This window comes from Rousettus aegyptiacus, unplaced genomic scaffold (assembly GCF_014176215.1).
Source record: "Rousettus aegyptiacus isolate mRouAeg1 unplaced genomic scaffold, mRouAeg1.p scaffold_m13_p_1, whole genome shotgun sequence".
Classification (NCBI taxonomy): Eukaryota; Metazoa; Chordata; class Mammalia; order Chiroptera; family Pteropodidae; genus Rousettus; species Rousettus aegyptiacus.
Window position 1 is genome coordinate 80,861,647 of NW_023416284.1, and position 144,179 is coordinate 81,005,825.

The 144,179-nt window shown below is 40.2% G+C and overlaps 1 protein-coding gene and 1 pseudogene across 1 annotated transcript; both read right to left on the bottom strand.

The window, feature by feature from the left end:
- Positions 1–30,419: 30,419 nt before the first annotated feature.
- Positions 30,420–104,238, bottom strand: LY86 (lymphocyte antigen 86). The gene is made up of 5 exons (XM_016160999.2): positions 104,061–104,238; positions 65,795–65,881; positions 64,395–64,523; positions 37,933–37,985; positions 30,420–34,060 (listed from the first exon to the last, which is right to left on the bottom strand). Exons 1-5 carry the CDS (start codon positions 104,185–104,187, stop codon positions 33,977–33,979), a joined length of 480 nt encoding a protein of 159 aa, XP_016016485.1. The 5' UTR covers positions 104,188–104,238; the 3' UTR covers positions 30,420–33,976.
- Positions 40,134–46,933, bottom strand: LOC107518902 (annotated as a pseudogene).
- Positions 104,239–144,179: the final 39,941 nt, after the last annotated feature.

Sequence of the window (144,179 nt, forward strand, 5' to 3'; positions counted from 1 at the left end):
GGATTTCTATATTTTATTTATGCTTCTTTTTCCTCTTGCTCCTTGCATGCATCTTGCAATTCTTGATTTTTGCTAATTATTTCAGATAAAGAAGCTTCTGTATTTAAATAAGATAATTATTTTTCACTTAAACACACATGTATATGTGCATGTGTGTTGGAAAAAAAAGAGAAGGAAGAAATGAGGAATATGCAAGCAAATATTGGGATGGAAATATGGCCCGGTATTTGCTGGGCCAATAACATCGACCTGCATCACTGATGAAGAGACCGGGAAAGATTTTCTAAAGCAGTGCTCTAATGGAATAGGCAGGTAAGGCTGTCTGACTATGTGGAAAATAGAGTTGCTCAATTCTAGAGGACACTGAATCTCAGGACGAGATATTTTCATTTACTGGAGAGTGAAGAACAATCGAAGCTGTGCATGCCAGGGCTAGAATAGAGGTGGGGTTGGGGGCTGGAGGGTAGGGAGACCCTTGGTGTGAGAGGTGCATGGATGGCTGTTGGAATTCCCCAGGCAAAAATAAAAGGGCCTGAACTGTGGTGGAGCAGTAGGAATGCAACAAAGCAGTTAGACAGGAAGGACACTGTCCTCAGCCACTGATTGGATCAGGGGTCAAGGAGGAGGGAGGAGGAGACAGACAGAGACAACTCTTCCAGAGTCAGGAGGGTACTGTCTGGAAGGTGGCAGGGCCTTTGGGGAAGCAGGAAGATCAGAAGGAAGAAGAGATTTCCTGTGAATGGATGAGTTTTTGTTTAAAATGCGTAGAGCTGAAAGTGCCAGGCGAATGCCTGGGAAGAGAGGTCCAGTCTGATACAACAAATGTGGGTCAGACTTTCGGGAAAGGGATTTGGATTAAAGATGTGGATATAAGCACCATCTGCTTAGAGGTGACAGTCGAGACTATAAGAGGAAATGAGACCCCCGAGGGATCACGATTAATTAGAAAATTTAGGTCTCTAAAATCCATAATGACATTTTTATTTGTAGAATATACATACATAGCTATGTATGTTAGGGGCTGAATTGTTTTCCCCCAAATTCATACTTTAAAGTTCTAACCCCTACAGCCTCAGAATGTGGCTGTGTTGGGAAATAGGGTCTTAAAGAGGTGATATGAGAAATTTAGACACATAAAGAGACACTAGGACACATAAAAAGACACAGAGACACACGTGTGCAGAGGAAAGGCCATGTGAGGATTTAGGGAGGTGGTGGCAACTTACAATCCAAGAAGGGAGGCCTCAGAAAGAGCCAACCCTGCTGACATGTTGATATTTGACTTCTATACATATATAGAAAACTTTTTTGCCTACAACAAAACAAAAAATACCTAATAGTATAGTTGGAAAGGAGGCTAAATACCACAGGCTCAGAGAAACTACCTGGAGGCAAGTGATCTAACAAAGATACAACATATTAGTGCTGATGATTTTTTTTAATATGAAGGCAATTTAGATGACCCTTTTATGTTTTTCACACCCAAGGAGTTTTATAAGGCCTAATGAACAGATTAGGAAGCCTGGTAGGTATATTCTCCTATGCAACAACTCACTCTCTGATATGTGCTATTATAAAATTAGATGTTTTTTTTTTTTTTTTTTTAAAGAACACTTGCCTAATATTCACATTAGAAAATTCTTTTGGACATTTGCATCTTACGTGACCATAAAAAAGCAGTGGTAGGTGCAAAAATCTGCCATCTTCCTGCCTCGTCCCAATGACTGGATATTGCTGTGTCATGGGCCCACCTAAGCAGTACCTGTCTCATGGCTCACATCCTCCTCGGTCCCTGCCTTGGGGTCTGTACATGTGTAAAGGAAAGATGGGCACTCTGTTACTGGCCGGGCCTATGTTGACCCACAAGCACAGGGCACTGGACATGTGCAGATGCTGAGTTCCAAAGGGTGATGTCTCCATAGTCCCCAAAGGCCTTGCTGATCCTCTCCTCCTCTAAGCCATCAGAGCTCTTCTGTGGCCCGTGGAAAGTTCCACCTGTGCTAAGGCAATTGGGAGGCACCGCACTGTAAGAAAGCACATGGAAAGCAGTCAATCAAATGTTAGCATTAATCACTATTATTATATACTCGCCATCCCTCTTACTCAGCTGCAAGCTATGTGAGGGAAAGATTTGTGTAAACTTGGTATGTAGGTCCCTTCCACAACTTAATTATGGGACATTCAATAATGTTTGTCAAATGATTAAGAGCGGGATAAAAATTTTCTTTTTAACATCATAGTGTTACAAGTAGTCTTAGCTTTGCACAGTAGGGTGGGACTGGACAAGCTGAAATTGTGTGAAACAATCTCAATAATCAATGATCAATAGTCAATAAGATTATTTCATGACCTTCAAAATTTTTTATCAACTATTAAGAACTCTTTTACTGTTAGTTATAAATGTATAGGAAAAATTTAAAACTAGCAAAACTAATGTTTATTTGGCATACTATAATTTAAAACGTTAGAAATATTGAGAAATAATGTTTTATTTCTTTGTAAAAACATTTCAAAAGTTTTAAACAGTACTCACGTACTTCTTATTATAAAATTGATATTATGGACCTAGTATCTTTTCTATGCCTGGATGAATTGTCATACTTCTTTCTAAATTTGGGTCAGCTTCCAACATTTTACTTTTTGCACTTTCAGTGCCATGGAATATCTCCAAGAGTTCCTTTAATACGACTTATTTATTTGTTTTTGCAGCATCTTCATCCTTGCAACAAGCAAGTTCCTCTGGCTACGTGTCTAGGATCTCTTGAACAGCAGCAGCGTCGATATTCCCTGGCCAGGTACTACTCTATAATAATATCTGATTAAACTACAATTGCCAGCCTTATCACATTTTTTTTTTATATTTGTTGACGAATTATCTCTTTCGATTATTCATTTCTGTAAAATGTCATGTGGGTTTATCTCTGGGAGACGGGGGGTGGGGGGTGTCACACAACTACATGCTTGTTCTCTCATTGTATGATAACAGATGCACAGTGACCAGCCACTGAGAGACTCTGAAGGAGTCATTGATATGATTAGTTCCTGATCATGACACACATCTGTAATTTACGTAGGGATCTGTGGCCTGAGGAGCTAGCATTAGAGTTGTACTTATTGTAATTACTCATAGTTGTTAATATACTGTGGTAACTGATAGTGGAAATCTGTTGTTGGGGGACTGGTGTTATTTAACTTTAGTTACCACGGAGTAACTGAAATTTGTACATATGGGAAATGTACCAGGAGAGGACTGCCTGTCGATTCCGCTGTGTGATGTGTGCCTGATAAAACAGGGCATGGGTTATCAGTGAGTTTTTTTGTTATTCTTGACCTTTGATTTATCCATGGTCTTGTTGATGGCATCAGGTTGCTGATATGTGAATGAGTTTTACTGCTCAAGAAATGGCATTCTCAATCTTTCTCTTTGAATCCATGGCTCAAAAGGCACCTGAGGGAGAATTGCTTGCCTGATACATTCTACAGAGGCTTCCATACTGTGCTGCTCAGAGTGTGTTTCTGGAAGGTGATTAAGCATGGCGAACGAGTGCTAAATGGGTTGCAGGCTTTCTCACATTGTGAATCTCCCTGAAATATATCATGTTTCCTGGATTCTGAACTGTCATCATTTTAAAAGTGCCATTGAGTTAATAACAGCTTTGTAGGAAGTGTCTTAGTTTGCTCAGGCTGCCATAACAAAGTACCACAGACTGGGAGGCTTAAATAACAGAAATTTATTTTCTCACACTTTTGGAGGCTAGAATGCCAAGGTCAAGGTGCAAGCAGATTGGTTTCTCCTGAGGCCTTTGTCCTTGACTTAAAGATGGCCACTTTCCTGCTGTGTCCATGCATGGTCTTCCCTTTGTGCACATACACCTTTTTGTGTGTTTAAATGTCCTCTTTTAAAGACACAAGTCAGATTGTAGCAGGGCCCACATTAACAGCTCCATTTTAACATAATCACCTCTTTAAAGGCCCTGCCTCCAGATGCAGTCTCACTCTGAAGTACTGGGTGTTATGGCTCCAACATACGAACTTTTGGAGGGACACAATTCAGCCCATAAGAGGAAGTAAAGAAACATAGCATATTAATCGTTAGATAAATTCTGATTTTAGAAGTGTTAAAGAATTAGAAAAAATGAGTGGAAAGAATCAAGGAAATATGGTAGTGCACAGTATTTGTCAAATTTATTTGACCCTGGCATACTTTTTTCATAAATCACCTCATTGAAATGGTATTCTATGGATCATACATAATACAAAATGTTGAAATGCTGCTAAATAGAGTGTAGGAAATAACTCCCTTGTTTTTGTAAAATATACATAAATATATATTCTAAAATAAAATTTCGTTTGGGATTTTCTGGTTGTCTGAATAGGTTCATAGAAAATTTACCACAATCATCAGAAGCTTAAACTCTTGGTCTCCATGTACAAGTTTAAAGTGCTTCTTAATTGTTGTCACTTGCAAAATGGTGCTCTCCAGTGTGGGGCGGGGGTTGGAGGGGCGGGATCCCTTCCTTGCATGATGTTTCTTACTCGGTCAGGACTCTTTTGCTTGCACGTATGCTTCATCTCAACTTGGGATGCCTCTAGCTTCCCAAGCATACGTGGTGAGGGACATCTGCAAGACCTCCCCCAACATTCAAATATGCTCAACCTGAAAATGAGGGCCAATGGGGCTGGGGCAGGGGCCAATGGATAGATGTTTCTATCTGTTATCCTTTGGGCAGATGATTCTGAGGTGCACTCCAAATGCCCTAGCAACATCTTTCTCCAGGCATCTGCCTTGGTGGCCAATTTGATAACACATCCTTGCATTGACTTTTCCTCCTTCCCTCACTCCTGCTCCCTGGACCCTCTCTTCAGATAACTACTGCATGTAGCACTGCTTCAGAGGAAACCCAAGTTATGGCAGATGGGGCCTTATAACTAGCCAGGCCCGAGTCCTGGGTCTTTGCCTGGGGCCACCACACGGAAGCGAGATAGAATGGAGTGCTGTGGTTAGGATGGGGAAGGTGCAGATGCCCAAAGGAAAAGAGTGTTGTTTCCAGAAGCAGAGAGAGAGAATGAGAGGATTATCCACTATATACATAATGGCCTCGATCAGTGATAGAAACTAGACTCCTAGGAATATGTTTTGCTAAATGGTCAGGCTGGAAGTTCACCCACGATTATATCATAGTGAGTGGTATTTAGCATTCCCTCTATGTTCCATCCATTAGAGAAAACAAAACAGCCACATCTCCCAAATTCTTAGCCCTCAGAACACATGTGTAGGGGAAGTAAGACTTATATAGATGGGAAACCAAAGCAAAGTGATTAATTGATCTCCCAAAGCCACAACAGAAAGTCATTACTGCATTTGGGATTGCTTTTGGGGCTTCCTGCCCGCTGCAGTTGAGCCCCACCTTTTACTGGAACCAACCCCAGGGAAGAAGGTTTGCTGGATTTCCTGGAAGGCAGAGGTTTGCATTTGCATGCCCTGTGCTGGGGACTTAATGTGGTGCAGGCAGGAGACTGTTGCAGTTGGTGTGCCTAAGGAAAGGGAGGGGCGAGAAACCTTCTGAGCAAGCCAGGCCTGTGATCTGGCTGTGCCGTTGCTCACTGTTTCCCATGATGGGACTTGCCCTTCTAGAGAAGAGCCTCTGACTTCCATCCACGAACACCAAAGGACAGACGGAACTCACTTCATTACAGCTTAGAGTCATGTTAACATACTATTCTTTAAAAAATTACCAGTTGTAGTAGAACACATTTTTTTTTTTTACTTAATGTTTAGCTGTTATTTTTTTACGTGTTGGTAAAAAAAAAAAAGCACATGATTTTTTAGGAAAAATTGTCTCAACTCAGGAATCTCAATGAAATACAGACAAAACCATGCTTCATGGATTTTTTTTTTTTTTTGATTCTTTGTTTTTTTCTTATGGTGGATCTGATTTATTTTCAGCCTTCGGGGGTGATGCCTGGAGCTGTATATTTAAGGAGGAATAGACAGGTGGACTAAAATGTATTGGCATTTATTAATGACATTTACCTAGGTTGCTTTCTTTACTCCTTCCAGCAACCCTGTGAGACATGCACTGTAATTATCCTTTTTGCAAATGAGCACCCTGGAGCTTAGAGAGGATAGGTAACATGAGCAGCACTGGGTAAATTGAATGAGAAGACCAGTGTTGGAGCGTGGCTGTGCCTGACCCCCCAAGCCAGTGCTGCTCTGCCTCGATGAGCCTCCCAGCCTTCCTAACTGCATGTGGTCTAGCTTCCCGCTTCCCGCACTGCTGAGGCACACTGTGAACAAGCTGCAGACATTCTGGAGGGTTGTCTGCCACAAGGATCCCAAATCATGGGTTTGCCATGTATTTTTCAGATGTATTTTTTTTCCTACTTTATATTATGGATGCTAGATTTCCCTCCTTCCTCAAAAGTCATTATCACCACGCGTGCGCGCGCGCGCGCGCGCACACACACATACACACACACACACACACACACACACCCTATATCTGGGTTGGAGGAAGTGGAGATAGGAGACAGCGAAAGTACGTGTCCAATCCAAGTGACCGTTTGTCTTAGCTCAGGCTATGATAAGCAAGTACCATAGACTGGGTAGCTTATAAGCAACAGAAATGTATTTCTCACAGGTCTGGAGGCTGGAAGTCTGATATCAGGTGCCAGCAGGGCCAGGTGAGGGTCCTCTTTCGGGTCTCAGACTTCTTGTTACGTCCTCCCATGGCAGAGGAGGGTAAGGGAGCCTTCTGGGGCCCCCTTTTATAAAGGTGCAAAACCCATTCATGAGTCATTCATCTCCCAAAGACCCCACCTCTTAATACTATCACACTGAGGGGTTAGATTTTAACAAATGAATTTTGTGGGAAACACATACAGTCCATTGCACCTGATTTCACTGATTCTAGGAGAAACACTTTCTCATGCTTTTACCATTCTGAAATCTCCATGTCTTATGCTCGCTGTCAACTAAGCAGTTGTGTGCCATAGCTGTCATTGGTTCTGTATGAGAGTCAAAGCCTAGGGAATGGGTGTCAGAGACGCGGAGGAGAACCCCGAAGATAATTGCGGAGCACTTTTAAAGGAAATACGGCCTACCAGAACTCTCTTGAAAGCTCTCATTGGGCAATGGTGTCTGGGAAAATGTGGATTTCAAAGGTCCTGCATCAAAGAGTAATTCCAAAGAGGTAGGATGTGAAATAGTTTTAGGCATACCTTAACCAATTTATTTAGCCTATATTCCCTTTTTGTGTATGAAGAAGAGTGATAGACAATTAAAAAGTTCTATGTCCAAATATGTCTAAAGGAGCTCTTTTAATACTTTTAAAATAAAAATTCTACAGGCTAAGAAAGCGCTGTGACACATGTAGTTAGATATCTATGATTTTCCATTCTTAGTGCTTCATTAAATAGCACCACGGAGTTTTAGATTCCATAGAATATAGTAGTATTTATGTTTTATGTTTTAATAGTCATCAATCTGTTTCTAATGTATTTATGGAAAAATATGCAAGTCATCTTGCCATTAGGCTATTTTCAAAATCTTATGGAAACCTGCCAATATTTCTTAAATTTAGCTAAGAAACTCTCTTGCTCTTTGGAGGGGATGTTCCAATTTTGTAAGGCTATATTTCTGAGTATATTTTTGGTTATATTTTTGTTAATCCTGGCATTTGCCTAAAGCAAAAAAAAAAAAAAGGCGAGCAAAATTAAAATGCTTGCATTATAAAATGTGCAATCTGGAGAACAAAAACTCAGCTGTGCAAAGTTGGTGTGGCTTTGATAAAAACATTTCAGTTCAAAAGCCTTGCCTCTGCTCCTGTATTGACTGACTCCTGATTAGGGATATGTGTGTCCTTGAGTTCCCTTGTTTGTGCCCCATGGATTTATTTATTAATGTTTTTAAATAGAAAAAAAATTAACCTTACCATTAGTACTGCAGGTGTATTTATTTATACTATCTCTGCTTTTAGCAAAACACTATTATAAAAATATTTCAATCTTAAATTACTTCCCACATGCCTCAAGATTCATGCAGTTCATATCTGAACATGAAGAGAAATCAATATAGTCTGCCCTGAGGGGCGATGAAACTTGGTTTTGTCACACTTTTAGAGATAACAAATGCCTCACATAAAATGGATCTATTCTTTCCATTTTGCACTATTCTTTCAGTACTGGCATTGCCATGAAGTCATTTCATCTGGGCCAATAGCAGCTTCTAGGCTTGGAAGAAATGCCTTTCCAAGAAAGCAGAATGCAGACCTCCCTCAATTTGTGTGTGCACCTGCATTAAACATAGCTTCCACCTAACTGAGCTCCCTGATCTGGGATCTGGTGCCGTGCCGGCCTTTTGAACAAGCAACTCCTCTCTCTCCCCAACACTGAAGTGGGGTGCTCAGGGCCTCCCTCCCCTGCCCACCATGACCAGGAGCCCAGGTCCTTGCTTCCATGGGCACCCTTCTCCCTGCTGGCCGGAAGCCTCTGGGGCTCCAGGTCTGGGGCCAGAGGCTGCTCCCACTGTCCTGATATCTTGAGGGAAAGAAAGGTTTCAACCTTTCTGACAGGTGGCTCTCCTGCTTAAAACTTTTCGATGGCGCCCCTTTCATTGCCCTCAGGGTAAGGTCCAAACTCTTAAAGTGGCTTCCAAAATCCTTCCTCACCCCCTCTGGCTTCTGCGCATCTTCCACTGTGTCTCTGTTTCCTGGCCCTCTGTGTCAATTCTCCTGCCACTCTGAACTTGGTTCAGTACCCTCGAATTTGTTAGGTTTCCCTGGCTTCCTGGTCTCTTAATGAGGCCTAGTGTGGGTTTGATCAGCTTTTAGGGACTCCTACAAATGCGCATTGTTTCGATGGGAAATCACACTCCAAACCACCTTTCAAACCAACCTTGGAAACACAGTCAGTTGGGGCCTGTATAGGTTTTGTTAAACAAATCCAGTTACATTAGAGGAGTTTGGTCCTGGCAGCTCACTTCCTTCTCCTGTAGGAGTCCTTTTTAGAGCTTTAGAAGCTTCCACACAGAAGTGTGACCCATTATGTGCCTGCCTTGTCTGGCATGGGAAGGCATTTGGAATAGATCCCGACAAATGCTGAACTCCAAGGTGGGTCTGGTAAATAGTGCAATTCCCATAGGTCTGCCAGAAAGAACAAGCAGCACACCTAGGCCCCACAACAACAGTAAGTGGAGAATTCAAGCTCGGGGTTAATAAGTGTGAAATTGCTATTTGTGGGCAGTGGCTTTTCATTGTGTGGCTTCTGTGAGTTCCCACCTCCTTTCTAACCTTGGCCGGACACTTTCTCTTACATGTAGTTTAAATATGAGCCAGAACCTTGGCTTAACCTCAAGGTTTTTGATGTCATAAAAGCAAACATTTCTAGTTACTCTTATCAAAGGAGCAGGTGACTTTTCTCTAGCCACAGTGAAAGCAGAAGCCTGATCAAGTAAGCCCTGGATGGTGGGCCAGAGCCAGGTGCAGAATGTGAGGGGGCTGAACCACAGGCTGGACCATCAGGAAGCATTTTTATAGGGGTGGAAAAGGAAAATCTCCAAGGCATCTTGGCTGAAGCAAAGAGGTGACTAAGCAAACCCAGTGGTGTGTGTAAGATGGAAGAAGAACTCTATGCCTCTGTGTGTGTGCGCACGCGCGTGCATGCATGTGTACACACACTCACAGGGTCTTTATAGATTGGTGGGTATGATGTGCCTCAGGTCTGGCTTAGCATCTGCTTGTGGGATCACTATTTTGTGATCATCTCCAGGTTGAGTCTCTGTCTATGATAACTACTGCTTATCAAGTGTTTATAGCTCAAGCTCTGTCCTAAAGACTTATATATGTTATCTCATTTAATCCTCACACCAATCCCTGCTCCAAGTACTATTTCCCTGTTCAACACATGAGGAAACAGAGGTCCGCTACTTTTCCAAATCTCAAAGTTGGGTCCCTCTGATACCATAGCCCGCGAGCTATTCTGCCATCATGTCTCCCTGAGGACTATAGGAAAATGGGTGTGGCTTCCCCTCCAAAGACGCAGTAGAGAAAGGAAACTAAGAGCACATTGCCAGAGTTTTCCTCGGCATTCTTCAAATATGTTACCAGAAATATAATACAAATGGCTGGTTGCTGAGATTCAGGGATAGAAAGCCCATTTAACTTGAGACCTTCCTACTGTCTTCATTGCCACTTCTAACTTCGGTTAGCTACCTTACTCCTCTGCTTTAAGCCTTTTAATAGTAGTGATCATTATCCATAGGGACAGGTCTCAACTCCCTAAGTGGTTTCCGAAATCCTCCAAAAACCCTTCAGTGTCTGAGCAGGCACTCTGCTCTGTAGCTTAAAAGGTGGCAATAACATCATTTCAGTTAAAGGACTCTCAGGAAAGACAGTAAGACCTGAGTTCGCATGAGAAGGCACTTGGGTGTTGCTGGTGGGAAAGCACTTCTTGGTTGGAGTGACTCAGGTCTTAGGAACGGTATTCTTACCTCAACAGAACTGTTACTCAGCTTCTAGTTATTTCCTGAAGGATCCTTCGGCATATTCAGCCTTCCTGAAGTTGTCTAGCAGCTTCTCTGTGTCCTTCTCTTTTATATACCTTTCCACCACCCTGAGGACCAATCTCCTATAGTGTGGGGCTTCCCTGCGGGGTAGCGTGCCAGTTTCGCAGGAAGAATATTTATTGAAGGTCTGGCTAGAGCTGGCATAGTTTGACAACTTGTAAGGCACAAACATTCTTTATCTGCAGGATGAGGTTAGTTTCTGTTTGGGCCTGGTGTTTTTGTAAGAAGGAAATCACTTTCATAAGCATCAGATTAGATCCAGGAAGCATCCGTAGGACAGCGAAAAGCGGATAGAGGCAGAGCCTCAGGATTTTTTCATTGGTGACTACTGCCACCTCTTGGCTGACCTTGTGAACTGCATAGTGTGGACTTGTAGGGAAACTGTTCAGAAAGGTTACATACTCCACTTTCCCCATTTTTACAAGCTCGGTGTGGTGCAAAACAAATTATTATTTTGATAGAGTACTTATTGGTATTTTAATATTAGAACAATGGTAAATCAGACACAGGAATGACGAATAAAAACATAGTAAATTTTTCTTATTTGAGACAAAAAGGAAAAGAATTCATCAGAGCAATTTATTATACCTTCTGACTCAGCTTTGTTCAATGTAAGTTTTCAGTCCTTCCTTGAGCTTCTAAAAGCTCCTGTCTACTCTCTCAAGCTGTAATCTTAACAATTTTAGGGAAATTTACTAATCATTTTTGAAAAGCAGTGCGAAATGAAGGACTTAAGTGATATTACAACACAAAAATTATTGGCTTTAAGGCATGCCTTTAAATTATGCAATAAAGATATTAGGTTTGGTATTAGTTCTCATCACTGTTTCATATTGGTTTTATTCTTAAGGCCTTACTCTCTAGGAATTTAAATTCTAAGTTAGGAAAAGGATTATCGTAACACACGTAGATTACACATATATTGACAGAGGCAGAACTGAGTTTTCCCAGATATTTAAATTATATATTTTACCTCTTTTCTTTTTTGTATTTTACCTTTTATATCAGTTGTGCTGAAATCCACAAGTGGGCGATTGCCACCATTCTTAGCTGTCCAACAGCCACTTTGTTAGTCTGGGTATTATGAGAAACGGATGCTAAGAAGGGATTAAACATGCCAGGAGCTTATTAGGGGGACCATCTGGTAGAGAAGATGGAGAGAAAGATAAGGAAGACTTGCAGGGCCACCAGACCATGATGCAGGTCTGATCCCAAGTGCAGGAGAAAGAGAGGAAATGTAAGGAAGTTAGGAAGGAAGGAATGAAAGAAGGAAGGCTGGAAGCATCTTAGACTCCACTGTAGTTCTGAGGAAAGTCTGCAAAGCTGTCAGGGATTCTTGGAACAGGCAGATTTCAGAGATGACCACTAATGATCCCTGCCTCCTGCTACTCGTGCGCTTCCATAACCCCTTCCCTTTGAGGAGAAACCAGACCTAATAACTAGCTTCTAATGAATAGAACATGGCAAAAGTGACAGGCTGTCACTTCTATGTTGTTGTTGCAAAGACTGTGACTTCCACCTTACTGATTCTCTCACTTGCTAATTTTGATGAAGTAAGCTGCCATGTTAGAAAGTCCTATGTAATAAGGAACTAAGGGCAGCCAGCCTCCACCGAACAGCCAGGAAAGAACTGAGGCCCTCAGTCCAACAACCCGTGAGATGCTGAATCCTGACAATAACCACTAGGTGCGCTTGGAAGCAGATCCTTCCCCTGTCAGGCCTCAGATGAAACAACAGCCCTAGATGACACTTTGATTTCAGCCTTATGAGAACTCTTGAAGCAAAGGACCCAGATAAACTGCACCTGAATTCTCGACCCACAGAAACTGTGAGATAATAAGTGTGTGTTGTTCTAAGTCACTAAATTTTGGTGTAATTTGTTATACAGCAACAGATCATTAATATGGTGTTCTGGCCAATGTTACCCAGCAGAGGAGTCTTACAACTCCTAGAAACAAGCCTGAGTTAGTATTCCTGATGTGCTCTGTCATGGCTGGGAGCAGCTTGTGGGAAGCATGATCTCACTGCTAATGTGGTGATAGAGTGATTCAGAGTGTGGTAGCTGGGACTGTAGGACAATTATACTCCCTGTAGTCAGAGATCGGAATAACACATCTGAAGACACTCAAAACAAAGATTGTGTTTCCCATTCACCCTTGAAGTTTGCAGGGTGTTGTGATTACGTTCTGGTCAATATGGTTATGTGTAAGCTGAATATACATCTTTCAAGAAGTGTTCTTTTAAAAGAGGGTTATTCCTTCTCTGCTTTTTCTCCTCTCTTGTTGACTGGAATGTGATGAGATGACTGGACCTGAACAGCCATTTTGGACTATGAGACAGAAGCCACCTCTGGAGTATGTTGAAGCCACAAAATAAAGCAAACCCAAGTTCTAGTGATCATAGTCTGCCTAGGTTCATCGAAGAGAGAAATGAACCCTCAACTTGTATAAATCACTGCTTGATTTTCTAATGCTTATAACAGAACTTAATTCTACTTGAAAAACATCAACATTTTCTATGTAAAGTCTAAAGGTTAAAAGAGTTAATATTCTCTGAGGATGAATCATGGCACAAAGAAAAATTTTATTATCTAGGATTATTACTGGAAGATGATATTCATTCCATGTGGTGAGTGTGGTAGCGGATCTCATTTTCCTGTTACTAGGAGAGTGTCCCTCTTAGCAAGGACAAGAGAAATAAACCACTCTTGTTTATCATGGAAAAGGCTTTGAAAATAACACATAAGAAAGCACCTAACCCCTCCCCCCACACTGTGTGCCCAGCTAAGAAAATTGGCCTCGGAAGCTAACAGAGTTTGTTAAATGAAAGGACCAAGAAGGAAACCAGCTTGATTTTTAATTGTCTGTTAAATCTGTTGAAAACTAGCTTTCTATAATTAAAAAAAATATATATATATATATATATATATATGTATATATATATATATATATATATTTCAAAGATTGAGAACATAAAAAATGTTACCCTTCATCAGGTTTGTCATTGATTCAACCCAGAATCATTTTTTGGCCATAGCAGACAGGGCAGGGGTGGGGGGATGCGGACAGAGACTATTTTCTGGAAAGATATGGTGGTTCTCTCTGATGACTTTCAAAATATGAATTTACTCATGAAAACTTTTTGACTATTTTAATCTACAGCATTTTTAGCACTCACACATATTTTCAGTGTGTGACATCTTAGGGTTAGTTTCATGTTTACTAAGTGTTCCATAAGTTAGGAAGCAGCATGGAGGAGTAGTAAACACATCCACCTAGAGATACACCAGCCTGGTTCTTGTTTGGACTCTGCCACTGAACTGCTTGTGTCACCTTGGACAAGTGCTTAATCTGTGAGACTGTTTGTTCATTGGCAGCATGGAGTTAAAACAGTCCCTAGCTTATGGGATTGCTATGAGGATTAAGTTTGATAATGCAAGAAGAAAAGTCTTAGAGGTTCACTAGAGTGCTGCACATGTTGTTAAAACACAGCGTTAGCTATTACTATTACTATTCATATTCAATCCCTAGTCATGTGTTGTCCAATATCTACTGGCCATATGTAGTCATTTTTTTAATCACTTAAAATGAGGCACGTCCAAATTGGGATGTGCTGTAAGTATAAAATGCAGACTATATTTTGAAGTCATAATATGAAAACAAGAATGTAAAATTTTCCCTAATAATTTTTAAAATATTGATTACTTGGTGAAATGCTAATATTTGGATATATTGCGTTAAATAAAATATATTATTGAAATTAATTTCACCTGTTTTTTTCCCCCCTTTTTAAAAATGTGGCTACTAGAAAATTAAAAATTCATATATAATTTGCAGATCAGATTTCATTTGGATAGTGTGGGCCTAGGCAGATAGATGGGGGTGGGGAACAGTAAAATGATCCAGGAAATCATGGTCCACTTGGTCAGTCTCCAGTGGTTTTCAGGGGCTTGGACAAAGAAAGCAGAGGTTCAGGAGAGGAAACCTGCTTCCTGAGGTGCTGTGGATCCTGATAGAGTTCAATTTCACGGATATTGACTGAGGTCAAGATCAAGGGGTAGTCATCTGAGGAAGCACCACTCAGCCATGTAAGTCTAAAGATAGGCTGAAATGTGAAGGACAATAGAGGTCCGGAGAGGGCAAACCAGGAATCAGGGTGGAGTCTCAGATTCAGGATGCAGCATATTCTTGACAGAAAACCAAATGGGAGGGAGTTATTTGGGGGCATCCACCAAGGAGACAGCAGTCGAAGGGTAGGAAATCCACAGCTCAGGGGCATTGTTGGTACCAACACAATTCAATTCTGCAGAAATTGATTAAAACTTAGTAAGTGATGATCTTCTATTAGAAACTGAAGAAAACACAGTCCTGTCTGTAAGGTGCTCACAGTCTGGTGGGCGGATGGTGGAAGACAGATAGATAAGCAGGTAACTGCAGTACAGAGTGATGCAGTGGTGTGACAGAATGCAGTGGGAGAAAGCACATCCATTCTGTGGATAAGGAACAGTTTCCCAGATAAAGTGACATCTCAACTGTTGAAAGACATTTGAGAAAGTACCTGGTGAAGAAGGGAGAAACGCATTGTAGGAAAGGGAGCAGCATGTGCAAAAGCTGAGAGATCAGGAGAATACTATGGCTTCAGGAGCTGCAAGTGGCTCAGTGTTACTTTGGAATAAAGTGAAAGGTGGGGATGGCTAGAAGATGGAAAGAGGAGAGACAAGATTATGAGGGGACTGTATCACAGATGGAGGGGTTTGAGAGCACGAGGTTGGGGGCTTTAAAGTTATTTAAGCAGAGTGACATAGTCAGCTTTGTGCTTTAGAAAGATCTCTCTGATTACATTGTGGGGTCTGGTTCTGGATAACATGAATTAAACATTCTCCACCCTGTCTCTCCCACTAAAGTCAGCTATAAAACCTGGACGGAACACATGGAACAGCTATTTGAGGACTCTGAAGGGTAAGTAGTAGCAGGTGGATGGAGGAAGAGGGCTAGCACCTGAAGGGCCACTAAACCAGTGGTGAGTCTACGTTTTTGTCTCCAGGATTTCTCAGACTCAACGTAGCCTGAAACCTGAAAGGTGGCATCAGCACAGAGAAAGATCCAGGAGAAGCAGCCTGGTTCAAGTTTGAAAAGTGGAAAAGGGATCTCCTAGTGCTAAGAGGGAGTGGGACATCCCTACATTATTCTTACTTTTTTCCATTTGTCTGCATCCCAGCCCCTAAGAAATCCTGAAGTGACAGCAAGAACAGTGGCAGCAGTGGGGACCCCAAAACTCCGAGGGAGGAGCTGTGGTCCCAAGGGTGTGGACTACACAAACGCTTGCTGCTTTCCCTCTAGTGCTTAGTCCCAGATGTGGACTCAGTTGCAGCAGGTGTATGACAGAGTGAGTAAATAAAGACCTAGATTTCTGGCCAGAGACTGAAAAGAAAAGCCCCAGGGGACCTGAAAATACTGGGGAGACATGGAGAGGAGCTCAGAAAAGCAACTTCATAAAATTGTTTATGAACCCACGGGCTCACCCCTGAGCTGCACAAACATGAATCTGAACCTAGACAGAATGTCACGGACTTTGAGAACTGAACCACACCAGAGACCACAGTCTAGCCACTGGTTGGTACACATGTGGGATATATCTGAATAGCATTGAAAAAACTTTTAAAATGGTACTGACATTTAAACCACATGGACAGAAGGCCAGTCAGTACTTGCAGCCTGAACCTAACAGAGTCTACTAAACAGTAGTTTGCCTGCCTAAACAAAAACATCAATATTCTCCATAGTTTTGAAATAAAACCCAGTGCTTTATAACATAGTATCGAAAATATCCAGGAAACAATCCAAAATTATGTAGTATACAAAGAACCAGGAACACTTTAACTTTCATGGAAAAAGAACCACATGTACCAAAGCCAAGATGTCACAGATGTTGGAATTATCTGACAAAGACTTTAAGATGGCAATTATAAAAAGTAAGAAAGGGAAAAATCTTCTCCATATTAGTGGAAAGACAGAAAGTCTCAATAAAGAAACAGAAAACATTAAATAGAAAAAAGAAACCAAATGGGAATTTTTGAGGTGAAAAATATGATAACCGAAATTTAAAAAACTGAATGGACTCAATGGAGATGACAGAGGAAAGAGTCAGTGAACTTGAAGACAGATCAAAGAAATGATCTGATATGAATAACAGAATGTTCAGCTTCTGACATTCAAAATTGATTTTTACAGTCTGACAATAAGCTCTGGTCAAGGTAAACATTTTCTAATATCTTCAGCTCCTGTTTAGCATCTCCAGAACCAAGGCTTGGGAGGCTCAGATCTTAGAGATCCTTCCATAATGTAGAGAAGATGCTTGTCTCACTTATGTAGATTACTGTTCTGGGTAGAGGAAAGAGGGAAAATTCATCCCTTTTCATCCTGGGAGATGACGAGTGAAAAAATAGTGAGAGAGGCAGGAGAGGTAGCTAGTTGGAAGTTTGTTGCAATTTTCTATCTTTATGATGGAAGGTTTTGAGAGAGTCAGAGTGTCCAGGTGTGTTGACAACAGTTTGTACCAGCTCTTGAGAGCTGGTTGTTAAAATTTCAGCAGTTTTATAGGCCGATTGTTACATAGTTGGCAGCATGAAATTGGACATGGTGGGAATATTTGTGAACACTTCAAATCTCTACCAATATTGCTGGTGACAGATAAATCAAAGAGAAGATAGGAGGGGGCGGGCACGTTTCCCCTCTGAATCATTTGGAAGATGCCATGCAGGGACTAATGCTCATGTGGAGTGATTCAGCATGGTGGTAGGACACAGCCGATCAAAGAATGAGTCTGGTTAACTCTCTCAGCCCTACCGAGTTTCTCACATGGCACAATGTTGAGTTGAAAGCCAGTGAATTAGCCATGGAGCCCACTGTGGTGAGGTGAGCAGTCCCACCACAGAGTCTGGGCAGGGAACTCAGACCAGCAGTCTGTTGACCAGTGAGAGCTAAGGAAGGCTGAATTGGTGGGGGGACCCAGCGGGAAAGAATGGGCCACAGTTTATGAGGTACAACCTCATCAGTAGACTGGCAGATCCAACAGACAATGTCAGGCCAACTCTACCTTAGCACCAGATGGGCCGAGACAAGCCTGGGACTGAGAGATAGTTCCTGGATCCTCGAACTCCTCATTCTACCACCATGAGGTCGCAGGAGGCTTCCTCCCTCATACACTAGATACCATCTTGGAAGAGGTGGGCATGGAAATAAGTAACTGAGATATAATTCCCCCAAAGAATGAATACCAATGGGACTGTTTAAGTTACTGCATCTAACTAAGATGGAAAATCAGTCTGTACATTAGTGATCTTTCCTCTGCTACCTGATCAGCAGGAGTTTAGGCCAAACTAAAGAGGCTACATTTTCTCTTCTTCTCTGACTGGTAGTATAAATTTGCCACCCAGTGACATTTATTAAGATATATAATTCATGAATTTTTTAAAAGCTCAATCATTCTTTGCAAACTGAAGTTTGACTTCATCTTTATTTTACAGTTGAAAAGATGCTGGAACTTATGCACTTGAGAGATTTGAAGACAGAATGACTAAATCTGTGTGCCTCTCCATGAGTTGGGGCTTTGCTCCCAAGCTATAAATCCAGAAACTAAATTTTTATCATTTCTCTCTGGAATAACAAGAATCAGGGGAAATAGCTCATCTCAAACCCAGGAGAGAACTGATAAAGAATACTGAGTTCCTTTAGTTTCTGTGAAAAATGTAACTGTCGTTGACTGGAATGCTCAATGAAGCAGGATGTTAGAGCTAAAGAGATATTTGAGATAATTTTGTACAGGAAACTGAGACCCAGAGAAGTAAAAACACATACTCAACATTACAGAGCTTGTCCATGGTAAGGCTGGAACTCAAACCTTGACCCCATCCCCGGTTTTGCAAGGACTCTAGGATTTGACTCAACCTTTGAGTCTACGTGAGAAACCAAGTCACATTTAGAAACCTGGACAGAGATGGGGGTGGGGGGAGGATTCCTCAAGCAGAGGGCATTGGTCCTATGAGCCCATCTTTCAGAGACACAAATTCTTAATTTCATGAATAAAGACCATTGGGTCTTTACTCAGGTCATAAAAATACTGAGTTAGGGTATGTTATTTTGGAGTGAAGTGCTAAACCCAACACCCATTCTTGATTGTATTTCAATATTACCCAAGTCATTTAGTAACAATAACAGATGACAATAGCTTCAATTATCGAGCATTTGCTATCCGTGTTAAGTGTTGTGTTGAGTGTTTCACATGCTTTATCTCTTTCTTGATAGACTTACAAATAATCTATAAGAGTCTACTAGTTCTCCCTCAGAATGTGGCCTTTTTCCCACACCTGTGGCCTTCGGTGTCCTGTGGAGCTGTGTGGCTGACCAGCCACATCAGCAGCTGAGCCTCAAGCTTTGTATTACTGCCTCAATGTCCCACCTCTTCTCTCTCAGGCCCCAGGGCCCCCACATATCTGTGTCTTGAAGGGTTTGAGGGCCCTGGGAATTCTTGGGGCCCACCTAAGCTCTGTCAAGCTCACATTTTCTCTTTCGCATGGATTTAAATCTCTGTGTTGGCTTGTGTGGGAGGCTGGTGAGCTTTTTAAGAGACACTTGTGTTTTGTTTTCAACGAGGAGAATGAAAGAGTAAATAAAGGCACTGACTCAAAATTGGAAATGTTTAAGAAAAATTTAATCTTCTAGGGATACAAACATAATACAGGAAAGTATGTGTGAGTAATCTGGATTTGTAGTCTCCACCTTAGGGTCTGGAGCTCTGAGGGTCCCTACATAAGGGTGAATGGCAGGCGAATCACCTGGCACTGTCCAGGAATTGTGAGGGGGCACCTGAGAATGTGGAAAAGCTACAGATGCTTGTGGGGCATCCTGGCTGTCAAAGAGCTCCTCAGAAGGTGACTGAGACTGTAGATGGGGCTGGAGGTGATGGGAAAAATGTGACAAAGAAAAAAGACAGAAAACCTGGCTTGGATTCCAAGGCAGAGGGTGGCATGTAGGGGACTTTCTGTTTTTTTTGTGTGTCTACCAGGTCTGGTGATTTAGATCAATATAAACTTCAGGTGTAGAAGAGGTGATAACAACAAACTAAGAACTGACTGAAAGACTGTGCTCTTCATCAAAGCTTCTCTGGCATTTCTGCTTCATTTCTTAATCAATTATTTAAATTGAAAGAAATCCACAAAGACATTTTTTTTGTTGTGGTAAAATACACATAATGTAAAATTTATCAACTCAATGCTTTGTTCAGTGGCATGAAGTACATTCACATTGTTGTGCAACCATCACCATCACCTATCAACAGAACTTTTTCATCTTCTCAAACTGAAACTCTGTCTCTATTAAACACTAACTTCCCATTTTCTTGCCCCCAGTCCCTGAAAAAGACCATTCTGCTTTCTGTCTCTATGAATTTGATTACTCTAGGTACCTCATGTAAGTGAAGTCTACAGTATTTGCCTTTTATGTCAGACATATTTCACTGAGCATATGTCCTCAAGGTTCATCCATTTCTAACATGTATCAGAATTTCTTTTCTTTTTTAGGCTGAATAATATTCCATTTTGTTTATTCATTCATCCATCGATGGACACTTGGGTTGTTTCTACCTTTGGCTATCATGAAGAAAACTGCTTTGAAATTGAGCGTACAAATATTTGTTTGAGTCCCCATTCTCACTTCTTTTGGGCATATGCCTAGAAATGAAATTGCTGGATAATGTGGTAATTCTGTGTTTTTTGAGGCAACTCCATATTGTGCACAAATACTTTCATACGGACTCTGCCACCTCTACTTCTCTGTAACTATAAATGATTCAAAATTATCAGAGATTTTCTGTTACTGGATGGCACTGAGTTGGAATATTTTAATTTAACAAGGGATCCATTTTATTTATTTTTTTAATAAATAAATATAGAAAGGATCTTGCTGAAGTCAGTTCCTCCTTTTGGAGCCTAGCATGTGTCCCCAATCTGGTTTGGTGAAGAGGACAGAATAAGATATCCCCAATTTAATCCCCAGAATCTGTTGCATTATATGGTAAAAGGGACTTTAGCAGGTTTGATTAAGGACATTGAGATGCAGAAATGATCCTGGATTATTCAGGTGAGTCCAATGTAATCACGTTTCCTTAAAGGTGGACAAGGGAAGCAGGAGAGACTCCAAGGAAGATGTGACTATGGAAGAAAGACACAGAGAGATGAAACATTTTGAAGATGGAAGAAGAGGCTATGAACCAAGGAATGCAGGTGGCTCAAGGGCATGAAATGGGTTCTTCCCTAGATCCTGTAGGAAAACACAATCCTACCTTCACCTTGAGTTTAGTCTAGTGAGATCCATTTCAGATTTCTGACCTCCTCAGATTTCTGAACTGAAAGATAGTAAATTTGTGTTGTGCAAACCACTAAATTTGTGGTGATTTAGTATAGCCATGACAGGAAACTAAAACAGATGGGTCTCATAGGGTCCTGTGTTCACATTTTATACTTTTCCTGTTGTTACTGTCTTGAGAGCAGATGCCATGCCTACCTGTTCACACTGTAATTCCCCACCTCTATAACACCCCTACCACCACAAGGCCATGTGGGAGAGGCATGAAGAACACTCACTGAAGAAACATGAATTACTGAGTCATACTGTGTGTTGGCACAAAGGGGAGGAAGGACAAGCAGGCCCAGGTGGGTCACCGTGCATGATGACAGTGAGGCTGGGCCTTCACCTAGCTTTAAGAGCTTGGACCACAGTCCCAGTTGGGGGCCTGCCATGCTGCCCACACATACTTCTGGTCTCCATACATTATCAAAAATGTGGTTCTGCTAAGAATGACTCTACTTGAATTACTGATCAGATACTAGTTTCAATCATGGTAAATGGGTGATTTGTTTAACCTTTTTAAACCTTATTTTAAAAAAATTATTTTAAACAGGTATAGTATTACTTCACGGGTAGTAGTGACTTTTAAATTGCCTAATTTATGAGAAAGTACCTAGTGTGGTGTCCTTAAAAGCAAGCCACTAATAAGACCTTAAGGATTGAAGAAATCATTTTAGGTTAAATCCTGGGTCAAGGTGTTCAAGGTCACTGATTTTCAGTCAAGTGTTATCTTCTCCCGTTTTCACACTTTCTGTGCTACTTGAACAAATTCGTTTGTTTGCCTTGCATCTGAGCCTTGTTTCCTTCCTTTCATCAGAAAAAGGGAAAGAGAGACAGGTAGATGGAGGGAATCTTCTCAGTATTATGAATCTTAAGAGGGTCAAGAGCTTCACTCTATGTATTTCTCTGATAAGAGATATTTTCCTATTCCATTAAGAACATTTTAATCTCTTTGCAGCCTCTGTTAAAGGTACTGCTACCCTTACAAAGAACAAAGCTTTTTGAGAAACATTTGAGCAATTCTTTTGAAAATGTTTTTATAATAATGTCAATGTCTGCCAAAATTTTAAGATCATAGAATTCTGAATAGATTTATACAGTAGTGGATGCTTTGCAAAAAACCTTAGATTTTTGAAAGGGTGTGTTAAGTAGTAAAGATTCAGGGTTCCATTTTCTTTTCCATAGTCTCAGAATGACCTCCTTTTTTTTTTTTTTTAACTATTTTTTTCTTTTAAATTTTGGTAAACTATACATAACAAAATTTACCTTTTTAATCATTTTTAAGTTTTCAGTGGCATTAAGCACATTCACTTTGTATGTAACCATCACTGCTGTTCATCTCCAGAACTATTTCATCATCCTAAACTGACCTTTATATTTTTCAAGATATAAGTTGCATTGGGGAATTTAGAATCCATACTTCCTTATTGGCTATCTTTAAAATTGTTCTAATGTTCTATATAAATGTTATATGCTTATTTGAATGTAAGCAATTAAAAATGACTCAGCAGAGGAAGGGAAGGAGAAATATTCATCAAGTGCCTACTAAGCCCAATATGTTACATATTCCATACAACAATCTGTGAGGCAAAAAACTGTTTTCCCATGTTACAGACAAGGAAGCTGAGGCATAGAAGAATTAAGTAGCTTGCTCAAGATCACACAACCAGGAAGTGATGGAGCTGAGACTCAACCACCATCTGTTTTTCAATGGCACCACACTCTCAAATTTAAACTACTTTCAGCACAAAGGAAAGGAGGAAGGAACTGAGTGAGATGTGAACTTTAGGATTGTTTGGTTGCTTGTTACTGAAAGATACTTCCAGCAAAGTATGAGTTTTACTCTGTTGGAAATTTTTAGCATCAGTAATCAGCTCTTTTCCTGCCTTGCGTATTCTTGGACTGCAAGAAACTCAAAGATTCTGTGATTTGTGGTTACATTAAATTAGCTTCATTGTTACCTGTTTTTGTGAAATAGTGAAAATAGGAACAAAGATGAGGGAGGGACAGATATAGAGAGCTACTGGCAATGGAATACCAGAGGAAGATGTCTGGGTGTGGCTGTTGCTCCTGGACACCCCTGTTTTGCTCAGAATATCATATATGAACTGGAGGAGGCAAGTGCTGAAAAGGAAGCAGATGGCTTCTTCATGGATACAAGAATGGACAGACTTTGCAAGAGAAGTCTCATCCTCCACAGAGATAAACCAAAACTTTGGCCTCTTTTCTAACTGAGCTCTGGTGCTGTTCCTGGGTCTGCTTCTTGGGAAGATGGAGTTAGAGTCATATTATAATATGATATTAGCTAATTTTTGTCAACCTCTGTGATAGACATTATATGGTAATTGCTTTACTTACACTATATCTTCAAACGACATAATGATTTAGGTTCTGTTATTGTCCCTATTTAATAGATGGAGGATGGTGGTTTCATGGCCCAGTGGTGACAAGGACAGGACTTTGACTGTGGTTGACCTGTACCCTAAGTCCATGCTTGTCTCCACCATGACACTCTGATGTCTAGTGTTGAAAGCGCATGCATGTAGGTACTAGACTTGGCTCTACTACTTACTGCCTTGTGCTCTCTTCTCCCATAGAGTCTCAAATTTTTAGTATTATGAATAATGGAAATTGTACTTCCTTCTTCACTGGATTGCTATGAGGATTAAGTAAAATTATCTGTATGAAAATGTTATGTTACGGGTAGAATTATATCCCCTTAAAAGATGTGCTGAAGTTCTACCTCCCAGTAATTTAGAATATGACCTTATTTGGAAATAAGTTTACAGAGGTAATTAAATTAAAATGAGGTCACTAGTATGGGTCCAAATCCAGTGTGATGAGTGTCCTTATAAAAGGGGAAATTTGGGCACAGAGACAGACTTATACCAAGGGAAGCCGAAGTGAAGACATACAAGAAGAAGGCCATGTGAAGACGGAGGATTGGCATGACACATCTCTAAGCCAAGACACACCTAGATATACTAGAAGCTGTGAGAGGCAAAGGCACAGACTCATTCTTCCCTGGTACCTTCAGAGGGAACATAGCCTTGCTGATACCTTGATTTCAGACCTCTGGCCTCCAGAACTGTGAGATAATATATTTCTGTTGTCCTGAGCCCCTCGATTTGTGGTAATTTGTTACAGTGGACTTAGCAAACTAATATAGTACACAATCAATGTTATTTTATTCCTTAGACCTCTGGGCTGCGAACAGGTACCAGTCCGTGGCCTGTTAGGAACTGGCTCTCACAGCAGGAGGTCAGCAGTGGGCAAGCAAGTGAAGTTTCATCTGTATTTGCAGCTGCTCCCCAGCGCTAGCATCACCACCTCAGCTATCCCTCAGACTATCAGGTATTAGATTCTCATAGGAGCACTGGTCCCTGGTGCCAGAAGGGTGGAGACCTCTGCCTTAGACTATTTATTCAAAAAGTATTTTAAACCAAGCACTGGAGTTGTATTCAAAGATGAACAAGACCTTGTTTCTTCTCTCAGGATGCTTATGTTGTAGTAGGGCAGACGAAAAGTAAACAAGCAATTAAAGTAGAATGTGATGAGTGTCACGCTAAAGGCAAGAAGGGAGTGGTAGGGGAACTCCTAAGGGGGCCTTTAACCCAGCCTAAGCCTCGGAAGATGGACAGCTTCTTAGAGGGAGTTAAATTCCAAAAGTGATGTAGTAATATTTTGGATAAGAGCAAGGCTGTCATGGAGCAAGTTTGTTAATGACTTTTAGTTGTTATAATGGAACAAGCTCAGTTCCCAGTTGATGTGAAAAATGGCAAGAGATAAGTAAAATTAGAGAGAAATTGAAGTGTTTGTTTCGCAGTTTCACCTCCAGAACAACTTTTAGCTAGGATGCCTCTTTATTAAGTTTGTTTGGTTGGGAATGGTGAGCAGAGACTGGAGTGGGGTGGGGTGATAGTGAGATCAGGGACCATCAAGCAACAGGCAGAGACCAATACCTTCCTAAAGAAGAATATTCCCTTTAGTTAGCTCTCTTTCCTCAACATGTACTGTGTGGAGGAAGAAGATGCCAAAGCTTGGCCTAGGCCACTGGGTTAGGTTTGTAGGTCATGAACAGAGCAAGGGGAAATAGGAGACCGAAGTCAGCATGTACTCGCTTACCAAGCTGTGTATCTGGGCACGGAGCTGTGTCTGCCCAGAGGACCAGCACCCTTTGATTTGCATAAAGGTGTCATCTTCTTGCCAAGTCATGTACCACTGATTCTGGTTCCACCAAGAATTCTGGTTTCTAATTCACACAAATGTGTCATCGGTCCTAGTCGTCCCTAGCATGGTACTTGTTCTGGTTATACGACAAGGCATTTGTTTCTTTGAAAACAAGCCTATTCTACATGTTGGAAAGCTGTCTGAGGAGTCCTTGTTATACAGTTAGAGATTGAATCCATGGCAAATCAAATTATATTCCCATCTCATTAGCTAAATTACTAACTTCCAGTTAACTTGCTAATCTGAACCATATATGGCTTTTAGCTCATTTTCCTGAAGTTGAGATCATATCTGGTTTTTGTGGAGCCTTGGAGAGCAAGGGACACAAGAAAGCTTAAGCAGTTTGTTAATAAATATTAATTATAAATATTGTCTGTGTAGCCAGGACAAATTTCTCTGTAAATTTTATTCTCGTCATATACATAAATGTTTAATATTTTGTAAGTTACTCTGAGTTTGGAGTTTCTTCTCCTCTGGAACACACCACATATTTGCTTTGGGAGTAAGGTAAATGGATAATGCTGTTGTGGGGGTTGAAGGGTGAACTTCAGTCCAGAATATAAACAGACAATGGATCCTAATGCTTGTCAGAAGGGTGGTGAGGAAGGGACTCTGTCCACAGTAGGAGCAATACTTCCTGCCTGTCTTCGAGCAGAAGGAAAAACAATATCATGGGGAGAGTGTGGACTTCCAGATGTCAGTGGGGAAACAGAAGGAGCTGTGGTGGGAGCACTTGTAAGGAAATGGGATTCCTATTCTGGCGTGGCTCTGGGGGAGGGAAATCCTGCTTCCCAGTAAACTGGAATTTCTTACGTGTCAGTCTGTGGGTTCATAGGAAAACACTCTAACAACACTAACTTAATTAAATATCACTGACTTGTCACTTCTCTTGCATATTACAGAATCTATCCAGACTCCTCTCATTCTCCACTGGTTATTTTTGGGTGCCTCATATCAGCTCAAGAGCAATTCTCTCCTATTTCATTCTTCAGCACCCTTCTCCCAGGACTGTTCCCCGAGCTCTTAAAGCTATGTGGAGGCAGAGCATTGCTGCGTTGTGTGTGTGCGTGTGTGTGTGGGAGGGGCAGCATGCCACTCGTGCCCACGCCTGGTTATCCTTTCCCTCTTTGTGCTGGGTCCCCCTGGGTTTATGGAATAAACCATGCTGTTTTCCTGCACCTCCTTCTCATCCACCCTCAAAACAGCTGCCTGCTCCCTGCTTCCTGCCCCCTCTTGGCCCCTCTTGCCCCTATACCACATTGCCATGGAGACCCTACAAAATACCACTGGCACCCTGGAGTTTTTCTGAATCCCTTGTAAAAGTCAACTCCTGGTTCAGTCTCTGGCTGTAGCTTCTTCTCGAGGCTCTGTCATACATGCGTGGGGAGTTGGGACACCAAGTCCTTCCTTCCATTCCACGTCTTCTCCCAGGCACTCATCCACAAGGCACTGCCAGCGTCATCACTTACACCCCAAAAATATCCAGGAGAGATGACATGGTGAAGATTGATTTTTTCCCAAAGTTGTGTTGATTTTTAATTCCTAACTCTGACGGTTGCTTTTCCAGCCTTGAAGAGCCTCTGGGAATGAGCTCCCTGAGAGCGAGAACTGGTGTCACCTGGCTCTCAGCGATGACTTTAGTTGCTTGTTCCTGATACCAAGGTTCTGAAAGCCTAAAAGTAACTGTGAAATATTGAAATCAAAACGCATCAAATACTGAACAATGAAATTCAATGTAAAAAATGAACAAAAACAAACAAGCGTCAACTAGACAGACCTCAGGTTGTAAAAATGAAGGTGAGAAAAATGACATGTAAAAACAAATAGTTAGGAGGCAACAGTGAGCAAATCTAATATGATTATGAATAACTGTGGCCAGAGAGCAAGGCAAGAGTGATAAGTATCTTCCTCTCTTAAATGACTCTAGATATGTTTGCTACCCAGGCTGGCAGAGGGAGTCATTACTAAGAGTTATAGATTTGGGCTTGACACCAGGTGACCAAGAAATGAGTTTTTGCATTAAGATGTCTTACAAGATGGTCTGAATGTTTGAGTCTCCTCAAAATTCATATATTGAAACCTAACCCCATTGCGATGGTAGGTATTAGGAGGTGGGGACCTTTGGGAGGTGATTAGGTCATGAGGGTAGAGCCCTCATAACTGGGATTAGTGTCCTTATAAAAGGACCCCAGAGAGCTCCCTGCCCCCTTCTGCCATGTGAAGACACAGAGAGAAGGTGGCTGTGAAGATTCAGGAGACAAGCTCTCACCAGATACCAAATCTGCCTACACCTTGGACTTGGAGCCTCTAGAACTGTGAGAAATAAATGTCTGTTGTTTATTAGCTTCTTAGTCTCTGGTATTTTTGTTACAACTGCCCAAATGAACTAAAACAGGAGGAAAAGTTATAAAGTGCGTGATCTCGGCTCTGGTAAAATTTATGGCTCTGAAAAGCAGTGGTGGGAAGAAAGTCAGACACACTGTCAGTGGCTCCGCCTGTCCAGGCCTTCGTACTGGGCTCATGTAGAGGCTACTGCATGGAAGGTACCACGTCTGCCGAGCCTCCTTCTCATCACTCTCAAAACAGCTGCTTCCCGCTCCCTGCCCCCAACTCTCCAATCTCTACTCTCCTCACAGAGCATTTGTTTGTGCTTTGGTGCTGCCTCTATGTTCAGATGCCCTTCCCAGGCTGGTGTCCTCTCTCTCCTTCCTCCATTATCTCCTCCCCATGGGACCCTGCACAGATCCTCACCCACTGGGTCAGTCCCACACCTTGCACCACCAAAGGGAACACAGACAACATGAGTCATACATGAAAAGGGGTGAAGATGCACTGGATAAAGAGAATAAACTCTCTCCAGGGAGAGGTGCAAAGGAATTGGTTGGGAGGGTGACAAGCAGACCCTTTGGCAGGGGGATGAGCTTAAGTGAGATCTGGGTCAACAGTGGGCCTCAGTAAACACTTTTTGACTTGTTGAGTTTCAGGGATCACAACTAAGTATTAACAGAAAAGCATGTACTTGAGCGAAAGTCTCTTTTATTATATATTTAGTCAAAAATGGAGGTCATTACCCAATGGTAGCAGAAATGCAGTGTCTCCTGGTCCTCGGGAATGAAGCATCAGGGTTTATGGCAAGAACCACAGCTGGCACTGCTCCTGTCATGGACACCAGGACCTCTAAAGCCCCATCCTTCCTTCGAGGTCCAGCTACGCGCACTCCACCATGAAGCCAGTGCGTACGCCATCCTCACGAAACCATGGTGTTTCACTCTTCTTTTTCGTTGCTCACCACAGTCTGCCTACCATAAAAGACTTTCAACTTTTCTTCTTCCCTTTTCTTAAAATATAAGCTGATGTTGGAAAGGGATTATATAATACATCATTCATTTTTATATTCTATGTTTTATATATTATATTGTTTTTAGTATAGTGGCCAGCAAGTACTTTGTACTGAATAAATATTTATAGAGCGAAGGAAGAGAAAGAGGGAGGGAGGGAGGAAATAAGAAAGGGAGGAAAGAAGGAAGAACAGAGAAAGCGAGAGAGCCAGACTATCCCAGTGCATTTGTCCAGGTGGGTTTGGTAAATGACCAAAGATTTTTTTGTCAAAGAGCGTGGTGCAGTTCCTCCAAATCACAGAACTCAAATCAGTACACTCCTTAAACATCCATGGTTTTTTCCCCCCACTGCTGTGTGCTATTTTTTTTTAATTATTCCAAAATATTTATTTTCATCGATGACATACAACTTTATATTCGCATAAATACAATTTTTACATTTGTGCTCTAGTTTATGAACAATTTGCTTAATCACATAATGGATAATTTCTCTTTAAAAAGGCATAACAATATATTATGCACTTTATAGAAGTTTATAGGCCAACTCCAGTTATGAGAATATAAATTCTTAGGTCCAGAAGGTTTAGAAATCTGAGACAAAATGGATCATGTAACTCACTCAAGCTCCTGTAGCTAGTTAGTGGCAGAGCTGGAGAAAATCCTAGAGCTTCTAATCCCTTGTTCAAAACTCCTGCTATGCCCAATGCTGTGTTCATAGCGGTGAATTAATCTAATCTCTTTTAGCCTATCTTTGTTTTTAGCCTGTTTGCGGCTTGATTTAACAAATCCTGCAACCCCATAACTAAAACTATAAAGTGTTCTTTATTCTATAGTCTCTAACCAAACAGCCAGGGCTGCGTCAGCTAGTAAAAGCCTGGGATGGAGTCAGACAGATTTAAATCTCAGTTTGCTGAGTTCAGGAGCCTGTGTAAGCAGGGGCCAGTTACCCGACTTTGGTAACCTCAACTTCCTCTGCTGTACTGGGGATCATCATATCACCCACCCATGGGCTGTTACTGAGATTAAGTATGGATGGGCAGGTAAAATACCTTCCACAATGCCCAACAGGTAGAAAATGCTCAAATAGTTGTTAGCCTTTAAAACGCCATTGTTATTACTGTTGTTGCTCTGCTTTCTCAATTGTGGTCTGTCTACTTTCACACATTTTAATCTTTTTAGTCTATCTTTATGAGGAAACCTTGTTGCATCCCTTGGATCATTTTCATAATATTCTCTGGCCCCTTCCCAAACTCTCTTCTACCATTTCTGAGTAGAAGAAAGGGAAGAATAGCCACAATAAAAGAATGCAGGCTTATGCGGCATGGATGTTTTCTCTCTTCCGTCGTTATCTGGGTTTTAGGAAATCCATAAAAATATCAGCTAGGAGAAGAAATTGTTTTCAGTCAAAATAACATCAATGCATACATTATTTTCCTCAAGAACGAGGACACCGAGATACTGAAGGGAAAAATTTTATTTTGTCACACATTTTAAAGGGAAGCTGGGTTAGAGGAGAGAAAAAAATTTAAGCCTAGTACATTTGAAGGAACTAAATAAAGGCTTCAGTTCCAAAAAAAAAAAAACTCACTTAACATTATTTACAAACTACATGTAAAGTAGCTCTTCCCCAATCCTGCTTGCCAGATAAAATGATCAGGAAATTAGACAGAGGAACTTGTTTTGCTGACTGAGAAAAATGTAGCCGATTCAAATCTGAAACCGAACTGCTGAGATGATAAGCTCTCCCTCTCTAACAAGTCCCGTTAAAATCAGGATGTGGCCTTTTCCGTTCTCTCTCTAGCTATTTTGGGTTATTTTTTCTGAAGGCAGACGTAATTGTTAAATTTGCAGATGTTACACTTAGTTCTTCACGTCTTGCATGTGTATTTTTTTTTTTTTTTTTTTACTGAAAACAACTTCACTTAAAAATTACACATATTTTCTTTCCTAGGTCCTTTTGGACTATTTATAATGTTTCTGTTCGGGGGGAAAACTAGTACCTAAATGTTTTCCTTAAATTCTTTTCAGAGTTCATGGTCAGAGTGTGTAGATCAGTGAACATGCCCTCATTCCAGATGTAATAAAACTAGCCACTCTTAGAAGAAATCAAGGTGACAGGGAACAATTTCTGGACTTAAAAAAGGAATGAGGGCTATGGATGAGGGTGAGACTCAACGGCTGTTTGCCCCAGTGATACAGGAGGGATGGGAGGGGTAGATTAGGAAGTAGGGCTTCAGCTCCATGAGTGAATACCCACATCTATGGACTGAATGTTCGTGTCCCCTCAAATACATTTGTTGAAATCCTAACTCTCAATGTGATAGTATTAGGAAGTGGGCCTTTATCAGGTGATTAGGTGATTAGTGCCCTTATAAAAAAAATCTGCAGAGAGCTCCCTCACCCTTTTTGCCATGTAAGGACACAATGAGAAAACAGCTATCTATGAACCACAGAGCAGGCCCTTACTAGACATCAAGTCTGCCAGAGCCTTGGTATTGGACTTCTCAGCCTGTGAGAAATAAATTTTTGTTGTCTATAAGCCACTCAGTTTATAATACTTTTGTTATAGCAGTCCAAAGAGACTAGGCACCACCTTAACATAATAATAACTCACTTTTTTTGAGTTATGTCTCAGGTACTGTTCTGAGCACTTTATATGCATTCTCTTATTTAATTCTCAAAGTATTTCTATAAGGTAGATATTATTATCGTCGACACTTACATGTGAGGAAACTGAGGCTCCGAGAATTTAACTCACTTGTCCAGTTAACAGCTAACAGACAGAAAACAATTTTTTTTTCCATTTTCTAGCTAGAGTTAGAACTAGGAGAGTTAGAACTGAAAGCTGCCCTGTCTAATTCTAGATGTATTGCAGACTCCAAGTATCTCTCTCCTTTTTCTCCCTTTACCCTTTTCTTATTCCCTCAGTTTCCACTTAGGGAATGGTGTAGTTCCAGAGAGACCAACTCCAATCTAGCTATGGGGGTGGGTCATATGACTTAGGCTAAGTCAGTCAGTGCAGGGCCAAAGTGATTGGTCAGAAGTGGCCATGAGACCTAAGACCTTGCACTCAGAATGAATGGCAGGGTTTTGAGATAAAAGTGTCATTTTTTTGTACTTTGTATGAGTGTGAAACTGTTTGCTATTATAAGAAATACTGCCTGAAGGTGAAGCCAATATTCAGGGAGGCCAGAGGTGAAAGAACTACAGAGAAACAGAGGTAAAGTGTCAATGACAGTGCAGAAAGGAAGGGCCTCTGGCACCAAAATGGCTGGAGCTGGCTGATTTCCATGAGTTCTTTGGTTCAGGGGGCATGGCATAATCTTGAACCAAACTGATGTATTTTTCAGGGAAGTTTATTGAGGTGATTTTGAAACAGTAATAAACTCTGTTTATGAGAAACTGAGAGTAAATTAAGTTCTCTGTCTGTGCATACTCACCGCCCAATCCCGGATGCACACAGAGATATTTGCCCACGTCCCCTTAATGCTTCCTTCTTCCTGGGTGACAATTCCAAACCTCATCATCTTAGTCACTATGTTCTACCCGAGTGTTAAAGAGTGATAATGATTCTGGCCATTTCTTTTACTTGGATGGTTTGTATTTTAATAGGAGACTTGTAAACAATAAAAAATTTTCTCAACTTGCTGAAGTGAAACTCACAGTAAGATTTAAGGCCTCTGACAGGAGACTAAGGACTGACATATTTTGGGGCAGAAAAACACTTTCTTTTTCTCTTAGATCACTCCCTTAGTGTAACTGCTGTGTCCTCAGTCATGGCTAGGGTCAGCCCTGTATTTGAAAATCCCTGTTTAACCCAAACTGTCGCATCTTAAACTCTCTCTCATTCATACACACATACACATATTGTTGAATTTTAAGAAGAGGGTGAAGAATAGGAAAGGGAATAGCTGGGTTGTGGAAATATAAAAAGTGAGCTTGTTTCCTATTCCTCGTTCTGTCTTTGGGAGGCTGTGATGCTGTCCTGAGCTGTTGGAACATATGTGTGCTCACAATTTACCCAGGACCTTTACTAGAATAAGGATGTTTACTGAAGGGGAAGCAGTGAAATGTCTCCTTAGAAGGAATGGCAAAGGATCAGAAACTCAGTTTGCTGTTTGTGTACATAACAATATCACTCTGTGGGTGGTCAGAGGTTTGCTTTTGAACCTGGCATGCACACTGGTCTTTTCTCCCAGGCATTTAGGGACAGAGACAAGGTCACTGGTGTAACTTTTGTCTCTCTCTAACCCAGAAAATCTCAGGTGTTGGCTTTAAAGTTTTGATCCACTGGGTATATACAGCTTGCTATTCTAGGTAGTTTAGTTATGTACAGAAACTAATTAATAGCAACAAACACTTTTAAACTATGGATTTTTTTCCTCTTTTAATCTCTAGCGGAGTGGCACTTTTATGGATATAAAATACCTGCAAATGATAAAGTCAACCAAGTCACCTGACTTCAGCCCCTTAGTAAAAGTGACAAGGCCAGATGTTGGGCCTAGGGACACAGGAAGGAGAGAAGTGGGGAGGTGGGAACGGGATGGTGAAGGGCCCAACATGCGATTCTGCACATCCAGGGACAGGAGAGGATGGGGCTGCCAAAATGGCTCTCACAGCAGACAGGCGACCTGCTCATTATGGAGGGCTCTGAGGTGTATCTGTACATGAATGATCGTATCCACTGGTTGACATGTGGCTTTCTAGTATTTAAGGGACCACAAGCTCCATGGAGGCAGGGACAGTGTCTGTTTTGCTGAGCACAGGGCCTGGTACACAGTGTTCAGCAGTTGTTCTTTGAGTGAATTAATAAATGCATTAATGAGAGCCATTATGTGCTGAGGCCAAGAATAGCCACGCTTTTGGAGATGAAGCTGTAACGAGGTTTGGTCAAGTAAGATTTGGATGTCACTCCTTATAAGATTTCACCAGTTTCTCGGCTCTTGCAGTCCAAGGATGCAGGGCTTGCCCAGCATAAGGAGAGGCACATTTCCCCAGTACTAATTCTGGCAGGGCTGCCATCCTCCTGAACATCTTAGAACTACTTATGCTGTATCAGCCCGGGGCGCTGTGTCAGGAGGAAATGACATTATAACTTCAGTACTCAAATTCTTTGAGGAACAATCATGGGACAGCTTTCTTTATTCTGGGTAACTGAGGAAGTGCTCCTCAGGAACATCTGCTATGAGGTGACCACTTAGAGAAGAAGGATGGATCCTCGAGGCTGCTTGGTGGCTGCAAGGAGGCTGCTTAGAAGTGGGTAATTTCTGGTGCTTCATTACATCTGTGGTGTCTGGGGCTAGGGCTAAAGTCAGTGGCTGCTCCTTTGGTGAGCCTTCTTGTTGACATTCTCTCTGTGGTCGACTGGTTCTTCTTACACAGTAGGTGCAGTTTGAGAAGCTTGGAGTTTTCATGAGGCAGATTGCTGTGTTTTGAGTTGCTCAGGAACAAATGACAGTAGCATTGGCACAGGCCACCGTGGAATGGTTTTCGTTATACAGTTTCAGCAAAACCTGGTATTCTCCCTGAAAGGGACACAGGGAAAGCATGAGGTATGGGACCAACAGAACAACCAGCCATTCAACAGAAATAGTTATCGAGCACTTTCTATATGCAGGCACTGTTCTAGACACTGGAGATGAAGTAGAACCAGGCAAATTAAACCTCGCCTTGTGGACTAAGGCTTCACTGAGATAGACAATGCAAGTGTTGTCACATGATGATGTTACAAAGAAAACTCAAATAAGGAAAGGGTGGATGAGAGTGCCAGGCAGAGCAGGGTAGGGTAGGATGAGGCTAGTTGCTGGTTTGCTATGTAAGTAGGGTGGTCAAGGCAAGTTCTTCTGAGAAGGTGAGCTCTGGGCGAACACCTGAAGTTAGTGTAGGAGCACACCACTCTGCTCTGGGGGCTGGCACTGATGTGTTTGAATAACACTAAAAAGGAGAATGGGTCTTCAGAGAGCGGGAATCACAGGAGGAAGAGGAGATGAGGTCAGGGCTGGCCTCACTGGTCATGGTGGGGACGCTGGCTTCTACTCTGAAAAGGACACAGGTGATGAGTCTGTTTTCGTTAGAGGAGCTGTCTGATCTATGTGTTAGAACCCCTCTGGCTCTCACGTTGTAAGAGTCCAAAGTGGGAAAGGGTGGAAGCAGGAAGAGCAGATAGAAGGCACCTCAATAAACCAGGTGAGAGATGGTGAAGATTTGGAGCAATTAGTAGAGACCAGAGCAGGGGCTGGATTCTAAATAGGTTTTGGAAGAAGAGGCAATATAATTTTCTGAGGAAACCCATGTGGGTGGGAGAGACAGAAATGGGTTAAGAATAACTCTGGCCTGAGCAACTGCAAGCATGAAGTATCATTTGCTGAGAGGGAAAAGACCTCTGGGGGAGTGAAATTCAACTGTGTGAAACACAAATCCTCTATCAGACAAAGAATTGCTGCCTTTTAGGGTTCCTTTCTGGCAACAACACACCACAGAAGAATTTGTCTGTGTTTAGCGGCTGCTACCCAGGCCTGTGTGAAACTGCAGAAAGAACCCAGGGGTTGAACCACATCTGTTTGGCTCCTAGCTGAAGCCTTGCCCAGCCCCCACAGGCTCACGTGGTAATGTGTCTGTAGACTAAGCAGTCTGGAGAAGAAAGCTCAGGGTGAGGGGTGGCAGGTAAGCAGGGCAAAGGGTCCAGGAGGGAAGGGTGCACAAGACATTCCTGGCACATCTTTGAATCGCCTGTCACCCGAGGAAGGAAAAAGGTTTAATCTGTGTGAGCCAGAGGGAAGGAATAAATCAGGCCACTGGGTAGAAGTTGCTCGAGAGGCAGTTTTTGTTAGAAGAGAAAAACTTTCTAGCAATTAGCAGTGGTCTAGGAGCAAGAAGGTCCCCACCGCTGAAAATCATATTCAAGACATTCAGGCTCCACTCTGGTTGGTGTCTGGGCATGCGGATTGATTAGAGCACCTCGGGCACCATTCAACTTGACATAAAGGCTCCCATCATTCTGATTGCTCAAATATTATGATTTCAGAAGCAGTGTTAGAAATTTAACCAAAGCAGTGTAAAAGTAAAGAAATTAATTATGAGTAAAGACCAGCTCAGATTTGCATCTGATTGTGTTTAATTCTCATCGTCATCTACTTTTCTTTTAACTCTTGGTGTACATTTAAGTACACACCCTACAGAATTATTAAAAACCATATAAAATTTTTATTATTGGTTTATAAGCCAGAAAAAAGATGTAGCATTTGAAGGAAGGGTTTCCGATAATGAATTATAAGATATACATACTCTGGTTTAAGGGGCAAGAGTATTTAGGCAATTGTGCACACCTGTAAGCAGGCGGGAGGACATGGCAGAAGACAGGAGAGGCAGAGCAGGAACCAGGGACAGAGACTAGTGGCTTCTCTGCTGTTGAAATGATCTCTGAGTTTGTGAGTTAGGACTTTGTAGTTGTATCCTTGGCACTTACACAGTTCAGGCTGTACCTACAAGTTGTCTGCGTGCTTTGGAAGCCCAAAGATCCCTACATTCTGATTCAGAAAACGGCATTCATGGACAGATGCAGGGCTCCAGCAGGACTGCAATCTGGGCCAAGGGACTGGCTGTGTTAAAAAGTAAAGAGTACCAGGACACTGAAGATTGACTGCTGAGTGGAAAAGTTTTCAGCTAAGCAGGCAGAGGATTAGCACGGAGTCCATCTGTGGGAGATTGGTGGGGGGAGGGGATCTTTTAAAATGAAAGGGCTTCTCACTGTCTCTGTCCCATATTAGGAAACGAAGTCTCTGAACCTTGCTGGCTGGACGTTGGCCAGGGAAGCCCGAGCTGCCTGTAGCTGGTCCCTGGCCAACATGGGAGCACATGTGGGGATTAAGGCTTCAAGTTGCTGCTTATGTGACAGACTGCATGCTATGTCCCCTGTCAGCTTTGGCCAGGTGTCAGCAGGCTGGGATGGGGTCAGCACTGGCCAGGTTTCAGTTTTCTGTGGATGCTTACATGCCCAAACCCAGGGCCAGGAGACCTGACCACGTCTTTGCCCTCACGTAGGGCAGCAATCTTATAGAGCGCTGTTATTGCTTAAAGAATGTAGGCACTGCACTCACCCAAGCGTCCTAGGTGATGGCAATAAAGCTTTTTTATATCTCTGGTAAATTTTCTTTCAAAGGGATCCTCTGACTGTAAGAAATTCTTTTCTCTATTTTATAGCAATTGCTAAAGGGAACTGGTTTATATATATAAAGCCAGTAATGCAGGATGAAAATCAGTTGTTTGCAAATTTTAAGTCAAAATCTCCAGTGTGTTGGTGGGGTGGGTGGTGATAAGAAGAAAAATGGTGAAAAAAAAAATTTCAAATGGCAAAGATATAAAGAAAAAACTCTCTGGAGAATTTAGGTCCCATATCCTAGAAGTGAAGAGAGTTTGCAAAACTCTATTATACTGAAAAGCTGCAGAGAAAATTGGAGAAGAAGCCCAGACAGGGAAGGAAAGATGGGAAACTTGCCAGTTGCCAGAGCACCCTGGTGAACATCCCAGATGGTCTAGAGCCGTGTGACTTTGACCTTAGGAACCCAGAGGCTCCTATAGAGAGGAAATATACAAGAGAAATGAAACTAAACATTCTTTATGGAGAAAGAGACCCCGTTCCCGAGTCACATACATCTAGGTTTTAGAAGACGGAAAGGATAATGTTGAAAACAAAACAATTAAAATGATTACATTTTTGAGATTTTTTTACGTTGTTCCATAATATTCTCTTAGGAGTAGCACACTGAAAATTTATCACTTATGTCAGAGCGGCTTGAATTTAGCCATCTAATGAAGTCACATGATTTTAAGAAAAAAGGAATTAGTAGAAAATTCTACTCTTAGCTGTGAGGCTCACCAGCAAATGCTCAGGGTGTGGTGGACATTTTACTTACTTGGTGGCAGCCCATGAATAATACTGCAAGGGCGGTAACTGGGGGACATTCGAGCCCTCGTGGTTGTGTTCCTCTTCTGTTCTCTGAACAGCCTTATCAAGCACTACTAACGGCAAGTCTATGGCTGCCTTCCACACCTCCAGCAGCTCTAGCCTTATGGAGTCTCCCCAGACGCAGCAATCTTGCAGGGGCAGGAGACCTGCATCCCTTTAGGGGGAAGGTGTCTGCCCAGGGGATCCCTTAGTGTCTGACAGAATATGAAAAATTAAACACTAAATTGATAAAACCAGTGCGTTAAGCATTTGTAAGTACCCACTATGAGGTACCAGCTTTACTGAGAAAGGGAAAAGGTTTTAAATTGTTTAATTCCATGCTTCTCCTTCTTCTCCCTCTCCTTCTACCCTCCCCCTTCTGTTCTCCTTCTTCAAGAAGCTGCTCAATACAATAATTAAGTAATAAAACAAAATAGAAAACCAACACCTTACCTGGGGAATTTCAAATCCAGGATTATTGACAGGGCCAGCAAAATAAATCTGCTCTGAAATATATACAAAACATACATAGTATTATTCAACCATTTAAAACAAAATGATTTATTATATTATCTGTGCCCTGGGGATCCTCATCCTTATATACTGATGAGGAGACTGATAGTACACGAATAACTAAATAAGGAAGCAACTCTATCGTAAAAAGTGCTAGAAAGAGACATACAGGTAATGTGAGAGAGGCAGGTGGTATGATGGTTAAGTAGCCAGGCTGGAGCTGGGCTGCGCAGGGTTAAGTCGTGAGACTATCTCTGATAAATGTTTGATCATGGACAGTTATTATCTCTTTGGGCTCAATTTCTTCACTTTTAAGATTGGTAAAATAACAATAACAGTGCCCACTTAATCAAGCTGTGAGGAATAAGAGTTAATGAATGTAAAGCATTAATAACAATGTCTGGGAAGCACTCGAAATGTTTTCTAAAAGTACAAACCAGGAGATGCCATATTTGATATGGCTGGTCAGGGAAGGCATCTCTAAGGAGATGACATTTGAGCTAAGCCCCAAGGGAGGAGAATGAGCCAACCATTTCAAGAGCTTGGATAAGAGAATTTCAGGGCACTGGATGTGGAAAAGAGTTTGGGAAGCTGGAAGGACAGAAGAGAGAAGGGTGTGCTAAGGCATAGTGAACTGAAGGGCTTGTGTCAAAAAGAGATAGAAAGATTGGGGGGAGACAGGTATTTTAGGACCTTGAGAGCATGATAAGGAGAAAGGCAGTAAAAAGTCAAAGGAAAATACCTAATTTATGTTTTGAAGAAATCATTCTGCTGTGTTGAGAGGCCGGTCAATGGCTGAGGCAAGTCATGGCCTGGTGAAGCGTAGTGGCAGAGACGGAGAAAAACAAATGAAACCACGACTACGCTGGGTGACGGGATTACTGATGAGTCGTGAGGAGAGCGAGGGCAAGGGAGAGTTTTGGCTTGCGCATCTGGGTAGATGGGGGTGCTATTTACTGAGACTGGGGAACCTAGGGAGGAAGGAGTTTGTATGTGTGTGTGGTGATTAAAGGGCTCTATTTCTGGGGGGGAGGGCATGATTATTAAGGGTCTTTGAGAGCCATTGGATACATGAATCTGGAATTTTGGGGAAGAGGTCAGGGATGGAGCTATGAATATTGGAATCATTATCATGTATATGCTGATAAAACCATAGGATAGGATGAGAACACTCCGCCCCCCCACCCAAGAAAATAGAATTAACAGGTGAAGAAGGGGAAAGGGCTGGAACCATTCCTGAGGCCCTCTAACATTCAGGCATGGGGTAGAGGAGGAGACTCCAGCCAGAGACTAAGAAGGAATGGCTGTGGAGTGAAGGGCAACCAAAAGGGGGATCAAAGAAGCCAGGAAATGAGTGTTCTTCTAAAAGGAGATTATGATCAACTGTGTTGAATGATGCTAACAGTTTAAGAAATATGCAGTAGATCTGGCAACATGGATGTCATTTAGTGATCATGACAAAAACAGAGAAGTGAGAACAAATTCCCAAATGGGGTCAGTTGAAGAGTGATATGGAGGTGAGGAAATAAAAAAGTTTTGTTATAGAGAGAAGCAGAAAAAATAAATACAAGTAGAGGAAGGTGTGGGGTTAAGAGTGGTTTGTTTCTTTATTTAAAATGAGAGATATTGCACTGCTTTTGTCATTTGAAGAGAATGATCTTGTAGAGAGAGATCAAAGATGGGGAAGATAGAGAATAACTTAAGGAATGAAGTGTTTAAGAAGATGGGAGGGGAAGATTGCATTTCAGAGAAGCATAAAGATTTCTCGCACAGATATGGGAGAGAAAACAGAGCAGAACAGTAGGAAGATTTATAGACTGGCCAGTAGACGAATGGCAGATCTGCAGTCTGATTACTTTTCTCAGTGACAGTCATGGGCAAACATACAATAGTTATCATGGACAGTAGGGAAGAAATTTACTTGAAAAATATAATAGGATTGCTATGCAGTATTGAGTGCCTTTTTTGTTTGTGGCCATGAATTTAAAGATATTCTGTTCAGCACAGATGCATATTTTCTCAGCCACATTCAGTAGCTCTAATGCAAGAATCTAGAGAGTAGATGGTTAGATCGGAGTTTTGCTGGACAAAAATGATAAGGAGAGAAAGGCAAGGCTGCCAGGAATAGATACAGGGGAAAGTTTATAATAGGAGACCATGGAATCGAAGGAGAATAAGGAAGAAAATGAAGGCAGGAGTGGTTGATTGATAGTAATGCAGTAGTGGAGTCAGGTGAAAGGAGTTTCCAGTATTTCAATCAAGGTCCTAGAATAAATGAGCTGGAAGGATATGGTGAAGCCAGAGGGCAGAAGTTTTGACACTAAGGTTTTTCAGAAGTGGTGAATTTATTGCTGATGACAAGATGCAAGGTTGACATGAAAGACTGTGGTTGAAGTGGAATGATGCAAATGGTTGTTGAAAGTAAGGAGGTCAAGGAGCTGAGACATCATGGTGCTGGGTGGGCCATCCATGTTCATACTGAAGTCAGCAAGAAGCCTGGAGGCTTGCCCAGCTCCCAGATGGTGATTGCTTTCTCTGTGATTCTCCAGCACTATGCTGGGGAATTATAAGCAAAGTGGCTAAGAGCATAGACTCTGTGGCCAGACTATCTGGGCTGGGCTTAAATCCTGACTTTTCTTCAGACTAACTGGGCAATCACCTAACCTTTCTGTGCCTCATTTTCCTTATCAAGAAACGAGAGTGATGATGATATCTACCTCACAGGGTTGTTGTGAGCATCGAGTGAGTTAAATACATTATAATAGCACTCATAATAGCACTTGCACATGGTAAGCACTCAGTAAGTGTTTGCTGTTAATATATTCATTCACTGATCCATACTACTAGGCATCTATATAATACAGGCCAGGCACTATTCTATGTGCTGGATACAATAGTAGACAATATTATGTGAACGATTTGAAGCATTGGCCACCTGGAATAGTGATTATTTGTTTACAGGGCTGTTTCCTTCACTGGCCTGAGGACCTTCTTGTTTGCATGGTTCCCAATACATTGCACAGAGTCTAACACATGACAGGGTGCAGTATATGGTTATTGAATGAGGTCTTTGAATGAGCAGATCCAGTCAGGATATGGGTTTGCCAACCAACTTGGTTTTCGCTTCTGCTGTGATAACCCTCGACCTGATGGAAGGGTCTAGGTCTGGGATGTGCTGACATAAGAGAGTGGATTAGAGAATGAGCCATTCAGAGCAGCCAATCAGGTGATGAGTGTGAAGGGATGGTAAAGAAAAAGGAGGATGACTGCATGCTTATTAGTTTATTAATGGTGTTAAGTATTGAGCTCTTTTAATGGCACAGTGATTTTTTGCTTCACACATCACCTGGCACTTAACAGCAGCTCAGTAAAGTTTTGGAGACAGACCAAGCTCTCCATTAAAAGGGCCTCTGGGTCAGGGGCAGCATGGCAAGTGCAGGAGCAGCTGCCCATTTGGCACAATATCAGGAGCATGAAGATAATCCTCTTAAAAAGGCCTTTCCAGAGAAATCTGAGGCTGAACTTCTACCTGTAGGATAGAACTTGGCTTATGTTAAATGTCCACATCCTCAACATATCTATCCTTTCTTTCCATGGTCAATCCTGGTTCTTTGCAAGGATAAGATGCACACATGGTGTGTGCTAGATGGACGGCATTCCTATTTCATTGTACCGTAGGTACTGGTCCATTCATTTTTATTTTTTACAGGGACCTGAAACTATCTTTTATTACAAATTTTAACCATCAAGAGACCAGGGAGTGATGTGGTGGGAAGTGACCCAGGTGTAGTATGGTAGGTTGGCTTTCTTTTTGTCCTGCACCTTCAGGATGCTCTCCATGTAGTCCTTGTGGGTAAGCTCCGTGGCACCCCTGCATAGTATGACCATGCCCACCTCCACACAAGTCTTGCACTGGGCCAGCTCCTCATGGCTCACATCAGGACTGAAGTTCATCTTTTGGGCATGGATCTGCATGACTCTGGCCCGGCGTCCTCGTTGGGCTTTGGGAACTCAATCTTTCAGTATAGGAGGCCTGAGTGGGAGGGGTCCAGGATGTTAGTCACCATTAGTAGCTGCAGTTATCTTATTTGGGTGTTGGACTGGAACCCATCCAGCTGGTTCAGAAGCTGTAACATCATCCTATGCACCTCCCAGTTTCTGGCCTTCTGACTGTCAAAGTGCTTGGTGTCGATGCATCCAGCTCATCAATGAAGATGGTAGACGGAGCTTTCTCCTTGGTCCCAGACCAGTTTGGTACCATCCTTAATGAACATCTACACAAGCTGGGAGCCAACCAGCTGCAAGAAAGTGGCCTTCACTGGTGCAGCACAGGCCTGGCCAGCAGGGTGTTCCCTGTACCCAGGTGTCCATACATCAGCATCCTGAAATTCTCAAACTTCTCCTTGGGGTTAATTAGCAGGACAATGGCCTCCACCAGCTCCTGAATTTGCTTGTTCGGGCCCTTGATGTCACTATATTGTTCCATGGGCCTCTTGTCCACCTCCATGGCCTTCACCCATGAGTAGTACTCTGTGGGTAGGGTCATATGAGTCTAGGATCAAAAATGAGTTTTTATTTATACCCTTCAAGTCTCCTGGCTTCAGTTTTTCAGCATCCATCAACCCGATTACAGGCAAGAAGTATGTCTGTCATATAGAGATTTTCATCACTACATATTTGCTTTTCCTCTGGGAGTTTAGGTCAATATTAAGATGTGATACAGACACACAATGTAATATTACTCAGCCATAAAAAAGTGAAACCTTACCATTTGCAAAATCGTCGAGATCATTATCCAAAAGCTCAATGATATTGGAGACAAGGCATGGCAGAGTTTACTCACTTTTATTCTCTCACTGTTCTCTTTGATTTTGTCCTTCATGGCTTAGAGTTCATGGGTAACTTGTAATCTTGACTTCACTGTCCAGCAGCTGTGTGCACTGGATAATCTGAGCACATCTTGAGTACCTCTTCCTGAATTCCATCTTGCTCAGCTTCATCCCACAGCTCTTCATCTTCTGCCAAGGTCCATTGGAAACTACTGAACTGAATGATGTAGTATTAGAAATTGAGATATTAACGTTCTGGATCCTGTCCTTGAGAATCTTCCAATGCAAAATCGGTGCTGCCACTATGGAAACAGTGTGGAGTTTCCTCAAAAAATTAAAAATTGAACTACCTTATGACCCACTTCTCGGTATTTATCCAAAGAAACCCAAAACACTATTTCAAAAAGACATGTGCACCCCTATGTTCATTGCAGCATTATTTACAATAGCCAAAATATGGAAGCAGCCTAGGTCCATCAATAGATGATTAAATAAAAATGTGATACAGACACACAATGTAATATTACTCAGCCATAAAAAAGTGAAACCTTACCATTTGCAATAACATGTACCTAGAAGGTATTATGCTAAGTGAAATAAGTCAGACAGAGAATGACAAATATCATATGACTTTACTTATATGTGGAATCTAAAAACAAAATAAACAAACAAAACAGAAACAGACTCATGGATACAGAGAACAGACTGATGGTTGCCATATGAGAGGGGTATTGGGGGACCGAGTGAAAATGTGAAGGGATTAAGAAGTACAAATTGGAAGTTACAAAATAGTCACAGGGATATGAAGTACAGTGTAGGAAATATAGTTAATAGCATCATAATAACTATGTATGGCATCAGATGGGTAGTAGATTTATTGCAGGAATCGTTTTTTAAGTTATATAAATGTCTATCCACTATGCTATACATCTGAAACTAATATAGTATTAAATGTCAACTATAATTGGAAAAAAAATCTTAAAAAATAAATAAATAGTAACTGTGGTGATAAACAAACAAACAAACAAACAAACAAAAACCTCTCAGTGCACCTGGAGAAGATACAGAAAACTGAGCTATAAAGAAAGTTAATTGTATGAAGAGTGAGTGGTATGGGTGGGCAGTGTATATAACAAGTGCAAAAGGTTCAGAGGGGCTCCTGGGATTCATTTGTACTGCTGGTATGTTGTGCAACCTGAGGGCATACCATTCATATTATAATCTATGTGAATGGTGTCCCCTGGAGTTGTGTGACACAGTGGCCTAGCTGCCAGTAAATTATTTCATTTAGGAAATTATTTCTTCCCCAGTGGATGCTCTCTGACACAAGCCAGGACAATATGGGCAGAGGGAAAGAGACCCAGGACCAATCTATTCCAGCATAAGATGGTTTGCTTCATTTTAATTCATCAGTCTCTAGGACTGCCCACTTTCTGCCTGGTATAGCAGGCTTCTCATTGATTCTGTGGCTCCTTCCTAGAAAATACCTTTGCTCAGCTTCATCTCAAGGTCACCATCTTCTGACTGAAATAGGTTTCTACCACCTGCAACTCAGGGGACTTTGACTGCTAGGGGCATGAACCAGTCAAAATCACTCATGCTGGCCATCAGCGTATGGGACACAGTGTAGTTTAGGAGCAGAGTCAAAGGATGGGGACTTAGTGTTCCCATCCATGTCTGGTCTAGTGGATTCCTTTGGACATATTTTATACCCACTTTATGTTTTTACTTATAGTCTTAAGGTGAGGTAGTATAAACACCTTGACCTAGGAAGCAGACAGACTTGAGTACAGGCCCCAGCTCTCCTACTCACTAACTAAGTGTTGGTAGGCAATTTGCTTCACCATCCTGAGACTCGGCTTCCACACGTTGCAAAACAGAAATGGTAATGCCTCTCCTACAGGGCTTAAGACCTTGTATGCAATCTCACTGAACTGAGCGGGGTCTCCAGTAAGGGTAGAGAATGTGGTTATTTGTTGTATTATTGTTCACTGGATGTGAAGAAGAGTAATGTGATGAAAGCTTACTTGGCGGATGCTAAGGAACACACCGAGATTAGTGTGGGAACATTTTGGCTGAGGCAATGTGCACAACAGCTAAGATCTGTTGGTGCCTTTTTAAAAAAACTTATATTTTAAAAAATGGATGAATATGGTTCTTTAAGAATCCCATTGAAATAATATTAAACATTCTGTTATGCTCATTTAATGTTCCAAGATTTGCTAATTTGTGCTCTTCATTATTAGCAGGTTCTTTACTGGGGTGAGAGAAAGTGTGATTAAATAGGTCTCAATCATTTTACAGTTTCAACAAGAGCTTTTCTGGGGGGTCATGAAGTTCCTGAGAATTGCTGCAAGTCATGGACAAAACTATCTTTTTTTTTTTTTGTAACCTGATGAAACAATACCTAAAATTAAATTCTTGTTCCTTCTTTTCTCAGATCCTCTCTGATTCTGAGATTCCTTTAATTAACATTCTCACACTCCATTACTATAAAAAGAGCCCTGGAATATCTCTACCCACTTCTTCCTTTCCTTCGTTTGAAATCTTTATCAGTTTTTAATGTGCAGTGGATTAAAAAAATTCACCTCCCTAGTTCTGAACACATGAAGTCATTTCTGTGAATTGGCCTTTTTTTTGGATTTGACCCAGATCTTCATATGGTTGGCACATAGTGTCTTTATAAAGAGAAAATTGATGAGAAAATTGTGGAAATAAAAGTTCCCAAAAGATTTTGGATTAGACTGACATTAGACTCGGGCTAAGGCAACAGCCTTTTTTTTTTCTCAGTAACCAGTAAGATGCTAGTCTGCAAGTGCTGGTCAAATGCCTGGGTTCTGCGAGGTGACCTCGTTATTTCCTAGGCCTTTGCTAGGGCCTCACTGGAATTCCTTCCAGTCTTCCAAATTCATGACAAAAATGGCATCAATATTTAAGCATCATTAGGGTGCTTGACAATATAACATATATAGAGTTACAACTTGTCATAAATAAGCCATTTAGTATATTCGGAACAAAGACTTTTTAAAGGAAATGATCATTTACTATTCAGGATCTGAGCCCTTTTTGTACCAGCCAGGCCCAGTGGTGGTGGGGGGGAGTAGAGAGGGTTAGGGGCCAGTGATGGACTAGAAGGACATAGCCCTCACTCTGCCCTCACTCTGCCCTCCAGTGAGTGGCAGGACCTCATGGTCTGGGAAGGTCCCATTACAATGGCTCCTGTGGGCAGTGGTCTCACAGTGAGGAGGGAGGAGGGGAGAACGTCCTAGGCAGACCAAGAGCCTCATCTCCTGAGTGAGAGGGAGTGAGTGTATGACTTGATTTTTGTGAGCTCTAAACATAGTTTTCTTTCCTCTCTCTGCCTTGAGTACTTCTTTAAAGAGACCCAAATCTAGTGGGTGGCAAGGCCCAGGTACCCTTCTCCTCATCTCCTGCTCTCTGACTTGAGCTCTGCTTTCTTCACTCTCTGAACCTAGAGGGTATGGTGTTTCCCATCCCACAGGACACTGAGCAAGTTGCTGGTTAGAGCATCATTTAAATTGATAATGAACCTGCCTAGGGCTATGAACTCAGAAGAATGTCCACTGCCTCTGGGGATAATGTGCTTATAGACAGAAGTCCTGTTGGATTCTGGGCAATATGGGTAGGTAGCTCCTGGCTAAGCCCAGGCTCATTTTTTACTTTTTATTATATTTTTTCAGTGTGTCCTAATTTGTCAGCTTCTTCATCTCTTGGGCCATTTTACTTCCTGCACCTCTACTGGTTTCTTTTTCTTTTTCTTTTTTCTTTTCTTTTCTTTTCTTTTTTTTTTTTTTTTTTTTTTTTTTTTGTCCTAAAGGGAGGTCACCAGAGGACTTTAGTATCATAGGCATGTTTGTACCATCTCTCAGGAGTGATTCTGCAGCCATACCACATACAGTCACACAGACTGGGCCCACCCAAGAAGGTGAGTGGGAGCAGAAATCCAGCTCCTGCCCCACTGAGCTGGGCCATGCAACCTTGGGCTGGGCTGGGTCCCACCTGCAGATACCTCTGGTGTCCTTTGCACACCCCCTTACCCACTGTGACATCACAGCAGCCATGCGGGGCATTAGCTGCACCTCCAATGTCATCCCAGGTCAAGTGCCTGCCCCTCTCCATATTTGACTGCTGCACAGCAGCCCATGAAGGGCAACCAGGAAGTACAGGGACATTATCCCTTGGGGAAGGCCTCAACAGTGGAGGACTGGAATCAGGGTTAATGCTATAGCCTCCTGAGCTTCAGAGGGACAACTCTAAGATACGAACTACAGTTCCCCAAGAATCTTAGGGGGGCCGAGCCCAAGTTCCCTACTCTGGTAATCAGGTCCTCAATACAACACTTCCTCACTTTTCCTCTGGCCTGGAGCCCCTCTGGCTCCTCTCTCACTCCTGCTTTCTATCATCACATCTAAATAAACTGCTCGGCCCCAAGTACTTGTCTCCGGTTTTGCTGGTTGGGGTCGGGGGGGACCCAAGACTAAGCACACTTCCTCGTAGAAGGTACACATTTTTCTAATTTGTATGAAGGCCACATATGAACTAGTGGCCGTCCTAGAATCTGGCTGCTGATATATTTGGCCCTGTTTCTGATGATGGAGCCACCCAGCCTAGAAGCTAAATATGGAACCTATTCTTTTACTTTTGTGCCAAAGAGCAGGAGGAAGAATGAATGCTATGGACTGTCCCACTTTGAAAAGATAGGGACTAAGAGAGGGATAAGGAGGTGAAGACCATAGCTGTGCCCATAATGGGATGAACAGCTGGGTGGAGGGGTGGAGGGTGATCCCGAGGGAGTCAGCAAGTCTGAGAACAGAGAAGGTAGGAAAAGAAGGGGAGAGGTACACAGCTAGCCTTGCCTTCTGTTTCCTTCATTCCATTGGAAGAAATTTTACTATCACTGAATAGTGGATTAATGCAGTGTAACCTGCAATAAATAACATGCACTCTAATAAACTGGATTTGCAAACTTTGAGATTCCTTGGCATGTCGGGTGCCCATTTTATTGGTAGACTTATTTCTGCAGCTACTGGGAGCTTAGTAGTTAGAATATGCTCAATTTTAATAATTTTAATAATTTCAATATTTCCAATATTATTTCCATGTTGTTTGGCCTTTTGGCTTTACATAGGGTCAATGTGTTCTGGGAACTACAGTTTTGGTCCTTTTTAGAATCACAACTGTACCTGGTAGCTCATGAGTATCTAATTAGAGTTTGGATTGCTATGTGAATTAGCTTTGCCTGTGCTAACTTGTCCATTCAGGCAAGCTGGTGAGGTCTTCTTTATGGCCTTTCACTACTAGAGAAACTTAATGTTATTTAACACATTTACTGTGTGCTTGTGATGGATCATTTATAAAACTATTGAATGGTAATCCTTCCAGGGCTTGTTCACTCATGTCCTGCTACTTCTACCTCTCCTCTCCAGTGATTCAGAGATGTGCTCATTATCCCTGCTCTTCTTTCTTAACAACACACCGATTCCTCTCAGTGATAAACTATCAGAGACTCGTTGCCATCTTATCCTCTTTCTCTGCCAGGTATCATTGAATTCTAGCCAAATACTTTCTCCTCTAGTAGGGGCCATGGCAGATAGGAGCTTTATGAGGTCTTAGAAAGGGTGATAGTAATGGCCCAATAAGGTAAACCTTTTCTGAGCAATGCTAGGATCTCCTAGTAGAAAAATTCATATCTCATCTCAAGTAAATTAGTGACTGTCATTTGTGACATTATCAGAATTATTTGATTTCTCTGGGAGAATTTTCATTAAAAACATGCAGTTTGAGTTTTCCTTGGGTTATGCACAATTATTTGGTCTCTTCACATGGTATACAGGGGTCAGACAAGTTGTATTGGTTGTCCGGTTAGGGATTATTCAGGCTAGCATGGTCTAAAGATGTCGATGCTCTAATTTCCAGAACCTGTGAGTATGATACCTTACATGCCAAAAGGGACTTTGCAGATTAGATGAGGTGAAGGATTTTGAGACAGGATTATTCTGGATCATCTGAGTGAGTCCAATGTTTATGAGGATAGCGGGAGATCTGAAGGAAGAAAGAGCAATGTGAGGATAGAAGCAGAGTGGAGTGATGTGGCTACAAGCCAAGGAATGTCAGCAGCTTCCAAAACTGAAAAAGTCAAGGAAATAGAGATGGGTCAAGATGATAGACTAGTTGAAGGCGGGGTTCTCCTTCTCTCAGGTTCACATTAGAATTACAACCAAATTATAAAATAATCAATGTGGAAAATCATCTGAAATCCAGCAGATCATAACAAGTACATCTGATAATATAAAGAAGGAGCCACATGGAAGCAGGTAGGAGGAGCAAAGTCAGGAATGGGCTGGGCCCGCACCCGCGGGTGGCAGTGGAGCACTGGGAGGGAGAACAAGGCTACAGAGTCCCCCCTGAAGGAGAGAGGGGCCCTGACCCCATTCAGGGGCTCCTCAGTCCAGGGAAGAGAAGTTCTCAAAAACTCTGACTGCAAAAATCAGAGGGGATTCTGGCCATCCTGGTGAGACGGAAGGAGACTGAAATCCCAGGCGCCCCTTTAAAGGGCCCACGCAAGGGCTCTCCCCAGTGGACACTCACTTGGAGCACCTGCGATGGGACAGAGCCTCTGGCAAGATTCACACCTGGCACTGGAATGAGGGTTGGACAGACAGCCACCTTTGTACCTTAATTGCCGCTACCTTCCTCACCCCCTTGGGGCAATCTACAGATAGGCACCAGCTTGCCTGTGCAGACTCCACCCTGAACGGACTATGCTGAAGCTGTGCTGGTGTGAGGATATCAACCCACCCTACCTAATTCACAGGTTGCCCAGGGTGGCTTGTCACTGGGTGGCTGCCCCACCCGGCCCCATTTCCAGGTCAGAACATTTGCACAGGCAACAAACAGGCTGTATTGGCCTGACAGCCATTGTCTCCCTAAGACCCCGCCCTATCTAACCCATAAATTGTCCATGCCAGCTTGTTGACAGGCAACTGCCCCCACCTTACCCTTTTCCAGGGCCATGCATTCCTCTCAGGCAACAGACCTTGGCTAGTGTAATGCATGCATTTTTTGGGAAATCAGCTACTACCTACATGAGCTGCAATATCGCTTGGGGGGATCGCACGGATCTGTGGGACTTCCTCAGATTGCAGCTGGTCTCTCTGTGAGCTGTGACTACAGCGGGAACCCACAAACACCGAAGTTGAATCAAAACTAAAGCTATATTCACCTGATACCCCTTGACTCCCTGAGATCCTGCTTTACCCAAAGCACAAAGTGTTCACAGCCTGTTGACAGGGAGCCGCCCCTGCCCTGCCCTTTCCAGGATTGCATATTCGGCATAGGCAACAGACCTCAGCTAGTGCAGTAAGCAAATTTCAGGGAAAACAGTGACCGGCAGACAACTGCTGCCAGCATGAGATACAACATCGTTTGGACAGATCACAGGAGTTTGTGGGTTCATCCCAGACAGCAGTAGGTCTCAGAGTGATATGTGACTTTTGTGGGATCCCATGGTCCCAGAGCTGGCAGCAATCTGGTGCTGTATAGGCCTGACAGCTCCATGCTTCACTGAGATGCCACCCTACCTAATTCACAAATTACCTATGGCAAGCTTGCTCCCAGGCAACTGGTGCTATCCTGTGCTTTCCTTGAGGCACAAATTCAACAGCAAACAACAATACTCAGTGTGTGTGACCTACACGAAGCCTGTCCATCCAGGAGAAGCTTTCGGTGATGGGCCATAAACCTATGCCCACGAGCTTCAATAATTCTTGAACAGAGCTCTGGTGTTTGCAGGCCCGAGGTGGGCAGCGACTGGCCTTGCTGCGATCTGAGACTTATGCAGGGAGCTGCAGAGACAGCATTGACATGTAAAATGACACTGCAGAGGCAGGAGGGAAATCTGCTCAATATATCCAGGTGACTCCCTGGGTCCCTGCACCACCCGATGCACCTATCACCCAGAGGCAAAGTCTTACAGGCACCTGACGGGCAGCCTCAGGGCTTGAGGAGCACTCACTGTTCCTTCTGCTGAACTGCCCCAGGTCTAATATGGGGGAACCAGACCATGGCCTCAGTGCTGTCTCTTTCACTTACCTATAAATCCAGCATAGGCAGCAACTATCTGCAGATCATTTTATAGCTCTCCCCAGGTAGCCCCGAGCAATCAAAAGCAGATGGCGACCTTGGCCTACTGTTGAGCCCCTCTCAAGGGGCCATGAAACCAGTACATCCAGAGGCTGGCACCTCAACAGAGCAACTCCTGACTGTTGGTGAGATTGCAAATTGGTACAGCCATGATGGAAAACAGTCTGGAGAGTCCTCAGAACATTAAAAGTGGATCTACTTTTTGACCCAACAATTGCAATTCTGGGTATTTATCCAAAGAAAACCAAAAAATAATTCGTAAAGATCTATTCATCCCTATGTCCATGGCAACACTATTTACAACAGCCAAGATATAGAAGCAACCTAAATACCCATCAATGGATGATTAGATAGAGAAGTATGGTTTATATATGCAATGGAATATTACTCAGCCACAAAAAATTAAATCCTACCATTTGGAATGACATGGATGGACTTAGAGGTTATTACGCTAGGTGAAATAAGTCAGATAGAGAAAGATAAATACCATATGATTTCACTTATATGTGGAATCTAAGGAACAAAAAGAACAAACTAATTGAAAACAGACTCACAAATATAGAGGACAATTCGATAATGGCCAGAGGGGGAGAACATGGCCTAGGGAATGCAGTCAGCAGTAAGGCAAGGGCTATGTGTAGAGCCAGAGAGAAGATAGAATAATTAGTGGGATCATTTCATAAACTATATGAATTTCTAACCAGTGTACTGTATGCTTGATACTAATAATAAAATAAAATAACATGCTAAAAAAGAAAAAGTCAAGGAAACACATTCTTTCCTGAAGCTTCCAGAAAGAACATAGGCCTACTCACACTTTGAGTTTAGACTTCTGATATCTAGAACTGAAAGAGAATAAATTTGTGTTGAAAGTTTCTAAATTGGTGGTAATTTGTTATAGCAGCAGTAGGAAACTAATACAGTGGTCTTGGATGAAGAGAGGAGGCTCCAGGTGATTGACTTCAAAAGGTGCCAAGAGTGGTGGCTTGTTGAATTGGTATTCACAACAAAGGGCCCTTTATATCATGACACAGGCATGATCTAGGATTTGAGCGAAAGAGAAGGTACTTGGGCCTATGGCTGGGCTAGAAATTTCTAATATAAACTCATACAAACAAGTTCAGGACAGACTGGTAAAAAACATTTATAGCAATATAGAAACTACTGGGTCCGTGCTATGTAACAGAACATTCTGAAAAGATGAAGGTGCTCTGTATTTACATCATCAAATACGGTGACTATCAGCCACATGAAACTATTAAGAACTTGAAATGTGGCTAGTGTAACTAATTTAATTTTAAATTTAATTTAAATGTAAATTATTTAAATAGCCACGTGTGACTGGTGGCTACAGTATTGGACACTGCATTTATAAGTCAGCACTGACTAATAGAAATATAAGGTGAGCTACTTATGTAATTAAAATTTTTCTAGTAGCCACATATGAAAAATAGAAAAATGAAACAAGTAAAATTAATTTAATAACATGTATTTTAACCCACATATTAAAATATTATAATTTCGATATGTAACCAGTATAAAAATTGTTAATATTTTAAGTTCTTTTGTTACACGAGTGTTTTTTTTTTTTTCACAAAGTCTTCAAAATCCAGAGTGTATTGTACACTTAGAATGTCTCACTTTGGACTGACCACCTTTCTGATGCTCGACAGCCACATGTGACTAGTGGCTACTATACTGGACACCGCCAATTTTTAAGTCATTGATGAGGAATTGAGGTGAAATGGTTTGTTTCCAACTTTATTCCTCCTTCAAGACCTTTTTGTCTTTACTGCTCAGGTTTCCTCTGAGAGATACATAACCCCTGACAGTAAGAAGGAAAAGAGAATTTCAGTTTATTTCCCTCTACCAACCTATTCCTGGATTTGTGTGGATAAACACTTAATATAACTTTCAAAATATAACTTGTGAATTTGTGGGCTGATTGGATTCCCAGAAATGGAAATAAGGAAGATGGTGATGGGAGGAAAGAGAAGAAAAGAAATTGAATTGACCTCCAGAAACTCGGGGCAGCTGCAGGAAACAGCAACGTGATTGGAAACAATAAAACAGACATTGCAGAGAGCGGCCCTTTTCAGATTGGGTGTCTCTGCGGTCCACACATATCAGAGCTCTCAGGATGTTTTTAAAATGCAAATGCCAATGATCCATGGGATCAGAGTTTTGGGGTGATATAGGGGAGCTGGGAGTTGGCCTTAATTAGGGCATCTTAAATGACTATTACGTGAAAATATGTGAGTCATTGAGCTGAATTTGTGAAATTCCATAAAGGCCAAGAATTTGTAAAAGAGCTTGTATCGTCTTAGAAAATTAAAAATGTTTCTGATCCTGTGTCATCATTAGTCTCAATATGCTGGCTCAAATAAAATAAAAACTGACTGATGTCACAGGGCAGTTTCACATATTATTGGCCCTTACAAAAGGACTTGAGTTTGAGGATGGGGAGGAATCTCCTGGAGCTATAGGATTCCTCAACCGGCAATGTGTTCCTTATGTATGTATGTATGTATGTATGTATGTATGTATGTATGTATGTATGTATTTATTAAAAGGTTCTATCTGGCTCGGTCATTCCTGGTGCCCTCTCCAGGGTGACGATCGTTTCTAGTTCTATTTTTCGCAATGCAAGAGGGGAGTTTTCTGCTAATGCAGTACTAAGCTACTGTTTTTGTTTATTTTTTATTAATACATAGCAGCAGCAGCTGCCCAGTAATCACAAGCAGGAATCCACAGCTGCTTGAAATAGTTTGAAGTACGCAGACAAAGAATAAAACATGAAGGGAAGAAAGGCTAAAGGCTGAGGAGACTGTACTTCAAATTTCCAATTCCATGAGAAATGCAAATGGGGCTCTCTTCCCAGAGGTGCCAGCAGTCTGTGGAGACCCCAATTTGTCAGCCACCAGAGAATAGGCAGCTTGGACCAAAGTCAAGATTCTGCTACCAGTGAGGAAAAAGGCCTTTAACTTCTAAGCATCAAAGGCTCTACTGCCTCTCAGGTCCTTGTTAAAATGCAGACTTCCACTCTGAGATTGATGACTTCAGGGGCTCAGAGCCTTTGTTTAAGAAATCCCTAATCGGCTGCATGAAGTAGCAACCATTTATCACTTATTGAGTGCTTACTGTGTGCCGAACTTTGTTCTAAGGCCTTCACATACATTATCCCATTTTATCCTTACAACGGTCTCGTGAAGTCACTCATATTTTCCTTATCATACAGATGAAGAAACTGAAGCTCATAGAGATTGAGTAACTTGCCTGAAGTCCCATAACAATAAGTGGCAGTAAAGGTCCAGCTCTGTAGGTCTAGCTTCGAACTCTGTGCTTACTATCTGCTAGGACGGTGGTTCTCAGAGTGTGATTTCTCGACCAGCATCATTAACCTTACCTGGGGACTTGATAGGAATGCAAATTATCAGGCTCCTCTCCAGATCTACCAAATTGCAGACTGGGGATTAGTCTAACAGTCTGTGGCTGAACAAGTTCTCCAGGTAATTGTGATGCATGTCGAGTTTGAAAACCACTAAAATGGTCCAAGGCCCCTGCTTTCCAATGCAGCACTGCAGTGTGATGAGACAAGCAATAGAATGTTCTTTAAGAATAATAATATTGATTTTAGTGGCATGCTGCCTGCAACTACAAAACGACAGCACAGATGATGATGGCAGGAGAAACCGCAATTTCCCAGGTGGCAGACAACCATCACCCCCCGCCCAAAGTCAAGATTCTGCTATTGATTCATCCATGGGAAGTGAAACCAAGACACTTTGTCATCTGGGCTATTAGCAATGGTTGATGAAGGCTAGGACCAGAAGCTGCGATTGAGAGAGACTAAGGAAAAAGTGCAGGGTCCAGCTAAGCAGAAAGTCTGAAGTAAATGAGACTGTAGAAGCAGGTGGCCTAAAATGGCACAGAAATCAAAGATGAGCAAACAGGTAAGACAGAGGTGATACCCTGGTGAAGATATATTTTAAAATCGAATCCTCAGGTACAGCTACTTATTCCCCTTCTCTTGTATGAGAAATCAATGACTGTATTCCTAGGGCTAGTATCTGTTAACTTGTGTACAGTGAATGTGAAACAGTTGAAAATTGAGGCCCACAGTAGGGGCGCATGGCTGTGGGTGTGCTTTATAGAGGTTTTCATGTCGCTGGCATAGATTAATGGTGGAGTTTCTTCAAGGAAGCACTTGTCCAGAAGACGGCTTTTACTACCTTTTACTAGAGCAGTGTGAGTTATAAGGCATTTTGCAGAGAGCATTTATGGGAATTTTTCTAAATTTAGGCAATTTCCAATTTTCCTTCATTTTATAGCCTTGTGCAAGAGAGGACATGGGGAAACAGAGTTAGTGAGGGCAATAGAAATCTAACTGGTGAAATCTGAATTGCTGATGTAGATAGAACTGTTAAGACTGAATTTTGAATAGTTACAGACAGTGAGATTGAGAAAGCTCTGCAATTAATGGTGCTTCCAGGATGGCCAGGCACATGTGTTCAGTATGAACCAGGACAGACAAAAACCACTCTAGTTAATGAAAGGGAGGGAGGACAGGAAACCAACAAGTGCACCCACAATGCTTTTATCTTTGTCTTATTTGTATATGTAAAATCAGTGAATATTAAAGCAGAATCCCTTAGCTTCTGTCAGGGATAATATCTACCTTGTGGGCAAAGTTATGTCAGACTTTACAGTTCTTAGGGGATCTACTCAGTTGTATATTGAAATTTATCTAATTATGATATATTCTCTGCTTTGGACAAACACAAAACAGGAAAGTTCAAATTTACACAAAAGATAAATCAAGGAGCAATACTTTTCTTGACTAAAAGATTCTTCAGCTTGCAAAAGGTGTCACTGTAATGTTTATTTTAATTACAAGCTTTCCAGATGCATTTAAATTTAAGTCCACAACTAATTATTTTCTGTAGCTTACACATTGTATGAAGCAAACTATATCAATATCTGTTGTATGTATTTCATGATAGATTTTGCTCCTACTGGATAGTGATTAGTGTACATGTACAGGTACAAGAGCACCATGCATTGGCAGTTCTTGTGGGGCCTGCTGTGGCCTGGACCTCTCTGGTGTTCTGACAATGGTATAATATCAGGTTTCATTATGTTTTATCTATATCAATCACAGCTGTCAAGGTCTCAAAGAAGAGCCCTTGACCTACAGGTATTCTAGTTTATGATCATACTATATGCCCTGTGTACACATACATGCACACACACACACACACACACACAATTATTTAACTTCCTCAAGCTTTTATTTTAATTTTGGTTGGTTTTGGAAAGAGGGTGGGTACAATTGAGTCAATCTATGAAATAATAAACAAACCATTTTTGAAAGCCAATTATTACTTAGTGCTGCAAAACCAATGTCTTTTGCCTAGGTTGACTTATACTGGCTAGAATTCATAGTGGCTTGGGCAGAACCAAGTTTAACAGTCGATGTGTCTTTTGCCATCAAGAGTGAAAATCTTGTCTTTATTCTATTTACTCTATGGCCTTAATCTGGGTCTTTGCCCAGATCTTCGCCTGAGAACATCCTTTCTATGTAGTCCTACACAATATATTCTAGACAGCCAAAACATGGACCACCCTGCTCCTGTGAGTAATTCCTCCACTGTACATTTTTTTATGTGGGTGGAGTGCATTCTGGAGGGGCCTGTTCCTAATTCCCAGATTAACTTTTAAGTTTCCTTTTTAACAGGAAGTCCTACAATCATTTTTTTTTTTTTGCTCTATTTTATTTATTATTTCACTTTCATCTTCCTGAGAAGGGATATTCTAGGAAACTTGTAGAAGAAAACAAACCCCATTTTTTGTTATTGTCATTGTTGAGAATGGACATCAAGGTGTATTAAACTCTTGATAAGTCAGAAGAGAGTGAAAGGGACTAGGGTAAACTCAACTCATTTCCAAGCTAGACGAGGCTGTGGGTGTCTCATGTGAAGTGTTGTTTAGTCTGACAAACCCAAATTTGGGGAAAAGTCCTATGTCAGAGGATTGTGAGATAACCTTGTTGGGAACATGGGGTTAGACCACACCTCCATGGATAGATGTCAAGATTCCCTGAAGGGGCGGACATTGCTACAGTCACTCATTCTGGGAAGAAGTCAAGCCATGGGCAGAAAATGAGAACTTTAAAGGCTAACCTTAGACCAAGGTGAGAAAACAAATCTGCACAGAAAGACACAAGAAGAAAAGATTTCTTTGGTCACTATTCAGGAAATTCTGGGATCCCGAGCAGATTGGAAGAGTGTTGGGCCAGCTGCCCCCTGGTTTCTGGTGAGTTGGTTTGAGACAGAATCCTCACCGCTGGCTCGTTTCTATGAGGGACCCTAGCCCGAGTTTATAAAGCAGCTGTTAAGTCACTCAACCTGCTCCACTACCTGCCTCAAGGTCTCTCAGATAGGGGAGGAAGCAGAGAGAGACATTTTTATGTTTATTACATGCTTTCTAACACGTCAAGCATGTTATACCTCTTTTCTTTTTTAGTTTTCCACTGTTACTCAGTAAAGAATTATGGTTACTTTCATTTTATAGATGAAAGAACTGAGAACCAGAGATTACACGATCCTTTGGCCAGAAAGGCCTCTGTCGCCAGGCTGTAAACAGCAGCTGCAGGAAGGGGAGGAGACCGTGAATCCTGCTCTCTGGCTTTTTCATTAGGTGCTCTTTCTTCCTTGGCATTGCCTCTTTTATCGGCCTTTGTGTCAAGTCCCTGTTCCTTATCTCAAAGCTAATTCGTTGGCACTGGCAAAGCATAGTTAAAGTGGAGTTATTACATTTTCCTAAATAACCTGGATCTGAATTTTTTCTGAACTTCATGTCAGTGTTCACCATAGTAAAAGCCTGGGGGTATCTGTGCTCAGTAATGCTGATCGAGAGCCCTGATTCTTACTTTACAGCACTCATTCTCACATTTAAGCATGCCTGTTTTTGAGCAGTTGTGGGCTAAGAACAGTTTTTACATATTAAATGGTAGGGAAAAACCTCAAAAGAAGAATTATATTTCAAGACATGAAAAATTACATGAAATTTAATTTCAGATAATAGTATTCATCAGTAAAGTTTTGTTCGCACACAACTTTGCCCACTCATTTCCATATTGTATACAGTCCTTTTACGCTACAACAGAGTTGAGTAGTTGTAACAGAGACAATATGGTCTGCAAAGCTTAAAATATTTATTGTCTTGCCTCTTACAGGAAACGTTTGCTGACCAGTGACCTGGAGGGCTCAATAGAATACAGAGTGCTAAGCCCCAACCCCAGAGTTTCTATTTATGAAGTCTGGGTAGAAATCAAAAATTTGTATCCTAATAAGTTCTTTGTTGATGCTGATGTTGCTGGTCTGGGGATCACACTTGGAGGAACACTGCCTTATATAATGGCTGGTTATACCCAAAGATGATCACTTGATTCCTATAATTTGCTCATGCCTTTTAAATCCTCTTTTTCAGCACTAGTAGAGGGATAAAAATGAGTTATTCTTCTCAAGCAGAGTTTTCTTTATGTTCAAAGAAGGTATGTAGCAGATAGGTTAAGAGCAAGTCTCTGGAGCCCGACTTTTTGGAGAGAAACCTGGCTCCATTGACCACTGGCTTTGTGACTTTGTGTAAGTAACTTTTCTGAGTCTCAATTTCTTCATTTGTTAATGTTAGATTAATAACAATAGTTTCTATATGTCATAAGGTTGATGCAACAGTAAATTAGTTGTTATACATCATGTACCTGGAAAGGTCCCTGGTACATATTAAGTGATATGATAACATTGGTTCTCATCATGCAATGCCTACCTGGGCTAAGGTACTAGTCCTCAACCTTGGCTAAATGTTTAAATCAGGTGGCTTTGGTCCTATCCCCAGAGACTCTGATTTAATCAGTCCGAAGTAGTCAGTGTTGGGATCTTAAAAAATTTATGAGTAACTATGGGAGGTAAACACACAGCATAAATATATATATGCCTTACTGTTAAAGTGTACAGCTGAAACTTATTGGATTTCATTAACCAATGTCACCATAAAAAAAATTTTTTTTTAAAGGAGGTTATAATGCATCACTGCCTAAAAGAAACATGAAAGTCGCATGTATAATTTTGTTTTTTAGTAGGCACATTTAAGAAATTGAAATTAATTTTAACAATATGTTAATAATGTTTTATTGTTGATAAATAATTAATATGTATTGATGATATATTTTATTTAACTCATTATTTCCAAATACTATCATTTCGACATACACCAATTTAACAATTTGAGATATTTTGTTTTTTTTTTCATATTAAGTCTTTCAAATTGAGTCTGTGTTTTACACTTACAGTACATTTTAATTTAGACCAACTATGTTTCTGTGGCTGATTAGCCACATGTGGCTAACTAATGTGTCACCAAGATTGAGATCCCCTGGTGAAAGGGCACAGTTGGTGATTATGGACCAGGCCAAAACTAACTAACTACACAGAAGTTCTACCAGCATTACTCTTCTTAACTTGAATATTAAGGAAGTTTACTGCAACTTCCCTCCTGAGGCCTAATAATTAAGTGTGGTCACTAAGAACATTCAATTAATTCCAACGTAGTCTTAAAAATTGATGTTGAGCTGATGGAACCAATTTGAAAGCATGACAATCAAGTAAAGCAAATTAATCTGTATGACCAGCTTAGGAAAGACAGAAATTAGATGAGCATTAACGGAGTAGGAAGTAGAACAGAGGGCTGTTATGGGACCTTCTCAATGAACCAATGGGTACAGTGGCCGGGGATATCCCAGGGAGAAGACGTATAATGGATGGTGGACAGTCTATACAACTGTTTGATTCAGAATTTTCTGTTTAATTCCAAACATCATTAAATGTTAAGTAGGTTATGACTCTTTTTGAAAACTCTCATTTACTCTAAAGAGAAAGAGAATTCATCTTCTCTAGTGTTTCCTATGATGATCAACAAATATTAAATTGTAACCATATAAATTAAAAGCAAAAATGATTTCCAAAAAAGATGACAATAAAGATCTATTCTTCCATCATTTAGAGATAACCACTACTAAGTGCCTAAATGTATACTATTTCAGAGTTTGTTTGGTGTATATACTTAGACACATTTTAATAAGAACAGGATCCAATAGTCAGTACTCTTTTATAACAAGCTTGTTTGTCACTTGACAATACCTTTATGAGTTTATTTCATGTAACTTAATAATCTCCTACAACATTGTTTAAAAGCCCAGCATATTGTACCTTTGTTTGGTAGAACAATGATCTACTTAGTCAATCTCCTACAACTGGACATGTAAACTGTTTCCCCCAAATTATTAATCACGCTGTAAATGATAATGTCCAAAGATCATCAATCACTTGGGCTTCAAATCCAATGTACTCTTGCCTTAGAGCTACCTGAGAAAGATGCAGAAGAGAAGAGAACATTTTATTCACACAGTCTCACTAGGCCTAAACCATTTTGTAATTTTATCTGGCTTGGAGAATAGCAAGTGGGATGCAGGTTGCAGAGAATATATCAAACAATTCACCTACGGCTGACACCTTAATAGGCCGCCTGCAGTGGACACCAAGTTTTCTCACTGCTCTGCTAAGAAGGACCTGCAAACCCCAGAGGAACTTTGCTTCCTGCCCAATATGTCAGAAGCAGCTTGTGCTTGGGTTTGGATTGACTTCAGTTCTCCTCAGTGTTGTGCTTTCCTGTTGATTCCGGTCTTAGAATTAATCACTTCTTTTCAATAGAATCATTCCTGCAGTAGGTTGGCAGGTGGGTTAAAAAATTTTAATAACCCAAGAAGCCTCTGAATTTAAGATTTTAGTTTTTCTGGCTTATTAGTTTATATGATTATTTGTTCATGCAGTATTTGTATATCACTTTTCTGATCATGTTATACTATGTGAGATTTCCTGACAACTTCTTGAGTTCTGGCTTCTCAGCCTGCTCAGGCAGCTACTAACCCCAGGGTGACAAGGCAAATGAATGGCCGAAGCACTACCCAGTATTCAGATAAGGTAAATACCAGCCTTCTGAGCTTCTAAACTGAATTGGACACCTTAGTTTGGGGAGAACAATATCTCTTCTATTTTATTAATTCTGTTAAAACCACTCATAGAGGAAAAAATAGGTTTTCTTAAATTTGGAGGACAAGATAACTTACTATTTGCTAGAATTTAATCTGCTTGTGTCTTTGTGGCATGCATAAACATCATTAAATAGTCACTTTGGAGGTGTTATACTTGCATTCAATCCATCACATGCACATTCAATAAAGCAAGTATTTATTATATCTTTACTCTGTGCCAGGCTCCCTTTGTCTGCAGAGTATATAGAAACAGAGGAGCAAGAGATATTCCTGCTTTTGAGGAGTTCAAATTTTGAAGTGTCTGCCTTCAAGAAACACACACACACACAATCTAACTATAGAATACAAAAAATAATTCTGCCTCAGATAAGTGAGAAGGTGATGCTCCAGGTGCATCTAGAGAAACCAATTCATGGGCTGAGGGTTGGAAGTTTTCTGAGAGGAAGTGATAATTGAGTGAGGTTTAGATGGAAGACAAATGGGAAACAAGCATTAGAGGTTAAGGGAACCATCAGGACAACATCATGTGTGTTAAAACACAGAACGTGGTTAGAAAGTGGCAAATAATTTGATGCAGCTGTTGCTAAAGGTGCACGTGGGCCAAAATGTGGCTGGAGAAATAGGTTAAAGTCAAATCTGGATAAACTTTGGTCACTAAAGAACTTAGATTTCGTTCTGCAGAAATGGGATCCTTGAAGTCTCTTGGGAAGTGCAGTGACATCAGATCTGTATTTGACAGGACTACCCTAGCAGCAGTTGGGAGATAGGAAAACCATTTAGGAAACCATTTCCATCATCCTGGAGGGAGACAGGGAAACTTGATCTAGAGAATAAAGAAAGGCAGCCCAGTATTGTTTCTTTCTTACTAAGTTGGTAGTACTTTCAAGTACACCTGTTTCCATATTTGCATTTAAAAATATTTATTTGGGGGAAAACTTGGAAAGATAAGCAAAAGACAGCAGATAGGACTATAGATGCTGGCTAGAGGTGGCAGCCTATGAAGTTGTCAGTCTTTCTCAAGAGTTTATTGTTTAATTATAAGCTCAAGATGCTTTGAGTTTCTCTAGAACATTCTATAAAATCAAGAATGCTTGCAGACCACCAGTGTTATTATGCTATGCCCAAATACACACACCTATACGCATATGCTAAGAAGTCTATAACAGGCTTTCAAATAACCTTAAGGCAAACAGGAAACTAATTCTGTATTAAATTTCCCAGACTTTCTGTGTTCAAACGCTTTGAACCTGTTAGGGATAAACTGTGCCTCTCAAGTTTCCTTGGCATTTTGTTTGTACCTCTTTAATGCACACACTACATACAGCAGCTTGGAAGGATTGTTTCGTGGATCTCTAATCTCTTCTAGTCCATCTTAAATGTCCTTAAAGGCAGAAATCATAGTTGGTTCATCTTCAGGCTTCCTGAAGTGTTAGGCACAGAGTTGGGACTTAGTCAATGTTGAAGGAAGGGAGGAGGGGAGGAAGGGAGGAAGGAAGGAAGGAAGGAAGGAAGGAAGGAAGGAAGGAAGGAAGGAAGGAAGGAAGGAAGGAAGGAAACAAAGAATGGCTGATTGTGGGATAAGGAGTTTGGGACAAGAATGGCTGAGGGCAGGTAGGAAAGATTAAATAAGGACCAACTAATGAAGAGTTCACATGCTAAGAAAATACATGAATGCACCTGATTAATCAGAAATATTTTCAGTAAGTTCAGAGAGGAAAACTGACTAATCATGCTATGCTAGATGAGCTAGGAAGACAAAACTGTCCTAGACTAAAACAAAGTCAGATCACTTGCCAGAAAGAATTTTAAATGATTTTAAATAAACTCCTGGCCAAAAGGCACATTTATCCATTTCGTTGTTGATTCTTTTGTTTCTGCATTCTTTAGAAGTTAAGATTATGGGCCCTGGAGCCGGCCTTTGAACCATGAGTCTCCTACAAGCTCTGCGACTTGGTACAAGTTTCTAAAACTCTCTGTGCCTCAGTTTCTGCATCTATAAAGTTAGAGTATTAGTAATACTAGCTCTTAAGCTTGGAGTAGTAAGTAAATGACTTGCTGGATATAAAACTTTTAGAACAGTGCCTAGTATAAATGTTTCAAAATGTTAGCCTTTTCATTCTGTATAATTGCTGTATTTAGCACTCCCTATGTATCAGGTACATTTAAAATCCTGGGAATAAAAAGATGAAGATGATACTATCTATCCTCAAAAAGCTGATAGTCTATTGGGGATAATGAGGGGAAATAAACAATTATAAGCCAACATGGGAAGTGCTATAATAAATGTATGTATCACACTCTTCAGGGAGCAGAGAGGAGGGTGAGGAGGGAGGGCTGAGCTGAGGTTGGTAATCTGCACAATACAGCCAAGTCCACTGACTTCATTTGGTCTTTATTCCTTTAAATTCCCTATTTTATTTTCTTGTACAGACAAACTTCCTTTGTCTGCATCCCTTACTATGGGAAGGGGATCCTAATTTCCTCTAGATTTTTTGTTTAGAAAGCATAATTGGGTGATTTCCTTCTGGCTTCTTTGAATGAGGAAGTAGAGGAGTGGGTATTTCTAGGGTGTGGGGTTAGGGGTATGCTCCCCTTGGCCAATGGGAATAGAAAGGAGGCCCTGGCAATGAGAAAGAGAACAACTTTTGCGGAGGGAGCATTACAGACCAGACCAAAGTTTTAGGTAAATAAACAGAGGCATCTCAGGACCTTGGTGAAGATGCTGGGTGAGGACCAGAGGAGAAGCGAGGTGGGGACAGGCAGGAGTGGGGTTCCTATGCTCGTCTCAGGTATGCACAGGAAGAGGTGGGAGATTAGTGAATTGAAGAAAGAGAAGGTACAATACAATGGGTTTATGCTTCTGTGCATTGAGTCTAGCCACCTAATGCCCCATCAGTCAATGACTCGAATGGGAAAGACCACAGTAAAATGCTGACATTTAGAAAACTTTGTCTTTTTCAGAGTCCATTGCTATAGTGAGGAGACCATGCTAGTAAAAGATTGCTGAGGAGAAACGTGGAAATACTTTGAACCTCAATGGATCTTGGGAAACTACTGGTTCCTTCTGTTGCTAGCCTTTATTATAAGTTGCCACTACGAACACTAGTGCCATTCTGTTTATAAACTGCCTCACAGGCATATTTCACTTGATTTTCACACCCGCCTTGTAAGGTGGGCCTGTGGGTGGGCCTTATGGCTATTTTTAGATAACAGCATATGACACAGCACTTATAAGCTGACAAGTGAGGTTAAGTTTGTCTCCAGGTGAGGAGTAGAGCCAGTGAGCAAGAGAGGCAGCTTACCCCCTTTCCTTCTTCCACAGAAAGAAAACTTGGGTAGATCTTCTTCACAGATCGGATAGGAGTAACTTAAAATGGATTCTTCTTTAGTGAAGAGAGTTATGTCAAGATACAACTGTTTGATGTCCTCTCCTAAAGGGAAAGAAAGGATCAGCTTTAGTATCTTTTGCTGTATGCCAAAGCATTCAAAATTATGAGCCCAAAGGCCTTTCACCTCTAAAAGTCTGTGCTATATGAGGAACAGTTTTCTTCTTTTCTTGGTAAAACAGCATTTAGACAGTGCTGCAGGGGATATGAGATGTGGCCCTTTCACAAACTTTATTTATCTGGAGCAAGGTAGTTTATCTCTGTGCTCCCCTTCCCTGATGCCATGGCTGGTTAATGTGATTGCTGCAGGTCAGGCCTCTACAACTTCTCAGCTACATAGTATCACATACCTCCCCTGAGAGCACTGGCCTGTGGTCAAGCTTGCATATTCCTCACTGTTGCTAGGCAGAAATTGTAGCATAGTTACACAGGAAGCTTCAGGGTGCTCTTCAGTGCTGGCTTCCAATTCGTTCTGGAACTTTTTTTCTATTCCTTCCTTTTATGTTCTGCTTACTCCTTCTATTTGGCTCTTTCTTTCTTTCTTTCTTTCTTTCTTTCTTTCTTTCTTTCTTTCTTTCTTTCTTCAAATCATTTAATGTACTAAGTTGCTATACAGTTCAGATATTATGCAAGAGTTTGAAAATATGAAGATGCTTGAGAGTTCTTGGACTCTGAGAATGTTTCTTCCATTTTTATGGAATAAATCCAAATGCTAAGTTTATTAAATCCTTCTGCTCTGGTTGTGATAAAACTATTTTAGAAAGGAGATACTCTACTAGCTCTAGCAATATAATGACTAAATATAATGGCATGACCATATAAAAATAATCAGAAAGTATTCTTGCTCATCGATTGGGGTAGAGGGAGAAGATATTACATCTTCGCCTGTGTCAAGTTTTAAGAACTTACATGAGCTATTTAAGAAATAAAATAACACAAAGACGAGCCTGCTGCTAGTAGTAGACTTGTTCATTGCTGTGATAACTAGGCAGAAGCTCTCTTCTGAACAGAGGTCAATATTTAGGCTTAAAATATTTTTTTTTTCTTTGCTGGACATGCTGATTCCAGGTGCTCCTATCATTTAAACAAGCACCTAGAGTCTTTTCAGTGCAAAAGCACAGCATAAAATGAGAGTTCTACTCTATCTAGACATAACCTGGAGAGAGAACTGGAAATGAAGATGTAAATATAGTTAATTCCAGAGTGTGATGGGGAACGGTAGCTTAGCCAGCCAATATAGTCAGTACAAATGGTGTGTGTGTGAACCAGGCAGAGGATATGCAATGTTTTATTTTATGTCAATAACTTTTACTTACTCAGAATGATTCCAAATCTAACATTGAGATTTGATTTTAACTGTTTGGAACACTGTTCAACAGAAAAGCCAAAATCTTGTAATGGATCTGCCAAGGAGAAAACAAGAGATTAGGTGTGGGTACATTGTATATTCTACAAACTCATATTCTAAATTCACACCAATTATATTACTTTTTCTATATGAATCACTAAAATTGACTCAAAAACATATCTCCCAATACTCTTCTTACATAGGTCCATGATCTTTAAACAGCCCCTCCCAGTTTCTGCAAAGTCAACGTTGGTCAACATCGTGCTCACTCTGAAGTTGAGGTCTCAGTCTGTGAAATGAACACACTGTCTTGATGGGTGGGTTACCTCTTTATTTGTTAAATTTTTTTCATTGTTCAAATCTTTTTATTTCCTGAATTTAGACTAAAAATAGCTCATTGATCACACAGAACACTTTACAAAGTATTTATTATTGTAATTAAAACAGAGGGAGGTGGGAAAAAAAATGACATAGATGTTAGAAGCTCTGTTCATCCCTCTGGTGACCAAATCAAAGTTGTGAAGGAAACAAGGAGCAGCAGCAAGGAAAAATCACCTGAGATCTAGAGGAACAAGCCATACCACTAGGGAGAAATCTAAGAAATTGCCTTGCAACAGCAGAAGGTAGGAAGGGGTGAGGATATGAGGCTACCGGGTATCTAACGGCTAAGTGAGATGGAGGCTGCGACAGTGGCAGCGGCAGATGCCTCTTAAAGGGACCGAGTCTGTGAGAGGAATTTTGCAGTGACAGACCTGCTGTTATAAGCACCAGTGATGATTAGGCTGCGCGCAGGAGGCACCAGGGATTTACAGGGCGACATTGTCTGGAGTGAGGGCCTAGGCAAGACTTGCTCTGTACAGCAGTGCTGGCAGTATCCATTGTTTCCTGTTGAGCCCTTTCCCCTCCCAGCATGCGGACACAGTGCCGCCATAGCCAAGATGTCATTAAACTTGATAACAGAAGTCGCTCTGCCCAGAGAATTCCCTGAAACTCTGCCTTCCCCAACTCACAGCCCCACCCAAGCCACAACCAGGTATAACCTCAGTGGGTCAGGTGCTCCTTGCTAAGACTCACACTGGAGGCAGCTGCCCTTGGTTTCTGGTGTGGTCTTTTGAGGCAACTATCAGCACAGCATCTGTGGATTGCTTGCTGAATCTTAAGAGGCGGCCCCAGAGAGGCACAGGCTTGGGCTAAATTTGGCCTGCAGCTGAACCCCTCTCTGGACTGTGTAACTGGACACCTATTTCACAAATCCACACTAATAAGACTTGTAGACTTAGGAACTTTGCTTAGTACATAGAAACATACATGAAAAGGCTGAATGGGAATACAAAGAAGCAGAAACCATGTGAGAGAACAGAACAGAGAACCAGATATAATGGAGTCAAGTAATCTAACTGATGCAGAGTTCAAAACACTGGATATAAAGAAGCTCTATGAACTTTGGGGAATTGTAGATGAATTCAGTCAGAACTTCAACAAAAATAAAAAACATAAAAATGGAAATGGAAATTATAAAAGGGAACCAGTCTGAAACGAGAACACATTATTCAAGGTGAGAAGTATATTAAGTGGAATAAACAAAGGAATAGACAATGTGAATAAAGAAGAGGATCAAATGACCTATCTAGAGAATGGGAAAGCCAAGGACACTCAATCAGAATGGCAAGAAAAAAGATGCCAAGACTATAAAAATAATTTAAGGAGCATATGGGACACTATTAAGGGTCCAAATCTCTGTCTGATTGGCATACCTGAAGAAAAATCAAGATGTTGAACCGCTGTTTGAAGGAATAATGATGGAAAACTTCCCTAACCTGGTAAAGGAAATAGACATAAAACCCAGGAAGCTCAGAGAATCACAAAAACCAGGGATCCCAAAAGGCCCACACCAAGACACATCATAATTAAAATGCCAAAAGTTAAATACAAAGAAAGAATATTAAAAGCAGCAGGAGAAACACAGTTACCTATAAGGAAACACACATATGACTGACAGCTGATTTCTCAAAAAGAAACTATGCAGGACGGAAGGACTTGGCACAAAATATTTGACAGGTGAAGACCCAGAATCTACAACCAAGAATGCTTTATCCAGCAAAGCTGTCATTTGAAATCGAAGGACAGATAAAGAGCTTCCCAGATACAAATAAGCTAAAGGAATTTATCACCACTAAGCCAGTATTACAGGAAATGTTGAAGGACTTCTTTAAGAAGAAAAAAAACATGTATCAAAAACAGGAATAAAGAATGGTAACAACTACAATCCTATTAATAAGTACCTTAAATGGAAAAGAATTAAGTGCTCCAATCAAAAGATAGAGTGGTTGAAAGGATAAGAAAACAATATCCCTACATATGCTGCCTACAAGAAACTAACCTCGGATTAAAAGACACATACTGAAAGGAAGGAGATGAAAAAAGATATTGCTTTGATGGACCTAGAAGCTATTTAAGTCAGACAGAGAAAGATAAATACTGTATGATTTCACTTATATGTGGAATCGAAGGAATAAAAAGAACAAACTAATCAAAAACAGACTCACAAATGTCGTGGACAATTTGGTGATGGACAGAGGCATAGGGGGATTGGGAGGCTGGGAGAAAGGGTGAAGGGTTAAAGAAGTACAAATTAGGAGCTGATGAATGGTCACAGGGATGGGGAGCATGGCATAGGGAATGCAGTTCATTAATACATTGGCTAGGTGAAGGGCCAGGGGAGGGAGGGAGCAATCGGGGGATCGTTTTATGAATTATATAGATGTCTAACCAATGTACTGTATACTTGAAACTAATTAAGATAAATAAATTAAAATAAAATAAAATAAAATAAAATAGAGGGAAATAAATGCACATTTTCAAAGTTAAGACCTGCCTTCAAAATTCCATCCCATCCCATCTCATCCTATTCAATGTAATACTTTTTTCCCCAAATTTTCCACAATATGTGAGGTATTGTGTTAGCTATGATAAAGACTACAAAGCTAATATTTTTTACACATAATTTCTACTCATTTAAAAAGCTCCAAGAGCTCTTCTACACCTTGAAATAGAGTCAAGAAATGTTCATCTGGCCCATCTTCCATCCTCCATGTTACCAACCATTCTCCCATTCCTTCAGGTGAGGCTGCGACGTAAGCATGAGGCAAGTTCCCACCATCTCTGATTTGCTCACATGCCTCCTCCCATTTCTAGTCTCACCCCTCTGGGCCATTGTCTTGTCTTTGTTGTGAAGGCTTCCCTGATAGTCTCCAAAATATTCATTTGCTTCTCTGAATTCTTAAAACGGTCATGTCTGAAACACTTTTTAAAGTGTACAAACATGTATAACTTTGTACTTTGTGCTTTGACTTCACTTAATCCAAATACAGAACTCCTGACAAGCAGGAGTTGGTGTTTTGTTTTGTTTCGTTTTGTTCCCTTTTCTTTTATGTTTCCCACTGGCCCTGAGGGAGTAGAGCTGGGTCTTTGTTGCACTAGTCACTGAGCTGTGCACTTTATAAGAGTTCTATTTAATTTTTCAGACTCCCCAGTGTCTAACAGAGAGAATGATTGTTGGGCACACAGTAAACACTCCATAAATGTATATAATGAATGGATGCATGGGCCATGTATTAAGCAATCATCTCTCAGCTTCAAATCCAGCCTTTTGAACTTTGCTTTATAAATCTGGGGCTCTCTGCAATCATATCTCTCCTTTGTCATCTGCCAGAGAGATGCCAGAGGGAGACTGAGGCTGAGTGGGAAAGGAACTTTCTCCTTCTTGCATACTCACTGATCCTTGAGAGTGTTACCCGGTGATAGCTTATCACCCTGGCAGTGGCGACTGGTTCCAGTATTCAGCTCTCTGTTGCCCCTTCCCCATATTAGCTAAGGCTCAGCTCTGTGGGTCTCTAAGCTCCTGTGGTGACAGTAGTACCTCAGAAGCTGTCACCCCTTCCCCACAGGGATCTTTTTTCAGGGTTGTAGGTTCTAATAGATCCAATCTCTGCCTTCTGCTCTCTCAACCCTTGGGGTGGCAGCTGCTTCCTCATTGTCTCTTTTTTGCTTTTTCATTTCTCTAGTGACTGCTTAACTAATTCCCTATACTAAATCTCTGTTAAAATAATTGATATAGTCCTGTTTTCATGACCAGACCCAGACTGCTATAATAAATAATGATCTTGAGAGATAGGTATGGTTTTCTTCATTTCATAGACGGGAAAATCTAGACTCAGAGAGGTTGTATTAACAGTCAGAGTTAAGATTCGAACACACAAACAAACAAACAAACAAACAAACAAAAGCCAAAGAAATAAACAAAGAAACAAATAAAAAATTGACCCCCCTCACCCCCACCATTGTGCAGAGGCATTCATGAAGTAGAGCCTCAAAGATGTATGCTAACTATTTGATTTGTAAGACTGTCTAGAATACTTTGCGTGCAGGCCTAGGGCATCTGGTAGTTCTCTTTCATAACTGGTTTCAGTTTCAGTGGAGTTATAAGCTCCCATTTGTCAATGATAGTGTTTTAGACAGTTTTATATCCCCCATTGCTGACCTGGAAGGTACATAACTGTCTATGGTTTCTGCCATGGAAATGATCAGTAGGCAATTTCAGCCTTGCAATCTAATCTAGTGCATTTGTGCTGATAAACCCCCTTTGATCTGGGGTAGGGGGGAAGCCATTTTCTCTTATTCTCATTTTACTTCATAAGCATCTTTATGCTGTCTTAGGGTTTTCTTTAGCTTAGAAAATAGGAGCGGGGGGTTATGGAGCAATTGTTTCTGTTGCATTTTTGACACTCAGTATTAAATAAGAGCGCCCAACTAACAGACATTTAGGGAAGTGCAGCCTCAAAATTGAAAATAATTTTAAGTTGCTATCTGAGAAAAGATAGATAGAGACTAAATATGTATTGCTTAACCAATTAACAGTTACAGAATTATACTATACATTTATCAATATTTAAAAAAAAGAAATATAGAGAATAAACTAAAGGCAGGAGAAGGAAATAAAACATCTCATTGGTACTGAAAAAATATTGTTAGAAAAATAATCTTAATAAGGAACAAAGTCACAAAGAAAGTAGTAGGTTGCTTTTTTTCTGAGAATGTGTATATAAAAACAGAAAGATTGCTTAGGGCTTTGGTGATCTTTCCTAGCGGTTATTTCAATTTTATATTTGAGAGCAAATTTTATATTTGGGAGTGAAAATGCAGTTTGCTGTTGTCTTGGAGAAAGTGATATCAGTTCCTCTTGTCTCCCAATTCCACCCTCACAAACTCATATTCTTCCCTCTACTGATTTGTTTTTTTACTCAGGCACTTAGCATGCCTATATTATATTATATTTTCTTGTATACCACTGTCATTCCTCTACTTGATACTGCAAGCTGGACTCTCCAGCCTTAGGCCTAGCATAATATCTTAAGATTATATTAGGTTCTGAGTAATTGTTTGCTGAATAAATAATAAGGGTTATATGTACATTTTTTTTTTTTTTTTTTTTTTGGTGGGTGCTGTCCTGTGCGTTGTAAGAGGCATCTTTGGCCTCTACCCACTACATACCAGTAGCATTCCTACCCCCACCTCCAAATGTAACAATCAAAAATGTCTCCAGACATTGCCAAATATCCCCTGGGGGACAAACTCACCCCTGGCGGAGAACCACTGCTTTGAAAAATTGCTTTTTCAATTACCATATTACCTCAGAATCACCTGCCAAAATAAAAGACAGTGGATTGCATTTTTTAAGCAGCTCTCCTTGTATAATATCAGAACTGATCAGAGCGAGGGGGAGATTGTCCTCTGGACACTTGCTTCTGGTAATTTTTAATACATATAAATTAGATAATTTAAATTTGGATCTTCCGAATTAATATAATTGAAGGTTAATGAGAGTTGGTGTTCTCAGGCTTCGAGGATAGAGAGAAACGTTTCCTCCAAACCCGTCAGTGTAGAGCAGCAAAGGAGCTGAGGAAAGAAGCAGGGCTTTATGGTAAAGTGTGCAATCTCTTCATTTAGAATACTTTTTCCTTAGCTTCTAAGTTACACGCATTTCTGTGTGTCCTGTCGATATATATGGCTTCCACCCAAGGAAAGATGGTAGTTACAGTGTGTGAACCCAGTATGTCGTTACAGTGCCGAGCCCAGGGCCCAGGGACACACGTGGGTGGAAGGCTGAGGGCCGGTCCTGCTGGGACTGAAGAAGAGCCTCCAGGATGTTTGCAGCATCTGCCTTGTATGTTAAGGGCAGCGACAGTCAGATAGATGTGTCCTGGAACTGTTTTGGGCCTATTCATGGATAGAAAAGACTTAGATAAACAGGTGGGGCTTAGCATGTACAAGGTCTTAACAAATCTCAGATCCAGAAACATTCTTGTGCCTTAAGGTCTGATGATCTCCTGGGCTGGGCTGGGCTGGGCTGGACTGGAATTGGGTGGGTATCCAGGAGAGGATAAACTTGCTTGGTATTATCTAGCCAGTGTTGGGATCTGAAATGAAATCAGAGGGAAGAAAACAAAACCCAAGGGCTCGGCTTATGGAAGTGCAGTTCCCCATCAAGGACAGACCTGCCACCAGCCTAATGGGTCCCTGATTATACACTCTGCTGGGCTTTCTGCGGGTGTGGTCTCAGGTGAGCTTCCTGTCATTAAGTCCTGGAGTCCACTGGCATCGCTGGGTGCCCTGAAGTGTGTGTTGCTGGTTGGGTGGTTTAAGGGATAGAGTAGGGGCCAACTCTTATGCTGCTCGTGCCATTTCACATTTCATAACTCTGCTTAAGGTTTTTTTTTTTTTTTTTTTTTTTTTACTTTGTGTCTTGAAATAATCATATTCTCATAGGAAGTTGCAAAAAAAATGAGAGGTTTCAGGCATACTTTACCCAATTTCCCTCCATGGTAACATCTTACATATAGCACAATATCAAAACTAGGAAATTGACAGTAGTATATTCTACATTGCTAATTTAGGTTTTATATGCACTTGTGTGTGCATGTGTGCATGTGTGCATGCACTCATGCATGCACGTGCATGTACTTATGGTTCTATTGCTCTGGTTTCAAAAAACTGTGGCTTTCCTGCTCCCATGGGAAGGTGGAATTCTTATAACAATGCCACCCTTAAAAAGAGCTGACAGACTTCCAGCCTCACGTCCACTAGCCTTCCCCATGTTCACATCCAGCTCCAGCCCCAAGCTTATCCTAGTCCTTCCTGCTGCATAGAGTTTGTCTCTCTCTCTCTTCTTTTTCTCTCTCCTCCTCCCTCTCCTTCTCCCTCTTTTCTCTTCTTTCTTTGCTTCTTTCTTCCCCTCCCTCACTCTCTCTCCCTCTCTCTTGTTACCATCTCCTCTCTTTCTTTCTCTCTCCTTTTCTTTTTTCTTCCCCACTTTCCCTCTCTCTTTTTCTGCTTGCACCCCTCCAGTACTTAGATGGACAACACCCTGAGACTCAAAACACTGACTTTCTTCTAACATATCTTAACCTCCATGGTCCATTCCCTGTAGCCCACATTACTTTTGGAGCTGATATTGCTTCCTGCATGTTCTGTTATCAGAAAACAGGCTGACTCCAGGAGTGTTAGATATTACCAAGCATGTTTCACAGCATGCTTCCAATAGAGGCACAGCTTGGGGAGGGTAGAGAAGGACAATAGAGAACAGGGGAGGCCTTACTGTCAGTGAAAGCAACTCTAACGCTATGTGGAGAAAAGAAAAACTTAGGCAAACAGAATGTGAGCAAAGCTGGTTCGCTTCTAGTTGCTTAATAAAATAGCACTGAATAGTTTCTTGTTATTTAATAAAAGGATATATGAGGGTTCTTCGGAGAAATAGAAGCAATAAAATATATATTAAATATATTCTACTGTATATATAAAATATATATTACATAAAGAGTATGTGGTGAATACATTTAGCATATCTAATATATCCGTCTATCTGTCTATCTATTTATCTATCTATCTATCCATTCATCTATCTATCATCCATCTATCTACCTACCTACCTAACTACCTACCTACCTTCCTATCTGAGAGATTTTTTTGTAAGTAATTGGCTCACATAATTGGGGTTGGGGGCACAGTCAACAAGCCTGAAATCTATAGGACAGGCCAGCAGGTTGGAAATTCAGGTAAGAGTTGATATCTGAAGGCTGGCAGGCCAAAAACTCAGGCTGAATTTCTATGCTGCAGTTTTCAGACCGAATTGCTTCTTCAGGAAACCTCAGTCTTTTCTCTTCGACTGATTGGATGAGGCTCGCCCATGGCATAGAGGATAATCTTCTTTCCTCAAGGTTCGCTGTTTATAAATGTTAATCACATCCACGAATGCCATCACAGCAACATCATGACCAAAGAGCTGGGCATTAGAGCCTAGCCAAGTTGACACATAAAGTTCACTATCATATGGGGTCCTTTGTGTCGTATTGCCTGAATCCTCAGCAGCAATTCCAACTGTGCATTCACAATCCTTGTTCTTATATGGTCAGTAGTTACTCTGAGATTCAAATGCCTCTAAATAATTCCATATGTTTATGGGATGATTTTTTGAGCCCCTACCAGTGGCAGAAACTATGCCGAGTACTTGGGATACAGAGAAGTAGAATAAATAAGGATGTCCTGGTCCCATGCAAGCACAGAGAGTGAGCCAGTAACTTTCTGGGAAGCCAATGGTAACTTTGGAGGAAGAGCGAGACATTATCTGATCTATGCTCTCATTGCATGCCGTGATTTCTTTCCTTTCTATCTAAATCCTGACTTCTGTTGAAAATGTTAACCTCATCCAACCAGCTTCTTTCTCTCTATGCCTATGAACTTATGATCTATGCTAGTTATTTAGCATATTATATAGACAATATTATGTAGTTATTCAATATTTTATATGATAACGCCTTGCCTCTTCAACCAATGTGAGATCCCCAAGGGCAGGACTTTTTTTATTATATATTATTATATTACATCTTCTTATATTTTTGATTACCCCTCCTCTTCTCATTGTGTCTGACATGCACCTGCAAAGACAAGTATTAATTCAGTGTTTGCTGGATAAACGACTCTTGCTTTTTGTTCTTTACTTTCAGAATACATATTTATCTTTATCTGCAGTGTAAAAATATACTTGAGAAATTTCCAATAAATGCCTTGTGAAAGGTTTAGATCTCATTATAAGAAAACTTTGATTGCTTCTCTCAGCCTTTCATACCTTCGTAATACAGCTCAGCCACACCTCTCTCCAGAATATCATCTGTGCTTTCCTTGTCTATCCTTTCTCTGGTCTCTAACGGCATGCAGTATATACTTTCTAAAGAAATTTTATTTAAGTTTATTTTTTTTTATTATGGTGACATTGGTTAATAAAATCCAGTGTTTCAGGTATACAATTCAAAAATAAGCATTGTGTGTTCACTGCCCATAGTTAGATTTCTTTTTGTCATCACATTATTTGACCCCTTTTACACCTTCTACCTCTCCTCTCCCTCTTCCCCCACCTCCAACTCTCTGGTAACCACTAGTCTATTGTTTATGTCCATAAGCCTCTGTTTTTCCTGTTTGTTTGTTGCTTTTAGGGTTATATCCACATATAAGTGTATATCTCCTATCTTTATCATCACAAATGTGGTAAGTATTTCTAGTTTGCAACTCTTGCAGATTATACTAGGGTATAAACTGTGAGAGGTTAAAAATGGTTTTATTCATCTTCAGATAACCAGTTTACTCTAGTGGACGTGCCCAAGAATGTTAGTTGGTTGGATAAATAGATGAAAAGATCAGATACTTTGATAATAGCAGAAAGGAAGCTGAGCTTTCACTTCTAGGTTTGCTGGGTGCCAGAGATTACTTGGGAAACCTAAGATGGGAGGCCTCTGATATAGATATCTCCTCATACCTGGAAGACTCTCTGAGAAAGTGCTAATGTATTACCTTTGTCGTTATAATAATGGAAATTTGCTTTGGTGCTTGGGATGGAGTTTCTGAGTGTGGTTTAAAACCTTGTCCAGACCAAATAGTTGCGGATATTCCTCTGTCATCTTTCACAATTATTTTCCAAATAAAACAAGATAACAAACAAACATCGCTTTTGACTTCTTCCTTTAAGTTAGATGATTACTAGTTCTGCAAGCTTGTACTCTCTTTATGATATAGGTCTAATTGTATATGGATCAGAACATTTGCCTATTTGCCTGGCTATATTTTGATTAGGGTGTTTTAATTTTCTTATGTGATTCATAGGATAACATTCAATGGTTGTTGTGGATCCTTAAAAAGATGATGAATAAGGCTTTAGGGAGATGTTGTTGCTGGAAACTCATTACCATAAAAACACAAATTAACTTTCCTCTTTTCTGTCCTTGATGCCACTGTGGTGTGTTCCTCCAACCCCTTCACTTATACTCCTTCTCTGCCTTTGAAGAGAAAGAAATGTTGTTCTGTTATTTCTTGATCTCTTCTTTTTTCCACCTGTCAAATTTTATCACTATATAATCACACAGCAAGGGCCCCTAATGGGCCCTTATTTCAAGTAAGAGTAGTTTCATACTCATTAAAGTCTCTTCAGTTGGCATTTCACTGGGAATACACTCACACATTTAAAGTCAGATATGTCATCTGGCTTCTTGTGTATTCAATACTTAAATATGTTTTTGATATCAATCACAACAAAAATGGAATGGACATCATCACAGTGGAATATCTACTATTTTTAATATGTGAGGCCAAGAACTCAAACATCTTGCAGGCTGCCTGGTAAGCTCAGTGAATTAATGAATTTTTGAGTGTGAAGTTATGTTTGAGCTGCCAAATTCAAAATTCCGGATCCCTCACTTGTCTGCTTCTTACTGCAAAAGAAATGGAATTCATTGGAATTTATTGCCTAAGAAAAAGTGGTATGAACTTGCAAGACCTTGGCCTCTGAATTCCAGTCCCCAGAATAACCCGAGCTTGCCTTCCATCAGCACAGGAGGAGATTTTTTTTTTTTTTAAATCATACCATAAATGTTAGAGACCATAAAGAGATAAATGGCAGTCAAGATGAGCTTTCATTCAAAATACCTCACCAAATGTCTCAAGGAAAATAAGGACCCATTAGAGGCTTAATCTTTTGCATCTTGGGAGTAGACCAACAATGAACACTGCATCTGCAGCTGTTTTGTGTGCTACCAAGAGGGTGCCATGGTGCCACATAGCACAGAATCTTAACATGGGGATGAAAGAAAACTTGAACCTCTGTTAGGTGACAGACAGAACATCTTTGTGGCTGGAGAATGGGAATTCCAATTTAGCTTTTCATTCATTTTCTTGAGTATCTGACAAATGGCAGGAAGAGCACTAGTCCTGAGGGGTACAAAGACAAATCAGAATATACTTCTGCTCTCATCTGGATTATAACATTGTTATTATCTAATTATAATACTATGCAACTGAACAATAGAATCATTAAAAGATACATGTATACTTCAATCTCTATTTTGTAGCCAACATGTAGTCAATGTTTAATGGTCTTCTCTGTTCAAGGTATATCTTTCATGGACTCATTTCACACCACCTGGCTTGGCTCCTTTTCCTTTAACAGTGTTGCTATTCATTCTTTCAATGGTATTTATTAACTGCATAATATGGGCCAGACACTGCTAGCTGCTGCAGAACCAAGTAGGGCAGGAAGCCCTTGACCAGGCCAGTTTACCCAGAACCCTATTATTGGTTAGGTAGAGACCAAATTACCAGGGTTCCCCAAGTCTAGAAGCATCTGGGAACTTGCTTATTCTTTTTGGTATTGATAATTGCTTAATTTTCTCTTAGTAGTCTGGAGTCAATTTGTGTGGGATAGAAAAAAACTGAGAAAAGCTAGCCTATTCTGTCTTTTTAGTGGAACATTAGAATTCAGAGCGTACCTCTCCATTGCATTTCAAAGGTGAGGATTCAGATTTCACTAGTAGGCAGATCCCTTTCCCAGGGAGGGTGTCCTTGGGGGGATCCATGACTCCTGGGCTTAGAAACAGTGGGAACCATGGCAGTTTGGTGACACTGAGACACCACCAGATAAAAACTGTCATATTTCATTTCCTGCAAATCTGTTCATTTTCTGACAGGGGACAAGAGCCAGACCGTGATGTACAGTGTGGTTTACTTGATGGAATGTGTAATTATGAAGATGAGCTCTGAGACTTTTCTTATAATGTTGGAAATGATGAAAAGAAATCCCCTTCTGCTTCTGTAAGTCATGAACTGGGAATGGTTTTTTTTAAAAAAAAGGAAGCTAAGGTGTTTGTCCTTGGCATCTGGTGCTGTAGAATATGATGCATGAGTGACAGGGACTGATAAACTGGCTGAAAGGTAACATCTGACAGCAGCCCTTGCTTTGCCCATTTAGGGAACTGGATCTGAACCCAAAGTATTAGGATGTTCTAATAAGTATTGAATCACTGATCCTCTCCCAAGTCTTGTGAGTGGCCAGGACAATGGGTATTAATATCTGTGTTTTGTGATGACGAGGCTGAGATCTAGGGCAGTGACTGCCACTCAGTCTTCATTGCTCTTAGTGCTGCTCTGTGCTTCTCCCATGGCTCTGCCCTCACACTGCTGTATGGGAGAGACAAGAGGCAAGTGAGGGCACTAAAAGAAAGAAGCAGAGCTGTGGACAGAGGCAAAATGAGTCTAAATACACCAAGACCCTGCTCCTCTCACGCTGCAGGTTGATCATAGGAGAGGACAAGGCCTTTGCTAGGATCGCATAGGTCATTCTTACTCTGCAAAAGGACAGCCATCTCTCAGTTCCAAAGACACCGGCATAGTACAGACTGAAAACAAGAGGCATTCGAAGTTTTTTTTTTTAGGAATTAAGAAAAGTAAAGTATATAAAGCATCTAGGTCAGTGCCAGGAAATTAGAAGACACTCAACAGTTTGGCAAAAAATGATGAATTTTGGCAGAAAGGTGGTATTGACTTACTCTCATTACAGCTGCCAAAAATTATTTTTTTTTTTGAAATTTTCTTAACATCAGAGCACTCCAGGTTTAAAATAATTTAGCCAAGTTCAACAGATATTTCTTTAAAAACCAAAAAACCAAAAACCAAAAAAAAAAAAAAAACACAACTAGACGTCAGCGAGGGCATTTCAGCCCTTGAAATATAAATAAGATTGCACTGAACACAATTTGAAGTTGGGGATGTTTGCTACCACTAGTTCTCAAACTTGGCTATAGATTGGAATCACCTGGGTGGCTCTATAAAAATACCAATGCCTGGGGTCTCACTCCAGAAATCCTAGGTGCTGTCTGGGCATTGAGATTTCTAAATGCTCCCCAAGTGACTCTATTGCTCAGTCTCACTGGAAAACCACTGTTAACGAGCCATGCTAAATTCTGTGCTCATTCTCTCATGTATGAGCTTATGGGTGTCTCCTAGCTCTACGGTACATCACTGCAGGCTAAAAGTTTCACCCCCTTCATAGATTTTCTCAGAAATCTTGTTTACAAGTTTTATAGAATTTATGAAGATTGGGGGATTTCAGAGAGGCATTCCTCTCCCTCCAAGCTACCTATCACTGTATTCTGGGCTTCCTCCCTTCTGCCCGCCCTCCCTCTCTTTCCATCATCTCTCTAGAGAAACAAAATATTTTCCTTGTCTCAGTGCTGAGAAGGGAACCACACCAGGTCCCCTGGGGCCTCAACAGATACCCCAATGGCTTGTTAGGAAATTCTTTCAAGAAAGGCAGAACTCTTCTTATAGAATTCTTGTGACATCCTCTTAGAAAAAGAGACTCTTTTTCTATTTCATCTCAGTATCAATGACTCTATGCTAAACACTAACCTAGGAACAGAAACATTGGAGATGAGGTCCAGGCATGAAGAGGGTAGAGTTAGAAATTATGGACAATGAGAACTTTTGGGGGATGGGATGCATAAAACATGACACGTCCATAACAAATTCCAAATGGGAAGAAGGATGTGGAAGAAAAGCAGGGTCTTGGCAGATGTGAGAGGAAGGTGTGCGGATGGGAGAGCTGGGCCTGGAGGAACCCTGAGGCCTGTGCTGGGGTGGTGGCTGCATGCACGGGCTCACTGAGACCTCTGTGCTGAGGTGCAGAGCAATCATTTGTGGGTGAGACTACAGCAATCTCTGAAAATAAACTGAAACAAAACAACTCGCGATTGCAAATAAAAGACATTCTGCCTTAATTAAGGAAATTAGGAGAGCAGCAGCATCTTTTGTAGCCTCATTAGTTTTGTCTTCCTCTGTCCTCTGTGTTCATGGAGGTGGCCAAGGTCCACAGTCTGGGGAATTTGGGTCCCATTCTTCCCATGGTAGTGACTTGAGTGAGTGTGTTATGTTGTGTTGTGCATGTCCAGTACCTCTCTGCAAACGTCCATGACCTTTGGACAAGCAATATCAACTCACCCATCTACTTTTTTCCTGAGCACTATTTAACTTGAAAGGCTCCTTCTGGTCCTGAACATAGACACAAATACAGGCTACACAGAAAGAACAGCTTGTTTTCTTTCGAGAGAGAGGTAGAGGGTTTAAGCTATAAACTCTCTGATCAATAACTCAAGAATTTGAGACTGAAAAAAAAAACCAACGTACAATCCCTTTACTATTTCTGAGTTCCCTGTTCCAACAACACCTTGTCTGGCTCATTGCACTATATGATGGGTGCTGCATAAATATGTGTTGAATAAATGAAGGAATGTTGATCAACAATCAGACAAGGGGAAAGTAAGGGGCTATATCCCACTTAGCAGTAATTGAACTGATTTTAGAAATGACCTGCCAATTCCTTTATCTCTTCAAATGTTTTGCTAACACATTTCCTTTTTAATAAGTCAATTAACCTTCGAATACCTTCGCTTTGCCTTCTCCTAGTATGAGGGGATATAAAAATTACTTTTCTCCTCATAGTTATCAGTATTCAGATTTGGGCGGGGGGAAATGTTCCTCCAATTAGATTTGCATTTGGAACACATTTGAAGTCAGAGCAGCTATCCAAATATGATTTTTCCTATTTTTGGTAAATGCTGAGAAAATAAAGTGAGAGATGCTGCATCTACAGGACACACAAGAAACATGATACTTGTTATTTATTGATCCAATCACAAACATGTATTGAGCTCCTACTATGTGCTGAGCACTGAGCTCCACATGGGGATACAAAGATGACTTAGTTTTGGGCGTAGCCCATGACTTTTTGGAACATAGATTGTAGAGGAGAAAGAGAAGGTAAACATGAACGCAGTGTAGTCACAAGATGCTACAGAGCACAAAGGAGGTGCACATAACCTAGCTTGGGTGATCAGAGGCGGCCAGGAGATGGAAGTGACACCAGAGGTCAAATTTGCAAACTATAGAGGACCCAGGGGAATGGTCATTTTTATAGTTCTGACCATGGCAGGTACTGTTCTAAGCACTGTACACGTATTAACTTGGATCTGCACAAAAGCCTTAAGAGAGAGATACTATTATTTTCTTCATTTTAAGAATCAAGGCAACCATGGCAAAGAGGGTTTAAGGAAATTGTCCAGGTTCACACATCTGGGAGGGCTGGAACATGAACCCAGACAGACCGTCTGTCTCCAGAGTCTATGTGAACTCTTTTCTATGAATCCTGGGGCAGAGAGAGCAACACACACAAAGACCCTGGAGTTCTGAAGAGCATGTAATTCCTGGAAACTTCATGTTTGCAGAACAAAGCCCTTGGTAAAATCAAACCAGTCCTACATTTCTGGTGTTCTCCTTAAATATTATAAATGCAGCCAGTTCAGGTTCTTTTTTAGAGACTTAAGGACAGAGGTGGGTGGTGTTTACAAGGACATACACAGAACTTAAAGACCCTAAAGTCACCTCTGGAAGGATCCCAGAAAGTCCAGAGACTTAATTTTCTTTCTTCCACAGCTTGAAATAGTACCAGAAAGATAGATTTCTGCTTTATCCCTATACATTTCCAAAAAAGGAGACAACATTGGTGAAACAGTTTCTGTGGCTTTTGGGATTAGGTAGTTTTCACTGTCATCACTGACCTGCATCTTGCAGGTAAACTCTGGCCTTCTCATTATTTTTTGGATCTTGCTGATCATCTACCCATTACAGGGAATTGAATTACTGTCCCATTGATGCCCAGTTTGACATCAAAACCATTTATCCTCTGCAGCCTTTAAACACACACACACACACACACACACACACACACACACACACACACACACACACTTCAGAAACACAAACATCCCAGCCCTGTCTCACTTTTGGTAGGCCTCTGGGCTAATCATTCTAGGGTAGTTTTTGGTGGAGCAGTTCTAGGAAGAGCTGCTTTCACTTAACTCAGAATTTAAATTGCGGTGACAGCAATCACCTGGCCTCGCTGAGCTTCCATTTTCTCACCTACAAAAGGAAGAACCTGGCATTCTTTTAAGCTTCACACTTCCTTTCACTAGGGGCCAGGGCCATGGAGCCTCACTGTAGACAGTTCTTCTGCAAGTGAAATGCAGGGCCTTGAGCTCAAAGCTAGAGGCCAGGCCTTGTTCATTTATTTTTTAAATTAAATTTTTATTTTGAAATGATGATAGACTGACAGGTAGTTGCAAAAAGCACAGAGAGGTCCTGCATGCCCTTTACGCCTCTTTCCTCATGGTAACATCTTATACAACTGGATATTAAAGCCATGACCCTGACACTGCTACAATCTACAGATCACCTTCTGTTTTCACTGTTTTTTTTTTCTTTTTTTGTGCACTCGTGTGCATGCGCACGCACATACACACACATATGTAGTTCTATGCAATTTTTCGCAGGTAACCACCACCACAATCAAGGTACAAAGGCTCTTTCTCATGCTACCCTTTGATAATCACTTTCTATCCTGTCCCCTCATCCCTTGCCATCTCAAGAATGTTACATCAGTAGAACCATATAGCATGCAACCTTTTGAGACTGGTCTTTTTTTCATTTTTGAGACTGGCCTTCCAGGTTGTGTATATCAATCATTCATTCATTTTTATTGTTGAATAATGTTTACAGTGTGAATGTATCACAGCTTGTTGAACTAGTCACACTGTGAAGGACATCTGGGCAGTTTGGGGCAATTCCAAATAAAACTGTTCTGATTTTTTACCTACAACTTTTTATATGAACATAGTTTTCATTTCTCTGGGATAATTACCTAGAACTGGGATTGCTGGGTTATAAGTATATGTTAGTTTTATAAGAAACAGTGCAACTGTTTTCCCAAGCAGCTGTACATTTTACATTGCCCCCAGAAGTGTAGATGGGTCTTCTGAAAAAAACTCTTGCCAGAGAAGCTTGTTCCCCTGGGGAGAAATCAGGGGAGAGGCTTGTACAGGAGAGGGGGCAGCCTGGATAACTGTGACAGGCAGTTTCCTTACTTAGCCACCACCCTTCCTTCCCAGTGCTGCATTCGGGGCCCCTGAGGCAATGCAGGTCACACTTCGTCATACCTCAGAGTCCTGTATAACAAGTGTTAATTCTTGAGATTTGTTTCCCCAGTGGTTTCTGGTATGAGATCAATTTAATTTTTTTTTCTTCCCCCTGGAGTACTGCTCTCCTTACACGTAGTAATGAATTGTCCACTGCTGCTTCCAATCCCCCATCAGACTGACAAGAGTAAATAAATCAATTTACACTTTTCCTAGGAGCAAGCCTTTTGACAGAGCTGACGTGTTGTCTATGAGCCTGCCACAACAATTGCCACAGATGAGGTGGCTTGAACAACACATATTTATTTCTCACAGTGTGGAACTGAGGAGTTCAAAATCAGCATGCTGGCTGATTCGGTTCCTGTTGAGAGCTCTCTACCTGGTTTGCAAATGGTCAATTTTTGGGTGTGTGCTCATGACAGAGACAAACTCTGATCTCTTCCCTTTATAAAGGACATCAGTCCTATCACGGGGCTCCACCCTCACGACCTCATCTAAGCCCAATTATCTCCCAAAAGCCCCACCTCCAAATACCATCACATTGTGTTTTAGGGCTTCAATCTATGACTTTTAGGGAGACACAAACATTCAATTCATAAGACGTATAACGATCCTCCCCCTTACTGTTTGTAGGTCAGCGAAGGGGCCATTGAGTTGAGTGACACTGTGTCTGAATGCAATCACTTTGATTTAGAATGAGCAAAAGAGTGCCTCCATAGAGAGTTGTGTAAGGGAAGAGAAAGTGTTCAAGTAGGGTCACAGACTCATTTTTCACTAGAGAAGAAGAGGCACAGTATCTCTAGGGCATGGGATTGACTCTTCCTAAAGATACTATGGAGATTTTCCAAGAAAGGAAACTGGAGTTACTACCAGGATGTCTTTTACTAAAATCAGGGAAATAGAATTCCTCGTTCCTGAAACCAGTTCACCATTTCTTCTTGCATCTCTTGCATTGTAAAATAGAGCCAGAATTGGTTGAGTCTTCTTGATATTCCAACTCTGCAGTAGAACTCTCCCTGACAGAAAGGAGAGAGATGTTTCTGTGGGAAACTCTGCACTTGTCCTTTGCACTTTGTCATTTGTATAACGGATCACCTAGGAATAGGATCCCATGGCTCGAATGACACAGGACTACGAGCACTTACAGGTTAATGCTGGAGGAGACAAGAACCAGCTTCCTTTGGCTTCTGCCGGCAAAATTTCTCTCTTCCATAAAAACAAATTCCTAGCCAAATAAAGGGTTCATTTCTCTTCTTTCTGAATCGACATAATCCTCATGTTTCTTTTATGATTAGAGGATTAAAAATATAAAAAGAATTATATTGGAAGATAGCAAACTGACATAAAAAATAAGATGTGAAAACTGACTTCAGGTTAATAAATAACCACAGTCTTCCTGGTCCCCACCCACAAGTTAAATGGAATGTATGAATTGATGAGAGCAAACTTTCAAGTAGACCCCTGACTCAACCCTTCATCCTTCTATTTCACGCCATGGCTGTCACCATTTGGATATTGTTCAGTCTTTCCTTGCCATCTGTTTATGTGTTTTCAGAACATAACATTTAAAAACTTTTACTATATAGAAATATCTCTAGACAAACTGGCAAAACTAAGAACAGTTCTCCTGAACACCTTTGTCTGGGCTTGAGCTTCAGAGAAGTGCAAAGAAATGTCCTGCACTGGGAAATTTTTATCTGACACAAGGAAACATAAATAATAGATGCTCACAACAGTTTGTAATTACAAAAAATTGGAACCAACCTAAATATCCATCAACAGAAGAATGGATACAGTTTAGTCTATACACAAAATTACATACGCTATAGCCATGAAAACAAATTAACCAAAGCCACGCATGCTAGTTATCTTCTGGAATAATATCATAGATTGGTTTCAAAATGAATTGATGATGCAAATCTCTTATTAATTTCAATAATTTTAAGAATAGGTTTTTCTATGTGGACAGTCATATTATTTGCATATAGTAATGTTTTTGTCTCCTCCTTTCAAATCCTTACAAATTTTATTTTTCTCATCTTATCGTGCTGACTAGGGCCTTCAGTGCAATGTTGAATTGAAGGGGTGATGGTAGGTATTCTTGTCTCATTCTTAGTTTTAAAGGGATTGCTTTCAAAGTTTTACCACTCAATATGATGTTCACTGTAGATCTATATTTTAGGTGTTATTTCTGTAAAGAGCTGAGAGAGCCGATTTTTAAAATTCAATCTTGCAATCTTTCTTTTTTTTTTTTAAATTAGTTTACTTTAGTCAATTTATATTTATTGGGACTTCTAATATACTTGTAATTATTTCTCATTTATATTTGGGTTTTCTTTCTTTTATGCCTGAATCTTTTATGTTCCTCTCTCCCCTTCTTTCCAATATCCTTGTGGATTGATAGAAGTAATTAAGAATTTTTTTTTTCTTTTATTAGTTTGAAAGTTATATACTATATTTCTAGGTTTTTAATAGCTACTTTTGAATTTCTAACATGAGTATTTTACTTAATAAAGCTTAAAGTTAAACATTATCTTTCTTTTTTACTTTTTTCCCTTGGCATTTATTTCTTTATTTTTAATTAATAAATTTTTTTTCAATTACAGTTGACATATGATAATATCATATTAGTTTCAGGTGTACAACATAGTGATTAGACATTAATATACTTATAAAGTGACACTGCAATGTCTAGTACCCATCAGACACTATACGTAGTTATTAAAATGTTGTTAACTATATTCCCTCTGCTGTACTTTATATACTTGTGACTATTTTTATGTTTTTTTATTGTCATAAAAAACACGACATTAAATTTATCATCTTAACAAGTAGTGTTAAATATATTCACATTGCTGTGCAACAGATCTCTGGAACTTTTTTATCTTGCAAAATTAAACATTATTTTTACCCTCTCCCTGAATGATAAAGGACAAGGATGTCAGAATGCTTTATGTTTCATCACCAGCCCCCTCCTCCATGTGCTATTATTATCCTGTTGTTTTGTGCTGTATTGTTCCCTTGTGGTGAGCAGCCTCTAGTATGGCCCCCAATGATCCCTCTTCTTAATTCATGCCCTATGTACACCTCTCTCCTTGAGTGACCCAGTGACTTGCTCCTAAGCAGTAAAAAAATGTGTTGGGATGTTGCTTCTGAGATTAGGCTACAAAAATTTGTTACCTCTGTCTTTCTTGCTCTCTCTTTCTCTCTCTCAGAGCTCTCGCTCTGAAGAAAAAGGGATGCCACGTTGTAAGTAAATCTGTTGAGAGGCTCACATGGCAAAAAAAAAAAAAAAAAAAAAAGAAAGAAAGAAATTGATATCTCTGACCAATAGCCATTGAGGACCTGAATCCTGCTAACAGCCATGTGAGTAAGCTTGGAATAGATCTTCTAGGGCCTGCCCATTACCACATGCTCACATGAGTTCGGAAGCAAATCTCCCAGTCAGGTCTTGAGATGGCATCAGGCAGCCCAGGGCAACACAGTGATGGGCCTAGGAGAGACCCTGTATCGTATGTACCCAAGTAAGCCACTCCAAAATTCCTACCCAGATAAAAACTGTGAGATAATAATGTTTGTTGTTTTAAGCTGCTAAGTTTTAGGGTAATTTGTTACAATAGAAGATGCAAATATTCCTGGTTTAAATTAGACATCATTATTATCCTTACATTCATTGCTTATTTAAATTTACCAATTCTTTGCTTGCCATTCTATCTTGCATCTCAGAACTTACTTCTGGGATCATTTTCTTTCTTTCTGAGGTGTCCCTTAGAAATTTCTTTTTCTAAGAATCTTTTGGTGGCAAACTCTAGATTTTATTCATTTAAAAAAGTCTTTAACTCACTCTTATTATTGAATGACAATTCTCTATATAGAATTCTAGGGTAATTGTTATTTTCTCTTTTATATATTGCTGTTGCTATTTAGAAATCTATTAGTCTAAATGTAATTTCTTGTTAGATAATTTCTCTTGCTACTTATAAGGTTTTTTTAGCTTTTGTTAATTTGTGGTTTTCTGCTGATTGGTCTAGTTGTGGAATTCTTTTTATGAATACTACATGGAAATTACTACGTTCGCTAAATTTAAAAATTCATGTCTTTCCTTAATTTTAGAAAATTTTGACATTTTTCTTCAGAAATTGCTTTACCCCCATTTTATCTATTTTGTTCTGAAGCCATAGCTTGTATTTTTCATCTCTTTATTTCTCTGTGATACATTTTGAGTAATATCTCCAGACCTTTCATCCTATTCATTAGCTCTCTCTTTTGCTGCTTTTAAATTTGTGTTTCAACCTAACAATTTTTTATTTCAATATTTAAATAATTTATTTTAAGAGATTCTATTTGATTCCTTCTTTCTAATCTTTTCAAATCTTTCTATTCTTTTCTTGACATATTTTTCTTTGCTCATGTTTTAGATTCCCTCTTTATTTCTTTAAACAAATAACACCTTCTTATTTTACATCCTGAATCTTATATTTTCTAAATTTAATATATTTAGGTATATAATTCTTTTCTTTTCCTTTTTATTTCTGATGACTCTCCCTTCTGGTGGTTTATTTCCTTGTGTTTTAAAATTATAGAGTATGAGCTCAATCTTCAGAAATACTGTAAATTGAGGGTTTATGTCTCTGTAGAGATAATTTGCATTTCCTTCTGCCATATTCCCCAGATGTTTGCAATTGTGACTCACTTTAACTTTTGGGGGGATTTTCTGCACCATGAAGGTAATATACTTTTGGGCTTCAAACCTATGTGATATCAGGTCTAGAGCTACTAATTCTTGGGGAAGTCTTATTTTCTCTTGAGGCCAGGTAGAGTTAGGTAAGTATCCTTGTCTTCCATTCCTGCTGAATAGTGTTTTATTTTTCTTATCCACTTTTTTTTGTGTAACAATATTGTCCCTAGATTTATTGAAGTATAATAGACAATTAGTTGCTCATATTTACATTGCACAATTCAATTAGGTTTTTTTTTTTATTTATAGTGGCATACAATAATATATCAGTTTCAGTTATACAGCATAGTGATTAGAGATCTATATAACTCACAAAGTGGTCATCCCACTAAATCAGATACCCTTCATCCCCTTTACATATTTTTTCAACATTGTTGACCATTTTTCTTATGTTACACTTTATATCTCCAATGTTATTTTGTGTCTATACATTTGTACTTCTTAATCTCTTTGCCCTTTGTCACCATCCCTCCCAACCTTCCCCCTATCTAGTAGTCCTCAAAATATTCTCTGTATATACGTTTGTTTCTATTTTTGTTGTTCTTGTTGTCTAGTTTGTTCTTTAGATTCCACACGTATGTAAAATAATGTGTTATTTGGCTTTCTCTATCTAACTTAGTTCATTTAGCACAATACCCTCTAGGTCCATCAATGCAATATCTTTTCCCAACCCTTTCCTTTATTCTCTGTGTGTGTTTTAATCTGAAGTGAGTCTCTCATAGGCAGAATATGTAAGGGTCTTGTTTTCTTATCCATTCAGCCACCCTATCTTTTGGTTGGAGCACTTAATTCTTTTTCATTTGAGGTACTTATTGATAAATATGTAGTTATTACAACTCTTTATTCATGTTTTTGATACATGTTTTTTGTCTTAAAGAAGTCCCTCCAACAATTTGTAATACTACCTTGGTGCTGATAAATTCCTTTAGCTTATTTTTGTCTGGAAAAATCTTTATCTGTCCTTCAACTCTAAATGATAGTTTTGTTGGATAAAGTATTCTTGGTTATAGATCCTGGGTTTTCAGCACTGAATATTTTGTGCCAAGCACTTCTATCTTGCAAAGTTTCTTCTGAGAAATTTGCTGCCAGTCTTATGGGAGTTCCCTTGTAGGTAACTAATTGCTTTTCTCTTGCTGCTTTTAAGATTTTTCTCTTTGTGCTTAATCTTTGGCATTTTAAATATGATGTATATTGATGCAAGCCTCTTTGAGTTCATATTTTGGGAGACTCTCTGAGCTTCCTGGGGTTGTATGTCTATTTCCTTCACCAGGTTAGGGAAGTTTTCCATCATTATTTCTTCAAATATATATTCAACTTCTTGTTCTCCCTCTTAGGTACTCCTATGACACAGATTTTGTTACCCTTAATTTTGTCCCAGAGGGTCCTTAAATTATTATTATGTTCTTGGTTACTTTTTTCTTACCATTCTGATTGAGTGTCCTTGGCTTCCCCATTCTCTATATTGGTGACTGGTTCCCTTTTATAATTTCCTTTTCCACTTTTATGGGTTTTTTTTTTCTATTTGTTAAAGTTCTCACTGAGTTCATCTGTACTTCTCCTAAGTTCAGTAACCAGTTTTTGAACTCTGCACCTGTTAGATTGCTTGACTCCATTATTTCTGGATCACTGTTCTGTTCTCTTGTCTGGTTTCTACTTCTTTGTCTTCCCATTTTAACCACTTTTCTCTGTCTGTTTCTATGTACTAAGCAAAGATCCTAAGTCTTCCAGTCTTATTAGTGTGGATTTATTTAGTAGCTGTCCAGTGCCACAGTCCTGAGAGGGGTTCAGTTGCAGGCCAAATCTAGCCCAAGCCTGTGCCTCTCTGGGGCCACCTGTTAAGATTCAGCAAGTAATCCACAAATGCTGTGCTGATAGTTGCCTCAAGAGGCCATGCCAGAAACTGAGGTCAGCTCTCAACAGTGAGTCTTGGTGCTGCTCAGCAAGTGGCACAGGACTCACCAAGGACACAACTGGATGTGGCTTGGGTGAGGCCATGAGTTGGAAGAGGTGGAATTTCAGGGAATCCTCTGGACAGAGCAACCACTGTTATACAGTTTGATGACATCTCAGCTATGGACGCTCTGCATCTGCCCACTGGGAAAGTGGCTCAGTAAAGGAACAATGGATACTGCCAGTGCTTCTGCCTGGGAGAAAGCCTCACTTCTGGTCCTTGCTCTGACAACTCAGTGTTCCCCTATAAGTCCCTGATGACTTCTGAGCAGCCGACCCAGAGCCGGTGCTCAGAGCGAACAGGTCTGTCACCTTAAAAGTCTGGTTGTGGACATGGCCCCTTTAAGAGGCATCTGCAGCTGCCATAGCCTCTGTCTCAGTCAGCTGTTGGGGACCCAGCACCCTCGTGTCTTCATCCCCTCCTACCTCCACTGTAGTGTTATTTCTTATTTCTTTCCCTAGTTGTAGAGCTTCTGTTCCTCAAGACTCTTAGACAATTTTGCTTGCCGTTTTTGCTCCGTGTTTCTATCTCAGCTTTGATGGGGTCACAAGAGGGGATGAACAAAGCTTCATATTATCTTCACCATTTTTCCAAGTCTCCTTCTCTTATCTATTTTTTAAAAAATTGTGGATATAACTCTTTGAAGGTAGCTTCATAGAGGGATCCATTTCACACCTCGCATAGCCCAGGAAACTGTTGTCAGACTCATGCACAGCCATTGAAGCCCATGTTCTGGTTCATAGAGAGAGGCATATTTACTAAGGGCAGACACAGCTTCGGTGTTGGCTTTCCGCTGTTTTGGGGCTTTCTCTTTGTTTTGGCTACTGGAGACGTTCCATCCTTTCTTGAAAGCTCAGCTATGCATTTAAAAAGATCTGTATTGCATTTTATCCATTATTTTCAGATATTTATAGCAAGACAGTCTTTCATGATATGTAGACCAGAAGATCGCCCACTTCATACACTTTCCCTAGATGCATAGGTCATTTTCAGTGGGCTATCTTGGTCTGTCTTTCATCAATGTCCTGTTCATAGATGTTTTAGTGTGTATTAGAGATTCAAATGCACAGGAACACTGCAGCAGGACATTTATTCTCTACAAAGACTTCTTGTATATACCTACGACACTGCCTGAGGGCTTTCTCTGGATGTGGGAGAGAGCTTGTCCCATCATAGTCAAATGAGGAGTGCTGGAGAATTAATATTTCTAGGAACAACCACAACAGATGAGAGTTGATAGATCAATGCGCCAGTTTCCTCTCCCTTCAGGTATGACCACTCTAATTCATGTGTCGCAGGGGCCCCCAGAGGTTCCCAGAAGGACCAAGGCCCAGTTGCCCACAGTAGTTACTTAGATTGGCTTTCTTTACTTCCTTGTTTCACTTCTTCATTCTCTTGGTGCTTCTTAGGATCTTTTCTCAACACATTTGCATTAAATTCCTACATCTGGGAGCATTTTTGAGTGAACATTAAACTTAATATTTACACAACTTCTTCTAATTTATAGTATTGACTGTGTATTGTAGATTACTAAATGTTGTAGATTCAAAGATAAATTCTAAGAATTAGTTTAATTTGTAGAGTAGTTTCTGCTTTTTTGATATATTTTAGAAACACACACAGCAGTGATGTTTGTAGGTAGCAAGAAACATTCCAACAGATTTGAGTCAAAATTGGCACAAAATCTAATTAGCATTTCTAGGTGTTTAGATGATAATAAAAATACATGAACTGGACATACTTGAGTACTGGACTGTCAGGCCACTAAGAATATTCCACATTGAGTAAGTGGATACCTAACTATATATTTGGCATTCTTGGCAATTCATATAGTGACATCACTTTGATACAAAGGATAGTTATGGTAAAACTGAACTGTAAGATAGTTTCTTAGGAATGCTTTGAGATAAGAAACAGAAAGTCTTTGAGTGCTGAAAAAAGGCTAAAATCTACCCTTTTTCCAGCAGAGGCTGCAAACTGCTAGCCCATAAGTTGCATCTAGCTTTCGGATATATTTTGTTGGCCTGCAAAATGTTTGGAAACACTTAAACTAGTCACCATGTTTAGAAATTAGAAAGTTGTGTCTCTAGATTAGAAACTCTAGTTCCCTTTGAATTTTTTTTTAAGAGATTGGACATCAAAGATCCCACAAGCTCACATGAATATCAGGTGGAGATGAACAGTAGTTTCCTCCTTGAGATGAGGCAAGTGTCATAGTCCCTGTCACTTTCTATTATATATTACAACAGATTCACTTCATTTATAATTTGCCTTTTCCACGAGGTTATTCGAGTTTTCAACCCCTGCTCACATCTTCTGGAATGGGCAAGAGGCAGGGAAAGGACTGGTTTTCCAGGAAGGTGACTGTGACCCTCTCTCTCTTGCTTGTTCTCTTGCCCCTGCTTTCCAGATTTCTGAAGGTTCGCTCCCTGAGTAAGGCAGCACTGCAGAGTCCCTGAGAGCAGGCAATGTTTGCAGAGGAGCCTCCTGTTCATTATTTGGGTTATTGGCTCTAAACCTCAGGCACATTTTTGTTAGGCCACTCAATACTGGCTAGCAAGCCTGAGCTCAGTTCAACTACTGGCTCAAATAAACCAAGAGCCACTGGCAATTTTTATTCTCGGGTATTCTTTTTCTTTTTGAAATGTACATACTCATTTACATAAGAATTGCTCTTTAACTTAGTTAAAACCAAATCCAAGTGTGAGTCAAAAAAGCTATTGTTCATGGGGGGGGGCGGGGATGGGGGGGAATCTTACAGCCAACTTTCCACTCCACTTGGATTCCAAAGAGCTCAGTGTAGGTCAGGCTGAAATTTAGGGTCTCTGGAGAACTGAGGCTCCTAGTACTTTTCTTCTGGAATAGCCTCCATCCACGATCCAGACAGAGCCAGATGACCACAATGGATGGGGGTGGAAGGATTTGGCTGTTTGTCTGATGGCTGAAGTTAGTTGTCCTTAGCAAGCTTTTCTACATATGGAGAAAAGACCAGGAGAAGCAGACTGCTGGCATCAAGTTTAGGGCTCAGGGGCCCAAGTCACCTGTCATATTTTCGCCAGCCGTCCTCTCTCATGGTTAGTTCTTATCTAAATGTTAAAGATACCACAGAAGAAGGCAGCTCTTATTCTAGACAAGCTCTAGCTTTCACTGCTCTACAAAACTATGTCATTTTTAAGTAAAGTCTGCGATGATAGTACATTTATGGAACTGTCGGTCCTCTCAAAATTTTAAGGGAGCCCCCATAGATATTTTGTGTATACAGAGGACTTGATTTTTTAGGGGCTTGGGCAAAGAAGGGATGTGGGCAGATCACCTAAAGAGAAGGTAATAGAAAGAAGATCCTTTATACTTTGGCGTTGTGGGTAGGAGGGAGGGAGTCTAATCTTGGCATATGTGGTATCTTTGACCTGAAATTGGGTGATCTCACTCAATTTATAAGATCTGGGAGGGTCTTATCAGGTTCTGCTGCCATCTAGTTTTGTGGCTGTGGTTAGGACACATTGCCTCTCTGGCTCAGAGTTTCCTCTGAATGAGGAGATGCTTTGACTGCAGCCCTGTCTAGCCGGAACATTTCCCAATTCTGTAAGAGGTCTTCAGTCTATCCTAAGTCTGTGGGGAGGGACTGGCAGAATACTGACTCTGCCTACATGCCAGCGAATGCTTGGATTGTAGAGAAATAGATGGTCATGTAACAGCTCCCACCCCAGGACCAATTAACATCTATTACCACAATAGATGATTATAAGGCTGATTGTCAGAAACTGATCTTTTGGCCTCATGAAGCATAAGGATGTTCTCAAGAGCTTCTCCAGCAACCTGACCCTGTGCGGGAGCATTTCTCTATCTCCTCCATTTGTAGCTATGCAGCCACTGTGAACTATGATTGGCTCACAATGGCCATGGAACTGTAAACAGACCAAAAGCCAATGCTAGTGTAGTCTGTTATGTTCATCTCTGACTCAGAGTGGGGTGGGGTGGGGGGGAGGTAGAGAGGCAACTGGGAACTTCCTCTCTTTTGCTGTTTGGAGCAAACAGCATTAGCAATGCCAAGCAATTGCTGGGAATAGGCAGAAAGACAGTGCTTGTTTTGAGCTCTTGAGGATCTCATCTCTTGTGATTATGTTTTTAATAATTATTTGGCTAGCATTTCTTAATGACACAGCCTTAACAATGACAGGGAGGAAGTTGGGTTACATCTTAGGCACTAGTGGAGCATGAAACCTGGTTCCTAGTTCTTTGGGGATTCAGAGTATCTTTACTTCTATGGATAGGCCAGAGAGAACTATGCAGTGTTTTCTATCTTTGTCAGTATGTCAGAATACAGACAAAGAATTGTGAATGAGCCAGAAAAAAATAGAACAGAAAGAACCGATCATCTCAAGTGGTCTCATATAAAAATTGGGCAGAAAGCTGGAAAATAGTCAAATTAACACCAGCAATCACATAGAATATACAAGTAGAAAGACAGTCCAGTGCTATGTTCTAAGATGATGAGTCAGCTAAATATTGTACAGATGAGTCACAACTGTGCAGACAAAATCCATCAACTCTAAACGACCTGTCTAACAACAGTTTTGATATTACCATGGCGGGAAGTAAGTTTCCAGCAATGCTGACAGACCAGGTTAATGTATAATGTATAAAGTATAATAATGCTAGGACAATGAGAAACATCACAACACATACTCTGAGGAAAAAGCACTGGGATACGAGGAACTTTTGAAAGAAAGGGACTTAAAAGGTCTTCAGGAAGAAGTAGGTGAGTTTCAGTAAACAGAGCTTGCTGACCAGAAACCAAGCCCAGAAAAAAATTCATTGGTAACTCAAAACCTGCATCCTCAGCTGGTCTAAGGTGATAGTCTTTATCATTGGTCTGTAACATACTATACATCCAGGAAAATACTGAATTAGGTATTACTATAACCCCAGGAAGGTATAAGAATATAGGTAAGGAAAAATACCAATGTAAAAATGATAAAGGAATAAATGTAAACCCATGTTATCAGTATTTTGAAATTAGTTTAAGAAAAGGTAATAAGTAGAATAATCATTGTGATAATTTGTGTTTACTTAGCCTGCTTTTAAGTCATTTAAAGAAATCTGCTTTATTAGGTTAAATGCTTAAAATTTTGTGAATAAATTCATGACCAATTTATATATGTCAGCAATAAAATTAATTTTATTTACAAAGTTTTGCTTTATTACTTATGCAAGTAGTATAAAGGGACATTTTTAATATAGCACTAATATAGACTAAATTGATCACATATAGAGGAGTCCTTTGAATAAGAAAGATTGTAGCTATGGGAAAAAATCCTAATGGCTAATAGGCAGAGGGAACCTTGGTCATTGTATTCTGGATTTCTCAGCGGGGCTGGCACAATTCCCACCTGGCCATAAGGAGAGACATCAGGCTTCCAATAAGGGAGCCCACTGAAAGCACTTTGGCTAAGCAGGCTGTCTGTGAGAATGAATCGTCAACTATAAATTGTGCTTGGAAGCAGCACTTTCTGGGCTAGGATCCTTTTCTTTCTCCTTCTAGCCATTGGGTTGGTTACCACTCACTTCTGTCCCCAAGGCAGAGAGGCACTGGAGGGAAACCAGCATAGAATTTCAAGAAGCAACACACAATGATGCCTTTTTGGATCCCACACAATGAGGCTGGCAGATGCTGACTTGCACATTGCCCACTGTGAATGAATCACCCATAGGTTGCACCCAGATGGATGTGCATATACTTGTTTCCCAGTAAACCCAGAGTACGTTTTCCAATGCCACACAGCTTCTCTGGGATCCCAGAACAAAGCTACTGGATCAGAGGCCTCAGATACCACTTTACAAGGAATCCCATAAAAGGACTGAACCTCAACCCAGATGGCACAGAGTTCCTAGATGAGTCGCCCTATTCTTTCAGTTAAAATCCCCGCCATCCTGTTGTTTGGATTCGGGAGGGTAGTGCCTGCCCTGATAGAACCATAACCTGCACTTCCACTGCTTTTTGCCTCCCACTGCTCTTATCAATATTGCCGAGGGCTCTGCAGCTGCTCGTTCCTTCTTCTCCTGGAATTTAATGCCTGTGGGCCTCTGCCATGTGCTCCAGCTGCACGAGCTGGGGCCGGGAAGGAGCTCTCTCACCTTTGCCTTCCTTGGCCTCAAGAAAAAAAGCTGCTTTGGTCCCCCGAACGCCCCCTTCTGCAGGCCTGAATCTGAAGCCTTAATGGGAACCTCACACTGGCGACAGCTCTGAGAATGTGTTGTCTGTGCTATAGTATCTACAAAAATAGCCGCAGAGCTGAGCAACAGCCTTCCCCCATCTCTACCCCTCTAAAGATCTTCCTCCAAAACAGGAGCAAAACTGCCCATTGGGATTTTGCTTGAGGATGCAAAGACTTGGGAAGATATTTTCTGCCTGCACAGATGAGGCCTCTTAGACTCAGACTCTCGACCTTTTTTTCCTATTTAGGTTCCTATTCGCGAGTTACTCAACAGCTCTTATAAAAGTGCTTGGGAGAATTAGCAGGGAGGAACCCAGTGGCTTGGTAGCAGAAACACACCTACAGACTTAGTTCTCTTTCAGCTCCTACTCAACCTCAACTCTTTTCTGTTTCTATTTTACACACACACACACACACACACACATTTTATTAACTTCCTGTCTTTACACTTGGGCCAAAAGGCCTCTCACTCTGCTCAAGGCAGCTAGCTAGGTTAACCCTTTAGAATTGCATTTTTATTTCTCTGGCTATCTGCCTACTTGTTTTTAATTGCACTTTATTTATATCCTTATTAGTCTCAGAAAATAAACTAAGAGAGAAATTGTTTTCTGTGTGCAATATTTTACAGTGCTGCTAAATGACTACTTGGCCTGTGATGTTTTCCATTATTACTATTATAGTTTGATGTTGTTGCTTCTTTTGTGTTTGTCTTATGCTCCATTTACTTTAGAATTATTAAGTTTTGAGGAAAGCAGTTTTCCCCCCTCCCTTTGCTCCCAGAGTAGTTCTGAAAAAATTTTTCTATGAACATTTTATCAACATGCCTATTCATTCTGCTCTGCAGCTAGGTCATTTTGCTGCCACCATTACTTTGCATTCTTAAAGTCTGATTAATTGTCTCATTTGACTATCTTGATGGATTATGCAGCTGCACATGACCTGATTTTGACTTTGTAATTAAGGACATTTTGGAGGTCAGATAAAATGCCCACCCTGCAGCAAACTTTAGCAACACACAAAACCTATTTAGACAGATATGGACAAGGCCGATTGCCTTCAAGGAGAGGTTTTGATTACAAGTTTGAAACATGGTAGCCAGATACCATGGCATCCTGACCCTAGAACCTCCTGGGTAGCTGGCTGGGCCCCATAGGGACCACCCACAGACCTCAACTAACTGCTAGAGCTAGGGCTTCCCTTATGCCCCACTTTCCAATTCACCAAGTTATCCACAGATGAAACTCATGTCAGGTGTGGAGGACAGAGGGTTTCCCTATAGAGTAGGCATGCCAAAATTTTCAAGAGGGCTCTAACTGAAAATATGCTGTTACTGATAAGAGAATGGTAGATGTCATTTCCAGACACATTTGCAAAAAAAGAGAACTTGGTACACGTGGCTGAAAAATGTAGATGCAAGTGCTTCTTCTCCTCTATGGCTGCTGCAGGTCCCTGGTGGGTACTGGGGGAGAGCCAACTAGGTCCAGCTTTGAGTGTGTGCAGAGAGAGGAGGCTGGAGTGAGGGGCAAGGAGAGGAAACAATCCTTGAGTCAGAAGACAAATCTGCTCCTCCCCCTGCTACCTTCTTCCTCCTCCTCATTTTTCTAGTTCACAGAATGCTTGAGGTTTTCATCTCTTTACCCAAAGACTTAGTTTTTGAGCTGTGCCTTCTCCATGTCTTCACTCTATGTTTCTGGGATCAGATGGCATGGGTTGCTCACTATAAGAATCCAACTATACAGCTTTAAGTCATTAGGCACGGAGTCAGATGCTTAGGCTTGTATCATGGCTCAGGTACATTGCTTAATTAATGTATTTATTATGTATGCGTTTCAGTGTCTTTAGCTGGGAAATGGAAATAAACACTCTACATCCTTCATAGAGTTGTTAATAAGGGTAGAATGAGACTTTATAAATGCAAAGACTTTCTAAATTGTAAAATGTTATGCAAAAGCAGGAGATTTTTATGGTAATGACGATTCTTTCAAAGGTAGCCTATAAATTCCTTTCAATCATGGTGGTTTAGGTGTCACATCCACTTGACCATAGAGCCTCTCTATGGCTACAATTATCCAGAAGACTTAGAACTTGAGGCTCTGATCTGATGAACAGCTTGAGAGATTCCTTCCTAACCTTGACCAGCGAGCAGCAAACTATTTCTATGAAGGGCCATATAGTTAATATTTTAGGCTCTGTGGGCCATATAGTTACTATCACATTACTCAACAGTGTAGTATGGTAGCAGCCAAAGATAAGACATAGATGAATGAGTGTGACTGTGTTCCAATACAACTTTATTAACACATAAATTTGAATTTCATGTAATTTCACATGTCACAAATATTACTTCTGCTTTTGAAATTTTTAGCTATTTAAAAATGTAAAAACCATTCTTGGCTCATGGGCTAGACAAAAATAGTCAGCAGGTGGAATTTGGCCTATGGGCTTCATTTGCTGACCTCTGCACTGGACAACTCCCAGGAACTGCTTGAATGGGCAGGTTGACTATGAGTGTCAAGGAAATTAAAAAGGGGACAGGAATGATTCAGTCATGTGTCATGGGTTTCTTATTTTTTATGATCCTCCTCCCTGCCTGGTTGATGTCAAAGTACGTTAAATGGCGACAATGAGATCTACACTCAAGGCTCTGGCCAGAAAATACTACCTAGATCTCTGCTCTCCAGTCCTTATCAAAAACCTCATAAAAGCAGCAGCAGTAACGATAACGACAACAATGCAACAATAATGATATTTATGGAAGGTTGCTTGGAGCACATGCAGTTCTTCCAATCCTACAGGTTGTCCTTTTGAATAACCCAGACCTGCAAGTGCTGCATTCATGGAAGATTTTACTGTGAGATTCGCAAAACTGATGGGGAGTTGAGTTTTGGGATGAGCCCTTGGTTCACACTGCGAGGCACTATGAGAAACAACAAATTTGAGTCACTGTGGCATCTCTTATTGAGATACTGTCCACTATGCCATTTCTCTAAGGAAAAATATCTTTCATAGCTTATCCAGATATCAGGAAAAGCTAGACATCTCCTTAAAACTGGTCTTATTTTGCAAATAATGGAATTTCCTCATTGGATTTGGTTTCAAGAAAGCTCATAGTTAAATATACCTGTAGTGACTGTAAGGTATCTTACAAAACATTAGCAGCAAAGATTTATTGAGGGCATAGTATGCGCTCAGCACTTTTTATGCAGTCCTTTGCACTTAATTTTCACAAAACCTGAGAGGTATGTGAATTTATTATCCCTTTTGTAGTGGACTGAATAATGGCTCCCAAAGATATCTATGTCCAATGCCAAGAAACCCTGAATGTAACCTTATTTAGCAACAGGGGCTTAGCAACTGTGATTAAACTAAGGGTCTTGAGGTAGTAAGATTATCCTAATCACAAGTGTCCTCTTAAGAGGGGGACAGAGGGAGATGCTACACAGAAGAAAGCAACGTGATAGCTGAAGATGCTACGTTGTTGGCTTTGAAGATGGAGAAAGGGGCTGCAAGCCAAGGAATGCAAAGGCTTCTTCCACTACCAGTTCACCTTCTCATTATGTGTACTTTCGTAATCTACCTCATGTACTGGCGTGATAGAGGCAGTGTAGAAGCTGGAAAAAACAAGGAAAGAGATTCTCCTCTGGAGTTTCCAAGAGAGTGTGGCACTTGACCAAATGAAACAGACTTTGGACCCCTGACCTCCAGGATTCTAAAAGAATAAATGTGTGTCATGTTAAGCCACCAAGTGATAACTTGTGATAGCAGCTATAAGAAACTCACACACCTACTTTATAATCAAGCACAGGAGACTTAGCATGGCTCAAGGATTGGAATGAATTTTGCTGACTCCAGACCCCGAGATCTTATCCCTCACATTGCCTCATTGTTGTATGTATCCTGACCTTCCCTGGTTTTATTATTCTCTTTCTTTACCTTTCCCTTACCTTGCTTCTTCCACTACCAGTTCACCTTCTCATTATGTGTACTTTCGTAATCTACCTCATGTACAGGCGTGATAGAGGCAGTGTGTAAATGAATATATTGGTGGACATTTGCGACATGTGCATGGGGTGGGGGTCCCTGGAATTTATCTAGCCCTGGGAATTGTCTTATGATTTAACCAAAGAAAGGCCCCTGACTGCTCTTGTTCTCTCTTTCTTTTTTAAAGGTTGTTACACTGTAGTATTAATAATTGGACGGAGCAGGACTTCTGCTTTTTCAGAATATTTTACTCACTTCCTGGTCAGTATTGAGAGCTCCATGAATGCTTATAAGTTTCTTTCTTTTCAAGGATTTTTGTATTATTCAAAACGGTTTCTAACTTAAGATTTTTTCTTCCCACCAAAATTATAAAACAAAAAGGGAAGGAAAAATAAAACACTAGGCCTAGAAAATAATGGACCCTCTATTTGATCGGCTGACTCTCCCACATCCATGTGCATATTGGAATTCTAGAAGCCTCTGATGTGCACTAAGGATGTGTAAATACCAGGACTGGCTAGGGTGTCACGACATGTAGCCTTTGCACTGGTATCAGTATGAAGGCCTTGGGGGCTGCCTCACTATGAATCCTGCAGTGGAGAGAGGGCCACTTCCATCTGGGAAGGCGTATGCAGCTCAATGGCTAGTAAGACATGAAGCAGGGCCCATGTCTAGAGAAGCTCCTAGGACTCACTCTGTTAACCTGAAAGTGTACTAAAGATTCCCTCTGACATCATGGCTGTTGAAATGATGCTGGTTCAGGCTCTCATCGTTTCTTTCCTGGATTATTGATTCTACAAACTACAAACTCTGTCTCTAGCCTCAAACGGCTTTCAGTCTAGTATCCACACTCCTACCCATTACCTGAGAGAGCTTTCCAAATGTGTCTTCCTCATTGCCGATGGGATGCAGCCCAACTTTATTTGGGTCTCCTTGTGTATTAGAGTTCTCCAGAGAAACATAAACAATGAAATTACATATGTAATGTGTGTGTGTGTGTGTGTGTGTGTGTGTGTGTGTGTTCTAGAAAGAGATTTATTATGAGGTATAGGCTCCCATGACTATGGAGGCTGCAAATTCCCATGACATGCTACCTGAAAAGTTAGAGATCCAAGAAAGATGTAGTTTGAAGGTCTGAGAACCAAGAATATTGCAAGCAGGAGATAAAGCCCAACTCAGCCATCAGGCCAAGATTGGATTTTTCTGTTTCTCCACCTTTTTGTCCTATCCAGGCCCTTAACAGATTAGGTGAGGTCTATCCTTATTGATGAGGGTGATCTGCTTTAATCAGTCCACTGATTCAAATGCTACTATCTTCTGGAGACACCCTTACAGATACACCCAGAAATAAAGTTTAACCAGCTGGCTGGGCATCTCTTAACACGATCAAGTCGACACATAAAATTAACCATCATATTGAGGTCTGCCCACACTTTCCACCTTATCTTTCATCCTGCTCTCGTGTTCAGAGCCCTGAATTCTATGCCTGGTCACATCCCGATCCTTCACACATGCCATTCCCTCCTTCCTGATCCTGACCTTTATTCCACTGACTTCAGACAAAACTCTAGACAGCAGAAGATTAAAATACAGGCTCTGGAGTCAGACAGGCCTCGGATCAATTCATGTTAATTGCACAAATATTTACCTACTGCTTTCTCTGTGCCACTAGAGATGTAATTTTGCCACTGTTGCTTGTATGGCCTTGGGAAAGTTATCTGATGTTTCTAACCCTCAGTTTACACATCTGTAAAATCAGAATAATTCCTAGAAAGCACTTGGCATGGTGCCTGTCACATATAAACCTTTCATAAACATGAGATGTTACAGTTACTATTTTTATTATTCTTTAAGGTTGAACTCAAGCTTGATGATTCTTCCTCAGATAGATTTGGTCTCCAACCTCATCCTCTCCAACCACCATGTGCCCTGGTACATGATGCATGCCTCTATTCCAGCCCTTCACAGCATTTACCCTGTTATTTAATTGTTTGACCCTTACTACTGTTGGACGAGAACTGCATCTCCTCCATTCTGTTCTTCTGAGTGCCCGGAGCAGGACTTGTGCCTGACATTCCCTGACTCTGTGGAGCAGATGGAGGACTTATCCTCAGGTGGGCCAGTGCAATGATCTAGTTCTTTTCCTGATGCATCTGCTCCTCTTGTTGCTCCTGGCAGCGACTTGCAAGGCTGTGCCAACTTGGCTGTAGGCTGAAGGCTGGTCAGGGAGGTAGATCAGCCATGGCAAACTTTTATGGGAGGATGAATTGGAAAAACAAATCCTGAGCAGTCCATTCATCTCAAGTCTTGCTTCTCATCCTGCACATAAACTGAATAAATGCCAGCAGAAAGTGTTCCGTCCCCATGGGAAGAGCAAGAGTAATGAGATCAACACACTGGCATCTAGCCATTCATTCTCTTTAACATTAAAAAAAAATTGAGGGGTGTATTTTAATGTTCTATGTTTCTTCTTTTTAGAGGAGTGAAGTCAAGTCAAACTGAAGACAAATGACCCTAAAGACTGGCCTGACTGTCTGGCCCTTTCTGAGGTAGCTCCTTGGGTGGCAGTTACAGGGGTCAGTTATCTGCTCAAGTGGAACATCTCCACAACTTCTGAGCTTACAGTGGGGGCAATGCAGATGCTTAAAGCATATCTCCTTTCCACCTCCTTCAGTCCAAACAATATTTTGCTTCCTGTCAACCTCCAAAGTGTCACATTTCACAATGTCATGCCTTTTCATGAGCCCATCCCTCCAATCTTTATTCGAGATGTGGTCCTGAGGTTAGGCTCGTTTCTTGCCACATAGCCCCCCTTAATGGAATGAATTGTCAGGCCTCCTCTGCCGATTCATATGTTGAAGACCTAACCCTCAATACCTTAGAATATGGCTGTATTTGGAGATGGGGCCTTTAAAGAGGTGATTAAGGTAAAAGAGATTGTATGGGTGGGCTCTAATCCAACATGACTAGTGTTCTTATAAGAAGAAAGATACACACTAGAAATGTGCGGGCACAGAGGAAAAACTATGTAAAGACCCAGAGAGAAGAAAGCCATCTGCAAGCCAAGAAGAAAGGTCCTAGGAGAAACCAATGCTGCTGACGCCTTGACCTTAGAGTTTTAGCCTCTAGAACTGTGAGTAAATTTCTGTTATTTAAGCCACCAAATCTGTGGTGTTCTGTTATGACAGTCCTAATAGACTAATCTAAACCCTAAAGTGTTGTTTCAGATATTCATTATAGTAGTTCTCCATATTCTGCTCACTAGATTGCAATTTTTGTTGGTTTATCTGTTTGCCCCCTTGGGGTAACAATTATGATTCATTCTCTTTAGTGATGTCTAGCACTAAAGAAAATCCAGGCATTAATAGCTGCAAAATAAGTTTTTGCTTAATAATGAATGATGTTGTTGTAACAGAAACTCTAGGAGTGTCATAAGAAGGACAGGAATCTTCTCTTTGGCATAAGCGACCTTTTCACTCAACTTGCAAACTAAAGAAACTGTCCAGGGGTACAATTATTATTATTATTATTATTATTATTATTATTATTATTACTACTACTACTATTATTTTATTTTATTTATTTATTTTTTGAGCAGGAGATTGGAAGTATCTTTTCTTAATTTTGAACTGGTAAGGCTTCATGATTTGATAGACTCATTGGTCATTCTGTTATTTTTCAGCTTCTGTAGTGTTAGTGAATTGCTGCATTTTGACTCTCAACATCTCTTTTCTGTCCTCATGGTGGGTCTCTTTAGGATCTTTCCCACCTCTGACCTCGCTTTTTCCAAAAGCTCCAAATGGCCCTTGCTGGCCTGTCGTGAGTGGAGAAAGTGTCCGGCGCTGGTCTCCTCACCCTTCACCCACCCCAACTAAGCGCTACAGCAGCCCACAACTGTTGGCCTTACTTTCCCCTCAAACACAAATGGATATTTTGAAAGACCTTACCACAACTCTGGTAGAGCACTTCCAAGCTCCCATCCTTGCAAGCTGTGTGTGTGGGCCAGGCTTGGCTACAACCGCCGTTGAGAGAAATCAGAGTCCAGATGAGGAAGGCAGCCGTGAAACCCTTCATAGTGAGGGCCTGTGTGTGACCAACTGAAAAATAACAGGCCCAATGAAAAGGGCCTTCAGGGAGGTTCTTCCTCTCCCTTAATTAAAGGGGTGACATGCTCAGTTTCACTTCTCATATTTTATGCTCCTGGGGAACCACTGTGAGAAGCAAAAGGCAGTTAGCAGAGACATTTGAATACTATTCCCCCAGGACCTTTGGCACTTGAATCGACTGGGTGAGGCTAGTCTCAGTTGGGGATAGGTTGGATGCTGACTTTCTGCTTTCATCAGGAGAAACTAGAAAATGGTACATAACCTTATGCCTTAGGCCCTCTCAAACAGCTCTCCTAGGAGTTCCCTCACCCCAGGTGGAGCAGTGAACTCAGGAAAGGTAAGCCACAGGCCGTCATGTGTTTTCCATTACCACGGCCCCATGTCTCTGCAGGCCTCTGATGTGGGCTGTGGACCAGGGACGTGGCTACTGCTGGCAGGCAGTGTTGGGCATTTGGGACCTGGAATGAGGCTTTTGTTCTACTGGTGGTTTTTTCTCCTGGTTTAAGCTCCACCTTCCAGAGGAGGATGTCAGTAGTGACTTGTGTAGCTGTGAGAATAGGGCCTTGTTCTGGGAGCAGCAGATGTGGTCTCTGGAGATGAAGTAGAGAGAGTAACCTGAAAAATGAGCGTGTTCTATTTCTGAGTTTGGCTTGGTGAATAGGGCAGGAAAGGATGGGGAAGCGAGGGACTCCCTTTCAAGAGTAGGAGTTTAATTGTTTCGATCATTGGCAGGATTACTAATGTCACATCCCATTTGCTTCTCAAAGCCAGATTCTGTCCCCTTAATTCTACTACCGTTGTTGTACTGCTTAGAGACAGCAAGATTTCTGAATTCTGATTCCCCATTCCCATCCTAACTCCACCTTAGCTGGAGAAAACTGGAATCAGGGCCAAGGCCAGAAGATTTTAAGAGCAACAGAGTACACCATTTCCCCTGGGAGGAAAAGCAATTCTCTGAGCACAATAAGTAAATTGACTATTTCTGCTGATGAATTAAAGTTGCTTCAAAACTTTTGTTGAAGTGAATGAAATTTAATTACCAATAAAGACAAATACATTGACTTAATTGATGGATGCTTTGCATTTCTTGGAAGACATCAGGGACTAGTCATTTGGGGATAAGACAGAGGGGCAAGTCTGGTTTTTTTGTTAGGTACTCATCTGCAAATAAGTTGAGTGCCATTGGCTTTCAACAGTATGGTTCTTGAACAGCTTATTACGAATGCAAATTCTTGGGCTACATGCAAGTCCAGCTGAATCAAAAACTATAGTGGGGTGGGCCCAGCACTTTGTGTTTTAATACGTTCTTCAGCTGAGTCTGACACATGCTAAAATACAAGAACCACTGGCTTTTCAAAACTCAAGGTGAAAGCTGAGCCCCGAAGAAGAGGTAGATGAGTTGCTTTAAGGAGAACAAAGTGGACAAGGTAGCCCTTGGTCTGTGTAAATGGAGGGAAGCTGTGCTGTGAATGAAAACTCACGAGGTGAGAGCCAGGAGCTTAATGTTTAGAGTTGAGGGCCCTGGTAGAAGCATTGTAACCACTGGTAGTTCGAGGACAGAAAAATGAAGGCCTTTCTTTGGGAACTTTGAGTGCTCCAGGAGTTGTTGGGAGACCTCTGAACAGTAAATGAGGAGAGCTGGCAAGGTTAAATAAACCCTTCCACCTTGCATAGCATGGCATGATCAACATACCAGCAGCTTGACCCAAGGGTGCAAAGCAGGGAGCAATAAGCCTGGTAGAGAATTGTGAATGGCTGCCAGTAGGGAAACCAGGACATCTAAAACTGGGTCACAGATTTTTGTGAATCAAAGGACTTGGCGATGAAATGAATCTTACCTCAGGAATTGCACTGGCATTCAGAAACATTCGAAAGCTCTGGAGGCCTGGTGACACTATGGCAGCGGTCCTCAGACTTGAGCGGGCATCAGCATCAACTAAATAAAGGGCTTATTACACAGACTGTGGGCTCTACGCTTAGACTTTTTGATTCAGGAGGTCTGCAGCAGGGCCTAAGAACTTACATTTCTAACAAATTCTCAGATGTTGATTATGCTGCTGGTCTGGGGCCACAGTCTGAGAATTTCTACCCTAGATTACAGAATTTCATCACTTGCAGAGTGTACAATTTTAAAAAACCCTCTTATTAACAAAGCATTCTTTTGCTATATGATGGAGAACATTTTGTATAACACATAGCACACCAAAATATGAATAAGGAGTAAGCCACTTATTGAGAATGAGGATTTGACTAAAATAACCAGTTATGGCTCACCTAGTTCATACAATCCATAATGTTTTGAGGAGTTTTTTAATTAGAAGCTTTGTAAAGATAACAAAAGAGTTTATCAAGAATGTTCTGTTCTCTAATTATAGGATAAAATTAGAATCAGTTTATGATAGTTATTTAAAATATGGTTTTATATGTAAATGGTAACTAAATATACTGTCAGGCTCTGATATTGACTTCCATTGTTTTAGCAAATTATGGCTAAAGAACTTGTTCTGTTCTGATCTCATTCATATTTCTTTTTTACTTTTTTTGATAATTCTTTTCCTCCATGTCTGAAGCTGCTCTCTTTTCATAGAGGTTTACTAGGGGATGGTGCCTTTCTTTTCTTGAAGTGTAAAAATGTTATTATCAAGATGGCTATCACTAAAAGTGTTCTTTAGAGGAAAATTCATGTTTAAGGAGAAATTTTAAGAATAAAAGGTGAGCTTCTGAGGGCAGGCGTCTAGCTACATAAGGAAGTTGCTCTACATGACAAAATGAGATGGAATAGGTTTTGCTGCAGAGAGAAAGGAGTGGAGGGAAGAAGGGAGAAGTGAGCTGGTGAAAGTCTGCTGCTGGTTATAGTGAAAAGGCCTGTCTGCAGGTGGGAAGAGCTGAAGCTCTTTAAAGAACAAAATCTAAATTGTTTGCTGTGCTGTGTGCTATGTGACAGCCCTCTCCATTCTGTCACCTACACTTGTTCAGTGGAGACTTATATACCCCAAAATGTTGTGTGCGTGTGTATGTGTACTTAGACAAGGGCAGAGTTTTATGTTTGCCTTAAAGAGCCATAGGAATACAGCTCCCTTGAAAGGTCATTCAGTCTCGGAATGAGCATTGCACTTCTATAGTACATGGAAGGAGCTTTCGGCCAATTTTATCTACATTTCACAAGCCAGCAGATGGCAGATAACATTAACTGTTCTTAAACACTGGTGATATAGTGTTCTTTATCTCCAATGGCAAATGCATTTTCATTTGTGTTCAACTATGGCTGCTCTGTTTTAATGCCCCTCAGATATTTATTATATCAGGCAGCAATTTTCCTTTGTGTAGCCCTGCCACTTTGCTCCTTTTCTCTGTGGCCTTTCTCTGTGTTTCTTCCACACTACAGTGGGAAGAGACAGGTTTGAACTCTTCCTGCTTTTGTCTTCTAGCTTGAGTGCAACCTAAAAATAGCTCCCCTAGTGTGTAGAAGTTAGGAAGCCATGCTACTTCCTGTGTAACACTATATAGCAGTCCTCTGGGATTTTACTCTGTTTTTTCACCCATTGTTAAGTGGGCTACATGAATATCTTGTAGAGATGGTGCCATTTTACTGAGCTTTTCAGTAGAGTCTTTTACAATCTCCCAGACTTATGGAAGATTCACCCCAAAAGAAACTGTGAGATTCCTGAAAACCCATTACATTCTTGGTATCATATGTTATGTATATGTATCTGATAGAAAAGTGTAGAAATAGTCTGCTTTCTATAGAAAACAGAAAAAAATTCATTTATTTGTCTACTTGCTTCAGATTCATGCCCTTATTATTCATATATTTATTAAACGTTCTAACATGCCAGGAATACAGCAAAACAAAGTCCCTATTCTTACAGAGCTTACTTTCCAAGGGGAGGAGACAACCAATTTTTTAGTACAATTGTTTAATAAAAGAAAAGAGACTTCATTTCTTGAAAATTGCATGGCGTTCACATAGAAAATTGAACTGAGCTTTCTGAAATATTTTTAGCTGACTATTGCACTAAACCTTTTTAAAAATTTTCCTCTAGACTGGTAGTTCGTCAGGGCTTTCCAATAACTGTTTGCTCCAATAGACAAACTGTAGCAAGCCTAACTAAAATACTACCTCCTCCGATTTCATTATTATTACCCTATTTATTATCATTACTAATGTTTCTTTATTCTGGGGATATAATATGCAAAGTCCTTGGTTCCTAAATAGGTCTATAAACTCTCTGATAAACTATAAACAGAAATGATTTTTGTTTATTTGAGGAACACATATGCTAGGCGAAAAATGAAGTGGGCATTATAGATCAATCTGTTCAATTTTCCAATGATCAAAAAGGCAACAAATTGCAGTATCACATTAAGGCAGAATCTTCTCTGAGATTCAGAGAAGGCAGGTGTAGTCTGAAAAAACCAATGTACTTTGTCTAAGGGGAATGGGAGAGGGAAGTAGACAGGGGAAAAAAATTAAATAATTTCTTCAATTTAAAAATAAATTAAAAAAATAAAAATAAATAAATCATGTATAAATGAGAAAATAACATTTCTTTATAGGATGGAACAAAAGAGCAGCTTATAGCTAAAACTCTCCTCAAATTAAGATGTTCTCAAGGTTTCATTTTGTTAAGATTGAAGTGATTTAAATAAGCTGAAAGTACGGCACTATAGAAGAAGCCAGAAGTATGGTAAAGAATGAAGAGAGTTCTTTACATTCTATGAAGAGGGATCCTAATTTGCTGTTGTAGCTTGAGCCTTAAGGCTTCAATATGTACCCCCAATTCTGGCTGGTTCCAAATTTCCAGCTGGTTAATATGAAATTTGCACTTGTCATATTTGATCCAAATTATTTGAGAATATGTATTACTGGACTGGCAAGTGGTAGTTGGAATAAAATAACGTATACATTGTTTTCCTCAGACCCTGGGAGAGTTTTCTGACCTCTCTCATGGTAGTAGGTATAGGGTCCACCTAGAATTCTTCTGAAGAGGTATCAAGGAGAGCTTTCTATTCCTTGAAGAAATAATCTTACGCAGCAATAATTCTGACATATAAATTATAATCTTAGAAGTAGCCTTTTTTTTTTAATCCTTTGGAATAAATAAGATAGCCCAATGTGCTGGACCCCTATTATGTGCCAGGCATTTTTTTTAAGCACTTCAATATATATTCTCTCACTTATTTAATATTTACAACAGCCCTACAAGGTAGGCACAGCTCCATGATTCTCCACTCGTAACTTTGAAATCCCAAAGTCTTGAAAAAGGAAAGATTTTCTCTTTGAACTCTTTTGGTGAAAGAATCCGATCCAAATAGGTGAGATTTTATAATACTATTTCACTGCATAAATATTAATGCCATTGACTAGTGGGTAACGGGTTCTGCACCAGATTCCACTAGGAGTGTTATAAAATATAAACCCGGTTACCTTTATAAAATCGAGAAATTCTGAATTTTAAATACACCTGTACCTAAATATTTCAGTTAAGGGATACTTGACTTGTTCTATAGTGATCCTCATTCTTCAGGAAACAGAGGCATAGTTAGTACCTATGTGGTAGAGCCAAGTTGAAAGTCAGGCAGACTTGAGAATCCAAGTTCTTGACTGGAAAGAAAAATGGCCTCTTTATTATTGTGCCTTTATGCTTTATTACCCTCTCTTCTAGTGAGATCAAAGCAAATTATCCTCACTATTTAGAAACTGATGAGACTTGGCCTTTGTAGCTGCAAATAGTAGGTTTGACCCAGGCTTCTCTCTCTGTCAGAAGAATTGCATTGATGAGAAGGTGGGTGCTGGGAGAGAGGCAAATAGGAATAATGCAAAAGGAATAGTTTTTGTAGTCAAGTAGGCTTGGGTGAAAATCGTGCCTCTGTTGTCTGGTATTGGCAAGTCACATAACAACTTCTCTGTGAGTTTCTTTACCTTGGAAAAAGTCAATAATAATCAATAAATGGTAACTGTTTTTATTAATACTTTTATTTTAAAAGGAAACCAGATATTGGAAGAGGACTCGAGTGACAGACTCGAGAGTTTCTCAGTAAACTAGTTTACAAACTTTGCTCTTCAGCCAAAGCCAGGCCCTAGACCCCATGACAAGGTGATTAAATGGATGAGATTATGTGGAATATAAATATCTTATTAGAAGAAATATCTTCTAATTAGAAATGCAAGGGGACAATAGAAAACAGGACCTTGAAAATTCAGAAGAGAGAGGCCATGGAAGGTATCCAGTGAAATTATAAGCCCCTGAACTAGTCTAATGATGGCACCTTTCCTATCTCCACTGGACGCTACCGAAACAAAGGGTCAGACAATTTTATGGCAAGCCACTTAATATTCAGAAATTGAGCTCTTCGCTTTCCCTTTGAAGTTTAGATATGTCAGCTCCAATTGTAAGGTTATTGATGAATAAAGCAGGAAAAAACACTTTGTACGTGTCAGACAAACTGTGCTTTCCATGGCTGTTGCCTTTGCTCTCCCAAAATTTAACTGTGTTAAAAACCCATGGTCTCGAGTTTTCACCTCTTGCTCAAGCAGCTGATCTTTCCTTTGTTCATGCTTTTGAACTCCAGTATTGGAGACTTCCCACCAGGGAGTCAAAGATGAAGTCACTTAAAAATAGTCTGTCCATCACCAAGTGCTTTCATTTGACTGTGAGGATTGCTCGTCCTGTCCATGCCTGGCCATCGCTTCCACCGCTGCCCCAGATAAGGGTTCTCATGGTTTCACAGGATCCACCCTGGTACCCACCTCAAATTCATGCTCCACTTGGCCCTGAGATACCTGCTGAACTACAAATCTGTGAAGGGACACCCTGCCAAACCCCCTCAGTGGTGCCCCCTAAACTGTCCACAGGCCTTGCCTGATTTGGTCTCTCCCACTTCCTCTCTCTGGCCCTCTCTCAGTTCCTGCAGCACTCTGGTCTCTCCTGCCCCAACATCTCCTTCACATGCTATTACCTCACCCTGGAATGCTCTCACCTTCCTCCTTGCCTTAATGCTTTCTCAGAGCTCAGCTCAATGCTTGCTTCCTAGACAAAGCTGCTCTGCCATGACTGGACAACTCCCCCTAAAATAAGCTTAGGCAGCTGAGTGGAACTCACCTCTTCACAGCACTGTTCAAAGGCCATCATTAGGTTCAGGTCAGATTCCCTTATATCAGGAACTCTTCCCTTTTTTTCCTCTCTCTTTCCTTCTTTCTCTTTTTCACTTTCTTTCCCCTGAGATTGTATACCCAGTCCATAGTAAGTAATAGTACTCAGTAAAATATTTTAGTCGAAATGGATAAAAAAAAAAGAGAATGAGTACAGCCCAACGAACTTGTCTTTTTAGCCTAGGCGACTGAACTTCTGGACTTAGTGGGTCATAGCAAGCAAGGCAAAGCAAGGGGCTCTCTCTCACTGGAGAGTCTACGATCCCCAAGTAGTTAAAGTGTGACATCATCTTTTCTCAGGAGTATGTTACAGTTCCCTTTGCTCTCTTTTTCCTTCACATTCTTTAAGTAATATATTCTAATTGAAGGACTTTGGAGATATACAGGACAACCCTTTCCTGTAGGGAGATGGGGCAGGGAAGCTGAAGAAAAAGGAAAAATAATCTCATTATCCAGATAACCACTATTGACATTTTGTGAAATACTCTTTTAGTACATACACACATGCATGCACAATCATACTGTACAAACCACACATATTATAACATACTACACTACTTATACGAGTCATTTAGAATTTTTCTATGACACGATTTCTTTTTTTTTACTTTTTAAAAAATTTTTTAAATTTTTTTTAAAATTTAGTTTCAAGTATACAGTACATTGATAGACATCTATGTAGGTCATAAAACAATCGCCCCCATTGCACCCTCCTTCCCTTGACCCTCCAACTAGCCAATGAATTAATGCTAACTGCATTCCCTATGCCATGCTCCCCATTCCCGTGACCATTCATCAGCTACTTCTTTAACCCTTCTTTAATTTGTACTTCTTTAACCCTTCTCCCCATTCTCCCAGTGCCCCAAATTTCCCTCCATTCTGACTGACACCAAATTGTCCGCTATATTTGTGAGTCTGTTTTTGATTAGTTTGTTCTTTTTATTCCTTTGATTCCGCATATAAGTGAAATCATATAGCGTTTATCTTTCTCTGTCTGACTTAAATACCTTCTAGGTCCATCAAAGCAATATCTTTTTTCCATCCCCTTCTTTTTACATGTATAGCTTGTTTTCTTACCCTTTCAGCCACTCTACCTTTTGTTTGGAGCACTTAATTCTTTTCCATTTAAGATACTTATTGATAGGAATGTAGTTGTTACCATTCTTTATTCCTGTTTTTGACACATGTCTTTTTCTTCTTAAAGAAGTCCCTCCAACATTTCCTGTAATGCCGGCTTGGTAGTGATAAATTCCTTTAGCTTATTTGTGTCTGGGAAGCTCCTGGGTCTTCATTCTGTCAAATATTTTGCACCAAGCCCTTCTGTCCTGCATAGTTTCCTTTGAGAAATTAGCTGCCAGTCTTATGGGTGTTTCCTTTTAAGTAACTATCTGTTTTCCTCTTGCTGCTTTTAATATTTTTTCTTTGTATTTAAGCTTTGGCATTTTACTTATGATGTATCTTGGTGTGGGCCTCTTGGGATCCCTTGTTTTGGGGATTCTCTGAGCTTCCTGGGGTTTTATGTTTATTTCTTTCACCAGGTCAGCCACTCTACCTTTTGTTTGGAGCACTTAATTCTTTTCCATTTAAGATACTTATTGATAGGAATGTAGTTTTTCATCATTATTTCTTCAAACAGCTGTACAACATCTTGTTTTCCTTCAGGTATGCCAATCAGAGAGATATTTGGACCCTTAATAGTGTCCCATATGCTCCTTAAATTATTTTTATAGTCTTGGCATCTTTTTTCTTGCTATTCTGATTGATGTCCTGATTGGCTTTCCCATTCTCTAGATAAGGCATTTGATCCTCTTCTTTATTCACTTTGTTTATTCTTTTGTTTATTCCATTTAATATACTTCTCATCTCAGATGACATGTTCTTCATTTCAGACTGATCCCTTTTATAATTTCTATTTCCATTTTTATGTTAATTATCTCTTTGTTGAAATTCTCACTGAATTTATCTACATGTCCCAAAATTTCATAGAGCACCTTCATAACCAGTATTTTGAACTCTGCATCTGTTAAATTACTTGACTCCATTATATCTGGATATCTATTCTGTTCTCTCATATGGTTTCTGCTTCTTTGTCTTCCCATTTTGGCTACCTTTCTGTGTCTGTTTCTATGTACTAAGCAAAGCTCTTAAGTCTGCCAGTCTTATTAGAGTGGATTTGTGAAGTAGGTGTCCAGTGGCACAGTCCTGAGATGGGTTCAACTGCAGGCCAAATTTAGCCCCAGCCTGTGACCCTCTGGAGCCACTTGTTAAGATTCAGCAAGCAATCCACAGATACTGTGCTTTAAGTTGCCTCAAAAGGCCACACCAGAAACCGAGGCTGCCTCCAGTGTGAATCTTAGCAAGGAGCACCTGACTTGCTGAGGATATAACTGGATGTGGCTTGGGTGGGGCCACAAGTTGGGGGAGGCAGGGTTTCAGGGAATCCTCTGGGCAGAGTGACCTCTGTTATCTAGTTTGATGACATCACAAATATGGCGGCACTGTGTCTGGTGCATTGGTATTGGGGGAGGTCTCAACAGGAAAAATTGGATACTGCCAGCACTTCTGTACCCAGCGAGTCTTGCCTTGGCCCTCATTCTGACAATGACTCCTTTTAAGTATCTGGTGCCCCCTGTGCACAGCCAAACGGACACAGTGCTCAGAACGAGCAGGTCTGTCACCATGGACATCTGCTCATAAACCGGCCCCTTTAGGAGGCTTCTGCTGCTGCTGCTCCCTCTGTCTCACTCAGCCACTCAGGGCCAGGCAGCCCTCATCTTCACCCTGTCCTACCTTCTGCCATTGCAAGGTGTATTCTCAGATTTTTCCCTAGTTGTATGGCTTGTTCCTCTAGATCCAGGTGATTTTTCCTTGCTGCTGCTCCTTGTTTCCATCACAACTTTTATTTGGTCGCCAGAGGGATGAACAGAGTCTCCATCATCTATGCCATTTTTTTCTTCCCCAGGAACTCTTATCCATGACCTGACTTTTAATGACCGTATAGCATTCTACTGTATAGATTGACCATGATTTATTTAATCAATTTATACTTTAGATATGTAGATTCTTAATAGCAAAATAATAATAAGATAATACTATAGCAAATTTCCTTATTGTTGGGTTTTTGTGCAAGCATGATTATCTCCTCAAGGTAAATTCCTAAAAGTAAAATGCTTGATGAAAAAAGTTACCAGATTTTTAAGGTTTTTGATACATGCTATCATATTTTTTTTCCACATATACTGAACAATTTAACAATCTCATAAGCCGTTTGGCATTGATATTTAAAAATTGTTTTTGTCCATTTAATAGATAAACATTAGTTTCTCCTTAGATTTACTTATATTTCATTTCATACAGTTTAACATTTTTTATATTATTGTTGTTGGTCATTTATATTTCTCCTTTGTAAATACCTATGTATGGCTATTGACTTTTTCTATTATGATATCAAATTAAAACAAAAGAAATGGAAAGTAAGAGATTACTGAATTTAGACCTTCATGGGAATCCAATTAAACAAATATTTATCTTTACCTACATTTTGCACAGTGCTCTTTATCCTCGAACAAACTGTGTTATGAGCTGGTGTGGGTAAAAAAAATCCTGCCATGAGATTTGTTTGAGACTTAAGTTTACTCGGAGGATGACACATACTATTAAGAAAATATACCATGCTTACGATATAGAAATATTGTAATAAAAAGGTATTCTTAATATAAGATACTGTATTTGCTTGGGTAACTGGAGTATGTGGTCTCCTCGGAGAGCTTTTATATGTTTGGTAAGAGCAACTGAAGATGTGGGAGCAATTCTTTATACTTTAAACAAATAGGAAAGAGCAACTGCTTTCTCCTAAGCACATGCCAGAAAAGGAAGTTTGTTAGGGAGAAGTTGCATTGGATGGGTGGAGTCATTCTGTGTTCTGGCCCTACCAGTGACCACTGTGTGACCTGTAAAATGCTTGTTTCAGGTTTGAAAACAAAACTAGACTGAATATGTATAAAAAGTGCTTGTTATATATTTGGTACTAAAAACCTGGTAATCCTCTTAAGGAAATAACCTCATTCTATAAATTAGGAACTGGGTCATATATGTAAATGAACACAATACTTTGTAAAAGGATACTGGTAGAGAAAAATGTCAATAAAATACTAGTTCCTACCAATGTTGAGTAAGATTCACATGATCTGAGCTTCTTTTTGAACAAGTAGAAACTGCATTTTAAATTTCAATGAGCATAATTTATTTCCATTCACTGGTAGAAAAAAAGCCTACTAATTTTTGGAAAGAATGACTGGATTGGAACAGAACTATATTCATGATTCTTACGGGCTCCTTGGTTACTGTATTTTGCCAAGAATAAAAGATCATACATTGTAATATGAATACTGACACAGTAACATTTATAATTTTACTCTAGTGCTTCTCTCTACTTTCTTATTTCAGTCTCGTAATAGCCATTTCAGTTGGCAGTCAGACTTTATGTGTCTGACTTATCTGTTGAAGAAAAGGACTTTGCCATTCACCCTTGAATCCTTGCTGCCTCGAATGATGTCTAACCCATAGTTCATGGCCCTTAGAGTTAGTTGAGTGGATAATAATAGTAATAATAAACAACAAATATCTTGAAAGGCCTCCAAGATGACAGGCTCTGTGTTTTACATGGAGTTAAGGTAGATGTTATGTAATACATATTATACAGATTAAGAAACTCAGGTTTTGAGCAATTTAATAACTTGTCCAAGGTTGAATCATAGCAGAGCCAAGACTCACATCTGGACTAATATCCAAATTCATTTTAACTACAATGCTCTATTGATGATAAATGAATAAATGAAGGATGAGAGAGATTAGATCTCTTGTCTAAGTTAACAAAGTTTATTAATGGTGGATTTGTGACTAACTTTGTGCATTACTCGAGCCTTCTTGCTCTCCTTTCCTGTGCCCTATTCCAGCTGAAGGTGATGAAAGATTAATCTGCCATATCTAGATATGTTGACTTTTTTTCTTTCTTTGGGATTCATACAGTATTTCTTTAGTATTCCATTTCATATCCTCTATTGGCTTTTTAGCTCTCCTTCTTTGTTGTACATTGTTAGTGGTTGCTCTATAGCTGTGCTGTCCAATAGGCTAGCCATTTGCTACATTAGCACTTGAATTGAAAGCAAGGACTCAAACAGATGCATGTACATCAATGTTCACACCAGCATTATGCACAATAGCTTAAAGGTAGAAACAACCCAATGTCCATTAACAAATGAATGGCTAGTCAACTTGGTACATATAAAGAATATTATTCATCCTTAAAAAGGAATACAATTTTGATTCATGCTACAACACAATGAATCTTGAAAACATTCTAAATGAAATTAGTCACATGCAAAAGAACAAATGTATGATTTAACTTATTTGAGGCTCCTAAAATAGGCAAATTTATAGAGACAGGAAGCAAAATAGAGGTTACCAGAGGTTGGAGGAGAGGGAAAAATGGAGATTCACTGTTTAATGATTATAGAATATCTGTTTGGGGTGATAAAAAACATTTGAAAGTGTTTGTGATGGTTGCACAACATCGAGAATGTAATTAATACCACTTAATTGTACACTTACAGATGTTTAAAATGGTTAAAAATGAGCTGACTTCGTGTCACTTTTTATTTTGCAATAAATGACATAAGAAAAGAAATTCCAAATTAACATCTACTAGCTACAATTGTTTTTAAAGAAAGCGTAGTTTACAACCAAAAAACGAGGAAGAAAGACACATCTTCATATTAAAACAGAGTTCTTTACAATCAAGACAGTTGGCAATCTCACACCGAGATTTATATTATTCTTATTTTTCTTATTTTGCTTAGGCTTGGTAAAGATATTTCATATACCTCCTTGTGGTTGTGAGCAGGCATTTCAGAACCACTGCTCATCACCTCCAAAAGGTTTTTTGAGCTGAGTTGATGACACCAGGGCCATTTTATAGTGGTATAGAGTGATCTTATATGGCAGAATCTAACTTCTTTACATCATCTCTGAAATATGTATTATAAATTTTATGCTGAACAGTTTATATGTAATTTTCACAATAGTCTAATAACCTGTGAGGGGTAGTAAAGGAATGAATTATATTTTTATGATATTTGTATCATTTATAATGACTACATAGCATTTATGCAACTTAACAAGAAATATCAAAGATAGTGTTCAACTAGTTGGTGCAAGTAAAGATAGTTACTTTCATTTTAAATATAATTCTCTCAAACCCTAAAGAATTCCCATGGGGTCTTTAAAATCATCTTCTTGTTGTAGTAGCATCATTTTTAGGTTTCTTTAATTTTCACTCTTACCATAGCAAGAGGAAATTTAAAAGTAATCAGCTATTTTGATTTTTGTAAGTGGGAGATGTTTTGCAGCTATAGTGAGTTGTTTTTAGAAGATTAATATAAGATGTTAAAACTGACTTGCCAGGAAATATTTAAATAAATCAACATGTCTTTGTTAAAATGTTAATCGTGGAAATACATAAATATTTCCTTCTTTATCGAACCTCTTGAGCATACTCCAGTGACTGAATTTCATCCAAACACAGAGCTTCAGACAGTTGGAGGAAATGGAGAACACATACCGGGGAGAAGTATTATTATCACATTTTATTAGCTTAACCTCAAGTGTGACCACAGTCTAGCCTTTGAGGGAGAAAGACAGAGGAAACCCTCTCCTGGAGGTAGATATGTGGCCGTGGAACTTCGGACCGCCCTGTATCTTATCTGCTAGACTTTCCCTCACTGGAAACAGGGAGGCCTGTTTGTACTGAGATTTTTATTAAGAAGGTCAGTTGCAACATGGAGGAAAAGCTGAAATAAACTGCTTTCTACAAACTTTTTTTTTTTGCACTAGCTTTCATACCCAAGACTGAAGATTCAACTTAATCCAAACTGGGACCAGATTTTAAAATGTCAGGGACAGCTGCAGAATGATTCTTTCCATCCCAGGGCTCAAAATACTTGTCAGACTGGGAGAACAAAGAAAAAGAAACTGTCCTCCAGCTGTTCAAATAAAAATCTTTTCCTCCAAAATATTCCCGTTAAAACTGGCCATTCCTCACCTTTCCCCACACCAATTCTTAGGCCGGCCTCTCTGTTTCCATTTCCCCTTGGTTTCCACGCTGCACACTGAGAAGCTGTTCCCTACCGCAACTGTGCCCACCCCACGGCCTCGCTGCCAGGGCAGAATGGTGCATTAAAAAAGCATGAAAAAATGTGTTCACGGGAACCAGCCTGAATTCCTCGTGCTTGGAGGTGAGTATTTTCACTTCACTTCACTAAGCCCCACTTTTTTTATGTATGTTATGAGGACGATGGCCTACATTCTTGGTTCTGCCAAGCTCCTTGGTCTGGTATTCTTGGCCTTCAGAGTTGATTTTCTCAAAGTGGCTCCAAGCTTTCCCTTCAGGACTCTGTTTGACCTCCCTATTCACTCCAAGTAGTTTGTTTTCTCTCCCCACCTCCACCCCTTGCTTGTCCCTCTCTTGCCAGACTTATTCTTTCTTCTCCTTCAGAACAACTTTTCCATGAACTTGTCCCAACTCCATTGGCCTGTCTACCATGCCCCCTTACCACGCCATGGCACTATTTTACATAGGTTCTGTCCTCTCATCTGGACTTAGAGCTCCTTGAGGGGTTGTCATATACACCTTTAGACCTTCAGAATTTACTAGAGTATTTATCAGAGGACCAATAAATCTGTGTTACTGAAGAATGAAATGGGGTGTGTTAAAAGAGGGTTCCCCTTGATCTATGCCCTAGACCCCTCCCCATGCATGTAGCTCTATCTCAAATAATTGCTGGCCATTATCTGTATATATGCTTTACCCTTCATTTTCTCTTTAACAAGTTTTCATTAAGCAACTACTATGCGTTAGACACTGTAGTGCCCTAGTGAAGAAAGCATTTTCTAAGTCTATTTGCTTATAGAAGCATTATTTCAATTTACTTCATAAGGACCTGGAGAAGGGCAGGGATAAATTCAGTTTTTGCGGAACCTGAGACTTTCACAATTTATGAGCTTTGTTGAAAAAATAAATAAAAATTGCAAAAACTAATGAATATCTGAAATGATCAGAGAAATAACACATCATTAAATTTAAAATCATTAAATTTAAAATGCTGCCACCATAAACATCACAAAACCATAAAAATGACATTTTCCTGTAAAGAGACCAGAAAGATAATTCAGTCTTTCCTCTAACACTGTTGACTGAATTATTTCATTGAATTATTGTTAGTTTACCAAAAATGATTATTTAGTTTCCTAATTTGTTTTTGGTAAATTTTTTAGGGTTATTGTCAAGTTTGGGAAAATATCTATTGAGATTTTTTCTTATAATCACTATAAAATTTAAGGAATTTTCAGGGTTTTTTGGGCATACTGATTAATTTCTAAAAAATTTTTGAGTTGGCAGCACTCATAAACCATTTTGTCACTTAGGCCCTCATTTCATGGCTTCTTATGAGTTTTAGATTATTGTTGTTGTTATACATGGTTTGTGCCAAATCAATAAGATTTAATATCTTTCCATTTTGCTATGGAACTTACTCTCCTTCATTAATCAGAATATTAAACAACCCCAAAATCCTATTCTTTACTTCCACTCTCTTAATGAATTACTACTTTTGGTTTAATATAAAGAAAAAACTTTGCTAAAACTTGCTCCTTCATATCAGAATAATTTTTGCTGATTACATTGCTCATCTTCATGACTTTTGTCTTATATTCCATTTATTTTTAGCTGGATTTTCTCATAGCTTTTTAATAAATTTAATGATGACCAAAATAAAAACCACTTTTCTGTATCCAAATAGGGACTCTGTAATTTTTCCACTTACTTATACAGTTCAAAATCTCTTGCCAAATTGCAAGTAAAACAGTGTCTTCAAGCTTTATCCAGACACCTTTGCCTTTCCAATAAGAAACAATAGGATGGTTTGTTTATAATTGTATTAGCTGAATCATCAAGTGTATTTCTACAGGAGAGAGCTTCCATTTGACTAGGTACCTGTACAAACTGAATCATCCATTTAAAATGATAAATATCTTATGATTGAAAACATTCCATGTTTTCATTTCAGATGTTGTTTCTCCCCCATGACCCACAGACTTCTGTTTGGTGCTGTGGAAAGTCTATAAAACAACAACATCCAGGCCCGAAGCTTCTAGTCAGTTCCAGCAGGTCAGCAGAGTGGGTGGTGGGAGCACTCTTGATGCAGTTATTATACTAAAACCAGCTTCAGTAACTCTTTACAAACATATGACTGGAAACCATGAAAATATATTCTACTTAGCCAATTAAGTAGAAGCCAGTCAATCTCCTTAAGCATCGTCCCCAAAATGCTATCAGCCTCTCTACATCACCCAACAAGAGGGGAGATGTGACAGAGATTTTGTCACAGTTGAAGGTGGTGGTTCTAACCAATTTTGGGTTTTACAAATTTTACAAATTATGAGCTGTGTGAATATAGGGCTAAAGACCCACCTTAGTCTCTGAAGGGGCCATGGAAGTGGGAGCCCTGGAGCCAATTTTATTTACTTCATAGTAAATCTATCTGGAAAAGGTCGGATGTTAGTCCTATGGTGACTTCCAAGGACTTAGGTTTTTTAAAACAGTGCTTCTCAGAGTGAGATTCATGGATCAGCAACATCAGAGACACCTGAATTTATAAAGATGCTTGGGCCTCACTCCAGATCTACTGAATCAGAATAGAGAAGGTCTTTCAGTGGTTCTCATGCAGACTAAAGTTTTGAGAGCTATTGTTTTAGAATTATGCTATCCAGTATGGCAGCCATTAGCTGCATGTTGGTATTTCAATTAATTAAAATGAAATAAAATTTAAAAATTTCCAGTACTTAATAACCATATGCAGCTAGTGGCTATCATATTGGACACTGCAAAAATCAAACATTTCTATCATCACAGAAACTTCTATTGGACAGTGCTGCTTTAAAATATATGTCATCTAGGTTTGCCACCATCCCCAACTCCTTCCCACTTAAGGCTCAGTTATATATCTCAACTGTATAACAGTTGTATATCTCAACACACTGTATCAACATGGTTTATTTATGTGTGTACTTCTTCATCTACAATGTGTGTGAGTTCCAGAACTCTGTTATTCATCTTTATATCCACAGAGCCTGGCCTACAGTCTCGTGTACAATGATAGTTTAACAAATGTCTGTTTAACAAACAAGTGAAATATACCAAGAAAAGCTGTTCTTATCAAAGGATCAAGACATTTTCCATGTTTCTTCTGTAATTATAATTTGTGTTTGTATCTTGTCTTATGTAAGAATGCTCTAAACTTATTGTAAATGAGGAGAAGACCAAATCTACTTTTCATTTGAGGAAGGCCACTGGCCTCAAGTTTACACTTTTACTCCAAAGGGTAAATGGGAGCACCCTCTGCAAACATAATCTTTAGTGAAATAGTTTGTTTCTTTGTTTGTTTGTTTTCAGAAATCCTAAGTTGTTTTTTGAAATAAATAATACAAGAAGGAAAAAACATTGGTGATAATGCCTTTCAGCAACACTGAGATAGCTACATTATCCCATCTACTTAAATCATTCTTATCTAGTTCACGAAAGAAAGATAATTTAATTTCAGGAGATTGGAAGCATTGATTGAGTTGTGACTCCCTAAGGCATTTATTAGACAAATGAGACCAATGAAACAGAAATGTGTTTTTCATTTTTAATTTCTGTAATATATTTATAGCCAAACTTGGGAGAGTCGATTTTTAAAACATAGCATTTCCCCAAAAGTTGACATCCACAGGACGTTGTAGATAAAGATGTAACAGAGGAGCTGACAAAGATGGCCCTTGGGTTTTATGCTGCATCCTCACCTCTTGAACCTGCAGTCTGTATTCTGAAGCCAAAGGCTGCAAAACCTAGGAGCAGCCAGAGCTCCTGTCTATTGCATTTTGAATTGCATAGACCTTCAACAGATTCATTATAGCTGTTATTACAGGGTGCACCAGCTACACACAACGTTTTCTCTCTAGGATGAACAATACTTAAAAAAAAATTTTTAAGTCATTTCTCAAATGTCTCGATTTGGGTTTAGTGGAGATGAAGAGGAGAGTTTGTCTCATTGCATCTCAGCCTTTTTCAGTGTTTAACTAAGAAGATAAAACAAACAATCTTTCTTATAGGATCAGGCTTCTCCTTCCTCCCTACCAGGCTGTATTTACATCAGTCTAGCCATGTATCTCTTCATAGCAGCATCAACCCCTAGACCTTACTTCCAATTCCAGCCACATTTGTTTACCTGTATTCGTTTGCACCAAAGGTGAGGAATCCTCATTAAGGGTGGGGAAGACTGGCAGTGGGGCTTTGAGGAGAATCCCATGCTTTGCCCAGATTGGGTGCAGTATGTGCCTCTAAAGAGATGAGGCTGCAATGGGACCCCTAGCTAATACTGGTAAGATAGGCGGCCTCCTCTCTGCTCCTTTAAAGAAAGTTCAGGTTTTTCTCAGGCTTGGAGTCTTTGGTTAACACCTTCCCAGGTTTTAGTCTAGACGTTTCACTGTTGTTAAGTCTCAGCAAGGGAGAGAATACTAAAAGTGAGAAGCAAGGCCAATTTAGCTCTATGTTTAGGATGTGTATCCTCTTTATCTCAAAGACAGAGATCTGGACCTATTAGTAGGAGGCAGGAGATGCAGTGGAAGAGGCGTGCATTCTAGGGACAGAAAGAGCTGGCTTCAAAGCCCAGCTCTTTCATTTGAGGAAATGAAATGAAAGAGGCTGTTGATGGACCTCCCTGTGCCTAGGTTTCCATACTTTTAAATGGTGAAGTAACACAATAACAGTTATTAAAGTTCATAACTCTATAAATGTGATGTCCCTCCTCTCCCATTCAACTAAGCTTTCCCCACTGTTCTCTTGATCCACAAATCTATACAACTAGCCTATACATCACACTATGCTATTTGGCCATCGGGCCACTTCTAATTCCTTTCTCTGCCCAATGAAATTTCTTCCAAGAGTGGGCACAGCCCCCTACTTAAGCACAGTCATAATGACTCTTTTGACCCACAGACCCTCAATCTGGTTTCTGGGCATCCCTGCTTAGCTCTCTGCAGGCTTCCAAGGCAGCGGCGGGGGCGGGGTGCCAAGTAGTTCAATTCCCTTTTCTCTGTGTTCCACCTCTGGAGCACAACTATAAGCTCTGGAAATAGTGCATGAAACAAGCAAAGGAAAATTCTGAAAGAAAGAAGAAGACAAAATTTTTAGGAGTTCTGAGCTGGTGGAACAACATGCAAGCAGGGTATCTTACAGCTCCCAATCATGGAAGAAGGCCACCCAGACCTGGCATTTTCTACCCCCTCCCAACCTAATAATGGGAGACAGACCAGGGAGTCGATTCCAGTTCTACATCAAAGAGAAGTCCCTCTGACTATTATTATTCAGTGTGCCCAATATTACTGGACATTGGCAGTCCCCCCAACAATGAGCAGCCAGGGGAAGCACCAGGTGCTATAGGTATAAATAATAATAATAAAAAGTGTGAGCAGATAAGAAAAGAGAATCAGGAGAGACAAAGAAAACAAACAGAAAATAAATATTTAAATGGCAACATAAACACTAACATATCAGTATATACCGTAAACATAAATGGTCTGAATACATCAATCAAAAGAAAGAGATTGGCAGAGTAGATAACAAAATTTGACCAATTCCAAGATACTCACTTCAAATTCAGTAACATAAGTTGGAAGTAAAAGGGTAAAACAAAGATAATAATAATGAAAACAGCAATAAAGAAATCAGGAGTGGCTATATTATTATCTGATAGTGTCAACTTCAGAGCAAAGAAAGTTACTAGCAAAAAAGAGGTACATTACATAATGATAAAATAATGGGTCTACCAGGAAGACATAATAATCCTAAATATATATGCACCAAAAAACAGAGCCTCAAAATGTATAATTCAAAACTGATTAAGCTGAAAGGAGAAATGGAAAAATCCACGATTGTAGTTGGAGACTTCCACATCACCTTCTCAGCAACTGATAAAACTACTGGACAGAAAAACATCAGGGTTATAGAACATCTGGACAACACTAGCCAACTGACAGAATCAGTTACACATATAAAATGACCCACCAACAAGTGCAGAATATGCATGTTTTTAAATTCTCATAGAACATTCACCAAGATATATTATATCCTGGGCCATAAAACAAAACTCAGCAAATTTAAAAGAAATTATACAGAGTGTGTTTTCTGATTGTAATGGAATCAAAGTAGAAATCAATAGAATGACAACAGGAACATCTCTAAACACATGGAAGTTAAACAATGCACTTTGAAATAATCCATAGATCAAAGAGGATTCTCAAAGGGACTTTTTAAAAACACAGAACTGAATGAAAGTGATAACACAAGATACCAACGAAATGCAAGGTGCAGTTAAAGCAGTGCTGAGAGAGAAATTATAGCATTAAATGTTTACATTAGACATGAGGGAAGGTCTCAATCAATAATCTACTTTCCTACTATTAGAAATCAGAAAAAAAAATAGCAAGATATAACCCAAAGCAAACATAACAAAGGAAATAATAAGGAACAGAAATTAATGACATGGAAAATAGGAAAATAATAGACAAAATATCTGAAATAAAAAGCTGGTTCTCTGAAAAAATATCAATGAAATTAAAAAACCTTTAGCACAATTGATAAAAATGAAAAGAGTGAAGATATCAATTATCAAGATCAGGAATGAAATAGACGGTAACACTGCAGATCCTGCAGCCATTGAACAGATAACAAGGGAATGGTCTGAAAACTTTATGCTCATTAATTTGAAAACTTGGCAGAAATGATTCATTTCCTTGAAAATAAAGTACTCAAACTTAATTAAAATTAAATAAATAATCTGAATATATAATAACCATTATGGAAATTGAATTAGCAATTAAAATCATAATGAAAAAGAAAACCTTAGGTCCAGATGGTTTCACAGCATGTGCTGGGAGTCCTCAAGGCTACCCCCAGGTTCTGTGGTTCACTAGCAGGACTCATAATTATGACTCTTTTGCTCATGGGTTATATTTCTTATAGCAAAGAAATAACAGAGTAAAATCAACAAGGGACAGGAACATAGGGCAAAGTCTTGAGGAAACCAGGTGCAAACTTCGGAGAGTCATTTCCTAGTAGAGTCAAACAGCTCTTAATTTCTCTAACAGTTATGACAACGCATGTGATATGTTGTCTACAAGGGAAGCTTACCTGAGCCTAGAAGTCCAGGGTTCTTATCAGGGTTTCTCAAGTAGGCACCTAGTACCTTTGTGACTATCCACAGTCACTGAAATGCCAGATCCCCAGAAAAAAGCAGCGGTTTAGCATAAACCATACCACACTAACATTTTATGTACAGTGAGCCAACCTTAGCATTTAGGGAAAGTGGTATATTATTTTAGGGAACTATTTGTCACCTAAGTTTCCAGACACCAACAAAAGGCATATCTTGCAAGCAAGTCTTTGTAAGAATCACACTTTCAGGTTTGTAATGTTAACTCTTTAATGCACACTGGAGAATTCTACAAAACAACTAAAGAAGAATTAAAAGCAACTCTATATAATCTCTTCTAGAACACAAAAGAGAAAGGAACACTTCCTAACTCATTTTTTTGAGGCCAGTATTATCCTGATACCAAAACCAGAGAGATAGTACAAAAGAATGAAAACTAAAGACCAGTATATCTCATGAACTTGGATGCAAAAATCCTAAACAAAATATTAACAAAATGAACCTGAAATGAATCCAAAAATGTATTTAAAAAATTATACAATATAAAAATATTGTATATAAGTTGTATAAAAAATTATACAACTTATATACCATGAACCAAGACTTGTTCGACATTTGAAAATTAATCAATGTAATCTATCACATCATAATTAAAAATCATATCAATTGATATAGAAGAAACGTTTGACAATATCCACCCAGCCTTTTATGATTAAAAGCCTTTAGTAAGTTAAGAGTGAAGGTGAATTATTGTAACTGGATAAAGAACATTTACAAAACAAAACAAAACAAAACAAAACAAACATGGCTCACATCATAAGCGCAAACACTGATGCCTTTTTTTTAAGATTAAAAAATATGGCAAAGATGTCTGTTCTCATTACCCTTATGCATAGTACTGGGAGTTCCATCTATTGGAATAAGTCAAGAAAAAGAAGTGAAAGGAATAAAGAATGAAAAGAAGAAACTATTTACAGACAGTATCATTGTTTATGTAAGAAAATCCCAGAGAATCTACAAAAAACAACTCCTAGAGCAAATAAGTGAGTTCACCATGGTCACCAGACACAAGGTCGATGCGCAAAAATCAATAACATTTCTATGTGCTAGCAACAAACATATGTAAACTGATCTGAAAAGAACAATATCATTTACAATTATTCTGAAGAAAATGAAATGCTGAAAGATCAGTGTAACGAAAAATATGTAGGATCTGTAGGATGAAAATCAGAAAATGCTCATGAAAGATAGGAAAAAAGTTCATGGATTAGAAGACTAAACATAGTAAAGTGCTAACTCTACCCAAATTGATCTGTAGTTTTAAGGTAATCCTTATTGAAATTAACAAGGTAACTTTTTTTATAGAAATAAACAAGCTTATTCTAAAATTTATATGGAAAAACACAGGCCCTGGAAAACTAGGTAAAAAATATCCTTACAAAAAAGAATGAAAATGGGGGAATTAGTCTTTCTGATATTAAGTTTTATTTTATAGCTATGGTGGTCAAGACTGTGTGGTACAGGTGGAGAGAAAGACATATAGATCAATGGAATAGAATAAAGAACCTGAAAATAGAGCCACAAACATATATACCCAAGTGGTTTTTGGAAAAGGTACAAAAGCAGTTCCATGAAGGAAAAATAGCTTTTCAACAGTAATGGTGCTGGAACAACTGGACAGCAATAGGCAGAAAAAAAAAAAAATCTAAACCTCATATCATAAAAACTAACCAAAAAACCGAAATGGAACATGTACTTAAAGATACATATAAAACTATAAAACCTTTAGAAAAAATTGGATAAAATTTTCAGAATCTAGGGCTAGACAAAAATTTTTAGGCTTGCTACAAAAGCACAATTCATAAAAGAAAAAAATAATAAATTGGATCTCATCCAATTAACATCTTTTGCTGTGTGAAACTCCATATGAAGAGGATGAAAAGACAAGCCATAGATAACAAATATCTGACAAATGATTAGTATCCAGATTATATAAAGATCTCTCAAAATCCACCAATCAAAAAACAATCTAATTAGAAAATGGGCATAAGACATGAAGAAATATTTCACCAGATAAGGTATAAAATTGGAAAGTAAGCACATGAAGATATTCAACGTCATTGGCCAGCAGTGTTGAAAACACTAGACAAATGTTCATAGCAGTTTTATGTAATAGCCAAATCTTGAGCCAGCTGGGATGTCCTTGGAGAGGTGAAAGGTTAAGTACCTTGTACTGCATACAAACTGTGACTTGGATAAGCCCTCAGGGAATTATTTATACTGAGTGAAAAAAAAAAATCCAATCCTGAAAAGTTATATACTAGATAATTCTGTTCCCATTTTTGAAATGACAAAGTCTTAGAAGTGGAGGACAGATTAGTGGCTGCCAGGGGCTTGGGAGAGAGCGGCATGTGGTTGTAAAAGGACAACATGAGGTATCCTTGCGGTGGTGGAAATGTTGAGTGTCTTGACTATGGTGGTGGATGTATGAATTTACAGGTGATAAAACTGCATAGAACTAAACACGCACACACACACACACACAGGAGTACAAGTCAAATTGGGGAAAACTAAACTTCAGTGAGTTGTATCGATGTCAGTATCATGGTTGTTATACTATAGTTTTGAAAAATGTTACTATTGGGGGAAACTGAGCAAAGCATACATGAGATCTCCTAGCATTATTTCTCACAACTGCATGATAATCTATAATTATCTCAATAAAACTTTCAATAATAATAATAAAAGACATTTGTTCCCTACTGAAATATTGTGTTTGGGTAGCTCTAAAAACATTCCTGCTCCTTCAAGGACAGAGAATGCTCTGTGTCCTACATTTCTGAAATTAGCCATTCTGGTGGCTTTCTTGAGAAGGGTTGCAGCCGGTGGGGAGGGGCGGGGCACGGCGGCTTGCCATCCTTTTCATCCCCCCTTCATACTGACACACCCCTGCCCTGGTTCATACTACTGGTCGATGTTAAATTCAGTTTCTTTCTCAAAGAAAATGAAAGTGAAGCAATTAAACTCCCTCCTAACTTGGAATGTGCCCATTTTTATTATTTTCTACATCTTTATGGAAGGAGAAAATTAACAGTTTGATAAATACCGGAAAACTTCAGGGACTGAGCCCTCTGGCTCTGGAAAATGCTGATAAGGCACCCCCTAGTGGCTATCTGATTGGTCTACAGCTTCTTCCCAGCTCCTGGAGGATCAGAGAAAGAATAACTCAGACCTCTCAAGTGCAGGCAGGCCCCACTTGAGTCCAAATTTAAATGTGGTATGGTGGGCACCTGCGGCGTGTCAAGGGCAGATGATATCTTTGGCTTAGCTTGCACACAACAGACATGGTGAGTTGGAACCTGCTCTGTTTTGCACCTGGTTCTGGGTGCTGCTGCACACAGCTGCTGCAGCCCTTGTCTGGGCCAGCTGGGTGCTTACAGGCCCTGGGATTCCGTTACAATTTTCCTCAGTCAGGCAACAGCCTGGGAATTAGAATCAAGGCAACCGTGTTGCTGCATAGATGATAGAAAGTATCTACGTCAACAAATTGTGTTGTGGCAATCCATTCAGACTTGGAGAAGAAAAACTGAGAAGACAAATTGAAGTTCTTGAGCAAGACATTTGTTGGACATATGGCAGAGTTTACTGTTATTGGAAGAAAATACATGGGAAAGGACCTGGTTGGGTCAGATGGGGGAGGAGTGGGAACCTTTGGTACACGTGGTCAAACAAAGGATTTTGGTTCAGAAAAGAACTTGTTATTTTTTTGTTCCAAAAAAAAATCATCTGAGTGCTTCTGAAGGGGCTTTACTAGCTGGTCTATTCATTCTGGTATGTTCTAGGACAGTTACCTCAGGATGCTATTTTGGCCATAGGAAGCCAGACGGACCTGGCACTAGATGGAGAGGTAGAAGTGTTAGAACGGAGCTGATGAATCACTCAGCGTTTCCTCAGGAACAGTTAAGAATGCTCAAATATAGGAACCCCCGGAGCTGGCGTTCTCCAACAGCTTCGAGAGTGGCTGTGTCTGGTGCTATGTGTGTGGGCCAGAGTCTGGTGTTATCATGCTGAATAAATCATAATTAGTGTACTGTAAATTTGAGGTTGAGATCAAATAGTCCATGAACTTAAATGCAAAAGTCCTCTTGAAAAAAAAAATATTCACCATGCTGTACATTACATTCCCATGATTAATTTATTTTATAATTGGAAATTTATAGTTTTTGACTCCTTTGCCATTTCACCCACACTCCTGGAATTAGATTTTTAAAAGATTTTAAACATGCTTTGCACTCCTGCCCTCATCACTTAAACAAGGTAAAAATTGCATTTTTAACCCTATGTCCTATGAAGAAAGCACTCAGCAGGAACCAGATTCCACTATGGAAAGATTCTGTCAAAGTTAGAAAAAGAAATCCAAAAAAAAAAAAAAAAAAAAGTTAATGGATTAGGCGTGGTCTCTGACATCAGAATGTTAAAATGTAGTTGAGAAGATGCATCATGTTCCAAAGAAGTTAACTAGAAGTATGGGGAAGTGGAAACGCTACTTATGCGACACACCAGCTAACTGCAGAGTGACATGAGGGCAGGATTATTGTATACAGAAGGCCAGGGAGGGAGGGAGGAAGTGTCTGCAATGGGATGTGAAGGAATGGATCAGGTGAGAAGAGGGAACAGAGCAGATCACACAGGGCAATTGCTTGAGCAAAGGAGCGAAAGCAGAGTGGATCAGGTAGGAACTGTGATGGCTGCCTGTGACAGAAGCCCAGCAGGTGGCTTAACTCAATTGGAGTTTTTTTTTTTTTTTTTTTTTTGTAACCTGATGTCTCAAGGTGGGCAACCTAGGGTTGGTAGAGCGGCTCTTCAAAGCCATTGGGGATCTAATTTCCTTCTATCTTTCTGAGTGCATGGCTTTAGTCTTCACAAGTTTTAGCCCTGTATTCACAAGATGGTGGCCACTCTACCTTAGGGACCTACATTCTGTGCAAGAAGACAGGGAAAGGCAAAGGGAAAAGCTGTGTATCAGTGGTGTCTGTCCCCTTTTAGAAAGCACCCAAAGATGCAGCATCTAGAGACTTCTGCATTCTCTCAAAAATGTGTCACGTGGCATCCCCCACAGGCTGGAAGCACTCGCTGTGCATATTACCACCCTGAACAAAATGGAGGCTCTAGTGGTAAACTGGATGAGTGGTAGGCACAGCCAGGAAAGTGCAAGGCATGTTGGGAGGCTAAACTTTGAGTGGAGCAGGAGTCTGTAAAATAGTTACTGTGTCGTGCAATTAATCATTTTCCAATTCCTTGCACATTTCTTTTTACAATGGCAAGAAACTGGTGCACAACAAATGGGGCATATCTTATTGATAAGAAGCTTTGGATGACTATTGACACATCCTTTCCCTTTTCCCGAGTCAGCAGTGGCCCCTCTTATCTGGAATGCACCTTCAAATGTTTGCGATGTACACAAGCTTTTGTGCTACCTTTCACAGTCTCATGAACTTTGGACAAAGGCTCCAATTATTTTCTGAGTCTAGTGTGGTTGTGGCCTCAGTTTACTGATATTTGGACTTCAGCTACCTCTCGTATTTCCCACCTTTTCAATACTTCTGAGGGATGGTGGAAAAATTTTCAAATGAGCGGGTGAATAAATACACTCATGGTCTCTACTCTGTTGTGACAGGGCCGCAACATCCATACTGCTCTTCTAAGTGGCCAGCATGTTGTGACCCACATTCACTCTTCTGGGTATTGTAGCTTCTCATGCTCTCATAATGGCCAACCGAGGACTCAAGACACTAAAATTTCATGGTGTTGTGGCCTGCACTTACGCTGCATTATGGAAGCAGGGAAGCATCCCTTTCAGTCTTATGGCCCAGTGCCCAGGACTCAGACACATGCAGGAGACAATTTAAACATTGATCCTTAATCACAGCTTCCTCTGATACCTAAGGTGTTATTATGAGACCATTCTTTGTAAACGTGGCTCCTTCCCTATTTAGAGTTAGTTTCTTATGAGAAATTCTTTGGTGATTCCTGAATAAAGACATCAACACCAGCAGTGTGTAGTGGGAGGTTACAGATCGTGCTGACATTTCTGGTCTACAGGAAAGTTAAATCAGTTTGAATCAACCTACTTTCTCCCTCCAAAATTATTCTTTGGTTGGTTCCAGGTGCTAGTCCTTCTATTAGACACAAGAGGATACTAAGATAATTTATGTGATCATTAGTCTCAAAAAGCTAACAGATTAGGGTCATTATCCTCCCTTCCTGCTTTCTCTCTCTCTTCCCTCAGTCTAATTTTTTCTCCTGCCCTAGGATTATAAGAAATGTTAATGTTGGACTGGGAAGCTCTTCATTTAGCCCAAGCAGATACCCTTCCATTTCCCAAGGCTGAAAACTTAATATCAGTCATATTGCCTCTCATTTCTTTAACCTTCACATTTAATCCACTTCGAATCCTTCAGAAGGAATCTTTCTTTTGGATTTCTCCCTTCCTTGCCAAACCCCAAATCACCATCCCAATTCATAATTTCCTAGTCGAATCACTGCACTATGTCCTAGTTGGTCTTTTCTCCCCACCTCTGTAATGTCTCTCTTTGCCAGGTAGTTCTATATGGAACTCTCCAGGTGATTCTCCTTAAATGGTTTACATCACTGGACTTCAAGTTCCCTCACAAATGTCTCCCTACCCCAATATCATCTTTTTATCTCGCTATGGGAACTTTCACTCTATCCATGCTGATCTTTTTTGCCTTCTGCACATTATCTGCTCTTTCTTGCATTCCTTATGTGCCAATATTTTCATCCAGTGTACATTCTTCTCACCTTTCTACTAAAACTTGTTTTTGCCTCCTACAAAGCTCAGCTTGAAACACCATCCTTATGATTCCTCCACTGAGTGATTTCTCAAGTCTCCTTTTTTTTTTCTTGGCCTCAGCACAAGCATGAATGTAAAGTACATTATTGTGTATTTGTTGAGTGTTGTTTTATAGAAATGTTAAACATTTTGGTAAAACCACAGTCTTTTTGCTTGTATTAAGGAAATTAAATGTATCTCCCATTCATTTTCAGTCTCATGTTGTACTTGGCTCAACAACTAAACTCAGCAGGCTTTGAATTGATGTTATTAATGGATCGACTGAAATGTTTCGACTCAGTCTAAACGGTCTACTCCTTTCGTTGTTTCCTTCTTGAGCTGTTGATTAGCTAGAATGTGATGGCTGTTGGGTTGCAGGTTCAGTTCCCTCAAAGGTGAATTAACGACACACAGAGAAAAGATCTGTTATGTGGCCACCCGCTGTACCTTCCCCTCCCTACAACCACCTTAAAGAAAGTTATCTTAGGAGCCTTGTGTAAGGGGATATGTGGGACTGAGCATAACCCATTGTTCTTGTTAGAATCATGGCTTAAATACATCTGATTTATCATAGTAGATTAGTAAGTAAATGCTATAAACAGAATATGTTAAAATTATATATTAAGTAAAACAATATAAAAGAATATTTTTCAGGATAGGTTAGACTACATTTCAGTAACACATTCCTGCAAAAACCTCAGGGGCTTAAAACAATATTTCTCAACTGCTCAAGGCCACTGAGCGATGGGTGACTCTGAGGATAACCCTCCTCCACATGGTGACTAAGCAACCCAAGATGCAGCCGCCATCTTGTGACTCTTCTCCATAATCTCCAAGGTTGGGAGTTGGGGGCTGAAAAGTTGAGCGCTGGCTCCTAAAAGCCTGACTCAGAGGAACACGAATTACTTTTACTCACAGACTGTTGGCTGGAATGTTGCAGAAGGGTAGATTGTTAGTGAACAATAACTGTCTCTGCCCAGATACAAGGTAGCTCTAAGGAATTAACATAGACTGCAAAGTTACCTAACTAAAAATCTTGACATGCTGTTAGTCTGAAACAATGTGCTCCATGTTATCCTACCAAAACAGCATTTGTAACCACAATTGCTCATGCAAAGAATAACTAGACCTACATGGATTTATGGTAAAGAATTTTAGTGCAAAATAATTAGTTCTTGCTCAGTCTGCTTTTCCTTCCATAAGTAAATCATGCAACTCAGTGTCGTCAAGCATCGCTTTACTGGACAGTAATGGCATTTTCTTTTCGTCATTACCATAAATTTGCGTATAGAATGAATGTTCTATGAGAAGTGGATCTTTTTTTAGGGGTCAGAGGATTTATTTATGAAATGAAAAACTTCTTATTAAATTTTATAGTTTTCAAAGAAATATATGTACATTATTAGAGCGAATTATATAATTTACTAAGACTTATCATCCCAAACTGGAGTGTCATTACACACTCCGCATACCAGACTCTCTCTATTTCAACTATTCGATCTTTTCTTTGAGGATACACCTTCAAACATATAAATAAACAACTTACACTGCTATTTCTTGGCTTTCTCATCAGGTTCGAAGTTACATGTTAAATTTCTATCATGGGCGATGAAGATTTAGAGCTCAAATTCATCACCTCTTTTATACACTCTCCTACTTGCTTATCATCTCAATAAAATTATACATAATTGTTGATAAATTAATATTCAGGATTTATATTACTATGACCATAGAAACATTGTTTCGCAGTGTGACTAGTGCATGGTGATTATATTTTTTTATAGTACAACTTTTTGTTTTTCCCAGAGTATATAATTGACCTATTTTTAAATTTTTATTGCTCTCATAGTTTTCTATTTCACTATCAGCCAAAGAATTCCTTTTCAGTACACAGCACAATTACATTTACCAGTTTCATCTTCTAGAAGAGATTCTACAGAAGGTCCCTGTGGCTCATCCTACTATCTTCTCCTTCTCACCCCCAGGACTAGAAACTTGCAAACTACATTTTCAGACTCTTTTGCCGGCTGAATTCTACTTAAGTTTGCCAATTGGAAGCATTTGCAGAAATTAGAAAGTGTGAAAAGATAGAAGCCATAATGTTTCTGGCAGGTCCTCTCTCAGTAAGTCAGTGACTCCAGCTCAGTGATAGTAGAGGCTGACTGTTGGCTCCTACAATAGTGCCAATAGTTCCAACACCACCATCCGCAGCTACAGGTGAGTAGGCTTCTGCCTGGGTGTAGCCAGCACATGGCTACAGATGGTGGAGCTGCTGAGTGACAGCGCAGGGTGACTGGCACAGGCTCCTGTGGGGGTGGGAGGAGCTTTCTGCAGTTCTGAATTTCCAGCAACACCATCTCCTTCTCTTTTGCTCTTTCAATCTTTATAACAATTTGGTAACCTAATTCCCTATATTGAATCTCCTTCATTTTGAAATACCTAGAGTGGTTTCTAGTTCCTTCTTTGAAAACGGATCAATACAGCCATGGCCAAATCCGCTGCCCTGAAACCTTGTAATAAGAAAGCAAGAAAGAAAACACAAAAGTAACTAGGTTAGTGACTGTGGATCAGTAGTAAATCTTTTTAGACCAGTGCTGTTCAATAGAAGTATACAACAGGAGCCACATTGAAAATGTTTCATTAGCAGCTATATTTTTAAAAAGCAAAAAAACAAAACAAAACAAAAAACAGTAAAATTAATTTTAGCAATATATTTTATTTAACCTGATAGATCTAAAACATCACTTCAACATGTAATCAATGTAATACAAGTATTAATGAGCTATGACATTCTTTTTTCTTACTAGATTTTTGAAATTCAGTGTGTGTTTCACATGTACAGCATGTCTTCATTAGACTAGCCGGCTCCGAGTTTCAATAGTTACATGTGGCTAAGGCTACTGTACTGGACAGCACAGTTTTAACTTCGTAAGGCTGATATCGCACCCTTGCCTCCCACCAACTGTAAAACAGCACAAAAGGCAGTGATCTTGTGGTTGAAAACTATGATCGGGGAGGATTCCTCATGGAGTCTCTTGGTGAGATCCCTGAACTATAAGGACGACAGGGGCAGCAGAGAACTGTGTCCACTGTAACAGGTGTGCATTAATGCTCTGCTGTTGCTGTATTGAAATTCTTGATGTTTTTTAAACAAGGGACCCTGCATTATCATTTTTCACTGAGCCTCTCAAGTTATGTAGCTGACACTTCCACTAATTTTATATTTTACTTTTTATTTTTACTATGTTTTTGCCTTTTTGTTCAAATTTCTGGAGCATCTCTAAATTTTTATTCTAACTCTTCCCTTAAATCTTTATTGTTGCTCTCATGTTTTAATTTCCAAGAAGTCTTTCTTATCCTCCGAATATTCTTTTTCTTATGACTTTTTTTTTTTAGGTAAGCAATATCTTTTTTTTTTCATTCTCTTGAGCACGTTATTGAAGGTTCTTTTCTTTTGAGTTTCTTCCTCCTGCTTTGTTTGTGTTCAGTATTTTACATGAGAGGTAACAGTAGATGCATTTAGTTTAGAGAAGACAAAGGATTCCCCCAGCCTCCACCCCCACCCCACCCCTACCATGTAAGAGAGAATGAAAAGATTAGACACAATATGAAAATTTTAATGGGAAAAGTGGCAACATTGAGAAAGCTCACCTGAGGCAAACTTCACCCCTGGAAAGTAGAATAATTTCTTTCTCAAACTGTGAGGTATTGTAAGGGCAAGAGCTAAAGATCATAAGGAAACATTTGGAATATCTGCAATGCAGGCATCAACAAATGTTGAAAGCACTGAGTTGCAGCGAAAGCTTATCTGAAGTCCAATAGCCTAAATTAGACGCTTGCCCAATCTCCAGTGTGGCGATCTTTTACAGTTAGTCTTGGTCGGATGGAGTGCAAGTCAAGAAAACAGCTCTCATGTTAGCCAGGGTTAGGATAAGGGGTAAAGAGGAGAGAAACGGCAGAGGGACCAGAGTACGAGAGAGACCTGTTGAGATGTTGCCTCGAAGGAGCCTCTGGCGAGAATTGTGCTCTCAAAGTTTTTCAGTCAGTGAGGGGTTTTTTCTTCAGTCCTCAGGAAACAAAGAGTTCATTGCTGTTAAGAGAGCATAGGAATGTAAACCAATTCCGCAGTTGGGAATTGGGAGGCATGGATTCACATCCTGGCTTGGCTGGAGCTGGGAAAGGTCATATAACCAGCTTGCTTCATGGCTGTGAATCAAGTAGGTTGGGCTTCGATCTCCCTGTCCCCTTCAGCTTCAAATCCAGTAGCTCTAGACTAGATTGCAGTCGAAGAGGGAAAATTCAGTTACAACATAAAACATTGGTCCTATGGACAAACTCCTTGTACGATGACTCGTTTACAAGAAAACAAATATAAAACACGTGGCAACGCGGGGCTTACTGCAGAGCCCTCTCTGAGCAACAAATGTGGACCATTACGTCACTCAGCTGGTCTCCCCGCACGTATTGACCACAACCAGCAGATGGCGCTGTTGTCCTAAGATCTAGCGCATTCTTCGGCCTAGTGGTCCCGGGAGAGCCTGACCTGAATCTTAAAACTTCCCTAACTACCGCATTTGATTCAAAAGCAAAACAACAGAAAAATAATAAATAGCTGCACATCCCAATGAGGTCAGAATATAGCATTTCACGGTACTACGTGGCCCGTAGGCAAGTCATCGATGGTTATCTGACGTTTGATTTTAAGAAAACGACTTCAAAATGCAGAGGGTCTGGGAGCAGGCGAGCCCGGGCCCGCCTCCCTCCTCGCAGTCCCCGACGTGGAGCTTCCCTGCAGCCGCAGCGGCGTGGCTGGCAGCGAGGCGCGGGGGAGGCGAGCTCCGGGGACCCACGCAGCGTCTGTCTGCTTCAGTGCCCAGATGGCAGGGGCTGCAGAGGCCTCCAGAAACCCGCGGTTCTGTCTCCTGTCTCCAACACTGGCCCCCTACTCTCCCTCCCTCCCTCCCCACGCCAGCAACGCGGCTGCGGCACACGCGGGCTCTGGCCACCCCGGAAGCGCGGGGCCGGTGCGCGGTGGTTGCGCTGCGGCCACGGAAGCTGCTGGCAGGGGAACAGGCCCTAGCTGGGAGCCCCGGCCGCCAGTGCTGGCCTATTTTCACACTCGAGGGGTCCTGGGAGCCCAAGGCCTGCTTCCCGGTGGTATCCTGGCGAATAACTGCCCTCGACCCCACGCGCCGAGCCCCTCGAGCGGCCCGGCGGCGCGCGCGGCAGGACCAGCGGCGGGAACGCGCGGGTCTCCCCGGGCCTGGTGCCGCGTCTCTCCTCTGCGGACGCGGCCGCCTTAACTGCCCCCGGCTGCTGCCGAGGTCACGTGCTGCCGCCGCATCTGGGCGGCGGACAAGCAGAGGCTGATGAATTTTTCATCGCAGTCCACTTGTCTGTCGCTCTGAAGGCAGCCTCTGGGGCAGGAGCCATTAAGGACCCGGCCGTGCCGGGGGGCGGCCCCTCCCCTGACAGGGTATTTTCTGACTTGGGAAGGGGCCGGTTTCTCTCATCTTAGCGCTTCTTTGTGCTTGCGTCTTGTTTGAATCCCCAAAGAAAGCTGGGGGCTGGGAATTCCAGGGAATGGGGTCCAGACGTGGGGGGCAAGCGGTGTTAGGCAGAGTGAGCAGAGGCGCCTGTTTAGTTTAATCGGATTTACGGAAAGTCCCGAATGGTCCAGCCTAAAGGAGGGTCGGCATAGTCACATCCCTGTACCAAAAGCCAGTTACGTGGGCCTGACTGTGAGCAGTAGAAGGGTCCAGAGGAGGGAAGGTGCGGAGAGTGAAGGGAAAAGAAAAGCACCAAATACGTGGCCACATGAAGAGGCAAAATGAGGGCCGGCCTAACTTTGAGTTTGGGGCGGCAGAGAACACCGCCCTGTGCTCTAGGGACCGCCCAACACCCAGGTCGACCCACCAGATGTCTGGAACTGGTGGTATCTGCTTAAAGTCCCCTCCCCACCTTATATAATAGTTTGAAAATACACAGATCACTGCCCAGAGAAAAACAAGTCTTTTGGGGAGTGGGGAGTGGAATTGTTTCTAGCCACAATTTTTTTTTTCCATATGAAATTCTTAACACAGTTGTATGTTAAAAATGCATGCATGACACACATAGTATATTTTAACATTTTTATGTTTAGATATTTAAAACTATGGTTTCTAATTATAAAAAGTAGTATGTGTCTTTGTAAATTTGGGAGAATAAGGGAATATATGAAGACAAAAATAAAAATCAACAGATTCCAAGTACAATAATCCTTTTGGTGTGTTTCCTCAAAATATTTCTTCTGTGCATGTTTAATTTAGCTGAGACCATACGGTATTTGTTGCTTTTAAAACATGGCCAATACATAAACATTAATAGATGGCTATGTGAGAAGGGTTTCTTTATCTCTAGGTGGGAATCTTCTCAAGGATTCTGAGTGTCCTTTGAGGGGAGAGCCCCAGCCAGGACTCAAGAGACATTCCAAAGGCATCCCTGAGAGCCTTTTCACAAATATCCCAACTTCCCATCTGCTGTCCTCTGTTTGTGAGGAGGGCTCTAGTTGTAAAATCCTGCCCTAACCACCTACTTAGAAAATGTGCACAGACATTGCTTTGTAGCTATCATTCTTTTGGTGTCTTTCTTGAAACAGTAATTTAAGTAATTTTAACACCTTTTACAAAGGAACAAAAATCAGACTCACATAAGAGTTTTCCTCTGACATATTAAATGCAAAAAGAATGTGGAGCAACATGTACAGAATTTTGAGGAAAAGATGTTTGTGAACTAAGAATTTTGTTCTATGTCAAATTATCTTTCATATTTAAAGCCAACAGAAAGACATTTTCATTAAATAAGAAAATATGCCACCTGGTACATTTCTTAAAAAAAAAAAAAAAACTTGAAGAGGATTTTTATTTCTGGCTGTGAAGGAGTAGTTTGTATCAGAATAACCCTGGTGTTGAAGAACTGTGAAAGCTAAATAAAATAAAATGTAAAATAGTTGGAGAGCATCAAAGAGCAATCAGAGTTGCCAGTATTCAAAGGGCCAAATGCTAGACAGGAGAGAAATGCATTGAAATAAATTCTTTCTTTACAACTGTTCTTGTCCCCTTGGAGCATTTGCTCATTCAGGTCTTGTCGTGGAGTGTGGAACCCAGACAGAACGTGGCAGCTCATAGCTTGCCTCAGTCAAAAAAAATTGGATATACGGTTCCTACAACTTGATGAGCCAGAGATCCAAAAAAATAGAGAACCAAAGAGAATTGAGTCAGCAGGCAATTTCTCTTTAAGGCATTCCCAATTTCTAAGATGTTCACGTGAAGAGAAAAGCCAAGAAACCAAACCAAATAAACCAGCTGCTAAGAGGCTTAACAGCTGAGCAAAGATGTGGCACGCTCATGGTACGAGGTGGACAGACGGATGAAAATTTCAGTTCAGACCCCAGAGGAGGAAGAGTCGAGTCATGTAAACACCTCTGGCTGTCAGCTGAGACCCCAAAGACAAATCTGCAGGAGCCAGGGCCGACAGCAAGGGGCAACCTTCGCATATCCTGCATGCGCTCAGAAGGCCCCAGTTCTTACAAGGATGCAGACAGACTGCCTTCTTGCGTACTCTGTCTTCTGCCAGAAGCAAAAGAGAGGAAGATATTCTGTTGCGGTATCTCACAAAGTTTTTTATTGAACCCATATTTACCAGACAAAAATTGGGAGGGAAAGAGGCAGTGGCTGGCATGGTGGAAGCAAAGAAATTTGCTCCTGTGTGGGGGAAGTGGCTGTGCCTCCTATGGGTATCATAGGATGCTCCTCCGTGGGCCACATGTGGTCTGTATGGCTGGGAGAAGTTGCCGGAAGCCATTTTAAGGTTTGCTAAGAGGCCTGGATAGAGGAGATAATGGACTCCAACTGAGAGTCTGTGCAAAGAAAACCGGCTAGAGAGGCAAGGCTGAGGGAAGCAGTCAGTACAGTGGGGAAAAAGGAGCTAGTTCAGTTCACCAGTGTCTCAGGAGTTGCAGTTGGAAAAATACAATAGGAGAATCTCTCAAGTGCCCACAAATGTGTCTATGAGAGAAAGAAGGAGCCAACCATACATCTGGCACAAAAATGGCCCTGCTATTGTGTGACTCCTTTTTCCTAATCCCTTCCACCTTGGTCTTGATCCTAATAGGGTTCCAGAAGAATGCTGGGGAGGGGGAGGGAAGAGAAGGGAGACAATACCCAGATTTTCCTCTGCAGATGACTAGAGGAGACTAGATTTGGTATTAAGTCAAAAGGATTTGATTATTGTCAGTGACTGGATATTTTAATTTTTGAATTGCAACTGTGTTTGCAACTTAAAGTAACAGTAAAACCTAAGAGTGTATGGAAATGTCATGATTACTGACAAGTGTTTATCTAAGGACCTCCAGGCACCTTGCAGAAACAAATGTAAATTGTCCCCGGAGGAAAGCTGTTCTCTGCAAGCCCCTCTGAATCCCCATGGTTTAAACTCAACCACGTATGACTTTAAAATAAAAATTGCAAGCACTCATGAAAACGAGCCATAGCTAGTAAGAATTAGCAAAAGTATATACTAGATTTAGACCACAAATCACTTTAGATATGAGACTTTTTAGCTACAGAATATAAAATATGAAAATTTCAAAGAAAAGAACAAGAGACTGTTAACAATAAATAGAAACATTAAAAAATTAGCAAATAGAACTGCCAGATATAAAAAATATAATAGTTTGTATTAGAACATGATGTATGTTTTTAACAACATATTATATACAAATTAAAAGATAATTTGAAAACTAGAGAAAGCTTCTAAAGATGTTACCCACATAGAGCAAAGAGAGGAAAAAATATAGAACAAAGGTATATAGTCATAGAGAACAAAATGAAAAAATCTAACATATGTCTAATCAGAATCCAAATAAAAGAACAGGGAGGACAGGAGAGAGAAGTGATATTTGAAGAGATGGTGTTTAAAACGTTTTTAAAATAATAAAAGTTATTCTTCCATGAATATAAGAAAAACAATGGGCTGAGTAAAATACATTCCATTACAGTATTTCACGAATACATTGTAGTATAAAAGCAAAGAGACTATCTTAAAAGCATCCAGAAAGAAAAGAGAGGTCACCTACAAAATACTGGAAAATATCAACATCAGAATTCTCACCAGCAACAATGGAAGCCAGAGGACAGTAGAATAAGATAAAATAAAAATCTTCAATATAATCCGAGTAAATAACTATCTAAAAGTCTAGTTCCAATAAAACTGTCTGAAAACCAGCAAAATAAATAATGTCATTTTTTTTTAACAAACAAGAATAGAGACAGTTTAGCTCTGAGAGACTAGAACTTCTAAAAGGTGGACTTTAGAAAGAAGAAAAATGATACCAGAATACCAATAATTAACTATTTAAAGCAGTAATACTGTATTAGTAATTCTTATTTGTGAGGTTTTAAAAAACTAGATGAAACTAAAATAATGAAAATAATAGCATATAAGTTGAGAGGGATGTGATTGAAGTGAAAGTTTTTTTTTTTACTTCTCATGAAGAGGGTAGAGATTTTTTTCCAGCTTTATTGGGATATAATTGACATATAACATGGTATAAGTTTGAAGTGTAAAGCATGATGATTTGATAATGTATATATTGCAAAATTATCATCACAATAAGGTTAGTTAACATTTCCATCTCCTCAAATAATTGACTTTTTTTAGGTGGTGAACACATTTCAGATTTACTCTCTTAACAACTTTCAAGTATATGATACAGTATCACTAGCTATAGTCACCATACTCTATATTAGATTCCCCAGAACTTGTATACCTTATAACTGGAAGTTTGTACCCTTGACCAACATTTCTTCCTCCTCCATCAGTCCTTAGCAATCACCATTCTACTCTCTGTTTCTACAAGTTTGGCTTTTTATTTTTATTCCACATACAAGTGAAATAATACTGTATTTATTTTTCTCTGACTTATTTCACTTAATATAATGTCCTTAAGGTCCATTCATGTCACAAATGGCAGGATTTCCTTCTTTATTATAGCTGAAAAAAATTCCATTGTTTATAGATACATACCACATTTTATTTATCTATTTATACGTCCATGGACACTTAGGTCGTTTCTATGTCTTGGCTATTCTGAATGATGCTACAGTGAATGTTGGGGGTAGGGGGTTGCAGATATATCCTTGAGATGGTGATTAGATTTCCCTTGAATATATACCTGGAAAGGGATTACTGGATCATATGGTAGTTCTATTTTTAATTTTTTGAGGAACCGCCAAACTGTTTTCCATAGTGGCTGCACCAATTTACATTTCCACCAACAGTGCACAAAGGTGCCTTTTTCTTCATATACTCACCAAGGCTTATTATCTCTTCTCTTTTTGATATTAGTCATTCTAACAGGTATGAAGTGGTATCTCACTGTGGTTTTAATTTGCATTTCCCAGATGATTAGTGATGCTGAGCATCTTTTCATGTACCTGTTAGTCATTTGTATGTCTTCTTTAGAAAAAAATGTCACTTCAAGTAGCAAGGTAGAGATTTGATTAAGTCTTAACATTGTTAAGTTTGCATTGTAAAATATCAAGAGTGATGACTGAAAGGAAAAAAAATAGAGTTTACAATATTCAAATTAGCAGAGGTGAATTAAAAAAAAATAGCTCAATCAATCCAAAAGCATGAAAGGAGAGAGAAAATAAGCATGGAAAATGTGAAATAATTAGACAGTACAGTAGTATGGTTGACATGTTTAGAATAAATACAAACATGTCATAATTGCAATAAACATAAAGGACTAAACTTACCAACTGAAGTCAGAACTTAATCAGATTAGAGAAAACCCAAAATTCAGCTCTTTGATCTTTAGAAATAATAAACCTACAAATTAAGGACATGAAAATGTTAAGAATAAAATCATAAATCAGGCCAAAACAAAACAAGATGACCCACAAACAACAGCAAAACAAAAATACTGCTTGATACCTATATTCAAATTAAATAACAGACTAAAATTATCAATGATTTATTAATAATTTAGAGGTTAGCTATGAAATGTTAAAAGATTCAGTTCGCTGGTAGTACATAACCATTCTAAATTTATATGCACTAATAGTGGATACGAAATATAGAAAGAAAAATTCCAAACACAATTTCAAGGATAAATCAACAAATTCTCTCTCAAAATGGGAGATTTCAAACTACCTCACTAGTATTTGATTGGTTAAGAGAATGTAAAGAAGGGTAAAGAAGATTTGAAAACATAGTTAACAATTTAACTTAATAGGTATATACTGAGCCCTGTACCCCAAAACTGAAGAAGATGCCTTCTTCTCAAGAGTACATGCAGCATTTGCAAAAACTGACTTGTACTAGTTCTTTAAAAAATTCTAGAAACAACACCAAAGAATCACTATCAGAGACATAAAGAATTTTATTGAAAATAGTAAAGATCAAAACCAGAGGATGACATTGAAAAGCAATTTGAGGAAAATCTAAATGTCATATGACAAAAAACAGAGATTAAGAATTAATGAATTAAAGAGCTAACTTAAGTTGGGAGTGGAGGAAGAAAACAGAGTAAAACAAGGAATGAAAAAATAAAAATGAAGAAAAAAGAAGAAATTAATGAAAGAGTAAATGCAAATATACCAGAG

Bases quoted from the DNA above. Each gene is read 5' to 3' on its own strand.
- LY86 (XM_016160999.2), bottom strand. From the start codon at position 104,187: ATGAAGGGTTTCACGGCTGCCTTCCTCATCTGGACTCTGATTTCTCTC. The intron at 65,882-104,060 runs GTAAGGTCTTTC...TCTCCTTGGCAG, and splicing joins AGTGCTCTACCAGAGTTGTG to ATCCATTACAAGATTTTGGC. The intron at 37,986-64,394 runs GTAAGCTGCCTC...TATATATTTCAG, and splicing joins CTGTGGAAGAAGGAAAGGGG to AGCAGATTTATTTTGCTGGC.